Source organism: Malaya genurostris, chromosome 2 (assembly GCF_030247185.1).
Source record: "Malaya genurostris strain Urasoe2022 chromosome 2, Malgen_1.1, whole genome shotgun sequence".
Classification (NCBI taxonomy): domain Eukaryota; kingdom Metazoa; phylum Arthropoda; class Insecta; order Diptera; family Culicidae; genus Malaya; species Malaya genurostris.
In genome coordinates this window covers 95,200,599-95,340,694 of record NC_080571.1, presented here as the reverse complement: position 1 = coordinate 95,340,694, position 140,096 = coordinate 95,200,599, and the positions used below count along the sequence as shown (strand labels likewise).

The 140,096-nt window shown below is 36.6% G+C and overlaps 6 protein-coding genes and 2 long non-coding RNA genes across 17 annotated transcripts; 3 read left to right on the top strand and 5 right to left on the bottom strand.

Moving 5' to 3' along the window:
• Window positions 1-4,902: 4,902 nt before the first annotated feature.
• On the bottom strand, window positions 4,903-61,976 carry LOC131427556 (neprilysin-2). Of its 8 annotated transcripts, none has more exons than XM_058590861.1 (9): window positions 61,858-61,971; window positions 61,093-61,175; window positions 60,877-60,987; window positions 14,349-14,482; window positions 7,703-7,831; window positions 7,394-7,639; window positions 7,104-7,318; window positions 6,067-7,036; window positions 4,903-6,011 (listed from the first exon to the last, which is right to left on the bottom strand). In XM_058590861.1, the coding sequence occupies exons 3-9, from the start codon at window positions 60,906-60,908 to the stop codon at window positions 5,422-5,424; spliced, it is 2,316 nt and encodes a 771-aa protein (XP_058446844.1). In that variant the 5' UTR covers window positions 60,909-60,987; window positions 61,093-61,175; window positions 61,858-61,971; the 3' UTR covers window positions 4,903-5,421. The 8 variants fall into 8 exon arrangements, with proteins under 8 accessions (XP_058446844.1, XP_058446838.1, XP_058446841.1 ...); XM_058590855.1 differs by lacking the exons at window positions 60,877-60,987; window positions 61,093-61,175; window positions 61,858-61,971 and adding exons at window positions 15,304-15,457; window positions 25,302-25,539; window positions 27,590-27,973; XM_058590858.1 differs by lacking the exons at window positions 60,877-60,987; window positions 61,093-61,175; window positions 61,858-61,971 and adding exons at window positions 15,304-15,407; window positions 25,302-25,539; window positions 27,590-27,973.
• A 15,289-nt stretch (window positions 61,977-77,265) lies between these two features.
• On the top strand, window positions 77,266-105,186 carry LOC131432945 (pre-mRNA 3' end processing protein WDR33). Its single transcript, XM_058599549.1, has 8 exons — window positions 77,266-77,851; window positions 77,908-78,177; window positions 78,254-78,405; window positions 96,589-96,686; window positions 96,750-96,876; window positions 96,935-97,168; window positions 97,234-97,787; window positions 103,442-105,186. The coding sequence occupies exons 1-8, from the start codon at window positions 77,591-77,593 to the stop codon at window positions 104,653-104,655; spliced, it is 2,910 nt and encodes a 969-aa protein (XP_058455532.1). The 5' UTR covers window positions 77,266-77,590; the 3' UTR covers window positions 104,656-105,186.
• Window positions 105,187-111,934: 6,748 nt separating this feature from the next.
• LOC131432005 (uncharacterized) lies at window positions 111,935-113,558 on the bottom strand. The gene is made up of 2 exons (XM_058598015.1): window positions 113,419-113,558; window positions 111,935-113,362 (listed from the first exon to the last, which is right to left on the bottom strand). Exons 1-2 carry the CDS (start codon window positions 113,421-113,423, stop codon window positions 112,234-112,236), a joined length of 1,134 nt encoding a protein of 377 aa, XP_058453998.1. The 5' UTR covers window positions 113,424-113,558; the 3' UTR covers window positions 111,935-112,233.
• Window positions 113,559-116,767: 3,209 nt separating this feature from the next.
• Window positions 116,768-118,265, top strand: LOC131431984 (SAP domain-containing ribonucleoprotein). The gene is made up of 3 exons (XM_058597989.1): window positions 116,768-116,971; window positions 117,131-117,224; window positions 117,281-118,265. The coding sequence occupies exons 1-3, from the start codon at window positions 116,942-116,944 to the stop codon at window positions 118,093-118,095; spliced, it is 939 nt and encodes a 312-aa protein (XP_058453972.1). The 5' UTR covers window positions 116,768-116,941; the 3' UTR covers window positions 118,096-118,265.
• A 415-nt stretch (window positions 118,266-118,680) lies between these two features.
• LOC131430750 (chromatin assembly factor 1 p55 subunit-like) lies at window positions 118,681-120,917 on the bottom strand. Its single transcript, XM_058595949.1, has 3 exons — window positions 120,479-120,917; window positions 120,233-120,409; window positions 118,681-120,155 (listed from the first exon to the last, which is right to left on the bottom strand). Exons 2-3 carry the CDS (start codon window positions 120,243-120,245, stop codon window positions 118,888-118,890), a joined length of 1,281 nt encoding a protein of 426 aa, XP_058451932.1. The 5' UTR covers window positions 120,246-120,409; window positions 120,479-120,917; the 3' UTR covers window positions 118,681-118,887.
• An 838-nt stretch (window positions 120,918-121,755) lies between these two features.
• On the top strand, window positions 121,756-124,089 carry LOC131432160 (uncharacterized). The gene is made up of 4 exons (XR_009229799.1): window positions 121,756-122,403; window positions 122,526-122,844; window positions 122,896-123,092; window positions 123,150-124,089. It is a non-coding gene; the product is annotated as an uncharacterized LOC131432160 (long non-coding RNA).
• A 478-nt stretch (window positions 124,090-124,567) lies between these two features.
• LOC131432161 (uncharacterized) lies at window positions 124,568-126,670 on the bottom strand. 3 transcript variants are annotated; one of them, XR_009229802.1, is made up of 6 exons: window positions 126,536-126,670; window positions 126,396-126,460; window positions 126,106-126,286; window positions 125,796-126,053; window positions 125,399-125,733; window positions 124,568-125,345 (listed from the first exon to the last, which is right to left on the bottom strand). It is a non-coding gene; the product is annotated as an uncharacterized LOC131432161 (long non-coding RNA). The 3 variants fall into 3 exon arrangements; XR_009229800.1 differs by having other exon boundaries at window positions 124,568-125,733; window positions 126,536-126,667; XR_009229801.1 differs by lacking the exon at window positions 126,536-126,670 and having other exon boundaries at window positions 124,568-125,733; window positions 126,396-126,519.
• A 7,885-nt stretch (window positions 126,671-134,555) lies between these two features.
• On the bottom strand, window positions 134,556-136,515 carry LOC131430825 (chromatin assembly factor 1 p55 subunit). The gene is made up of 3 exons (XM_058596038.1): window positions 136,439-136,515; window positions 136,131-136,278; window positions 134,556-136,066 (listed from the first exon to the last, which is right to left on the bottom strand). The coding sequence occupies exons 2-3, from the start codon at window positions 136,150-136,152 to the stop codon at window positions 134,799-134,801; spliced, it is 1,290 nt and encodes a 429-aa protein (XP_058452021.1). The 5' UTR covers window positions 136,153-136,278; window positions 136,439-136,515; the 3' UTR covers window positions 134,556-134,798.
• Window positions 136,516-140,096: the final 3,581 nt, after the last annotated feature.

Below are 140,096 nucleotides of genomic sequence, written 5' to 3'. Positions count from 1 at the left end.
GCATGCTGCATGATGAGCTTCAAATCCGCGGCTTCGATGTCGTAGCACTGCAGGAACTTTGTTGGACGGGACAAAAGGTGTGGAAAAGTTGGCATCGAGCCAGACCAGAGCTGGGGTACAACCAGCGTTCTAGGAACGGGATTTGTAGTGTTGGGCAAGATGCGCAAGCGCGTGATTTGGTGGCAGTCAATCAGTGATAGGATGTGCGTATTGAAAATCAAGTGCTACCGACGGAAGAGCAGCTTGGCGCGGTGACTCTTGAAGACGGCTGGTTGAATATAAGGTCCGCCGTGCTGCAACCGTACTAGGTACGAGATTATCGAATCGAGGAAATGACTGGTTTGACGGCGAATGTCATCAGTTGGTCGAAGGGAAGAAGGCAGCAAGGGTAAGGATGCTGCAACACCGCACGTGTGCGAACGAGGAACGATACAGACAGGCGCAGAACAGGCAGAACACGTTTTTTCGGAGGAAAAAGCGTCACCAGGGTACACGGAAGTTCTATGAGAAGGTGAACCGCTAAGTAGAGGCTACACGCCACAGGCTGAAATGTGTAGAGATACCAGTGGTAACTTTCTCTCGAACGAACGTGAGATTATCGACAGGTGGAAGCTATGACTATAACGAGCATCTGAATGGCGAATCACAAAATACAGAGAACGGCACAGGAATCAATCTGGGTGCACGCTCAGCCGACGACAGATTCATAGCACCTGATCTGCCGGAGATAAGAGAGGAGATCGGCAAGCTGGGAAACAACAAAGCCGCGGGCAATGATCAATTACCAGACGAGCTGCTCAAACATGGAGAAGAGGCACTGGCTAGAACGCTGCACTGGGTGATTTCTAAGATTTAGGAGGAGGAGATTCTACCGCAGGAATGGATGGAAGGAGTGGTTTGTCCCGTCTATAAAAAGGGTGATGTACTAGATTGTTGCAATTACCACGCAATCACATTGCTGAACGCCACCTACAAGGTACTCTCCCAAATCCTTTGCCGTCGTCTATCACCAATAGCTAAAGAATTCGTAGGGCCGTACCAAGCGGGTTTTACTGGAGCCCGCGCCACTACGGATACGACACAATCGATCGAGAACAGCTATGGCAGATCATGCACGAATACGGTTATCCGGATAAACTGACGACCAATCGCGCAACGATGGATTGAGTGAAGTGCTACGTCCGAGTATCTGGGACGCTCTCGAGTCCTTTCGAATCTCGGAGAGGGCTACGCCAAGGTGATGGACTCTCTTTTATCTTGTTCATAAGTGCGTCAAAAACAAAATACATGAAAAGAAGAGGCTGAAGAGAAGAAACACTACGCCTCCCATCATGAATATTGATAGACGGTGACGATATCGAGGTGGTTGACGAGTTCGTGTATTTGGGCTCACTGGTTTTGAACGCATTTTGGCAGCAAATCGTGCGTACTCAGGAAAACCCGTCGATCGAGAAAACTACGCCACCGCACGAAATTGATCATCTACAAAACGCTCATTAGACCGGTTGTTCTCTTTGGCTACGAGAGCTGGACTATGTTAGCAGAGGACCAACGCGCCCTTAGTGTTTTCGAAAGAAAGGTACTGAGGACTATCTATGGCGGAGTGCGGATGGAAGACGGAACGGAGAGACGGCGAATGAATCACAAAATGCAACAGCTGCTAGGAGAACGACCCATCGTACGGACAGCTAAAATCGGACGTCTACGATGGGCTGGGCATGTCATAAGGATGTCGGACGACAGCCCAGTGAAAAGGGTTCTTGAATCTGATCTGACTGTTACAAGAAGAATAGAGGCGCAACGAGCAAGGTGACACAAAAATTTTGTTGGATTAGATAACACTACATTTTAAAGTTTCAGGACATTTGGTATGTGATATTTCTATTCAAGTTCATATGAGTCAATTTAAAAACAAGAATTCTCAATACATCTGACATAAAAAGCATTACATGTTTAGAAATTTCACGCTCACTATTTTTGATTTATTTTGTTCCAATCATTGGGATGAGAACCAAAGTCAGGCTAAGGTGTAACACATCGATCTATTTATCATTCTCTACCCATTCCCGCACGGAACAGCCAGCTATCGCAAAACAACTAAAATATTAGTTGTTTTTCTGATTTTGATTGGTTAATATTTGATACAACTAATCGACTATTGTTTTAACTAATCTGTCATTTTTTATTTATCGTGCTGGCAGCTTAGCAACGACACCCAACAAAGAAACGCACCACAAACAAGCAATGAAACGTTTCAGTTGAGCAATGCCAAACACCCTGAGCGAACAATGAAACGTTTCAATGAGGTGTCACTCGTGCAATTGAGCAAAAACACAATCCCAGCAAAATTACTTGTATGTATGAAAGCAAAAAAATGTCTCAGTTGTTTCAAGCAATTTTTCAGTTATTTGAACTTAAGACGCCAATTGCAATAAATATTCTTTACTGTTAGCCTCTTCTGGTGTGTAGCACTGCTTGAACATCAAAATTTTACCTAATTAACTGCTTATATCTTTATCACTAAACTCACAAAGGATATAGAAATGCACCAAAAGATTACAATTCTCAAAAGGGAACTCGCCAGAAAAATGGTCACAGGTCATATTCTCAGATGGAATTAAAACATTTATACTGTGAGAATATCTATTTAACACATGGAAAACTTGTTTTACAAATAACTGATATATTCTTGTGCATACTTTCACTTACATAAAACGACCAATACGTAACTAACATAAATGACGTTCATTTACCTTGAAAATTTTCAATATGAAACGCTTCTGGTGAAATGAAGAGGTTTTTTGTTTTGCGTTTTGCTGTCTTCGTTCTCCGCCAAGTGACAGCATTTGAATACAACAATTTCGGTTACCTGAATGGTTATGACAAGATCAACAGGTATGTTAGTTAAATTAACAACATTTTAGTTGAAACAACCAGGGCGTGAAACAACAAGTGCAATATTGTAGTTTTGTGATCTGTGGGTTCTCCGTGCGGATCTTAATATTAGCCATGCAATGATTATGTACCATAAGAATCGGCTGCCGGGTCTGTTGAAAAAGAAAGGCCAAATTCCACAAAAGGAAAGGCCAGAACTTTGCTTTGCTTTGCATTACCCGTTCCCACAAAGATCGCTTTTGGTTCCGTAGAGTCAAGGTGTTGAAAATTTGATTTAAATAAGTTTGTACTAAATGTAGTGGCCAAATTACTTCGAAATTAAACTCGCATTTATTTCTCAGAGATAGTTCCATCGATTTTCATAAACTTAGATTCAAATGCTTTCAAAGACTCACTTAGTTTTTGAATTTTATCTAGAGCCGGCTTCCTGTTTTGGAATTACACAGAGATTAGTTTTGAAAATTTCGAACCATATGAGTAACGATGCAGTAAGCATTCGAAATCTTCAAAGCTGGTTCCAAAGTAAGTTTTATTAGTAACTTATATTAACTCCCTTTATTATGTCGGTTCTTGATTTCTGAAACACTACACGGAAAGACCGAAATTAGCATTTTGGCGAAAAAATTAGTTGATTTTCTGATTTTAGTTAGTTATTTTTTGAGACAACTAAAAAAATCTTACTTTTGCTAATTTAGATTTTTTAATTCTAATTTTCTTAATAATAATAAAATATTTGTTGAAATGGCTATTTTTTTAGTTGAATTCACCAATTAAACGTGCTGTCATTTCTTAGCTAAGGCACGCTTCATATCCATTCAACTAATTTTTTAGTTGAATTAGAGAAATAAAACGTTGTTTTCAACCAACATAAATGGTTGAATTGGTTTCTGCAATTAGCAGCTATATGGCGCTCGTTAACACGTTAATGACTACTAGCCACTAGATGGCACACTACTACCGAAAAAAATTTCAGTCGCGGTTATCTTTTCTATATTTGCAGGTATAAATACGATGTTGTATTGGAGAAAAAGACATAAGCGAAACATAAACTTCTTTTTGAAAATTTTACTTCTAAATCGCTGTTTTCTTCTTTCGACTTCGCGAAATCGACTCTCTCATTGAAAACTTTGAGCACTCGGAAAACAAAAACCGAATACAAGTAGTACACCGGACGGCGTAGCCCGGAATGAGAAGATACAAAAAAACATCATTTGACGTGTACAATTAGAGTGCAACATTCGAAACTCACTTCACTGTTTCGCGTAAAAACATTATTACCCACAATCGCTTTAACTGCGCACAAATTCTGAATAAATACACTTTCCACTAACAGTTTACGTCATTTTTACATATCGGTTTAGAAAATTATATAGGGATATATCGTAGCACATGCGAAAAACATCTAAACAATTTGCGAGCAGTTTCAACAAGACTGTCCCTTTTAGCTTTTTAATGGATTGTTTTGCTTTGACACTGCTGTCCTTCAGTAATGACGGTGATAGATAAATAGAATCAAAGTTTCTGATTTTAATAACGAAATTAGTTGTCAATGAGAATTTCGTGTTGGATTGAAATATTGCTGGTTTGTGTCCAAAATATTCGCCAACTAAACACTTTCTCTAAAAATAAGAGTTTTTTTCAGCACAGTAAATTCTAAATTTCAACTAATTTTATAGTTATTTTGGAAATTTTGTTGTTAAAATCAACTAATTCAAAAACAGTAATACGAATTAGGCGCAGAGCTAATTTCGGTCGTTCCGTGTAGAAGTAGAGTTAAGTTCTCATCTTGACACTTCCAAAAAAGTTCCTATTAAAAATTGAACTAGATCAAAAACTTCAAACTTTGACTGCCGGGTGATACCATTTAGCCATATTCAATATAGAAAATTTAATTTGGAAAATTAGCGATGACTATTTTTAGGGTCCTCTAGTGTACACTGTGCTACCTATGTGTCAAGGGAATGTGATATACAAGTATTGCTCATTTAATTTTCGTAGAAAACTATTTAATGATATTCATAATTGAACATTGCGCTAATACAAAAATACAAACTATTTATTACTTAAAGTCATAACAAGCACATTAATTCATCAGATTGATATTTTTGTATTCTTCGATTGCATGTTGCCATCTAATTCCAGCTACGTTTGCATTTATATGATAATGACACTTTTTCAACAAAGATTGTTGCATTTATATCTTTTAGAGATACATTTTTAGTTTTTTTAACCAGAATTTCCAGTTACTAAAATCGCTTGGAATAAATTAATAGTGTCCTTCCATTATATCGATACTTAAGTAATATCTTGTTTATGACATTTTGTAGGGAACAACAGTTCCGAAGTTATAAGTACTTTTAACCGAATGAATGATAAATTGACTGAGGGGTTTCTATTATATCACGTTTGTTCGTTAAGAACAGTCGATAAGTGAAACTAAAGCATGTTGAAATAATTTGGGTCTCGAACAGGAAATAATAAAGGAACATAGGGATCGGTACAAAATGACATGCAGTTGCATCAGTTCTACCAAACTTCGCATTTGTGCGCTGGGTTCATCGGGGATCCAACCGGGCAGTTGAAATCTTTCGAAAACTCCATCATATTGCTCATTGGCCCTAGAACTCGAAACTGTCCCGGTGAGTGTACTCCCGTTGTAATACGCATTTTCATAGTTTCCGGTCGATAGACTGAGCACCAAGTTTGGGCAGCTGATAGCCAGAACATTTGCTCAGGTGTCATATCCAATCCCGGTAGACGTGGCTCTGGACCGTTCTTTTCGGCCCACTTTCTATATGCGTAATACGCTTCCTTTATACCTCCGTTATCGGCAATGTTTTCACCCTGTGTGTTGATACCATTTAGGTTCAATTTTACATTTGGCTCGCTATAGTTTCCATATTGTTCAATAATACAACGCGCTTTTTCCAAGTATGCTTTCTTAGTATCGGGCTGCCACCAGTCTACCAAATTACCGTTCTTATCAAACTGCCGTCCTTGGTCATCGAAACCGTGAGTAATTTCGTGACCAATAACGAATCCAATGGCACCGTAGTTCATGTATTTCGGACGTTCGTAGGAGAAAAATTGTCCCTGCAGAATACCAGCGGGGAATTCTGAAAAACAACAACATTTTAGATCTTATATTCATTGAAAATTTGCAATACTTACGAATACTATTCTCAATCGACGAGTAGAAAGCATTCACAACGGCTGGCCTCGAGTGGGTGATCCAATCAGTCTTGTTAACTGATTGTCTCAGTTTCTTAAATGCCTTCGTAGTTCCGAATTGGTTCATATACAAAATCGTGTTCAGGTAATTATCTTCTGGTTTGAACTGTAGATCATCATAATATTCAGTGATTTTCCGGTTATCCATCAATTCATCCGGGTATCCAATGTGAGTTACCATTGAATCTACTTTCTCTAAAGCTGACTGTCGAGTTACTTCGTCCATCCAGTCGACCTTCTTCAGGATGTCAACAAACACTGCCTTAATATCATTAACCATATCTAGTGCAGCGCGTTTTGACTCTTCTTTGAAATACTTTCTGATGTACAATGCTCCTACTGATATCGGTAGACTTCCTGATGTAATATCGACACACTCTTTCCAGCGAGGTTCCTGCTCCTGCTTTCCACTTAGAGCCGTACTATATTGCAACTGTCTTTTGCGAAGTTTCTCAGTGAGGAAGAATGAGGAGAAACCACTAATACGCCACATAACGTAATTTGCCATGGTTCGCTTAGGTGTGTTTTGCAATAATGGTCCTAACTGTTCCATGAAACTTGGAACACTCACAATAATTACTTCGTTTTCATCAATAACTATTCCGGTGTCCTTGAGAATTACATTGAAATATTCTACCCAGTTCGTGTATGGATATTTCGCCTGAAAATCCTTGACGGTCATTGGGTTGTACAGGGCAGTGGCATTACGACGTTTTTCGTTTGGCAATGAAATGTTGGCAAGCGCGATTTCAAAGTTCAGAGAATCCAGAAGTTCCCGCTTAGCACGTTCTTCCTCGGCTCCCAGCAGAACGGCCATATCGACCATATAGCTATAATAAGCTGTAACGATTGGGCTTTCGAAGCCCTTGACTAGATATTCGCGGCTGATTCCTAGAGCAGCCTGGTCCGTCTGAAAAAGTAATTAAGAATTAAAATAACTTTCCGACACGCTAATATTCAACGGAAAAATGAGTTACATCAATAATTCTCCGAGTAGAATTCTTCAAATCAGTTCCCACGGAGAAATCGAAGAAGTAATCAGTACTGAAACCTTGCTGACGGAAATCCTTAACCGATTTTACCCACGACCACGATGAGTCCAAATTCCATTGGTCACCCTTCAGCACTGGCCAACCTCCCAATACATCCAATATATCCAGTAGTGGTTTAATACCTTTTTCTTCAATTCGTGCTGATAAGAAACAGATTTTCATTAGAACAAATTTTATTTTCCTAAAATCATAATCATTAGTAAGTGGTAACTTACTTTTATTCATACACAGCTTGAACAGGTTCTTGGCAAGTTTGAATGGTGTTCCTTCTTTCTCGCCAATTTCTTCACTTACCAACGAACGCAATTGTTCTTGCAGTTGATCTCCGATGACCGAGAAAGTATTTACTGACACCTTTTCGTCCGGGATGTTGGTCTCCTTAACCATTTTACCGCAGGCATAGTTGTAGAAATCGTCACAGGGCTCCACGCTGGAATCCATTTGATCTAGCGCTTTGGAAGCTGGAAGGCGAACATAGGTTTATCAGTATGATGAATGTCGGATATTAAAAGCATTTCACTGACCCGAATGAATGCATCCTGGGGTGAGACATAGGTAATCGCCTCCTTTTGCTTCATTGGAACCTAATTTAATATTTTTTCCCCGTCGAGAACCGGTTAGCGCTTGCGGTGTTTGCGATGTACCGTTTTCCGCTGGAATAAGTTAAAGTGAAAGGTTGTGTTCATTTGTGTCTTTTCGAGTTTCAAAAGCTGTGACTTTCTTTGGCACACAAAAATCAATCATCGATTCAGCGCCAATTTTCAGTCATGCGATGGTACTGCTAGATTTTAATCAATCTCATAAAATTACCAAATTACATTTTTTCACTGCGATTACCTTATACTTAAGCTACGACTGATCTGATCCAGACCAGGATGGATGTAAGTTTTTCAATAAAATTACTTCCATATCGAGTTTATTGTAGCACTATTAACGCAAAAGCTTAACCTGGTAATAAGTATAAAATGTAGGAAGGTTTTCAAAATGCGATTTCTTACTTTTGTAAATAATGTTGAAACGAATCAATAGCAAATAGAACAAATGTGAAGCCATGAGCCATTATGCTATGAAGATCTAAAATAACGAGGAACATTTAGTTTTTCTTAGCGTGAAGAACAAGTTACAAGGTATGATAATTCTTTCCTCTAGTCAATCAAATAGTCTGTTCATAACCATTCACCATTGATGAAGCCGAATTTATCTGCAATAATACATTTGCACTTGAATATTGAGCCTTGTAGCTTTCTAACGAACTCGAGTTTGTCGGAACCGGTTGATTTTGCCCTGAGAAAATTGTACAGTTTATCGGTTACGTCATTTATTCGATCAAATATATATCCAGAATCGGAAATACTCCACGTAATCTATTTGAACGTGGTCTGAGACAACACTGTAGCTTTAAAATGAGCCTAAGTTTCTCGTCTAAATAGCTCAACCATCTCTGAGCGGACGAAAAAAGTACGATTAGACGGTTACGTCACTTTGCGATTTCACCTTCGGAATCTGAACTGTTCCCCAATAACCTTCTACACTTCTTCAATGGTCTGATAATGGTTTTGAAACGATTGTCAAATATCGCGTATAGATAGAGAAGAGGCATCTCCGATAAAAATAAACGAATTGAAAAGAGGTGAGTTTTGTCGGTTACGTCACTTATACCACGACAGGAAGTGTCAGTCTCGATCAAAGATCCAAAAGTAGTTTTTAAATGAGCCAAAGATTGTTGAACGGATAGATAAATCAAGAAAGGTACACATAGAAATATACGCTCTCAGTTTTTTTCCGATCTCGTCGAATTGTGTAGCACTAGGAATCTCTGGGGTTCCGATTTTATTTCTGTAGAGAAAGGTAAATAACGTCCTGTCAGTTGAATCAATAATCGGCTGGTTTCAACATATTCAATATGCCGATTAGTGCATCAAGCATCGTAAGGAGAGCTATGAAAGCTACCTAATGACTAATGAAGCTTCCCATTTACAGTCTGTTATTTAAGATTACCATCGAACTTTTTTCAATGCTAAACAGGGTACCTCAGTCCTTCAAATTTCATTTTCTTGACAGATTTATAAAATGAGGAATCTTTTTTACAAAAAACTCGTAGGAAGCACATTTGATGATGGAAAATTGGATTTCATACTACACACCTAGAATTTAAATCTTTATAGATTCACATAAAAGGAGCGTCACGATTCACTTACATTCACAATTCAAAGCATGTAAAGATAAGTCATATCATTAACTTCACAGTTGATTTAGTTGAAGCTTACATCGATACAGACGCATATTTTATTTTTACACGTTAAAAGATGTAATATTGTGTCATCACCGAAGAAATTACGGACTGCTAGAAGTTAGGTCAAGCGTAAATTTCATATTTTCTAAGAGTGTGCAATTGCGCCCGATTAAAAAATTATGAATACCTATTTTATTGTATTTATTATTAACCTTTTCAACACACTTTTGTAACCGATTGAGTATTTTGAATTTAAAAAATAAAATGTTTCTGCCTAATTAATTTCGCTAAGAAGCTATCAAATGAGCTTTCATTTTAAACAATTCTTTATTTAGAAATTCTTTAAAACACAAACATGAATTTCAAAGCATAAAAATAGTTTAATTTACCAAAATACCGGTATCAGATGTTCTAGAAATTGATTTTATATAATTGATATGGTTATTTATTTTATGGCTTCAAAATACTGTACATAATATACAGCTCCATAAAATTACACACAGAAGAAAAAATTGTAACAGAAAGGGTGTACGAACTCAAATTGCATCACAAGAAAATATTCCGGAAAAAACCATCCACTCAATCAATCATCTCCAAATTTTCTGAGAACCAAATCAAAGGTAATATTCAACTTATTCCAAGCTCGCTTTATTCAATTTCAATGCCATATCCAAATGCACAAACCTTCCTCTTAACACTACTCATAAGATCTTGTACAACGTTTGACTCAGTGTACACGGGCAAAATTCCTATTCAAGAAATGAGCAAAACGAGTCATGATTTGGGGAAAATAGTATATTTTCATGTTATGATAATACACCATGATTAAAAGTTCTCGGATCATGATCCATTTGGACTGATTTCGTTAAAATTTACGGAAAGGCATTTGACGTTGTTGGGTATAACTTCAGGCGTGTTTCTGCTACGATGGTAATCTTTGCAACATAAATTCTGGCGTTATGTTTTAAAATATGAAGATTTTAAGTGTGAATTAAATGGAATGGTGTGAAAGTGTGTGGCGTATTGTTTATACGATTTCAACTAATGTCTCAAATAATGTACATTTGAATAGCAAAACAGTGAAAAGCACAACGATTTTCTTTTAATCTGAAGCATCAACAATTTAAATATGTTTTTGATCAACCACGACACCTAAAATAACGTGTTTACTTGCGTTCATTGCTCCAGATTTGATTTCTTGTTTCAGAATTTGGAAAACATAAACGAACTGCATGAAAATACACGTGTGAATCAAACCTCTTAAAAAGATACTCTATGTTGAATTCTTGCAAATACCGCGGATCGATTTATCCTATTTTTGTTTTCAAAACATCGAAGTTATTTTTCGGAATATTATTTTAACAACAGTCACATCGAATATGTAAGAATACATTCAGATATATTCATACAAAATGTAAAACTTATGATGTCAATTTTCGGTTCATTATCTTTATGTTGTCAATTCTCTGTCAGCCGGTGGGTAAACCAACACAATTATAAAATGAATATGCCTAAGGATCAAGTACAAATTTTCAGTATTTCATACTTTTCAATGTCTGTTTTTTGTCTTACCATTAATCTATTAAACAATCCATCACGTCACTTGAGGCACAAGGTTCAAAATGATGTCCGGATAGAAAATTGGAGTTAAGAGCTTTAAAAGAAATACATTCCTCAAGTAACGCATTTTCGGATCATGATTAATTTTCATGGGAGAAGACTTTTTGCTCATGGTTTCATGAGAAGTTAAAATGATTGGTTTCATGATTTTCTAATCATGACAGCAAAAACAGATTTCTTTCCGTGTAGCAAAAGTCATTATCAGAAAAAGTTCATTTCGTTATCACTCGTGAAAAAATCAGTTCAAGAGATTTACTAAAAAAAACTCAGTGACTGAAGAAATAACTTCCGAGATTTTAATTCATGAAACAAGCATCCACAAAACTCTGAACCCAAGTCATTTTTAGTGTCAGCGAAACTTTATGTCCAATTTTCACCCACAGAAACAGGCCCGTACCCAGGATTTCGTTTCGGGAGGGGCCCAAAGATTAAAAAAATAATGTTACTGGAAATTGCTACCTGATTCTCGGTGTGCCTTCTACGGCTTTTTTACCATAAAATTTGAACTTTTTCAATGGAACTGATATTATACTACATTTAATTACATTTACTGTCTTGTTTCTGTAACACATGTCTGAGACATTCTAAATAGTGACTGCACAGAAATATCGCTAAAGAGATAATCGAAAGGGAGAAGAGTCTCCGATGATATTTCGTTGCTAAATTTCCACTACGCTTCAGCTAGAGACCGAAATGATTCGTGCAAGATTTAATTATTATATTATCAGCAATAATAAGAATCTCTACTGAGTAAATTCGCAACTGAGAAAAAATTACTGAAATATTTTCGATGCACGTAGGGTTTCAAACAGTGATTATAGCGATGGAAGGCTGACTGATTAAACTGCATTATTTAAATTAAACCCAATAAAATGCTCTTTAGCATGGATTTTATTCATAGAAGTAACAGGAGCGCAGCATTGTCAAAATGTCTCAAACACTGCGCCTGCGCCAGGCGCGTTTGAATTGGCAAACCGATAACCTGCGCTCCTCTGACTTTTACGTACGATATTCAAATTAAATTGGGTAATATTTTAATCAGCAGCATAGTATGCTCTGTGATTGTCATTATAACTGTTATTAATCACCGCACTTGCTGATTTTATTGATGATATTACTTCACAACCACGGTAGCACCTAGTGATGGGCAGAGTCGTTCATTTGAAAAAAAAAAACAAAACGTTCAGCCACTGTAGCACTTCTCCTATGTAGTGACAGCTTGCCAAAACTTGACAGGACCATTGTAAGGATTCATGTAGTGATGGGCAAAACCGTTCATTTTGTAAGAACCGTTCAGAACTAGAAAGTTCAATCAAAAGAACTAGTTCTTTCGTTCGTTCTTTGTATGTTTCTGCAAAGACTACACGAGAGCTTAGGTTTAGCGAGCAAAAAACAAACAAAGAAAAAGATCATTCGAATAAGGTTTCGTAATGTCGCACTTTTATTAGAGCAATACCATTCTTCAACAAAGAACTATTGATCACTCATTTGAACCGTTCGCGAACGGATTGCCCATCTCTAGTACAACCGAATAAATTTCAAATATATCACCCCTTATTGATCAGTGATGGTATTTCACTAGAGTAATACACTAGCGTGTAAGGTCCATTTCAACACTGCGGATGCATTCGGTGGGCAGCACACAACAAGTAAAGCGCACTTCTTCTCAGTGTCCATTAGACATACTTTTAGTGTGTACTTGTGTTGAAAGAAGCTGGTGCGAGAAAACCACATTCTCTTCGCATGAATCGGTCTCACGTGCTCTCGCCTAAATACACCCAAGTGATCACTGGCGCATGATAATGAGCGAAAACTTCTGTGAACTTCAATTAATAGAGAGTGGCCTTGCTATGAAAATTTTGCAAGGAAAAACAAATATTCAACGATAAATTGTTTTTTTTTTGCTGATTTTGCGTGCCCCACGCTTTTTCTACTCAAAGCATACAGTAAAGTGCTCACAAGCGTGTACACCTCTGTAGAAATATCTGCTGCTATTGATTCACTTATCAACCACCATTCGCACACTGAACATTTTCAGAAAGGTTCAGTTTCCTAAAAATCTTTTGTTCGAGAATCATATCAGATATATTCAATGTGAGAACTTTTTTCTTAAATATCATCGAGCGGAATGGTCGCTAGTGAACTTTTCACAACTGAAATCAGTACTGAACTTTCTTGCAGAGAGATTTCTGATCGATGATTTTTCGTCTGAAAATCGCTTCTGAAAAACTTCAGGCGCGATTTTCGTAATTTAGACCCATCGGCCCTCGTTTCGCTACGGATCGCACATTCGCGACCCGACAGGTACTCCAGAAGTGTCGTTAATACAAAGCGACATACGACGCATTCAACCAAAGCAACGATGGAATAAAATATGTATTACTTCCGAGTATCTGAGACGCTCTCCAGCCTTCTACAAAAAGGCTCTCATGTCTATAATTTAATATTTCTTTGGAAGGTGTAATAAGAAGAATGAAGATTGTCACGAGTACTGTGATCATTCGAAAGTTCCTACTGCTATCTGGGTTCGCTACCAACGTTGATATTATGACTCGTAACTCGTGAGATGATGATGGAGACATGCATCGGACTAGACGAATTGGACTGGCAATGAATGTGTTGAATACAAAGGGCCTCTAGTGAAGAATATACTCCGCATTTCACCTCAAATATTCATTGACATGGTCGATAGCTACGTAGTTGTGCTCACTGGTGACTGCTGGCATCTGATTTATCATTGTCCCGATAGCCATCATGTTAGTTGAGCCATCGAATTATCTTACGGAATACTCTGCCTGCCGTCAATGGATTGCTATGAAATAAGTGTCAGTAGCTTCGTTTGTGCCCGAATAATCAATATTACAGCCAAACAAGTGTGAAAAATATTCGATACTACTGCTATCGTGTCACGAAAATTCAAAGCGAACTCACTAATTTTCATATTATCCTTGAAACCGTTGCATTGAACGAAGATATCATTCTAACCAATGGTTTTAATATTTGAAATGAAAGGTGAAGCTATAAATATGTTAATTATGTGTAAACTATCCTGGATATTATGCTTTCTGGATTACTGAGTCATCAGATCTTAGCTTCGGGTTTGAATTTATTTGACCCTATAACCAATGAATTGACGATCGAAAAAAAAAGGAATTTAGTTATTGTAAGTTTAAACCTTGACCTTGATTAAAACACGATCTATCACCTCAGAAATTGCGAATTTATGAGTAAGAACACACTTCCGTGACCTGTACTTGTCATAAATTGTGAGTCATATTTTTCTCTCATTTTTAGCATGTTTCATTGGGGTCACTTACATTCTGGTATCCGATCGGTTAGCAGCACCGATAGCAAAGAGATCAGAAGCGCCACAACTGCGATCGTGCACACAACACTGATGAGTGTGAGAACTTTTTCCAGCGCCGTCCGGCGTCTCCACCAACTGGGGTTTCTGTAAAACAAAACAAAAAAAACAAGAATTAACGTATGAAAATATTGATCAGTCAGTGTAGTTTGGCGGCCACGATGGTAATAACAATATGCATACAAGTATAAACACCATGATTAGTTGTGTTGAACAATCTATAGAGCTTCACGCGAGAACCTATCATGTGTGAGGTAAACAACTTTCCTTGCCATCGAGGCATCAGTAGTATATTGTAGCCGGTAGATAATGGGGACCTCGTTTTTGATAGCGGAAAGAATTCGCATGTGTTCTGTTTACGTTGATGATTCTACTAAAGATGGCTATAAAATGGTCTATTATGTGGTTTTTAAGCTGACTGTCGTTATAGCGCTAATTATGATACACCTCGTTGACCCAGTCGATTCGTTCATTCAGTATTTATTACGATCATTCCAAGTGTGTAAGAAAGTATCAGTAGACTAATTGCATGTAATGGGTGTCTATTCACTGAGAATGACATGAATGTAGTATAGAATATTGAAATGATGTGACATATTTAAAATCTAATTTACTTCTGCTCTTGTTTACGTAATTGACTTTGTAAAAAATCTCATTTTCCAGATTATATATACATCTAATTGGGATTGTGTGACTGCCATTTCTAATGATATGTTAGATCATTCATTGTTTCAAGGTAGAAAGCAGTACATTGCGTTAAAAACGGACTATTTATAACGGGATGCGAACTATATCAATGGAACATGTAACTAGTTGATCAGGGATGATGAGAAAAATTTAAAAAACCTAGCATTATAAGTATGTAAAATGCCGCCTTAAACCCTACACTAAGTGTATCATATACTCACTTGGGTAAGCAATCGAACGATAATGATATTCCATCATTGCTGATCAGTAGGCTTTGGCTACTGATAAGCCGTTTCGTGCTGTCCATTGTTTTACAACCGTTCGACTGGGTGAGAAATGCTAATTTCACTTATGCAGTACATTTTAAGAAAGTTTCTATTGAATTGATAATAATAATAATAAAGCTTATCAAGAGGTCGAACAGAAACTCTAACAATCAAACTTTCGTCACAATGTTGTAAAAAAAGTCTTCCAATAATTTCTAGAAGATTTCTATTGATTCTGATTCCTGAATGTGTCAAATGTGTCCCATATTTACCAGCCATGACTCTGAAGGACGAAAGAGAAAACGTCTGAGCTTACCATAGTTGGTAAAATTCTGCAGACGAGAAAGATATCCCGCCGCTGGATCTAGCACATACTTATTTAGGAATAAAAAGACGAACGCAAGCGCACTGATTACCTGATAATGGACTGAAGTCATGCTTCGAAGTGGCACGAGTGCCTGGAAGGAAGGCTCAATGGGTCGAAAAGATAATGATTCCAGTATTCTGGGATTGTCATAGTATACATTTTCAGGACTGTTTCAAAACAGAATTAGCGTGCATCAATGGAGCGATTAAAGACAAAAATTCCTGAGAAATTGCATTACATGAAGCACATGAGAGTAGCGATGGTTAAAATCAACGGTTTAGTGTTCCAATTACTTGCCCATCCACCTTGTTCACCTGATTTGGCTTCCCTGAGCTATTATCTATTCCCAAATCTCAAGTCATGTCTGAGAAATCGATGTGAGTTTCGTTTTGGAATCTTAGAACGCTACTTCCGGAATCTGAAATCGAAACCAGTATAACCAAAGTAAGTAATTGTACCTACAATTTTTGAAGATGCTCTCTGATCTCCACGGATTGGATCGCCCATGCTGGCGGTTCAATGCATACGGCGATGGTCTTACAAGCCAATCCCGACCCGGAAGGCTCTTAGTGTCAGTAGGATCCATAGTACTAGCCATGGAATGATTCTGTACGCTAAGAATCGGATGCGAAGTCTGTTAAAACAGAAAGGCCTAATTCCACAAAAGGAATGTAATGCCATGACCTTACCTTATGGATCGAAGTAAGAGAGCTATCTCGGATCCCTTCTAAAAAAACCTATCGCATCACAACAAGTTTTGTGGATTGTTGTGTTCTATAAATGGATATTTAGAAGGTCTTAGACATCCGTGACAGGAAGGGCACGACAGTAAATGTTAAAAAATGTAATACCTTCTCTCGGGTACAGTCACAAATCTTATTTAAATACTCAATGGTACACCAAGAATTAACAATCTTTCCGAACACACTTTTCTATATGAGGGCCCCTGAAACGAAATCCTGGGTACGGGCCTTCAAAATGTCGGATATATAGAGCATTTCTCGGGGATGGTTTTAAAAAAGTCTGTTCACTTGATAAAGTTCAAAGTAGAACTCTGATACACTTATATTCTAAATTTATCAGAAGATTTGTCTCAAGTGAGTAAACCTTGTTTTACCCTTTTTCATACAGAAAGACTATATGAAAGAACCTAGGCCTGGAGGGTCGAATCTCTTATTTCGTTCGATTTATCTAGATGAACTGAGCAAATTTTTGAGTATGCGTGATAAATATGATCATTCAGTTTTCTCGGAGATGGCAAAACCGATTTTCACAAATTCAGATTGAAATGGAAGGTCTTCCATACAAAGTTCCAGAATTTCCGACTTCCGGTTCCAGAGTAACTGGGTTATATGCACCAACAAAATTATAATAATGCTACTCAATTTTCTCGGGGATGCCCAACCCGATTTCTACAAACTTAAGTCATTATTCATTGATTCCACTCGTTCGGTGCCAGTGTTTTGCACTGAAATTTGATCAATGAAACAGTTTAGTAAAGTTTGTACTGTTAGTTGTTCATTTCTGCTGGTATTGATGTGCACGCCCACTGCTCGAAAAAAAACGGGTGCAAAATAGTTGCCGCGAATTGCCCCGAAAGTGAATTCAAGCAAAACACGAGTGTTTTCAATGAAAAGTGACATTTGATTCAAATAAAAGGTTCTAGGATCTAATAAAAGGTTCATGAACTTCATCTGGATTCCACTTCCGGCTCTGGAGTCACAGGGTAATATGCACAAAACACATGAAAATAATGTCACTAATTTCGCGAAAATTGATTTTATCGAACTTAAACTCAAATGGAAGATATTATAGTCTAATACAAGGTTCCTGCATTTCGTCCGGATTCGATTTCTAGTTCCGAAATTACAGGGCCCAAAGATGCCATGGGAATATCTCGATCTTTATTAAAATTAAATTTCCGGTTCCGGGGATAGGTAAAAATAAAATAGCTATATAAATTTCATTAGTATTTGTTCATAAGTAACCTCGTGACCAAATAAATTCATATTAGATTTTCCAATAAATTAAAATTCCAATAAAAAGACTGATAGTCCCATAAAATTTTATGCTAAATTTTATCTAAGTCCGATTTCCGGTTCCAAAAGTACAAGGTGATAAGTTTTCAAAATTTCAAAACAAGTATAAAATCTTCTAAGTTGGGTTCAAAACTGTTCCAATTTGTAGGTCATGTTAGTTTAAGGCCATACAAATTGTTTTAGGTGATACTGGACCTGTCAGCGCCATTTGAATCTGAGGTGCAAGGGCACGTTACCAAATCCTTTTATACTGGGCTTAATAATTTCAATTTGTAGCTCACATTAGTTGATGGTTGAATGAACCGAATTTCACTATAATAACGGGTGGCAACTAAAATTTTGGAATTCTTTCTCAAGCTGTCAAAAAAAGACAAACATATAAAAAGAAGATCTGATTCATTGAAATTAATGATAGATTGTCCACTGTTGAAAAAAAAATTAGTGAACATTTGAAAACGGTCCGTAATCGGATGTTCGGCGAAGCTTCCGTTTGATGTCGGAACAGGAGCGTTGTACGGCCTACATGTCAACTTTGCGAATGCATCTCTTGATTCTTCCAATCATCGTGGCTCTCCAATTATTTTTGTACACCAAAGAGCTCAAAACCCCGAAGAAATCTTCGATTGGGCGACACTGAGGCAGATTTGTCGGGTTGTGGTTTTTGGGTACAAATGAGATCGAATGGGTATTCAGGTACAAATGCGTACAGCATCACTTTCTGTTCAAACTTATGTTTAAACTTATATTTTTTGTTCGGAGGTGCAATAGAACTATCCGTTGAATAGTATCGATCGTTTCCGGGAATCTGCGTCTTCGAAAGAGGAAAATAACTTTCGTCGTCCAAAACAAAACTTTTTCCGGAACAATTTTTAATCAACCAGCAGCATTGGGACTTCAGCGTTGAAATCTGTGCGTCAGTATATTCCGGGGATCGTGTCTTCTTTCGGCACTTTATTCCGACTCTTTTCAACGTTTTGCAGATGTACTGGCGAGAACAGTTGAACTTTTTTGTGGCATCCCTTTGACTCAGTGAATCCTTGTTGTTGAAGGCACGAGAAAGAGAACGAAGTCCCTTTGCGTCCATAATTTTGGCTGGTCTTCCACTACCTTGCTTACGAGCAGTTGGTGGGGATTTTAGGATACGATAAAGAGTCGAAGCCGCAACAATTTCGCTTTTAAAATGTTGTACGGTATACTTTTTGCTGAGATTTCTGTGCAGTTTGTAGGACTGTACAACGCGCTCGCGAAATACTTCTTGTTTCGACGGCATTTTGAGCAAAACTGAGCAAGCATAAACAAAACAGAAAATACTGGCACAAAGAGGAGAGAGAGAGCTAACACATACACACTCTTATTTTTCTCTGAGCTCGTTTGTTGCTAAGCATACAGGCCTCGAAAAAATTCCAAAATTTTAGTTGCCACCCGTTAGTATCTAGTTTTCAGTTTTGGAAGAACCGGAAATAGTGGTCTAAATCTCCCATGTATGATTAAATCGATTTTCACTCACTCATATTCAAATGAAACATATTAAAGTTGCAGTATTGTGCAAAAAAATTTTTTCAACTGTTTTCTAAACTCTTTATTTTGTAGTATCCCGATGAATCCTACTGTAATATATAAGAGATTCACTTTTAATTGGATTGTATGCCACTGAGCACTAAAACACGGATAGGAAGTCTATTGAAACCGAAATGACTGATTCCACAAAAGGAAAATACTGGCAGATTCTTTGCATAGTACGTAGCAAGAAGTATGAAATCTGTTATCATCAGTGCGGTAAAATTTCATTTTCAATCGAACAATATCAGATGAAAATGAAATTTATGGCCACTGACCGTGAGCATTATCGATACAAATTCATTTGACATTTGCTGCAATTTTCAAGTGAAGCTCTAGTGAAGTAGTCTAGCTGCTTCGTTGTCTTCGCTGTTGGTTGTGAGAAAGTTCGAATGAATTAAATTATAAATGGAGTAAAATATTACCAATTAAAACTGAAGGAGAAAACTATTAATTTATGTGTATTATGTAATTGATATTGGTGTGTCTTTCAACTATTATCTTGAACCAATTAGAAAGTGTGTATGAACCTCATTTGAAGGCCGCTCTCACACTGCTGAAAGAGATATTTTGTTACTTCAAGAGATCAACTGACGGTTGTTAAACTGAGCTTTGAAGTGAATCGAATGAAGAACCGAATGCTGCCCGTTCGGTACGCCAGTAAACATTGTGTTTGTCAGAGTGTGAAGCTTACTGCAGTAGAGAGTATGTTTCACATTCGGTTTCAAGTGAATTAAATGAAGTTTTACTGCACTGGTTATCATACCTTACTTGCCGAAACATTCAACTCTTAGTCACAAATTATTGAATAATACTTTTTTGGTTGCGATTTAATTCCAAAATGGAGTACGCAGGGACTTTTTCGTACATCTAAGCCTCCATTTGCGAATTAAACGTTCGTATATCGAGGTAGTTCGTGAAAAAAGTTTACGGTGTTTGGTATTTGGTTCGTAGAAAAAGTTCACGTTATTTGGTATTTATTTCGTAAATTTTTTTGTCTGTAATGAATGTGAAAACTCCCCCTCAAATGGCTATTTTCGGAACAGATGTGAAGAGCAAGGGCAAAAAAAAGGTTTGGGGTCATTTCAAAATTCAATATGGCGGCTTCCGGTTTATTGATTCTGCTTAAAACCCTTACAATATGTTTATTTCGGAACGGGATTGATAAGTAGATGTCGTAAAACGATGTTTGAGGTGGTTCTGAAATTCAAGATAATGACTTCCAGTTTCTTGATATTCCTTGAAAACCCTTACAATACGGACGCACTGTTGACGGTCGTCATTTAGTTTCTTTTTCTGTGGGAACGTTAGTAATGACATGGCACTTCGGTGCAAAAAGTGTTTTGCAAATAGCATTAACTCTACGTCTGCTCATATAATGAACCGTTTGGTGGCGTTAGCACTTCAATATGAACTGTTGACGCACTGATGAGTCGAAGGCGAACCATAAAAAATGAAATTTGTTATGTGCACTTAGCACAAAACCGGTACCCATGCGGTACCATATACAAATAATTACAACTAGGTTTTCTCCTAAGCTATCTCTACCGTTGTGTAGAAAAATATGCATTAGTTTTCGTACCAAGTCGTGCACAAGTGACCAACTGACTCGTTATGAGGCAAATTAGAATATGAAGCTTCATACAAAAATTAAAAACGAATACAATGCAAAATCTGCAGATACCTTAATTTCAACCTTTCGTTAAACTGACATCTTAACCTCCAGTTAACTTATGTCTGTCTATCACGTGAAAGCGCGTTTACAAAATCAGTTCATGGGTTGAAATAACTGCATTTTTATAAGACATTTAAGCTGTCCGGTTTAACCCGGTCTCCAGTCTCCCCTAAAAATTTCTTGAGTTTCGGGACAGGTTTGAACCCCTAAAACCCTTCCCTATATATGCGACTGAACTGGTTTGATCCAATTCGAAATATGATGAATGACTGAATCGACATGACAAAAGCTTGCCTGTTTGAATTTTACCTTTCAGATACACTTTTCAATCTTTCCTTTTCGGTATTTTTGAAATGAAATAAAAGCGGAAAATCCGAAACTTAAACCGAGCGTCATTAAATAAAAAATCACGTCCGGTTATTGACAGAGTCACACGTGTTTGGTTGACAGATATAATAGTTGACTCAGAAAAATTCATACAGTTGCACTTACTGGTCGGGTGCAAATTTCTGTCGAACCATATAGAATTAATAAATGTTTATGAATTGCATTGTATGTGAAGTTAGATCACCTGTGAAATTCATAATCTGTGGGCACGGGTAGTTGGGCGGGTCTAATGCCACCGTAACATATAAGATGTAATATGATCAGTAGCTAACGGGGAAAGCAGATTACAAAATTGACATATGAACAGAATGATGTAATGAAAACCGCGAAAATGTTACCGCAGAGACGGGACTCGAACCCGTAGCTAACTCCTAACCGGGGAAATTGTTTTACCGATACGAGACTGTAAATGAATATCGTGGTGGCTAAGTACAGCGAAGCATGCTTAGTTTTCGTCTAGTCAATTGGACTTTCTCTTCATGTGTTTTCATATGCTGGATAGTTTAATTGGTAAATCAATTTCCTAGGTTAGGAGTTAGCTACGGATTCGAGTCCCGTCTCTGCGGTAACATTTTAGCGGTTTTCATTACATCATTGTGTTCATATGTCAATTTTCCAATCTGGTTTTCCCCGTTAGATACTGATCATATTAAAACTAGCTCAAGACGGCTCTACGTCTTAACGAAAAACAAAAACAAATCGTTGTTGTAAGACGTAATAATTTTACGATCATTTTTATTTGATATTTGTTTTCCAAGCCATTAATGAGAATTTTTGTGACACTAATGTACTAAAATCAAACAAAATTAGCTAAAAGTATTTGAACGAGCGATCAAGCGAGAAACTTTATGTAGATGAAAATGCATAATGTCAATTTGCAAAATACGCTCAATCTAAGTGATAACATACAAAATATTTTCGTTAGACAATGTCCTCGAAAAAACACATTACATAATATTTTTTATACCCCTGATAATAAATTACTGATACCGTTGCAAACAGCTGAGAAATGGGGAAGCATAGTTTATAATTAATTATGTATACGGTCAACGCACGCATTATATCGCAATCAGCTGATTTGCATGCAAGCATAGGAACTCCTCGATTAGGTTTAATAGCTCTAACGGATCGTGAAGACCCACACGGTAAAACCGAGCTTGATCAGCTTGTCACCAAACCAGACTAACCAAGACTTCCGATTTGTTCGCCAGTGCCTTTACCATCATCTGACGTCTCATATTACTTCGGTACAATAATGCATAATCACGTATCGTAATACATCAAATTGACCAATGCACTACGTATGGATGGTTGGTTACGGAGATTTCAAGCTGAACTGGTTCAATTAATTGATAAACTTTGTGTCTCGTGCGGTGGTCAGTCTATGTACCTTTTTGTATGCTACGCAGTCAATCGGTCATTATCATAGTAATACGTACGCATAATGTAAAATATTGCTATTAACTACAATCTTTCGTACTAACAGAATCAACTTAGGTAAAAATTACAAAATATTCAATAAACATTATGAAATTATTAAATATAGTCGCATAAAGTACAACAAATAAGTTATTTGAATTTTTTCCAAAGAACACCGATTTGCGTTCTATGTTTGACTGCCTGTCGAAGTCTAGCATGCAGATCACGGAGAAAATTTCATTTGTAATTCCCGATTACGCACGCACTCTCCGGATAGTCGTGTGAAAACGAGCGAGACAATGGCTCTTCCGCCGTCAGATGAACGAATCCTCCAACCGTGACTAATAGTATGAACAACCTGTATTAAGCGACGAGTTGATCAATGGTTGGTTTGGTTTGCGCAGTTGGTTCACCTTCTGGCCTTTGAGAACTCGGCTACCGGCAAAACCAATTGACAATGAGAATTAATAATTCGACACTAATGAGTGGGGAATTCCATTCAATATTTTCTTGCTCCAGTTTATGATGCATGATGGTGACGATACGGGTGAGTACCAACAATGGGTAGTTTGTTTTTTTTTTAGGATTTCGTACAATCAACCAAATTATGAACACATATGAGATTGATTTTACATACGACTTTTTTAGTTTTTTATTTGTTTTGAACTTCTGTATTTCAACCTTGTGGACATTCGCAACTCAGGTCATAAAAACATTCTGATCTCATGTGAGAGATTTGGTACCCAGATGGGGAGGGGGCCTCCCAAAATCAAAAACAGATATATAATTATTTAGAAGATCTCAAACATGTGTTACAGAAAAAATAAGACAGTAAACGTGAAGAAATTTAATACAATAACAGTTACAGTGGAAAAGTGTATAGTGCCTGTTAAAAACACCTGTAAAAGGCACACCGAAAATTAGGTACATAAGCAATCTTCAGTAACATTATTTTTTTATCTTTGGGCCCCTCCATCAAGGAATCAAGAACAGAAATGAGTCATCAACTAACAAGATCTGTTAATTAGAAGATTTTATCAACCAGTTTCAGATAACCCAATCGAATTTTTTTCGAAGCGCAAAAGTCGGTTTTCACAGTGATTACAATCAATGTCAAAATTAAAGGAAATGGTACGGGATGACCAGAAAGTGCCATGAGGATTATTACTGAGCAGAATAATTATCCTTTTAGCAAGATTCTGCGAATGAAGAAGATGTCCTGCCGCTGGATGCCGCACTTGCATACTCAGGATTAAAACGATGAAAGCGAGTCCACGTCGGAAGCATGTCCGCCTATGCCGATGATGATTATGTCGGTTAGTTACTGTTGACGAAGTCTGGATACATTATTATACACCATAGAACAGAATAATTAACCGACAATAGACTGAATTCGGCACGAGTGCTCCGAAGCGACCTAGGTAGGCTAATTTGCGCGGAATGTTTATGAAGTCCGTTCTTTGGGTTTGTCTCGGTATACTTTTCGTGGACTACCTTGAACAAAGAAAAACAGTGTGCATTATTTGAACGATTGAAAATCGGTTTTTCGAGACAATGCACAGAGTCTATAAATCCATAAGACCATTAATTCTTACATTTGTGCAAATCGTCGTAGTCATCTCTGAGAAATTTATGTGAGTTCCATTTTGAAGTTCTTGACTACTACTAAGAAGATTTTTCTGTTGTAGCATCGTCACTCCCAATGACGAATTAAAATTTTTATGCTCATCATCCTGTATAACCAGACCAAAGATGCAAAGTAAAAATTTTGAATGTATTCATGCAGGGTTGAAGAAGTCTGTAAAAAGTCTGCGAACTCCAAATTTTCTTCAAAGAATGATGTAAGAATTGGTATAGTGAGCAAAAAAAGACCGCGGCGATTTCAAAAGTCTGTAAATTTTTATAAATGTCTACAAGAAACGTGATTTTCAAAAGTCTACAAAAAAGTCTGGAACTGAAGCATGTCTGCAGCTAATTTTATAAATCTGCTGATTTATAAACAAATCTGCAGGTCTGACATCTCTGATCCAGACACGGAAGATGACTCGATAAAATTAAATAGGATCATGCGGGATTATAAGGCACTTCATTTGAATAAAAATTTATTTAAATCTACTCGACCATCTGTTCGACAAATAATCAACAAATTTTGCAAACTAGAAGAGTATGAATAGTTTCAAAATATTTGTTTCTTTTTACATCGTGAACACATAAGAACATCCTATTTACATAAAACACACCTTTAAATTGAAGGTTTTAATACTCATCACTCAGTTTTTCCGGAGCCAAAAGTCGAAGCCGAACTATGGGACTATATGATAAAAGAAATGTAAAAAATCGGTCTCTTTCCTTTGACACATATAACTTCTTGCTTCAATCCCTCATTGTCCAATCCAAAATATGTGTGCACAAATTTACTTAAATTTATAATTTCTTGCACTCACTCTTAAAAAAAACACAAAAACTCCTTAAGACACAAGAATCATCAATTAAATGCATTATTTCTTACGTGTGGACCCCTCCCGAAACAAAATCCTGGATACGGACCTGCCTGGCAGGCTGCGTGAAAGCCAACGGCTTGTCCATTACACTATATTCATCCTCTTTTGAAAGATCCAACAAAAATATCGCATCATTGAAGCAATTATTTCTCTACAAATGACGTAAGTTTCAGTTTCATATGTTCTCTTTGGGCAAAAAAATCTTTTTGACCGTATGTTCGGTATTGAGAGTCGAACCCAGGCAGGCTGCGAGAATGGCATTCTTTTTTTACATGTTACAAACATTACTCTTTGTTATAATAACTAAATAAAAAACCTGTTTTAATCCACCTAGTGGTGTAACAATGCCTTTCTCATGTTACTCACAACATCATAAATATTACCGTGGAATTCTCAAAACCAACTGTTCATTGAATAGAAGTAGGAAAATTTGTTCGGATGAAATTTCACAGTAGCTTTAAAGATAATATGAGCTGTAATTTAAATCAAGATTTGTGTAAATCGGTTCAAGCATCGCAGAGAAATCGAAGTGATTTCTATTTTTGGAGTTTTTCTTCGCCACTTTCGGAGCTTCCGGAACAGGAAAAGGAGGGATCAGTTGTGCTAATTAAGTTTTTATGCCCACAAACTAACAAGCTCTGCAAACTAGAAGAATTTATGAGACAATTTTATGGGATTTGTATCTGTTTTTGACCATCGTTGGTGAAAAAATACTAATGAAATGTGTACTTTTCCACTTATCACGCTTCAGTTCCAGAAACGGAAGTCGGATCCAGATAAAATGTTTAACAATTTTTTAGGAAATCTTACTATAAGATCTTTCATTTGATTTTTTTTATACGTATCATCCTATATCGCCGGAATCTTAGTTTGTGTAAATCGGTTCACAGTATCACTTGCAGCCAGTGGTCGTCTCGCATTGAATCGTCAGCGAGGAACTGTAACTAAATTTCCATCAAGATCCTTAGTCAGTTAGTGCTGGTAATTACTGTTTAATGAAAAAAAACGATGATTTGTTTCCATCAAAATGATCGATTCGGGGGAATTGTTTTCTTCGAAATGGCTTTCACCGAAAATCCCATCTTGTAATTTCGAGAAGACTATTAAAAATATAATCACGCACTTGAAGTAGCGTTGTGAAACAGCAACATAGAATAAGAAATTACCTTTTTCAATGTTTGACATTTATAATAACAGCAAATTCAGAAATTAACAACCGAAAAGGTGACAAAATCTGGTGTGCCATACTGAAAATGTATGCAAAGTGCAAACCTTTCATACTAATGCCATCACTAACAATCCCTAGTAAGACTAAGAAATGATAAAACTATTAACAAACGATGAATACGTACGCACTTGAAAGTTTTTTTTTTACCTTCTCATATACAGAGTATTTGCATTTACTGCGAAACCCGATTTCTGAACCGAGGCCCGGTGGGCCGAGTATCATATACCATTTGAACCAGTTCGTCGAGATCGCAAAAGGTCTATGTGTGTGTATGTGACCAAGATATGCACCCGATTTTCTCAGAGCTGAACTGATTTTCACAAACTTAGGCTCAAATGAAAGGTCATACTTTTTCATAGCACGCTGTTGAATTTCAGTCGGATCCATTTTCCGGCTCCGAAAGCACAGGATGAAGTGAAAAAGAGGGTTTTCAAACTTAGGCTCAAATGAAAGGTCGTATCTTCTCATATGATGCTATTGAATTTCATATCCGACTTCCGGTTCCAGAACTACTGGAAGAAGTGTGTTGAAAATTGCAAACCATCATTCAGCGCGACGATGCGAAAAAGGATAAAATTTTTCTATATTTAACTCATAACTGTTTACAAATCGAAAAAGTTATGTTAGTTTATTCTCAAATAAACGTTTTAGCTTTTATTCAAGCTTGAAAAAAATTTTATTTTGAAAAATCGATCGTTATGAAAACATAGTAAAATGAGAAAGGCATAATTACACCACTAGATAGATTAAAACAGGTCTTTTTTGCAATCATTCAATATTGTTTCCGAAAAAATGGTCGTATCATTCAAAATAAAAAACACAGAGGAAGAAATGGAACAGTGACCATTGCATCCGCAACATGGCAAAAAGTTGGAAAACGATATAAGAATTCTTCGGAAGAGTTAAGCATAAGTTCCACTGCGATGTAACAATTCAAATTGCTTAGCTCAAACCAATCACTGCACTACTCCCTCTCTTCACTGAGGTACACGAAAGGTTGCTCAATTATGGAACTGTATTAGAAGTCTTAGAATCACTTAAACGGCTTGCATTGATGCAATACTTTACATGTCATTTTCACGTTGACTCATCACCGTTTATTGATTTAATTACTGATCCCGATAAATGTGACAATTGACTGTGAACCGCCGATGCTTGTCACAAACTAATTTGTTGTTGATTAGTTTGATCAGAATTTGATTACATAGAAGTTGCTTCGCCTCGGAGCGACACGTGATTTCACATATTAATCACCAATTTCTTATCTCAGTACAGTGTACATGGTTACCCGTCTATGAACTTTCTTAGAAATCGATAAATGTCTTTTAAAGTTACACTTTGCTTCATATCGGCTATAATTTATCTACAGCGCACTAATTGACGTCACGCCTTGATTTTACGACTAAACCGTAATTCTTCCGAGCGGCTAGATGTCGTTTAAATCTTACGAGCAAATCCCAGAAACTAAAGTGCAACAAGCAGAAGTGTGTTGTTATCGGAAAGTCGTTCACGGGCTGCTCGTTTCCGTAATTGATTTGCACTGACACATGTGTGGCAACCTTCAGGATCCGCGTGTATGCGACTAAGCGTTTTATTATTATTTTATTAACCATATATTTGTTCTAGACGCGATACCACAACTAATGGTGACATTAAAACGGAGAAAACTAAACTGCTTGTTAGTCATTAAACGTTACTGTGTTAAGCTATAATCCGTTCCCAAGTAACATTGTTGTGGTGATTTCTTATGAAATACTCATACAAAATAACGATGACAATTGTTCTGAAATAAAAACAAATGCCAATGGTTTATTTTCGCAGGAATGTATGTATTGTCGACGTTATTAAATATTGCGTATAATAAACTTTAATTAAGTCAAAATTTTATAGAAACGTGAGGTAGGTAGTATAGGTAGGTAGGTAGTGTGTCTTGAGTTTGACATTCAGTTATCATAGTACTGAAACGAACAAATCTTATCTTTCGTCAACTGGAGCACAGTGGGGTAGAATAACACTTTCAACGTACAAATATGTTATAAAAAGCCAGTTTAAATTCATCTAATGATGTGATGATGCGTAACTAAATATCGCTAATATGAGAAATTGATGCGAGTTCCATTTTACAAGTTTTGACCATTATTTTCAGTGTGTCCGAAACAGATATAACCGAAATAAGTAACTTCAACACCCACTAATGAGATTATAGAACTTTTCCTTTGAATTTATGCTAGTGAAAGTCGTTTAACCATAGCTAAGAAATCGAAGTGAGATCCATTTTGGAGTTTTGTTCACTAATTCCTGTACTTCCGATACAGGATATTGGGAAACGGAATATCCAAAGTAGACTCACTTTTCATTGCATTTCGTCTTAGACTCATCAGTACATAACAGTTTATGTTGAACTGTTATACCACCTAGTGTATATCTTCCTTTCTAATCAGCACTATCAACTAGCCGATGTGAATTTAGTCACACACAAACATTTTCTGATCTCGATGAACTGATTCGAATAATATATGAGACAAAACCCTCAAGACCTTGGTTCGAAATTCGGTTTTCAAGCTCTTCTTCATGTCGGTTAGCTTTTCTTCATGAGTATATATCTTCCTTTCAAATCAGTAAAAAAAAGTAAAAATATAGAATAGTTGGAAAAATCAACTTTTGATCTGAGCCTCTGAGACCTACACCGAAAATAATTTACTCGCTAGCAATATGTGCAAAGCATTTGAGCTAACTCTACTTGTAGAACACATGAAATTCATGAGAACATACACTCACCTCATAAAATGAGTTTAAAACCTATTGATATTTAGTGGAAATCATGTAACATTTATCTGCAATACACATAGAAATGATAAGATATATCGTTACCTCTAGATTCTATATGAATTTCATATGAATGTCACAATGTTTTTCATATAGATTTCAATTGAAACACAGTTTATCAAATCAAGTGTTTTGCACATACATTTGTGCTGTACTCATTTCCACTTGAAAATGAGATATATAGAATACGGTTCAGCTTGACGGAATTAGAATAAGTTTGTGTGAGTATGCATGTATTTGTTTCTTCTTACATTTTATTTATTCGCTTAATTTTTTCGGAGATGATTGAACCGATTTTAGGAATAAAATGCTCGGTTTGAAACGATTGTTTTGTGATTGATCAAGTTCGGAAAATGAAGAGATGACTGAAAATAATTATAGAAATGATCAGATCAGGCTTCTCTGAGGGAACTTAGCCGATACAAGAAACTGTGTTTTGTAGGTTACGCTATTAATGCGATTTTATCTCTCCAACAAACAAACCGTCACTATTAATATTCGCTCAACTTTCCCGAAGACGGCTCAATGGATTTCGACAAAGGATCATTGAAAAGTCACTATGAATTCATTGATCAATTTTGGACAGGTCATGCCCTCGGCATCTTATAGCTTAACGCAGTGTGCCTTAATATATGTTATTGAATAAAAAAAAAGTTTGGACATGTGATGGTGAACATTTTCGTTTGGAGAGATAAAATCGCATTAATAGCGTAACCTACAAAACACAGTTTCTTGTATCGGCTAAGTTCCCTCAGAGAAGCCTGATCTGATTTGAAAAAAAAAATCTTAGACGCTACTATTGAATCAATTGATAAGTTTTCAAGGCTCGAAGCAAACTTGTTCGGCTCCGGGATATAATCGTATAAATGGCGTAAACGATAAAACATCTTTGTCTTTTTGCACAATTTGCTCCGAAAATCGCCATTCATCTGAGACATCGCAGTTTGCTCTGGCATCACGGCCGACTCCAAGTAGCAGTATAAACAAATTTGACAGCAGAATAGACGGAAGTAAAATATAAGAGATAGGAAGGTCAGTGACAAGATATAGAAAAGTAAAAATTTGATGGAGAAAAAAGGTCACGTTGATAGCAAAGAAGGTACGCTATAAGCAAAAAAAATAAGGTAGTGAAGAATAAAAGAAAATTAGTGGGTGAAATTGAAATTAAATAAACTAATCTTACCAGGTATTAAAAATGAATTATTATTAAACTTTAAACTTAACCTAAACCAATCGTATTTAGAAAGCTACGTGTGTTGAGGTTAGCTGATCCATTTGGCGCGGAACGGATCGACCGGGAGGAATTCTATTGAAAGAATAAGGTACCGAGGTTCGGTGATAGGGAAGATATCGGCAGGAGGAAAATTAACAGGAACACAAAATCGTATGTATGGATTTAATAATCAAAACCAATTCTAGGAATAAATAAAATTGTAGCTTTAATCTACTAGAAGTTGATACAAAGAGGTGTTTACTGGATATATACCGAACACTAAGCTTGTTTTGAAAATTATTTCGATGAAAAATGTATGTTCTAATGAAACTATTTGAAGAGAAAGGCCACTAGATAAGGTGAATTAAGAAGGTTTCGCTTTTCTCTATAAAAAGGTAATAGAATTGCTGTAGAAATCGACTTGTGATAAGAGCTCCGGAGATCCCTAGTATTATATACCATTCGACTCAGCTCGACGAGATTTCTCTCCATTCATTCGGTTTCTATTGGGTAATGTATCAAGTTCGAAGATCAATTGGCTGTCACTTCTGGTTTCGGAGGCATAAATGCTCAAGTAACGTAACAGACGAAACGCATTTATTTTCTCTTCTCTCAATTTTCTCAGTGATGGCTTAACCGATTATAACAAACTTAGGCTTATAACAAACTTAGGCTCGTTTGGATGCTTCTATTGGGCTGTGAATCAAGTTCGGAGATCAATTGGCTGTCACTTCCAGTTCCGGAAATAGAATGGTATAAGTGAGGTAGCCGACGAAACACGTTTATTCTTTATCGGCCTTTTTTTCAGAGAATAATCAAAGATCAAATGTATTATTTGCTGATATTTTTGGTTTCGAGATTTTTTTTTGTATATACGACATAAGCGCGTTGTTGGATATTCGACGACGTTTTTCTGAACTAACTAAAACAATCGGAACGAATTTGTGTCAAAATCAACCAAGATTCGTTTCGGAAATTATCCTTGCGAAAAAAAAATATCCCGCTTGTGAGAAATTCTGGCAGCTGGCAGAAGCCTGGTAAGATTCCGGCTGCTGTCAGAATTTTGCAGGCCGAACTGCGTCTTTCTCTCGACAGCCATGTGTTGCAAAATTCGCTCTTCCTACTTGTCTCTGTTCGACTTCATTTGATGTTCGACAATCCTGAATGTACATATAAAAATAAATAAAAATGAATTTTTATATCATGTAAATGAGAAGAAAATGTGGATATTTTGAGAGACTTTTGAGAATTAAGAAGAGGATTTACGTTTATTTAGTATAATCATATTTAGTGTTTATAATTCTTCCGAATTTTACATATGCAGTCAATTAACAAAATGTTGTTCAGGCACCAATATGTGAGAATTCAACATTGAACCTTTGGAAATTTTTTTGATTGTAGCCTCACTTAGCACCTAAAACAACAGAACTTGAGTGCGTCATATAACGATCATGATGCGTCGCAAACAGCATGGGTCGAAATTAGTCAAGTAGTCATTCGCGCATAGCTGACAAATATCTTAGGCGTTGGTAATTAGTTAAGGTGAATATGGAGATGATAGATGACGAAAAGTGAACATTCGTTAACGCCTCCCCGTTCGTTTAATTAAACTCTGCAAAAAAGTAACGACTTCTGTTCTAGACATTACCGACAATTTGACATTGAACTAACTTTAAAGTTAATTTCACCTAATCTGAACTATCTTTCGTCTACTATTTTCGTAATTTTAGAGATTATTAATGCTAATCGGAAAATATAGAATAAAATACAACAATAAAAATTGTGAATGCACAAAATTGGAATGTGTCAATTCAAACTGTTAAAAATAAAACTATTTTTAGATTGAAAGAGTAAAAAGCTAATCACAAATGCACAGGTCTTGGTGTTAAAGATTATTAAAAATATACTTAACTTATTGCAAATACTATACTTCAATAGATTTTAAGAATTTTTGGATGAACGCAAGAGTAAATACTCAATTTATATAAAGTTAAAAATGTTATTCTATATATGGTAGTATAAAATTCATCATTTCCTAGTTTGGTTGATAATTTTTTTGTATTTTTGCAACTCTTGTTCATGTTATGCCCAAGTAGTACTACGTTTCATATTCGCTAGGGCAGCTTTAACTGCTCTTGTGTTAGCTTGCAGCTCCCAAAACGCCAATCACTTATTAAATGGATTACACCGGTAAAGAAAAAGCAACCAACTAAACTCGGTGCTGTTTGACATACGGAGTCGGGGCTATCATGCTGGGAAAACCGGCAGCGAAACAGCGTGTGAAAACATAAACACAGTTTTCCGTGTCAGCGCTAGCACGAGCCAGATGATTACCGGTTCACTTCCACCACACAGGTGAATTACACACGCTCGACGTAAGATAGGTAAGGGTTGCTGTCGTAGAGGTAATTTTCGCTAAGCACTGTTACAACCGAAAGGGGAAATCTCCGTCAAGATTGGCGTACCCGGAAGAGCCTGCCTGATAAGCAATAAAATTACAGATACGCTACTGTGGCCGTAAAACAGATTTAGGAGAAGTAAATTCGACGTTCGAACAAATGTTGTACTTGAACCGAGGAACATAATTTTGCTAGGAATATATTTTATAGCTATGTGGCTACATTACTACAGATTGATATTGATTGCATTGTTCTGAATCTTCGATCCTTCTTAAGTTAATTTTTGTCACTTTCCTCACAATTTCAATTACTTGCTTTTTTATGGGTTCGTATGTGTTAGCATCAGAAAGCAAGTAGAATATTAAAAATGTTCGGTTAAAAGTAAAAGCGGAAGCAAGTCAGGTGACATCTTAAACATATATCTTCATCCGTATATCCGTTTAGTGTCGAGGGGTGGTGGAACATGTGCCATCCGTAAGATGTCGATGATTGATTGAGGAAATGATTAATAGGCATAAAACGAAAAGTCAAATATGTAAAAGAACAACATTTTCACTTGGTTCTGAGTTTGGTGGTACTCACGTGTCTTTGTTGACAAAAACGGAATTCTTCACAATTTAATATCATTTGTTGATAAAAGCGCTGAGGCATTGTTTTAGTTCGTGGCGTTGTTTTCAGAATAATATAGCTTGTTCAAAGATTCAAATTGCATATGAATTTCAATTATTTTCGTCAATAGAACTGGCGAAAGTGGTTAAAAAAAGATAGGATAAAATCGACAATCATTTTTGGGTTTTTTTGAAATATTATGTTTCGTATAATTTGGAAAAGCTGTGCAATGAACCATGCAAAAGGTAATCTATGTGTGCTTTCACTGGATTGATTTTCGTTTTTTGAAACAAAAAAGACAATCCGACAATATACATAAAAATCTGGCTTTTATTTACCAAAGTATACATTTCATCATTCATTCCTACCAAATAGAGAGATTTCCAAAAATTACATGATATGATTGAAAATGAAAACTCCGGCTCAGATCAATTCGAATGTTGATGGAGTGAAGAAGAAAATTTGTTGTGTGGAGCGAGCGGCGCACAAAACGAATCAGCAAAATAGTTCAATCGCTGGGTCGTTTGGTTAATTTGGGAATGATTTGATTGGCTAAAATTAAGGGACATAATGCAACAAGTTTATATTGGATCAACTCGGTAGTCCTGTAAAGGGCAGACTAACTGAATGCTGAATATTGGATATTCACTCACTCGGCATGGATGGTGGTATTGTGTAGTACCTCACAGATTTTCCGAAAAAAAGATCTGTTCCCCGGTAACCAATAAGCACACACTAATGCCACATTATGACAGCAAATCATCACTAATCTGCAATTCAATCGCACTTGAGACTGAATTAAGGCCAAAATATACAGCTATTCCTAGATAATGCTTATTTATGGTTGGTGTGCATTCTGAAAGCTGAATTCTGATTGATTTACAACAGATGAACTTTCGGATTGCAAATATTGAGCTATAAGCATTTTTGGTGCTCATAAAAGGCTATTTTAATGCCATTATTAGTGCTTACTGGTTATCTGTGTTATCATAGCACCAGATTTCTCAAGTGCGCTTTTGTAAAATCGTATCCACCAGTGTTGCATCCTAGTCGATAATGATTATGCTTCTCCGCTGATCTAACTCCGGATTTTATTATCTTTTATACTCGTCCGGATGAACAACAAGACTGATAAGGTATGCGCATAGAAAGATATAGTCATGGTTTGTTAGCGATATCGTTTATATTTGTTAATATAAATATATAACTAAAATCGATAATGAAATGTTATTGTACATGTGAACGTTTTGACATACGGTTTGTAGAGACGTGCCGTAGTCCGAGATCGTGATCGAGACAAATACGCGTCATGCAGGTTTCCCTTTATGTTACATAATTTAAAAAAATGAGAAAACATTTCATATTTATATTTACGAATATATGAAACAATAGTTGTATTGTAATCTGCATTACAGCATAATATATCTACGATCAAGTTCTATTTATTCTTATGAAAAACGAATTCAGTAAAATTGCCCTATACTCAATTGAGATATACCTTATGATCAAAAAAGAACCGGAATTTTCATTTTAAAATTCCCGCGCTTGTCCAATCGGTAAACTTTTATTCTCTCAACGTTGGCAACACTTTTATACACATTCTGTCAAATTTTGACGCATATCGTACGATTAGTTTTTGTTTGGCGTCTATACAAAGAAGTTGAAAAATTTTCGTGTGGCGATTTTTATAACGGATGAAAATTTAGAACAACGGCTCGCCTTCGAAGCGCTATTCGGTCGATGGTTGTGCGGTTTCGACGACACATTCATAGATCCACACCTCATCACCAGTTATGATGCATTCGATGAATTTGGGGTCACTATCTGCGTTGGAAATCATCTCTTTGGCCACATCAACACGACGCTGTTTTTGAATGAAATTCAGCTTTTTTGGCACCAGCCGAGAAGCGACGCGTTTCAAACCCAAAACATCAAATAAAATGTGTTCGGCTGATCCATAAGAGATGCCCAACAACACAGCAATCTCTCTAATCGGTACAGAACGATTTTGCAACACGATTTGCTTCGCCGATTCAATGTTTTCTTCAGTAACAGATGTTGTTGGGCCGCTAGGGATCTCATCATGATCCAAACTTGTACGACCCCCTCTAAGCGTTTATACCACTCGTATGCCTGTGTTTTTCCTAGACACGATTCACCAAAGGCCTTTTCTAACATTGAAACGCTTTCAACGTTTCGGAACACTTAAAAGAATTTGCAACACAAAATTAGATGCACGCACGTTGTTCTAAATTTTCATCCATTTTAAAAATCGCCACACGAAAATTTTTGTATTGACGCCAAATCTTTGTATTGACGCCAAACAAAAACTAATCGTACGATATGCGTCAAAATTTGACAGAATGTGTATAAAAGTGTTGCCAACGTTGAGAGAATAAAAGTTTACCGAGTGGACAAGCGCGGGAATTTTAAAATGAAAATTCTGGTTCTTTTTTTATCATAAGGTACACACGTCAAAAATATCCTGCCAGGTGATGAAATAAAAAAATGTACTAAAACTTTTCAAGAATTGAAAAATTGACCGAAAATTACAAGTTTCAAAATTTTGATTATTTTTATTTTAAACATTTAGGGTTTTTTTTGTTTTGCTTCGATTTCTTCGTGTTTCGCCTTCGGCTCATCAGTGCTTAAAGCAGTTCAAATTGAACCGTCATCTCCGCCTAACAATTTGAAACCACTAAGCAGACGTAAAGTTCACACAATTCATGTGACCCTTTAAGAATATAACACTGTATAGGAATCGACACACTTTATTTTCAAGAATTCGAGTTCCTAATGAAAAATAACCAAATAAACACTAGAGAAGGATTTTAGTGTTAGTGCATTTAAGGTCGTTTGTCGGAGTTCAAGAGTAAAACCCCTTTCCTTTCCTTACCTTTCTTGTAACCGTACACGAAATATTTAAACAAATACTCAGATCTTTGTTGAGTTCTGCCCCTATTCATCTAAATTTTGCATCTCGGGAACAGTTAATTGTAGATAAATGGTGTCCAAAAAAAATTCTAAGAAATCGTTTAACCTTTCTGTAGCATTCGTAACCGAATGTTCGAAGTGAGCACACGCGTTTTTTTAACAATCGACATCGGTAAGACGAAGGTGCCTATCACAGCAGAGGCTGTAGTATAGGCATTAAATAAAAGTGATAAAAAGTAGCATCCCCGCAAGTGAGTTCTGTCTGTGCACCGGTTTTGTATCGGTATCAACAGTAGACGCTATTGTGCTATCCTCGGGCAGCAGTTATTTCTATTGTTTGCTACCCGCATCGCAGCAGCCAAATCCTGAGTCAAGGTCACGCTGAAGCACAACGAAGGAGTGAAGGAGCAACTCACCTAACAGCTTACCGTGACATACTGTTAAGTATTTTCTCAAACTTTTTCTTTCAACTTTTACTATTCATATATTTTCTTTTCATTTTATTTTTTTCTTTCTCATTTCAAGTGCGGGAGACTTCTTTACTCCCGCACTTTAAATATGAATATTGATGACAGTGGGGGTGTCTCGGAGGAGGGCGAAGCTGAACGAATGAACGAAGAACATTTAGAGGCTGAGTTTGCTTCCGAGATGCCATCTACCCCTCCTATACCATCTCCCCCTCCGATACCATCTCCCTCTCCGATGCCATCTCCCTCTCCGATGCCTCCATCTCCCTCTAAGATATTGCCTGCCCGCCAAAAAGTTTACCAAGACGATGGCTCGGGGGGTCCGTGGGTGGTATACTTCCGGCCCAAATTAAAGTCTCTCAGAGTTTTAAATATTGCTCGGGACCTGGAAAAACATTACTCGGCAATAAAAACAATAGATAAGGTTTCGCCAAACAAGTTACGCGTTGTTGTGTCCGACCTGAAGCAAGCAAACGCGATTGCTACCAGCGAGTTGTTCACGAAGGAGTACCGCGTGTACGTCCCGTCTCATGTGGTGGAGATCGACGGTGTGGTCCGTGACGAAAGTCTGACAATCGAAGATCTGATGAAGGACGGGGTAGGCCGTTTCAAAAACCCCGACCTTCATCCAGTGAAAATTTTGGAGTGCAAGCAATTGCACTCCAAATCGATAGATGGTAAATTTTACCAATCGGACTCATTTCGCGTGACTTTTGCCGGATCTGCACTTCCAAATTACTTGGTAGTGAGTGGAGTTCGTCTACCTGTTCGGCTGTATGTACCGCGGGTAATGCATTGTACAAGCTGCAAACAGTTAGGTCATACGGCAACCTATTGTTGCAACAAACTGCGATGCGGCAAATGCGGAGAGGCCCATGAGGACGATCTCTGCAGAAGAGCAGTGGAAAAGTGTTGCTACTGCGGGGAGAATCCTCATGATCTTTCGGTGTGCCCTACGTACATACAGCGTGCGGAGAAATTGAAGCGATCCGTGAAAGAACGTTCCAAACGTCCTTATGCGGAAATCTTAAAAAGAACCACTCCATCGACCCCTGAGAACCCGTTTGCAATCTTGCCAGTTGAAGAGGATACCTCTGACGACCCAGGCGAAGGACCTTCCTACACACAGGTTGAAGGAAGCAGGAAAAGACAAAATCTGGCTTCTCCCAAGCTTCCTCGTAAAGGCCTCAGACTGTCCTCTTCGTCACAAAAGAACCAAACGGAAACAAAAAGTGCTGACTCAAAACCGAAGCAAACACCTCCTGGGTTCAAAAAACTTAGGGATGATAAGGAGTACCCAGCACTTCCTGGGGCATCAAAAAACCCGAATGACCCCAAAGCACAACCAGAAAATCCAACAAACGCTGGATTATTGAAATTTTCTGATATCGTGGACTGGATATTAACAGCCTTCAATATTACTGATCCTCTGAAAAGCTTCCTAACTGCTCTACTGCCAACAGTAAGGACATTTTTAAAACAGTTGACTGAACAATGGCCCCTCCATGCAGCGATCGTATCTTTTGATGGATAATTTACCACTGAGAATCGAAGATATGATCATTGTGCTTCAGTGGAATTGCAGAAGTATCATCCCAAAACTTGATTCTTTCAAACACTTAACACATACTCATAATTGCGATGTATTCTCCTTGAGTGAAACTTGGCTTACTTCTAACATCAACCTCGACTTCCATAATTTTAACATAATCCGCCTGGACCGAGAAGACTCTTATGGAGGGGTACTTTTAGGGATTAAAAAGTGCTATTCATTTTATCGTATTAACCTCCCCTCGACACCGGGAATTGAAGTTGTTGCTTGCCAAATTAATATTAAAGGCAAAGATCTATGTATAGCTTCTATCTACATTCCTCCCAGAGTCTCGATAGGGCATCGTCGGCTTGCAGACATCATAGAACTTCTTCCTTCACCGCGGCTGGTTTTAGGGGACTTTAACTCGCATGGTACAGGATGGGGCTGCTTATATGATGATAATCGTTCTTCGTTAATCCAAGATCTGTGTGACAACTTCAATTTGACAATTCTAAACACGGGAGAAATGACACGGAACCCTAGACCGCCAGCACAACCAAGTGCGCTGGATTTATCCCTTTGCTCGACTTCGCTACAGTTAGATTGCAAGTGGAAGGTAATCTGTGATCCTCACGGTAGCGATCACTTGCCGATCATAGTTTCTATCACCAACCGTGGAAGACCATCGGAAACAATCAATGTTTCGTACGATTTCACACGAAACATTGATTGGAAACGTTACGCGAGCTCGATATCTGAGAAACTAGAAACATCACAGGAGCTTCCTCCGGAGGAAGAGTATACATTTTTGGCTGGCTTGATTCTTGACACCGCAATTCAAGCTCAGACGAAACGAGTACCTAGCGCGCAAACTAGTATGCGTTCTCCCAACCCATGGTGGGACAAAGAGTGCTCAGAGCTGAAAACGAAAAAAGCTTCAGCCTTCATCTCGTTTAGAAAGAACGGAACTCCAGATAATTATCGGAAATACGCGGCGTTAGAATTTCAAATGAAAAATCTTATTAAAGCTAAGAAACGCGGTTACTGGCGAAGGTTTGTCGACTGATTAACGAGAGAAACAGCAATGAGCACTCTTTGGAATACGGCCCGTCGCATGCGCAATCGAAATCACGCGAACGAAAGCGAGGAATATTCTAACCGCTGGATATTTGATTTCGCTAAGAAAGTATGTCCTGATTCTGTTCCGGAACAGAAGATATCCCGCGTCGCGACATTGAATACAAACGAAACACCGTTTTCGATGGTAGAGTTCTCACTTGCGCTCTTGTCGTGTAACAATAGAGCCCCGGGGTTAGACAGAATTAAATTCAACTTGTTGAAAAATCTGCCCGACTCTGCCAAAAGGCGCTTGCTGAATTTATTCAACAAGTTCCTCGAGGGTAATATTGTCCCACACGAATGGAGAGAAGTGAGAGTTATTACTATTCAAAAACCTGGAAAACCAGCCTCCGATCACAATTCGTATCGGCCGATTGCTATGCTTTCCTGTATCCGGAAATTGTTGGAGAAAATGATTCTCTTCCGTCTAGACAATTGGGTCGAAACAAATGGATTGCTTTCAGGTACACAATTTGGGTTCCGCAGGGGCAAAGGAACGAACGATTGTCTAGCGTTGCTCTCAACAGAAATTCAAATGGCATTTGCTCGTAAAGAACAAATGGCATCAGTTTTCCTCGACATCAAGGGGGCTTTCGATTCAGTTTCCATTAACGTTCTATCTGAGAAGTTGCATCAGCATGGTCTTTCACCAGTTTTGAACAACTTTTTATATAATCTATTGTCCGAGAAACACATGCATTTTGAGCATGGTGATTTGACGACAAAGCGATTCAGTTACATGGGTCTTCCTCAGGGCTCATGCTTAAGCCCCCTTTTATACAACTTTTACGTAAATAACATTGATGAATGTATCAACACATCTTGCACGCTAAGACAACTTGCCGACGACAGTGTTGTGTCTATTATAGGACCCAAAGCTGCCGATCTCCAAGGACCATTGCAAGATACCCTCGACAACTTGTCGACATGGGCTTTTCAAATGGGTATCGAGTTCTCTACGGAGAAAACTGAGCTGGTTGTATTTTCAAGGAAGCGAGAACCTGCGCAATTACAGCTTCAACTAGGGGGTGAAACCATAGCTCAGGTTTTCACATTTAAATATCTCGGGGTCTGGTTCGATTCCAAAGGTACCTGGGGATGTCACATTAGGTATTTGAAACGAAAATGCCTACAGAGAATCAATTTCCTTCGTACAATAACCGGAACTTGGTGGGGCTCTCACCCAGGAGACCTGATCAGGTTGTACAAAACGACGATATTGTCAGTAATGGAATATGGATGTTTCTGTTTCCGCTCCGCTACGAATATTCATTTCATTAAACTGGAAAGAATTCAGTATCGTTGTTTACGTATTGCCTTGGGTTGCATGCAATCAACCCATACGATGAGTCTTGAAGTGCTGGCGGGCGTCTTACCGTTGAAAAACAGGTTCTGGGATCTCTCATATCGACTGCTAATCCGATGCGACATTTTGAATCCGATGGTGATATAAAACTTTGAAAAGCTCGTCGAGCTTAATTCACAAACCCGTTTTATGTCCTTGTATTTTGACTACATGGCTCAGAATATAAATCCTTCTTCGTTTGTTCCCAATCGTGTTCATTTTGTGGATACTTCTAATTCTACTGTGTTTTTCGACACATCCATGAAAGAGGAAATTCGTGGATTCCCGGATCCTGTACGCCCTCAAGAGATCCCAAAAATTTTTAATAATAAATTTAAAGAAGTCGACTGTAATAAAATGTTTTACACTGACGGATCATATCTAGACGGGTCCACTGGCTTCGGTATATTCAATGTAAATTTCACCGCTTCCTATAAACTCAGTGATCCAGCTTCAGTTTACGTCGCAGAACTAGCTGCAATTCAGTATACCCTTGAGATCATTGACACTCTGCCCACAGATCACTACTTCATTGTATCGGACAGTCTCAGTTCCATTGAGGCTCTCCGTTCAGTGAAGCCTGGAAAGCACTCACCGTATTTCCTGGGGAAAATACGGGAACAATTGAGTGCTTTATCTGCAAAATCATACCAGATTACCTTGGTTTGGGTCCCCTCACATTGTTCCATACGGGGCAATGAGAGGGCGGACTCGTTAGCCAAGGTGGGCGCACTAGAAGGTGATATCTATGAAAGACCAATCTGCTTCAATGAATTTTTCAGTTGCTGTCGTCAGAAAACTCTAGCCAGCTGGCAGAATACATGGAATAGTGGAACTCTGGGACGATGGTTACACTCAATAGTCCCACAGGTATCGACGAAAGCTTGGTTCCGGGGGTTAGACGTGAGCCGAGACTTTATTCGTGTAATGTCAAGGCTCATGTCTAATCATTATATGTTCAGCGCGCATCTCCGTCGTGTGGGGCTCGCTGAGAGTGGTGTCTGCGTTTGCGGTGAGGGTTATCATGACATCGAACATGTTGTTTGGACATGTGTCGAGTATTGTGATGCCAGGTCCCAACTCATAGGTTCCCTTCGGGCCCGAGGTATACCACCCTTCGTACCAGTCCGCGACGTCTTGGCAACTCGAAATCTTCCTTATATGACTCTCATCTATAACTTCTTGAAAACTATCAATGCTCAAATTTAGTGCTCTCCCTATCTCTTTCTCGTCTACAGCTCTACCGCACTCTTCTTTACGTTGCTGGAAGTATGGCCTGTGTAAACGATGCTTCGGAGCATGCACCTGCCTTGAACTGACTGAGTTGCTGGAAGCTACCCAAAAACGTCACATCAACGTCAAAACACACCAACGAAGCATCCCAATCCAGAATAATCTCTTCATTGCTACAAGCTGAAAAACATGAAGATTCATCGAACGCAAAATGTGTCTAAAAGATGTATGCCACAAACCAATGATGTATTCAAATTTCAATTCAATACTGTGTAGGTCCCACCCTCCCTATGTCCCCTTACTAACTGGGGAGTATGCCGCCCCGTAATACGGCATCCCTTTCTCTCCCCCTAACAACAAGACAATCGGCCACGTTAAGCTAAAGCAAATGAGCCTAATAAAAATTTTATTTGAAAAAAAAAAAACCTTTCTGTAGCAAATATACACTGAAAAAAAAACAGAACACTTCTTCAAGAATCAAAAAGTTTACCGGAAAAAAATTGAAAGAAAAACGTCTCGTCAATTTTTTTTCATTAGGTTTAATTTAAACGGCTACTTCTAGGAAGCTTGAAATAATCATATGTTGTTAATTAAACCATTTTTTCAGCTTAAATTTCCTGATGGAAAATAGTCATTTAAATAATATAATATAATGAAAAAAGGTACAAATTTACTCGTAGTGACCACTTATTCTCCTTGAAGTAGCCGTTTTCGAAATATTTAGACATGATATTCAAACTCACATTTTTTTTTCATTACGTCAACTCAAAAGGTTACAGGTAGTCATATGTTTAATTTAGAAGTACAAAAAATATGAATTTTACAGGTATCCTAATCCCACATACGATGCAATTCATATAGACCCACTTTTTTAAATGACTGCAAATTCCATTCCATTATGTAATTTTTATTCGGCTAGCAAGTGTCACTGTATGAATTTATACGCACCATTTACCAGCCTAGCGGTTGTAACATATGCTTCTGTGGCTCGGTCGATCAAAGGAGGACGAAATTTTTGTGATCCAATGATTCTCAGTTCAAATCACCGCAGTCGCTATCGATTTACATTTTCTTTATTTCATTGAGTTTGCAGCCAAGAGATCAATGTTGCTCGAATATCAAAAATACAACGAATGTCTATGATCATCGCTCGCTTTCCTTCGCCTTTGTTCGATAATCGTTCTGGTATTCGGACTTGTCCGTATATTCGGGCGCGAACGAAGCCGACGCTGCTTCGTTACTTGCACGAATATCTATTCCTTGCAGTTGTTATTCGCATTGGACATACCCCCGAATGACTTAACGCGAATATCGAACGAATATTCATACAGCGATCATCGCCAAACCTAATTCGCGATGATCGTTCGTGCTGTCTTGGAAACATGCAAATTAAGATGTCTCCCCCAAAACTCACTTTCAAGGATCACATTGAAGGAATCCAGGCAAAGTGTAATAAATATATTAAATGTTTATATCCTCTTATAAACAGAAATTCTAAGCTCTGTCTAAAAAACAAATTGTTAATTTATAAACAAATTTTCAGACCAGCCATGCTTTATGCGGTACCAATTTGGTCAAGCTGTTGTTCCACCAGGAAGAAAACGCTTCAAAGGATTCAGAATAAAATTCTGAAAATGATTCTGAAGCGTCCTCCCTGGTTTAGTACAAATGAGTTACACAGACTCACAAATATAGAACCATTAGATGTAATGTCACATAATATTATAAGCAAATTCCGACAAAAATCGATGCAATCTTCAATTGAATCGATTCGCTCTCTGTATTAGTTAGTAAGTTAGTATATAAGTTCCTTTTCCCCATTACACAATACAAGTAGGTTTAGAATTTTCCCTACACAAAAATCTCAGAATTGCGGAAGCAAATGATGTCTTCATGGTAATAACCAAATCATATATATATAACAGGGCTGAAAAGTCACCACTTGTGGCTGAACACCCAATTTAAAATCTTAATAATTTAATTTTAACTCATATTCCAATAAATAGTTATAAAAAAAAAAAAAAAAAAAAAAAAAAAAAAGATGTCTTCCCCCGCACTATTACCATAGCCTTATGTGTATGTGATGAACCATATTCCAGCATTCTCCCATTCCTGCTACCCAACGAGATATGATGAATTTATTAGATGAAGAATGCTTCGCGAAGAATGGAAACAAACGATCTTCGCCGTGACGCTATTCGAACCAATTCGAAGAATAAAATAAATGAACGAATGACAAACGAATGTATAAAACGAACATGCACGATGTATACCAGCAGCGAAGAGTGGATTAGTATATTCGGGTTTTCTACGATTATTGCTTATTCGTTTTGCACCCTCCTCTCTTTCGAGCAGTGAATAGTTCAACGTTGTTCGAGACTGGCATATTCGAAGGAAGTATAATCACAGCGAGGAAGCGTGAATGAATTAGTTATACGAAGAATATTTGCAACATTGCAAGAGATTTTCACATCACACAATATTACATGTTCTTGCACGTAAATTTGCGAAAACTGCGACGCTCCATTTATGCGCATCTTATGAGATGTAAAATCACAAGGAATTTTTCGAACTGTGTAAACTTGTTGAAACGACTTGGTTCATGAGAAATCTGAACTTCTTCGGCTACTTCTAGTAAGAAAATCACTACGAGTAAATTTGTTATATTTCATATGTATAGTTAAAATCTATTGTTTAATTGACATTCTTCAATCAGATAATTAAAGCTACAAGATGCCTAGAATTATTTCAGCTGTAACTTCTTTACTTTTTAGTTGACATCAATCAAATTAATAACATGTGTGAACCTTAAGTTTAAGTTTAAAATAAAATAATTACATAATAACGGTTTCCGAACCACTGTGATCTGAAAATAGTATTCCCAAAAAAACATTCGCTCTTTTAAAAGTCACTCTTGACTTGACTCAGATTGGTCTCATCATTCATGAAAAATGGAAAACAACATTTAAGAACGACTTGTAAATGAAACAGCGGAGTCTAGTGAAATTTGTTGAAAATAGGTGCACCAACTCTAGTTTATTAGGATTGTAAGTAGAACCGTACGTGTATTAACTTTCACTTGCTTTTTTCAACATCTGTCTGAACGATCATATTTTGTTGAAAGATTGACGCTTTCTTCCATCGTGTCCCAAATAGTGAAATTAAAAAACCCCAAGCCGCTACTTTTAGTGCTTGTTTCTACAATTTCTAAAGAAATAATACCGCGAAATTTGAACAATACTGGATTGACGCAAATCAGTATAGAGACCATCTCGCACAATACAGCGTCACAACTGTTTTTCACATTAATTAACATCCAATACTGGATTCACAAAACTTGTTCCGTACGTAGTTATTTACAACTTTAAATAATTCCCGTACAAATGCAGTGTTCTGAACTTTAAATGCAATGATAACGTATTCCAAACAAGTCGACACCAATCAATTGTAGGCCATCGTTATGGCCGTTTTACTTCATGAACGAATGAATTAAGAATTTTAAAGCGTTGCACAGTGAATTCCGCACCTTTTTGCCCTGACGCGTTAGATCATTGATGGCAACGGCAGACCTTCGGAAAAGAGTATTTCCAGTTGATTGCCTTCACGATTTGAGTACGGTTAGTCACTCGTCAGGTGGCTCCTAAAGTGGAACGGTACCGCAAAGAACCCCCCAATATATGAAAAAAATGTGAAAACAGGTATGGTAATCGTTGGAGTTCAACAGCATCATTCAAGCTGCGGTCAAATAGAGGTAAAATTAGATATACATTTTTACGCTGATTTGTTTTACTAATCGACTGTGGCGATGGACATACTTTAAAGCTATTGTGTAAAGTTATTTCGTTGAAGTTTATGGGTCAGTAGTGACTTTTCACTCCAGATGGCATAGTCTCCCTTGGTTGACGATCACGTGCTAAGGTGCTGGTCTTTTCAACTAGCCGTCATAAATGCAGGTTCAATCGATGATTGCAGTGACATCCAATTCACTAATCCGTAATACGCGTTAAGCTTGACTAGACTCGGAAGAGTCTAGCGAAGTAGAAATCGTGTACTGGTAACGATGTTGAATTATTTAGTATGGACTGTGATTGTCAGCTCGAAACGTTATCGAGTAATACACAAGGTAACAAGGAAATGATAGCTGCGGTGTTCTTCTTGCGAGAAATAGCTCTTGTAAGAATCACTTTCAGGCCATTTTGTTTTCAGGATTTTTATTGTTTTTTTCAATCTTATCTTTGAAGGGTTAACATGAAGCATTTTAGTAAATGGAGTACTTTTTAGAATATTATTTAGCTTACTATTGTCGTTTTTGTGTAGGTAACCAATACACACGGACTAATGTCATATTATGACAGCAGATCTGCAATAATTGGCATTTCAGGCGTTTGAAAGCTACTTTTGGGTTGTGAATCAAGTTCGAAGATCGAGTGACTGTCACGTTCGGTTCCGGAGATATTTTGTGACCGACAAAACGCATTTTTTCCCGAGATGGCAGAACCCTCTTAATTTTTTCCGAGATGGCAGAACCGATTTCTGCAAATTCAAGCTCATTTGAAAACTTCTATTGGGTTGTGAACCAAATTCAAACATCAATTAGCTGGTTACAGAGATATTATGGTATAAGTGACCTAACCGACAACCGACAATTTCTCGGAAATAGCTATACAGGATTCTACAAACCTCAGCTCGTTTGAAAGCTACTATTGGGTTGTGAGTCAAGTTCAAAGAACAACTAGCTGTCAATATTTTCATTTTCTCGGAAAGAGCTGAACCAGTTTCTGTAGCATGAGCTCATTTGAAATCTTCTATTGGGTTTGTGAATGTAGTTCGAAGATCAACTAGCTGTCACTTCCGCTTCCGGAGATTTAAAGGCATAAGTGTCGTAACCGACAAAATGCATTTACTCTCTCTCCGGTCAATTTGCTCCGAGATGGCTTAACCAATTATGATAAACTTAGGCTCGTTTGAAAGCTACTATTTAGTTGTGAATCAAGTTCGAAGATCAATTGGCTGTCACTTCCTGTTCCGGATATATAATGGTGTAAGTGACGTAACCGACAACAGCCATTATTTTTCTATTCGCACTTTTTTTTTAGGAAGTAACCAATGATCATGTTCAAATGTATTATTGTTGTTACTTTTGGCTTTGAGAATGTTGTCGAATATCCAACGTAAGCTTAAAGACACACTTTTCTGATCTAACCGAAACCGAAACAATCTAAAAGAATTTATGTTCAAAATCGCCCACATGCTGCACAACTGTTAAAGACATATTTAGACACGCTCAAATGGGAAACCCTATCCCACCCGCCGTACATCCCAAACATTGTTCCTTCCGATTACTATTTGTTCCGATCGAATTTTTTAAAAAAGGTGTCCGTGAACTTGAAAAAAGAAGAAAAAAAGTAGTGGCTAGCAATGGACAATATTTTGAATATTGAATTTGTAACCATTTTTGTCAATAAAGTTTCAAATTTCGAAAAACGAACAGCACGAACATGCACACACAGATATTTGCTCGAAGATGGTTGAACCGATTTTTACAAATTTAGATTCAAATGGAAGGTCTTATGGTATTATACAAAGTTCTTGAATATCACTTGGATCCGACTTCCGGCTTCGAAATTACAGGGCGATGTGCAACAAAAATGTGAAAATAATGTCACCCACTTTTCTCAGAAATTGCTGAGCCGACTTTCACAAACTTAGATTCAAATGAAAGTTCTTATGATCTTATATGAAGTTCCTGGGTATAATTTAGATCTGACTTCCGGTTTCAGAATTACAGGGTGATATGCACCAAAAAAGTTACAATAATGTTACTCACTTTTTTCGGAGATGACTGAATCTATTTTCATCTGTATCTGCTGAAAGGTCTTAAGATGCCATAAGAATTCTAATTTTCATTCGGATCAAACCCCTGGTTGCGGAGGTAGGGTGCTTAGTATAAAAATGTTTTTTAGAAATTCAAGAAGTAACAGTTTGAACAATTTACAGCTATTTTCAAAAACCTAAGTTTGTGTTAAGGAATAGTCATTTAAACACAAGAATAAGAGTTTTAATATTATATCCGGATGCGAAATGAAGCCGAACATATGGCCTCTGGTTTGTACACAGAAAATCCCGTGATCGCAAAACAACTAAAATATCAGTTGTTTTTTCTAAACTTGATTGGCTAAAATTCGGTACGACTAATCGATTGTTTTTCTTTAAACTGACAGTGTTATCGTCATGCTGAAAATAACATCGACACCAATCGAGCTATGACACGCACCCTAAATGAAAAATATAACGGTTCAATGAGGTTTCATTGGTACAACTGAGCAATGATTCAAACCCGGCAGTTACGTGCATACACGAAAACAAAAACTGTCTCAGTTTTTTTGTGTCAATTATTCGGTTATTGTTGCAATAAATATTTTCTTAATGTAAGCATCTTCGAAGTATGTCGTGATGTACTGTTAATTAATACAATTTTAATTTTGGGAGACTAGAAATTGAAATTAGGGTTGAAATTTTATTCGCAATATTTTATTGCGTCAGAACTATATACAGTTTGTACATTGGATTGTATCTGAATAGCTGCTTAAAGTTTTGACTCTAAACTCACTTGTGATAAAGAAATGCAACGATAGATTGTAATTTCCGAGATGGAATTAATCCGCTAAATGTGCACAGGTTTTACTCAACGTGCAAAATGGCTCACAGGAAGAGCATTTCTAATTCCGATTTCAAACATGTTGCTGATGAGATGATTAAATACAAACGCAATCACTTCACTTCAGCAGAAATGTTAAATTACATTGCCAGTAACTGTTCGAAAATTGTCTTCAGATGATATTAAAACAATGAAGATTTGTTTAACAATATTTTTTTTATGTAGTGTTGTATACTTTCACTTGCATGAAACGACAAGTTCGTAACTGACATAAATGACGTTCAATTACTATTTAAAATCTTCAACATGAAACGTTTCTGGTAATATGAAGGTTTATGTTTTACGTTTTGCTGTCTTCGTTTTCTGCAAACTGACAGCATTCGAAAACATTACTCATATGAATAATATTACTCATTAGTAGTACAAAAATGAATCATAGAGAAATTAATTATATTATTGATACTGGCGCTACTGCACTGCTTTGACACTTTGTGCAAAACGTACGCATATCTGGCCATGAATAGCAGTATCAACACATAAAACTCAATAACAAACACCGTTTTAAACAGTATATAGCATGTATGGGCATTTTATCAGATTTTACATGGGAATTCAACAAAGAAAATGTTTACCCCAAACACATTCTACACCAACAAACGTCGTGGCAAACAAGTAGCGTGGTACAAAATGGGGACGTGGCATGCAACCTTAATATGCAAAAACGTGAAAATCGACCAAGCTGTAGTATTCATGTCCTGTTTGCATCTAATGGCACTATATTTTACCTCGGCTCAATACCATTGAGTCAGAAGCAAATTGTGTCAAGGAATGTGTCTGGTTTAACTTAGTGGCTCGCGAACGACAGATATATGGTTTTCTCCTTGGCTCGACCATTACTACCTGAAGGAAGGTTCACTGTATTACATCAACTTATCGTAATGTCCTGTTGGACAGGAAGGAAAACGATTTCCGGATTTGTCGACCGTTGTCCTGAGCAATGTCGTTTTTTATTGCATTTGTGTTTCTGTGTTGAATGGGATTCGTAGGAAACCTGTTGAGGATGGCATGAAATTTTTTAAACACTGAATCAATTTGTTATTTTGAAGAATAGTTTGAAGATTTCGTGTGACTGCGTAAAGGCATAATTATTAGGATTTTATTTAAAATAAAATTCAGTAGAACATTCGGAATTGTCTGAAAAAAAGTATTCCTTTCGAGAGTGGGAATCAAGTTACTTGGAATAGACGTTTTATTGCATTTTAAGACAGATGAAATTAGACATTAGAATATTAGTTAAAAAAAGTGACACACTAATGAATGCCTTATTTTCGCCGTAGCTGTATGTTAACTTATTTCCAAGGCGACAAATGTGTTTCCGAACGAATAAAAAAAGAACTGTCAATCATTATTGCACTAAAAAATTTTGTGCAAAACGACATGGAGGACGTTCTAACACATAACAAATGTGATATGTGCAACGCCCACTAGTGCTAAACAATTACACGAAATCGTTTCGTAGAATACCTTAACTGACTATTTATTTTACTATTCTGATATTTAAAGCAATAAAAACACCGCAACTCCTCGTTTATTTATTTCTTAGGATCATAGGGAAAAATATTTCCCATGAAATATTAGGAAACTTATGCACCATGCTATGTTTTTCTGGTGATATTATCTTACTTTACACCTACAATAACTAAAATATTGTGTTGTATTGACATATTTCGTCCTGGACATCTTATGGTCGTGAAAGGGTTAATGAAGACTGCAGAAAATTCTATAGGTAATTATCAATGACGATTGGAATTGGAATATGCTGGAATTGTATTTCCTCAACTCCTGCATTTTTTTCAATAGTCCAGATTTATCTGAATTGCTCAAGACCTTATTTAAGATCTTTTGCCAGATTTTTCAGATCACACCTGAGTTTCTAAATTACGACATTCAAAATGCCAGATTTCTCACCTTTTAATTTTATCAATTTATTTAAAATCCTGTTGGATGATAACTGGGTATTAGATGATATGTCAGTAATGACATTGCTTTAAGGTGCAATTATGAAGACTTGGATTTACTGGCTCTATTCTTAGTTGGGCACACTCGTGCTTGACCGGCCGTAAAATGATAATGACGATTTGAGATGATTCACTGTTAGCTATGGTATCCCTTAGGGTAGTCATCTCGGACCGTTCCTCTTCCTAACTTATCTAAACGATTTACATGTCTCGATAAACTACAGGAAGCTATCTTTTGCGGATGATTTGAAGCTGTTCGACATCATTGAAAACTCTGACCACTGTAAATTCTTGCTACCGAGTTAAGTATTAAGCAATTAAATTTGAACTAGTATGTGTCACCTATTTAATAACTGTTCCAATGTATTTTACTTTCATCATTCTCACGTTGTTCTAAAAAGGTTTTTTATCAGTCGTATGTCTTGTTAGGTCACTAGTATTAACTAGAATAGTATATTTAGTATTAGTTTTCACTTATCACTGTATAATTGCTAAGTTATAGTTTTATGTTGCTATGTGTAATTTGGATCACTGTAATCTGTTGAAGCAAAAAAAAGAGGTGGCGAGTGGGCTTTTTCCTGCTGCACAATAAATAATGAATATTCGCTCAAGCGTTGAACTTAATGCCTGAGCAGTAGTAACTTTATGTGACTATTGCACGAACTCCTAACACACTGTTAAGCCGAAGGCATAAAAGGACTTCTTTTATTAACACATAAGATGCCAGATTTGGTCCGAATTTTTCTGTCACAATGCACAGATTTTCATTTTAACACGTCGTTTAATAAGTCTCCGGTCTGTCAAACAGATCCTTCTAGCATTCAATAGAGACAACGCTCAAATATCATCTGTCAAAACTTCACGACGTTCGGTTCATTAGCATGTTAGTTATTGTGCTTTCACATGGCGGCTTTCGGTTTATTGATATTTTTGTTACTTTAAACCGTTATTTCATTTATATTTTCGATACGGGTTTGACAAGGACGCTTTTGAAACTTTTGATTAATTTCAAACTTAATTTAGTGATCCTTGATGACAAACGAATTGGTGTGTGGTGTTCAAATGCAAATGAATTTGATGACTGCATTTTTAACAGATCGGCTGAAAAGTTCGTATCGTTTCTATGAGAGGGCGCCACTAGAATTAAATCCATACCATTTTCAGTTAGTACCAACCTTCAAAAGATACGTGTATAAATTTGACAGCTGTCTGATTATTAGTTTGTGAGATATTGCGTTTTGAGTGAAGCTACTTTTGTTATTGTGAAAAAAATGTGACTATTACATAGCGTTATTAGAGCGTTTGAAGGACGAAATTAAAAAAACGGCCTCATTTGAAGAAGAAAAAAGTTTTGTTTCATCAAGACAATGCACCGTGTCACAAGTCGATGAAAACCATGCTGAAATTGAACGAATTGGGCTTCGAATTGCTCCCTCATCCACCGTATTCCCCAGATTTGGCCCCCAGTGACTTTTCCTGTTCTCAGACCTCAAGAGAATGCTCGCTGGTATAAAATTTAGAAGCAATGAAGTGGTAATCGCTGAAATTGAGGCCTATTTTGAGGCAAAGGACAAATCGCACTACAAAAATGATATCGAAAAGTTGGAAGATCGCTATAATCGCTGTATCGCCTCTGATGGCAATTATGTTGAATAATAAAAACGAATTTTGGCAAAAAATGTGTGTTTCTATTAAACGATACGAGCTTTTCAGACGAGTGTTAGTGTCATTGTAATCGGTAGTGTGAAGCGAAACTCACACTGCGAACGTTGCACAAAACAAATCCGCCCCGCAGCAGAACTGGTCACAGTGCGACTTGATTCAATACTGAAGCAATTTATATGTTTCTGGAGGGTTTTCTATTTAAGTGATTTTGTTTGCAGCTTTTCGCAAATGGGCAAATCCTAACAGCTAGGAATTAAGGAAACTGTCATAGTGCTACAAAAATTTTATTTGGTTTAAGGATTGGCCGAATTGTAAAATTTTCTCCTATATTAAACATGTTAGTGCCTTTTACTCGAACGTAAATCAGCTGAATATTGGTTCGATGTTTCACAATATTGATGTCGTTGCCATTGAATGTAAAACGTAGGAATAGCAGAATGTTCCTCCTCCATTTGAAACTTAATGTTTGGTTCTGTATCTGGTTTTGAGTTTTTTTTAAATGTATAATTTACTGTAATATGAGTGGGAATTGAATTATTAGGATTGGGCATTCGGCCACAAGTAGTAATTCTGTAATTTTTGTAAAGGAAAATTGTACACCTACATGTAATGAGTAATGGAGAAAAGGAACTTATGTACTAGCTTATTAACTAATACAGAGAGCGAGTCGATTCAATTAAAGATTACACGATTTTTGTCGGAATTTGCTTATAATATTATGTGACATTACATCTAATGGTTCTATATTTGTGAGTCTGTGTAACTCATTTAAACTAAACTAGGGAGGACGCTTAAAAATCATTTTCAGAATTTTATTCTGAATCCTTTAAAGCGTATTCATCCTGGTGGAACAACAACTTGACCAAATTTGTACTATATAAAGCATGACTGGCCTGAAAATTTGTTTATAAATAAATAATTTGTTAGCTTAGAACTTCAGTTTATGAGAGCATATAAACATTTAATATTTTTATTATACTTTGCCTCCAATGTGATCCTTGAAACTGATTTTTATCTAGTACTATATTCAGGAACTGAGTTTATGATACTAGAACCAATCTCAGTATATAAACCAACCGAAAAGAGGGGCTTAAGATGCATTTACTTTACTTCTTGCTCAGTCAACTGCGCATGTAGGTAACGCAGAAATAAAATGTTGCTTACTACCTGAAAATCGTCATCGCGGGTACGAGAAAGGTAAACACGCATGAGTTTTCATCCTTGGTACTCGTTGATATCATACATTTTAGACAACCTAACTTTGAATTATTTGTGGTTATGTCATACAACTGAAAATTTTATCACAAAATGCTGATCATATTTCCGATGACATGTGACAAAAATTATGTTGATACGTTAGATACTACAAGAGATATTCACGTTAAAAAACTTATCAAAAACCCAGAGGGTGAGTTCAAGTAAGACGTATTCACGTCAAAAAAATACTGTGCAAGCAAATAAATGGCTTGATATGGGGGACGGGTATAGCGCGATGGGTAAGTCCGGTTCGAGTCCCAACCCCGCACATAGGATCAGAAGGTTTTTCTGCCCGAAGAGGTGAATGTCCTCAAGGTTAAAGCCTCTATTATCGAGACAAAAAAATGGCTTGATAAATGTTATGCGGGCTGTGCCTCAAGCAAATAAACCATTACTGACTGATGTACTGAATTTGAACATAGTTTGATGATGCACCACATGTCGTGGTCGTCCAAATGAGGCTATTGTTACAGAAATCGTCTGAAAAGCTCATTCTTTCGTTATGGAAGATCGAGATATGAAGTTTTAGAAGATAGCTGACATTATAAAGATATCAAAAGGTAGTGTATTTACAATTTTGCCTGAGAACTTATGAAAATATGAAAATGGAACAAAGCAAAACGAGATTTTTTGCAGTTGATCAAATGCACCGATCACAAGTCGATCGTTACCACCAGAAATAATTTCACTTTTATCTATGTAAGTGTTAATATTATATCAAACTTGATAAATTCGGATAACGATGAACTTTTAAACGATTTTTATTGTTAAATTTGCTCAATACTTATAAAGATTGCATATCAATGATTACACCCGTCATCAGTAATTTGCAGAGATATTCTGAACATTCACCGAAAATGTAAAATGGCACCCAAAACGTGTAGCCAACCCATGGCATCAGGAGGATCGTGCTTATATCGATGAATCCCCGAATCCTCGTTTGCGTCAGCAAATATTTCAAAGTTTATATCAAAACATAACATTCCTGTCCCAAATTTTGTTCACAGTAGCACCAAAGTTCAAGAGCAGGTGGGTTTTTTTTCCTAAAGAAATAAGTTAGTCGTGAGAAAAGTGTCGGAATTGATGATCGGAATAACCGGTTTTTCAATACATGGAATCTTCATGATAAATGCGCTTTTTTAGATTTATTCAGAGAGTCGATTATGAGTACAATTGTTTTGGATAGTTCGATGTATTATTTAAATTATTTGACAGTGAACCTTGCACTGCTACAGACGACCATCGACGCGTCTATATGAAACGAGCTTTACACTATCAATCTGTTTTCTAAAAGATTTTATATGAACCATTTTTTGTCACTCTCTAAAGCAATGTTTCATAACAAATTGGTTCAATGCGTCTGCTATTTTGAGTCTTATTTCCTACATAGAATCAACGGTACAACACCTGTCATGTTAGCACTACGGCCGAGCAAGTGTAAGTCTGTCAGTAATCAGGTTTTAAGTTAAAATGTCTATAAAGATGAAACATTTCAACCAAACACGTCACTGGTCTATGCCTAACCGGTTTCAGAGGGTCTACAATGGCATTCGGTTGTACAAATTGAATATCTATGAAAAAAAAACACCGATGGGGACAGCACAGGTGTGCGTATATGCTGCGAACCATATCTGCATGTGTGATACTTTCGAACCACGTAGAGTCTAAACAAATTATGTTCGGATGAGTTAATGACGAATGCCATCCGGATGCGATAGTGGACAGCGTAATAGTGATCACTCTTACTTGGGAAATTGTGCAACCGACTCAGCGTGACTGACCGATTACGATACAAATATTTCAGAAAGCGCATCTTTCGATCATAAGGAATTTTTTTTCCACAGTGATTCGGAACAGAAAACAAATCTTAATTGCTACAATCAAAGACTTTGTTGTTGAAAGTAAATTATTTGTCACAAATAGCTTCCACAAATCGTAATTTGAATAGGTTGTATTACAGATTGAAATTCGGGACTTAAATACTAATGTTTATTGTATACTAAACATATTTTTAAATGTTTATTATAGCGTTCCTACATGCACTGGCCTCACTCGGCAGCAGCGATGCCAGATAGTAGTATTGTCATTTCCGTAGAATTTCATTACTTCTTCCTATGTACGATCGACGACCCCTGAAAATGTATAACATTTCAGTGGATCCATTTTGAAAAAGCTAGAAGATGGCATGGGACTGCGAAACTGGAATATATTTCCGAGCATGCACTTTCTCTAACTCGCTGATCTTCTTCAATCCCTGAAACAGTTACACATATTTAGCTATCCTTTTTTTTCTCAAATGAACTGCTAACGCATTGATGAGTCGAAGGCGAAACCTAAAATTAAAAACTAAAAAAGTGAACTTAGGATAATGTGACACTAAACCCCCTTACAAATATGCAGGTTACTTAAGCCAATCCCTTCTATGCGGATTTTCGATTACTTGGAAAACACATCTCAGAAAGCGTCGTACAGATCTTCGTTTATTACCACTTGCTCGATATATTTCCACTTCTAATCCTAAAGACATTCAAAAGTTTGATTTTTCATCCAGTCTTATCCCTGTTAGCTGCTGATAACAAGATTCGCATACTTTCTTGATGATAGTGAACCACAGCTGATTCTTCTTAAACGCGTTTTTTTGCAATCTTACAATGTCCAGTTATTATCGGATCCCGAATGTTACATTTCTTTTAACTCTAAATTTACGTAGATCGAAAGTTGTTTTTGAAAAATCACAAATACTGAAAAGCGGATTTTCCATTTTTTCCGGTCTGGTTCAATTTATTGATGTCACACACTCATCGTGTTTTGTACTCAATAAAGTAAGTAACATAGATTTTCGCATATTCGTCCAACATTTTAAGCCTTTTGACAGAAAGCTAGACCCAGCAAATCTGTTTTTAATGAGTGATACGATGACGAGACCTCTTTGACAACGCGCTCTCTTACTCTTGGAAACTCGCAATACCGCACACGGACAACATGAGGCATTTATATCTAGGTGTCCACGCTTCAATTAATTCGCCGAATGTTTTAATTTTAATATGTCCTCAAATGTATTATAGAGGATTTGACCTATTCCGTTTTGGCTTTCGTGATAATTTACTTTATTAAATTATTAGCTATTAGTTTTTAGATTTTAGTTCTGATTCATTAATATATTGTCAGATGAATAATTTCGAATAAATAATAACATTAACGATTTATTATTTTTATTAATTTTAGTTGGTTTAATGTAAAATCGCCATAACTAAGTTCAGTTTTGCAATTACTGAGTGGAAACATAAAATAACGCAGGTTCGAGTTCAGCCTCTGAGCGTATCTTTTTTTATGAAATTAATCATCTTTTCTGTGAGTTTCTCATTCATTTGGCTTCTTCAAAGTATGTTTCCACTCAGTCATTGCAAAAACTGAATAACATTAACATAAACAAACAATTGCCTTTGACGACACCGTTTCCCGTTACATGAAATAATTTAAACATTTTCTCATATATGGCTATTTTCGAAATACTATTTGTTCTTATATACTAAAAACTATCGCACAAAAGTGAGAAATTGCACTGAAAATCCTTAAAAAACCAATCATTACACCACTTGGTGGATTACAATGATACCTTTCTCATATTACTTATATTTTCAAAAACATCACTAGAAGATTCTGTCAAGTTTCTTTTTTTGAAACTTGAATGAAATCAAAAATTTCCTTCGGTATAAACTACCATCACCTTTTCAATTTGTAAGCAGTTATGTCAAGTTAATAAAGATTTAAATGTGGTAATCCTGCACGATATACAAAATTGAACAAAGCACGCTGTGTGCTAGGCGGGTGCGTTTTCTTCTTCTTCTGTACCAGCACGTACCGCTTGTGCATTATTTTGTATGACAGTTTGAAAGTTTTGATACTCTTTGCCCTATAATTTCGGAAACGGAAGTCGGATCTGGATGAAATTGCACAGTATCTTTTAAGACAATGAGAGCTTAAATTGAATCATGATTTGTGAAAATCGGTTTAATCGTTACTGATAAATCGAAGTGCGTTCCGTTTTTGGAACTTTTCTTCACTATTACCGGTGCGTTTGGAAGCGGAAACCGGGCACTAGTAGTCCCAAAGTAGATTTATATATCCACCAACAAATAAGGTCTGTCAACTAGATAAATTTACCAGTAAATTTTATAAAAATGTGCACCTCGTTTCGCCACCGCTTGTAAAAAATCCATCATGAAACTGAAAATTTTTTCTTATCTCACTGTTATACCTCGAAGTCGGAAGTCGAATTTGGATCAACTTTTTGAATTTTTTTTTGAAGAAACTCAAGACCATTCATTTGCATCTTAGTTTGTAAAAATTGGTTGCGAAATTTCTGAGAAAATCGAATGCGCATTTTCTCATAGGTTAGCACATATTGCCTTGTAATTCCGGAACCGGAAGTAGGATCGGTATTAAATTCAATAGCGATCAAGTGGACCATAAGACTTTTCATTCGAATCAGAGTTTGTGAAAATCGGCCATCTCTGAAAAAATCGAGTGAAATTATATGACAAACGCACACACACACACACACACACACACACACACACACACACACACACACACACACACACACACACACACACACACACACACACACACACACACACACACACACACACACACACACACACACACACACACACACACACACACACACACACACACACACACACACACACACACACACACACACACACACACACACACACACACACACACACACACACACACACACACACACACACACACACACACACACACACACACACACACACACACACACACACACACACACACACACACACACACACACACACACACACACACACACACACACACACACACACACACACACACACACACACACACACACACACACACACACACACACACACACACACACACACACACACACACACACACACACACACACACACACACACACACACACACACACACACACACACACACACACACACACACACACACACACACACACACACACACACACACACACACACACACACACACACACACACACACACACACACACACACACACATTTGAGTCGAATGGTATATGACTGTAACATTGTAAGGGTTCTCACAGAATGTTAGGGTCTTTCGTTTTTCGAATTAATAGAAGTTTAACTATTAATTCGAAGAACGAAAGAGTTTAAATTACAAGTTGTTTGAAAATATGTTCATGATTATTCATTTGTCAGTGAGCTAGTAAGCTGAGCATTTGACATTACATTGATTACATTGTCAATATTTTATTCGTGAAAATTATAATGCAAAAATTGCAAAAATCTTCACTAGCCAGCGGTGTCAATCGGTTGAAAAACAGTTGTTAGGAACAGCATCAGCCTGCTGAGACAAAGTAAAGCGCATCTCCCTCGCGTCGTTGACATTGCGGATCCCTCTACATAGACTCCAATTAAAGTTCGAATAATATGGTTTACAGGGTCCGCCATGTAACTTTTTTTTGAACAAACAATAAAACACAAACGGTTCATCCGATTTCAAAATTTATTTTTTCATATAAAAGTACAATCCTTCCGGTTAATTGTGGAATATAATTTCATTCAAATGGCTGCCTCGGCTGGCCTTGCATAACGCCATACGGTCGGTCCAGTTTTTTTTAGTACATTTTCGATTGTATGCAGCTTTATTTCAGCTATGGCTGCAGGAATGTTGTCATTCAAGGCTTGAATTGTCTCTGGCTTGTCCACATAACACTTATCTTTGACAGCCCCCAAAGATAATATTCTAACGACGTCAAATCACAGCTCCGAGGCGGCCAAACGACATCCGAATTTCGACTGATAATTCGTTCTTCGAAGACTGTGCGCATAAGATCTTGTTGGAACCAAATGGTGTCCAAGTCTTCCTCTTCAAGTAACGGGAAGAACCAATCGCTAATCATGGCGCGGTAGTGCTCGCCATTGACTGTGGCGGCGGCTCATTTTCGAAGAAAAATGGCCCAATGATGCCGCCAGACCAAAATCCGCACCAAACCATCACTCTCTGAGGATGCATCGGCTTCTTCATGATAACGTGCAGGTTTTCCGTCCCCAGATGCGACAATTTTGCTTATTAAAATACCCGCCGAGAAGAAAATGTGCCTCATCCGAGATGATAATTTTTGGCGCACACATTCCGCAACATTACCATGATTTTCAAAGTAAAACTGCACTAATTTCACGCGTTCCTCAAGCGTATACACAACCATTTTCGTTCAGCGGAAGGATAAAACTAAGTTTCTGTCAAATCAGAATTGACATTAAAGTTACCAATGTCGAAATAACCGCTAGTTAAAAAAAAAGTTAGATGGCGGACCCTGTACTCAGTTTTCAAGCTCATATCAGTTAATCAAGAATTCAAGAATCAAGATGCATCCGAGGCAAACCTAGTTTTATTTTTTCTTAGCCCATTTTCCATACCATGGTTACCATTTTTCAAAACCGAAAGATTAATTTCTCTATATGTATACTTTGACATATGATAACGTCTTTTGAACCTATTGCAATCACTATTCTGTATTTATTTTGAAAATAACATGATGCTGAGGAACTCTGATCATGACTTCTATACTTTTAAAATTTAGCGTGATGGTATATGCACTTCAAATACCCGAAATTATGCATGCACATCAGACAATCAATTACTTCATGTGGTTAGCGTTGAGAACGTGTAATCGTTTTCAAAGCAACGAACAGAGATACGGACCAACCAACAGTATCCTTGTGAAAAGTTGATAAAATTCTGACTAAGTGCGTACCTATACTATCAAATATTTTGCTGTTCTCTAGATGTATCAAGACTTTATTACCGGCTGAATAAACAATTTCACAGAAAAAAGATGATGTTTACGTTAAGATGTCAGTAAATAATTATATTCACATTAAGGGTTTTAGTCAACTTGATAGCGGCAATGGTGATCATTACTAGTCATCAGAATGAAAAATACATGAAACTTAAATTATACGTCATTATAATGAACAAAATGAACCCAAACGGGGGTCAAACGAAAAAATACGTACTTGATTACGGTTTGCATTGTTGTGCTGGTCATGTTGCCTTCGTTGCAAAAAGAGAAATCCGCCGCATCCAATACACAATCAACAGATGATTACTTAACACACTGAATCACACTGCGAACAAAAGAGTATTTCTTCTTTAAACTTTTTTGAATGGCTAATTTCCAGTAACTTAAACAATGCTAATTTCGATACAATCAATCTAATTTACACTACTACCGGTGCTTCTGCTTTCCATGAAACAGAAATCAATTTCGCAAGCTTCCTTCCACTTCACCCTACATTATCGGAGAGGGTATTTCCTGTAAAATATCAATTAAAATCATTTCTTCATATTTCGCGGCCGTACGAAACAATAACACAATCAATTCAGCGTTCGGCGTCCTCACGGGTTACGTCTATCTTTGGATAACCGAATCCCACCCGCGGGGAGAAAGTTACACATGCACCTTAGGAGCCGGACTGTTTTGTGTCAGTTGGGTTGGTCGGTTGGGTGGCGTTCGTTCGATATCAAGCCGCGTGCTAACCCGCTATCAAAACACAGCAAACACGCAATCATCAAATGTAAAAATTAGCCGATGTCAAATCTAATAATTCAAACAAAGGACGAAGTTCTTTCCAAATGGTCCCTGTGTTGTAGACGAAGCGGCACTGTTTACAACCAGTCACAATGCTTGACCGTGGCCAAATGCTTTTTTCCCGTCAAACTTACATGCGTACGCAAAACTTTCGAATTACTCGCGTGGATCCTGATATTATACAACACATCTACACAACACGATCTCGTTCGCGAGGTCCCCACGGGGTTATCACCGTGCCGTGCGTATATTTGTATAACATTAGCTGTTACACTAGACCTTGCTGATATTATGGAAACATCGATCAACTACTGTCCCAAAACATCTAAACATTTAACTTCAATGTTGAGCAGTCCAATATAAACAGTTTCCCTTCATCAAGCGTTCCGATGGTTCAGCAGCTTACCCTGTCTCGCAAGTAAGTAGAAGATGAGAATCAAAACCGTTCTCCGTATGACAGTATTTAATACAGGAAACCCGCGACAACAGCAAAAAAGCTCGACCGTCTGGCGGGTCGGCTATAAGAGAACTAAACATTCACATTGGCAGTCTCATGGTTTTATACCATGCACTCATTCGTCGCTGTCGATCGTCGGTGAGGCGGCAGTGGTATTTTCGCGCGTCGATTTTTAATAAGTACGTTTGCTGCTCCAGTACCTCATCACCTAGGACATAGTTGGCCACGATCTGATCTGCCCCGGAAAACTTTGGTTGCAAAGCTTCACATAGACGCCCAATTGCTAATTTGGGATAACATCGCTTTTGCTAATAAAACTACGTTGCTTTACATCCTATGATTCTTTATTTGTGATGCTGTGCAATTCATTTGTAAATTGAACCAGAGATGGCCTTTCAAGAACATTTTCAGAATTTTGTTCTGAATTCTTCAAGGCGTTTTCTTCCTGGTGTAATAACTTAACCAAATTAGTACTGTATAAAGCATGGCTGGTCTCAAAACTTGTTTAGGAATTAATTTTTGCTTAAGATAGAGCTTAGACTTTTGTTTATAAGTGGATATAAAAATTATAGGAGCTGGAGTCTACTAGGAGATTGATAGTACCTATTATCTTTCTCCGGACAGTACCAATGCCGTGTGGAATTTGGCGGAAAAAATAACCAAGAATAGATCCACTTGGATTCTACTTCCATGTCGTATAAGGCGACAATTGCAGGAGTTTCTTTTTCCCTTCAGTTATCAGATTTTTTCAACGTATCACATCTAATTACTCTAAATTATCTCTTCATTAAGCTTCATTCGACTTATCGTTTTCCGGCTCGCTTCTGAGAAAAGTTTTATTTGGTATTTTTTCTTTTTCATGTTATTGCTTGTCTTTCATAATTATAAATTGAGTAATAAAAATCAACTATTGCGATTATTACAATTTTAAAAACAGAGGTAACATAGATACTTGTTTGTTTGATAAACTAATATTTTTTTCTCGGTAGCCGGCTGCCCATACTGAGCTAAATTCTTATTTTCACATTATATGATATTCTAATGATTTTTCACTATTAGCATTTCCATTGATAGCTACAAAGTGTATTCAACATCATGTCAAATATATAAGATAATCTTATGAAACATAAAACTCTTCGTAACGTTATTTTTACAAGATTTTCATATAACGGTATAAATTTCCAGTCTGAGTCAAATTTATTGGCGCGCCCTATAACCATTACTAGATATCCACACAACATACATTGAAACAATCTATGAAGCGCATATTATATTCACTTCGAATTAATATAGATAGGTTCATCCCCAATTCTATATAGCAATTATATATAAATCAAATGATTGCTATTTGATTGATATATATAAGATTCAAATTAATTAAAATACTGGGATAATGGTCCTTAAGGGAATTAAAAAGAATAAAAATAATTGTCTTATCAGAAACTTGTTATATTTTTCGTATGTAAAGAGTTTCAAAATGAAAATTTATTTTAATATTTAAACAACACTTACTTCTTTGGAACTGGCTGATTTCATCGGATATTTACTATTACCATTTACTACGAATCGGAAACTACTTATTTTCTCGAGGATTTGAGCTACACTAGTCGTTAGTTTTGTAAGGGAGCACCTCCTGATATTTGCGAAGGAGAAGTAGGATCCCGAAACTATAAATAAAAAATTTTAATCCTCTTATTAGACAGACAGAATGATGAGACGTACCGGGTATTTATTTCATAATCCGTTAGGGCATATCCTTGAACGAAATTGAATGAGCTGTCTTGTCAGCTATTTAAAATAACGAAACTTCCCAAAAACCGTCTGGAACAGTTGATGAATATCTAGGACACAACTCCTTCTTCAGCTTCAAGCAGTACGATTCACAACTATTCTCTCGTAAAAACAAACTCCATTATATATCTAAGGTTAAAAATTATTTCTTGTTATTTTCTTCAGCTTAAGAAAACAGTGTCTCGTTTTCTTCTTTGTTGCAGATTCGATGTACGCTTTCAATGAAAATTATAAGTTTTCACATGACTTTTATTAAACATAATAAGCATGAGATTAATAGAAAAATGTAATGAATATTAAAATTATATTAGCTCTAGTTTTATCGACGTTTCGCATAACTTGTATATGGTGTTTTTATCAATATCATGAAGATTATGAAGATATAAAATTTATTGAACATCATTTAGATTTTATGTAGAGTTCCATTAAAGGTCATAAGTTGTCATACGTCTTTTGTGAAATACCATCTGCGTACGATCCATAAGACATATCCAATAAATATAAATTATGTAACGAGTTAGGTTTCATCGGATTTCCATATACATTATTTGGGATATTTTTATAACTTTCATTATGGTAATGTCTATTTAGATTGGACGTACACTTAAAATAAAGATTATAAGTTTCCATATAACTTCTATAAATTATATTCTGCATACGATTCATATGACAAATCTAATGATTATAAATCAGATTTTTATTTCAGTGCAGATCAACCAATATAAAAAATTATCAATTTTTCGCGGTAAATAATAAACAATCAAGACGCGCGTGAAATCTGTTGACCTTGTTTGGGTAATTTAAAATGATATAATTTATTGAATATGTCACTACAATGAATCAACCATTTTGTCTAAATCCTATTCACTCGTTAAGTTTATAGTAAAATCCATTTAGAAAAAGTTCCAAGAATTAGAGCTGTGAATCAAGGGTTGGACTAACATTTCTTCCCATTCCTTGGACGATCTACATTCGGGCCTGGCCGGCGCCGGTACCGATCAATGCGTTCTCGGTTTACCAGAAAATGTATATTGAAGGTTGGACACGGATGTTGCAATGTAAAAACCGGACCAAAATTTCACCGGTTCTTCCGAAACAAATGTATTCATCCGGTTCTGGTATTCAAAGTTTTTCTATCGTCTGTCGCTGGGTAACACGGCATGGATCTGGCCACCCGTAACAAACAAGCAAACCATGCTTCGTCCGAAGCGGCAGCCGGCAAAAAAAAACTTTGAATGCAATAATCGGAAAAAATATTGTTTCAGAGGTTCCGTTAAGGGCTGAGGACAGTACCGTAAAGTGGTAGATTTTTTGCTATTTTCCCGTTTCAAAATAAATTTTCTTGGAAACGATGCAGAATATAGAAAAACCCACCTGACAATGTCTTCGAAATTTCGTTGAGAATATTCAGTGAAATTTTCAAAATGATTCATTGAGTTTAGCGGTCGAGTTGTATTTTTTTCTGACTGAAGAACTGCTGAAAATTGGAACGCTCGGAAATGCATACCTCTACTTGTTCAACGAATATCTCGGTTTTGAAGGCTTGTATCATAAATCTACCGTGACAAAGTCTATATAATTTAGTTTAGATGCGATTAGTACATAAAAACATATATGTTATCGCGGTAAAAATAAAGTCTTGTATTTTTCTGTGAAACAAAGGCAGTTTCATTGCATCCGCAATTTTTTTCACTTTGGTTTCCTTATAGCATTCTGAAAAAGGAGAGAGAAATTTGGCAAGGCTGCCAAACACACAGACGTTTCATTGTATATAAACACATTTTTTGTTTCGCATTCAATCTTTGTGAAAGTTGAATATTTTTTCATTGTTCATTGGAATCCATGTAATGTCCAACCCATACGATAGATTTATGTGATAAAACTTATCATCAAAATTATAAAATGTATGCTGGCAACCCGGTACAGTTTGCTCATATACGAGAGAGTACTAGAGAAATACAATACGCAAAGGGAATTGAGCGAGCCACGTGGTCAATTTAAAACTCAACACGCGACCCTCTGTCCACAGACCTTAAGTTTGTGTCCGGTTCTTCAAAAAATTTGTATTGAAACGATTTTTTCAATTCTGTGTTGGGAATTTGCACTTAATGTTTCTATTCGGATTGACCTTTCTTTATAAATATTAAAACCTGTTTTAATCCACCTAGTGGTGTAATGATGCCTTTCTCATATCAATCATACTATCATCTATAATACTGCACTGAAATGAAAATCTTATTTATATTCATTAGATTTGTCATATGAATCATATGCAGAATATAATTCATAGAAATAATATGGAAACTTATAATCTTTATTTAATGTGTACGTCAAATTTAAATGGACGTTATCATTATGAAAGCTTTAAAAATATCCCATATAATTTATATGGAAATCCGATGGAAGTCGTGAATCGTACTGCTTGAAGCTGAAGAAATAGTTGTGTCTCTGATATTCATCAACTGCTCCAGACCATTTTTTTTTCAGGAAGTTCCGCATCTCAATGTAATTTTAAATCGCTGACAAGACAGCTCATCCAACTTCGTTCAAGGATATGCGTTAACGGACCATGAAATATATATCCGGTACATTATATATGAACCTATCTAAATAAAATCGAAGTGAATATTATATGCGCTTCATAAATTGTTCCAATGTATGTTGTGCGGATATCTAGTAATGGTTATAAGACGCGCCAATCAATTTGACTCAGACTGGAAATTTCATTCGTTATATGGAAAACCTGTAAATATAACGTTAAGAAGAGTTTTATGTTTCATAAGATTATCTCATATATTTGACATGATGTTGAACACATCTTGTAACTATTATTGGAAATGCTAATAGTGCAAAATCATTAGAATATCATATAATGTGAAAAAGAAAATTTAGCTCAGTGTGTGGTATTCTTCAAAATAATTTTCTTCGATTCTTAAAAGAATAACCGAAATCGGTTTGTTTGACCGTCTTCTGATAAAAACTATCAATTGGAGAAGATTTGAGGTCGATTTAGAAAACTTTTTACGATTTTTTGCCCTTTTCAGTAACGGTATAAAATTTTTAACACACTTTACCCTATATTTCCGGATCCGGATGAGATTCAGGAATTACGTATGGGACCACAGGACCTTTTATTTGAACCTAAGTTTGTGAAAATCGTCCGCGCCATCTATGAGAAAAGTTAGAATGTTTTCATTTTTTTTGCACATTTTACCCCATAACTCCGGAACCGGAAGTCGGATTCAAATAATATTCAGGAATTTTGTATGGGACCACAAGACCTTTCATCTGAATCTATCGGTTGTGAAAATCGGTTCAGCCATCTTCGAAAAAAGTTAGTGCAAAAAAACGTTACATACACACATACGCACATACACACACAGACATTTTGCGTACTCGACGAACTGAGTCGAATGGTATATAACACTCGGCTCTCCGAGCCTCGGTTCAAAAGTCGGTTTTCACAGTGATTGCATTTCCCTATTCTAGTAGTAAGAGCTTTGAACACTGAAAGATAAAGCGATGTTTGGGAGCAAAGTGAAACACGATTTTTAATACTGTTGTTTTGCATTTTTATTACTGTTGTATGCAATTGTTTCTAAGCATCAGGTCTCCGTCACGTGCCCCACTGTCCCTCTGTAAAAGCGGCTCTGGTGTACAGCACGCTTTTTCATGGAATTCTGTCCAGTTTCGATTCTAGCACGGTTCCCTTTTATACAACATAATCGTTCGAATATGACAAATTAGAAAGATGACAGTATTTTTGAATACAAAACAATTTCATAATTATTTTGATTTAAACTGCTTACAGCAAAAATTGTTGGAAAAATATAACATCGAATCAGTTTGTCGAGATCAGCATAAGTCTACGGTTTTTGTTGGTTGAATTTCTACCTTTAAGTTTACTTTTCAGTTTTATAACATGATTATTGTTTGGTTCTAGTAACAGCAATTCGTTTCTGGCCTTGGCCTGGAGATAATTACTTGTCGTTTTGCTGCATTTAATGAAATTCTCCATTTTTTCAGGTAATATAGTTGAAATTCGAATACTCAAATAAGATGAACATAAATGAGACTAAAATTACACATAATTCAACAATACCGGCTCAAGAATTATAGAGTTATATGTACATTAAAACAGTTTATTAAGGTGTTAATTGTTAATTATTGATTTTTTTAAATATCCCCCCCATTAGATTCCGTACGGTATCTTTCGATACACCTTTCTAGTTTGGAAGAGTTTCCGATTAACTAGAGCCCAGTACTTCTCTATTGGGCGAAGTTCTGTACTGGTTTGGTCGATTGACTGTGTTTGGCACGTATTTGAAAAGTTAGTCTTTCTTGTACACATTTTTATTTTTAGTAACGGTGTTCTTTCTGATTGCGGTATAAAAAGTCAGCCCTTATTTCTTCCAGCACGTATGTAAAACTTCTTAGTCCAGATTTAGGTAGCAAAATTTTGCTTGTCATCTCGACTGAGCACCTTATTTACTTTGGACGCTTTCAGATCTGGCCTCTGCTTCGCTTTTATACGTACGCAAGTTATTACACTCTTTGTTGCACTTCCAACCTTCCAATCCACAGTCAAGCGCTAGTCAAATGATTTGCAAACACTTCCACTTCATTCCACATAATTTTATTGAACGTCTCTAGAATGTAAACATGTACTAATAATTCAAAATCCACAGTAAAAGAAAAGTAGACAGTCCCACGACAAAAGGGCCTAACTGCAAATGACAGTTTCTCTTTGTTTACTTTTTCTTTCACGATTTACCGCACTGATGTTATATTTGTCGCGTTGCTCTTCGCAAAACTTTCAAGGTAAAACAATAAGCTTTCGATTTGTATTGGAAACTTTTGAGAAATTGCAGCAATGGCTCCGTAATAATCAAAAGAGAAAGCAAACAAAGAGAGGCTTTCATTTGCAGATAGGCCCTTTTGTCGTGGGACTATCGAAGTGTCCGAAATTTAATGTGGATAGGCTAAACTAGGCTACAATATTCTTGTAGTAGACTAATTCGAAAAAGTCTTGCTAGAGACGGTTTTTTTGAGAGCCTAAAAAACTCTGATTTGGTGGTAGTTTTCAAAAAGACTGATTAGCTCGAAATATAATTCGTTCGATAGGTAGTCTGATGCAATAAATATTAGATTTAAAAAAAATTGCCTCTAAAAGGTTGATTACATATTGGACTTTAAAGAGGCTTGTACGTGTTTCGGGTAGCTTTGAAAAAGACTGTTAAAGTAAATGCTACTCTAGGTAGATAATTGGCTATTGTTTGTAACAATGTAATTGAGAGATGATTTTTTTGAATATTCAGAAGAATATGTGTGTAGTGTGGAAGTGAAATAAACTGCTACGTCGTCGAAAAAAAACAGAACGAAACGTTTCTGTCCATTTTGTATTGCAAGCAGCTGGCTGAAATCCCCATTCGATTCAATTTGTTTATAATATTCTTTATTCCATTATCGATCTTTTTTTTTTCACATTGATCGAACAAAATATCTTCAAATTCAAAATATTTTGTAAGCCTTTTTTTAATTCAATAGTGATATGTATTTGCATAAGACTATGCGAAGAAGAAAATACAACTAAACCGTTGTTTTGACGACATTCCGAATGTTTACATTGTGTTAATATATATTTGTCACGTCCTGCTTGTGTACCAAAATAAACCCATTCATTAAGTTCAAACTGGACGGAAGAATTTTTTTTGCGAGACAGGCTACCTTCACTCTCACATTTCGACAAAACATTTTGTCGACGATTTTAAGTTTTGTTTTTGTTATCCAGCGGAACAATTAATCATCTAAAAACCGTAGCATCTGACTAATGAGTGTTGCGCAGGTTGGCGCGCAACATACTGTGCCTTCCTTTATCTACGACTGGCAAGTGTTTTTTATGGCCTCCAACGCATTGTTTAGCGACAAATTTTGCCGCCACATGAATGGAACTTTCTGTCTTACGTATCGATATTCTCAATATTGGATATGGTTGGTAGTTGGGGTTTTGCAAAGTTTTACCTAAGTGAAGACCTAATATTTTTTGAAGGTGAAGCTTTGACGGGTTCAAAAGATTGATTTCCCGAGTTAAAATTAGTGAACAATATCTGGCAATCGTTACATTTCTGAGAGAACATGAGATGGTTTTTTGATGTATTCCTCATTGTAAAAAAATCGCTTACAGGGAAATATCTCGTTATTCCCTTATTCCAGTTCTTCAGATCGCCTACCAAACTATGAACTATTTCGAAGATTCAGACAGCTACTGTGTTCAGACGAAAAGTTGGGTCCACGCTTGGAGATTGTATATCGGGTTCGGGTAATCCTGGTAGCCGGCTGCCCAGATCAACCAATATAACCAATTAATAATTTCAATGAATAATTAAAATAATAAATCGGAAATTATAAATAATCAAGACGCGTGTGAAATCTGTTAAGCTTTATTTGATGATTTAAAATGATTTTATAACAACTGTTTAGAATATGTCAATGCAATGAATCAACTATTTTGTCTAGATCCTATTCACTCGTTTATTTTGTATCACGTAATTTCATTTATAAAAAATAGGGAAGTTTTCATTCTTTACGCGATAGTATTGCAAATTTTTCTTCAGCTTCCTCAAATAAGAGCTGTGAATCAAGACTTCCTGGGATCACTTCAATATAGGATTTTGTTAAAACGTTTACTCGGGAAGTCAGTGAGTTTAGTGGTGCGTCCAAGCATCTTGAAACCGGAACATACTGAGTCGCCCGCGAATAATAGCAATACTGAAATTTTTACTAACAAATATCCTTCTCCCGTGACACTTGTAGAGTGCGGAGTAGTATATACGGCCTCAAGTAACAACAAGTGTTGGACCTACCCATTCCTTAGACGATCTACGTTCGGGTCTGGGCGGCGCCGGTACTGATCATTGAGTTCTGAGATTACCAGAAAATTTACATTGAAGGATGATTTACCAGTCCCAGGTCGGATCATCTAGAAACTCTCTGTACAATTTCAGCTAATCCCGATCAGTAACGGAGTAGCAACCAGGGGTGGTCGCTCAAGCTCAACAAGAAGCATTAATCTGATCAACTGTAAATATGAGTCATTTTTTATGCTTAAATATGTTGGTCTCCGAAGACGTCAATTTGATTTTTTCCAGGTGTGTATGTCACGGCTAAAACCTGAAAATTTCGAATAAAACACACATACTTTTGTAGTAAACATGAAACATCTGTGACATAACGTTCTGCCTAGTACCCCCCCCCCTCCTAGTTGTAAGTTAGGCTGTGAACCCTTTCGCGGTATAACCATGCTCGAGAGCATGGTTATTTTTGACAGATGGATGGTTATTTTCCGACACTGAAAAAAATCTTGCAATGAAAATTCTAATAATAATTCTTTAGTCCAGTGGAAAATAAACCCAAATAACTTTCCGTCCGTCAAATTTTGAAATGGGCCGAAGTTTTAGTTAAATTTAACTACTCGGCACAAAATAACCACTCAAGTGTCAGATTTCAACCAAAGATTAAAATTAACCGAGAAATGGTTCACAGCCTTAGTGGTTATTTGTATCTCGGATAAATAAAACTTCCTGACCCTGTATTCTAGTCATGTTCTAATATGAGTACATTTAATTGCGAATTTAAAACCAACAAAATGCTGATAGACTGTTGCTGGGATACTGTTATTTCCTTCAGCTATTCAGTTATTATTTCACTTCCTTTTACTTGATTCTAACAGCGTAATGATTTGTATCGTCAAACGAACGTTTTTTTGTTACTGAATATCGGTTTTTCTTCTTGTTTCTTGTGAGATCTATCAAAAATTTGGGGGCAATCAGTTCATTCTTTGCATTATCGTCCATTGATTCGCCGTCGCTATGGTTTCGGAATCATTATTATGGGATATTTTTAGTTTTCATTTTGTCTTTTTTTTTTTCTTTTCGCGATATTCAGCTAATCAGAGACCTTGTGAAAACAGATAAAATGATAAAGATGAGACGTGATAGAGTGTCATTTAAGCAAGCAGAAGTCTTTTAGTAACATAACTTTTACCTTCTACCAGAGGAGTCGAGCTCAGGCATCTGATCAATGCCAATCACCCGACTCTCTGGTATGTCAGATAGTAGTGATAAAGGTCTTTTACCAAATACTATCCGAAGCTTCAGTAACCATCTCATTTGCGAATACTATTAGTTAGAGTGAGATTCGCCTTCTCTGTTCACAAGATTGACTTCAAGAGTTTGATGAAATTAGGTACATTCGCTTACAATTCAATTGCACACATTTGAACTATTTTTTCTGCTGTATTGCTTCTTAGAGCCGAATCAAATATATTATATACGATTCAATCACTATTCGTTGATTGAAAGTCGAGTGACCGACAAAACGACATGGCGACTCTGCTAGTGAGATGACTGTTGATACAATAGCCCTATGTCTTATTTTTTACCATAGTGAAAAGATCACTGATAATATTGACAAGTGGCTCATCGGTTTTCGTATGTAATCATTGATTTACCAGACCACATTTGGTCCCAGCCAAAGATCACACGAGAAGAAGTCGGCCTTATCCAACCCTTACACAACATACGAACACCAATCTGAATAGTGGGGAAAAATTCATGCACTCATTCTTTCCCATAAAAAAATCGCTCTGTGTAGCGACTTGCCTTTTAGATCATAAATAGCAGTAAAAATATGTATCTGTTCAGGTCAATCCGGCTTATTTCAGTACTGATGGGCATAATGGTAGTTTACTTGTATTCTGTCTGTCTATCAACAGCAAATTAAAACATTTTTCAACTAGACAATGTCTCCAAACGCGATGACTGTAATACGCGGTGTTACACAGAATAATAAAAAAATAATATTCTCTACCTTCTCTCACTGATTCTCAAAACTTACTCCATTCATCATTCGATCAGAGTTCGCGTTATGGAATGAATCGTATATTTTTGAGGGTTAATGAACTACAGCTAAACATTCAGGCATCAAAACCGAATGGGCATATTCAATCAAAATCGCCTTGCTACAAATTACCTGATTTGAAACTAGTTAAATCCAGTTTTTCTATCGTAAGAAATTGAATACAAGAAGGATCGTAGATTCTAGTAGTGATTAAAGCACTTATTCACATGCCAGCACCCTTATTCGAGATCAGTTGAATAATTAATTCAATGTATTATTTTTGCTAAGTTGCGATTTATTTACATACTGTCGGGTGATATGGATTTTCATACGTGATTTTTCCGGCGACCATGTTATATTACTTCTAAGGAAATAGTGAGCCCCTTTACCAAAACCTTGTACTCAATATAGCCAATTGGTCAAAGAGGATTGTTCATGAATTAATTTTTACTTTACTGTTTTTCTCCCAAGAATAATTTATGGATCGTAAACTGACGAAAAATAAGAAAAAAACATTGTTTTATGTAAATTTGGAAATTTGGTAGCAAAGTTGTTCGAATTCCGTATATTCCATAGCTTACGTGGTGAAACGCTGGTATAAAATATTCACGCTTAGACCATAGTAGGTAGGTGCGACATTTCACCCTACCGGTAGAGACATATGCGTATAAAAAGATGGGTGGGTAATGTCACTGACATAACCGGAGGAATACGAATACGGAATAAAACTGACATGCACATAGATAAATGTTCGTATTAGTTGATTAACTGTGTAAATGTCGCAACTTCTACTGCTCAGAATTGTAACGGTGAATCTATACTAAATTATAAAAAGTACAACAAACAATGTTATAGTTTTTAGTACATTTGGGAATATTTAAATGGTTCTAAAAAGAACAGACTTGTGAAATTGATCAGATGCCTACAACTCTTGATTACTTTTTGGCTTAATTTATTTAGGAACTTATACTGGATTCCAGAACTAAATTCGGAACTTTGGTTTAAAATACAGTAGTCAAATTCAGGATAGGAATCCAGATCAGCAATTTAGTTCAAAAATTTAGCTCTAGAATTCTGGAACTAAACTTATTTTCAGAACTCAGGTTCCGAGTTTAATTATAGAACTGATTTCTGAAGTTCGATTCTAAGCCTGAATACAGTTCCAAAATCTATTTTCAGAATCCAAGTTGCGAATTCTGATCCCAAATTTGGGAAAAGAATTCTGAAACTGAATACTGAAGGAAATAAGTTCTCATAAACTCCTTTAATTTCTTGTTCAGAAGTCAGGTTCGGAGTTGAGGTTTAAAATATTGTTCCAGAAACCAGATCTAAAATTCATATCTTGAATTTTGTACCCGAATTCTGAAGTTGAATTCCTAAAACAGAATGAATTCCGTTCAGTTGAACGTCGGGACTGATATGTGCCTGACTACATCAAAATCGTCAAATTTTTGAGTTACTTATGGTTATCTCACACTGTTGAAAATTGAATTACAAATTCCTGATCATATTGCCGATATTATATTGTTGGGTTAAGTACAATAAGAGATATTTACAATTAAGTTCTACCCATTCTTGTACGGGGTAAATTTTGAAAAGACACCCCATACTAAAGTAAGACGTATTCACGACAAAAAGTATAAATCAATTTATGTTATATTATTATCCAATCATTTGCGCTTTGGACGACTAGCTTAGCTAAATTTCGAGTTTTGAAAATTTGGCAATAGCTTTAATTAAAAAGTAGAAAAGTTTTCTTATAGTTGCTATCTCTATTTGACGCATGACAGTTCCTCAAACATATTCTTCAAAGCAAGTTTTTGCAGTTGGTTTTAGAACTGGAATAATAAAATTAACGTAATCATTTGGGTATTCTGTCAGTATCTAACAAGAAAACTGTTTGGAGAAGGTCTGAAAATAAATTTATGAAATAGGGTTACCACCTGGGATGTATCGCTTGCCCGGTAGTATTTTTAGAGAGAAAAATTCGGCTATTTAAGAGAGTTGCTTTATTCAACCTTTCGCAAATATCATAAAATTGTTGTGGTGTAAATCCTGATGTTAGAAACGTACTTTAGTATTCATTACACCATATTAACTCATGGATCAATAAGTCCCGAGACTAACAATGGAAACAGTTAGTTAAGTTATAAAAGCCCAATTCGTTCAATTTCGCCATTGTTTTCATCGACTTGTGGCAGGGTGCATTGCAGAAATCGCGGCACCCACTTGGAAAAAACCTTTTTCATGTTCAATTTTTCATGAAGGATAGTAAATACACTTCCATATGATATCTGTGTCATCTCAGCAATCTCACGGAGCTTCACTTTACGATCTTTCATTACAATTTTTGTCACTTCACTCACATTTTCCGGTGTAACGGCTTCCACAGGTCTACCCGAGCGTTTCGCGTCATTTGTGTCGGTACGACCACGTTTAAACTCGGTCCACGTTTGATGGACAAGAGTCCGGATAACATTTTTCAATCCTTTTTTCGCTTGCACTGTATTTTTACCCATTAAAAACAATGTTTTATCAAAACACGAAACTCGGTTTTTTTCCCTTTTTTAAACAAACTACAAAACGACTTTACTCCAACCTCGATAACTCAGCTGTTTCTGGTCGGATCGACTTAAAATTTTGACCCGTTTCAAGCAAAGGTTAGCACTCTAGAAAGACGTGGTTACTGGTTTACTACGAGCGCCATCTCTGCTTTAGTCTCGGGACTTATTGATCCATGTGTTATTCGCCCTTTGTTAGGTGTGTACGTTTTTTACTAGGGACTTCTGGGATTTCTGGGAGATCTACGATGCGTGGGAGATGCGCATGATTTGTCTGAGTGGTCTAATTATGGTCTTGGCAACAATTTTTCATCCGATGGGTAATCTGATTTCCCGAGACATTTCTCAACTAATTAATAGCATTCTGAGTAACCCATTTTTTATGTAACTATCCACAACACAACTGAACGAACTTCTGGGCTGCTTCTAAAATACATTGTTTAGATTCTATGCAGCGAGTCAAATGTTCCGCCTGTACTTTTAAGCAGCAAGAAAGTGAATGTTTTAAGTAATTGTGGAGCTTTTGGTTACTTGGGTTACCTCTCGAATTATGAGTTCTGATTTTTCATCAGATCGGTAGATTTACATAATTTGTTACTCATTGTAACGTTGACCGATAATTCCCATTTATTCGAGAAAAAAGAGTACCCCAAATGTAAACCAAATATGTTGTACTTCAGTTTGATAAAAGAAACTCTAAAACAATCAAATTTATTTCAACAGGTTTTGGAAAACCATAATATTTTAATTAGAATTAAACACACACATTTTTTTGATTTTCTGTTTCCAAGTTTTTTTAATGAATCATCATACAAGATTTACTAGATGGTAAAACATTCTTGCATATGCACTGTAAATCATCGTCTTCTTATTAGAAGCGAATAGCTGAAGTAAATTTTAAAATACTAAGTAACCTAATAGTTTCAATATTGGAATCCCGTTGTGGTTGTCATATTTGTCACTCGGGACATAACTACTGGGGTAATGACAAATTAAATCAGTTTTTATGTTTTGTCATGTATCTTATTTTGACGAACGATAGGAACAAAAACAATAACACCGCACCCACGATAGGAGTGTCGGATTATTGTCGACTTATCGAGTAAACGATTGATAATACATATAATCGATTGATATTGAACCGATTAGTTTAAAACAAATATTCAATCACTAAACTAATCGAATAATTTGAAACATCCAATTGAAATAATCGGATAATTAATCGAGTAATCGATTAATATCCCTGATAATCGATTAGTTTTAAAGGTCTACTGGATTATTGAATAATCGAAAAATCCGACATCCCTAACCCCAATCTTACCGAACAGACTTCTTCCAATCTTTTCTCTTTAGATACTGATAAACAAGCTGATACTGATAAACAAGCTCACGCTCTACGTCTCTCTCTATACTATTTTGAATTTTGCTTTCTCATTCTCACTTTTAACAGAAATCAGTACAGTTCAGAAGACTGTTCACTTGATGGAACTTATTTTAATTTGATGTCCTAAGCTTTTGAAAGTTCAGTGAACGATTCATTGAAAAATCTTCCAAATTAATCTAAAGCAAAATGGCATCACTGATTAATGTTTAAATTTACGAGCTCAACTCAACCCTGCACAAAATTCAATGATGAATGATGATCCAACGTTGCCAGGTATACCGATTTATCAGTATCATATTTGCAAATATAATATTTTATTTGAATTAAATATATATTTAAATGGCATTGTGGTAGTGGAACATATATTTTGCTTCATAAAATGTACACCGGTCACCAGTTTGGGGTTGTGTAGATTCAAGTACAGATCTCGCGTTTTTTAGATAACGGCCAACAAGCAGCCTATCATCATTCAATTTGAAGAGGAATTTCGATGAATTCGGTATCCGCTGAGAGTAAGTTAAGTTAAGAAGTTAACAGTAAACGATAGAGAAAATTTTCTCTTTCGTCTGATTCTAAAATATATTTTCTATTGGTTGTGGAAATCTAGTTTATTGGCCGTTATCACATAAACGAGTGAGATGAGGTACAGATAATTTTTTTTCAAATGGTCTGGCATCTCTGTGATGATCTTCCTTCGTAAAAAAACGTCAGTTTGTGTCAAATCGTACAAAGATGGTCGCCTGTTTAACGCGTTGCTTAAATATTGTGTGGAAAAATAAGAAAAATCGAATCGTTTGCTGAAATCGTATAAAAAATTGCAATAATTTTGCCTAAAGTCAGTGTTACGGGTTGTGACATATGAACTATTATTGATTTGCAACAATAAGTGAAATAGTTCGCGCTGTGTCTACGTTGCAGTTTTATAAGAAAAGTGCACCATTCGTTTGTAAGCGAAGCATAAAAATGAATAATTTGTGTGCAAATATACTTTAAAGTTGAGTGGATAAAGCAAAACCAAAATCTGTTATCAAATACAAAAGCATAAGAGATGGAGTTTTCACATCCTCCGCCAGATCCGATGGCAACAAATTTTGCCACTCCTCCTCCTATAAATCGGATTCTTAGCTATCAAAATCCGCAATCTCAGAAGCCGCAGTTCAATTTTTACCATCATCGGCCGTATCATCATTTCAATGGATTCCGAGGCGGGCTTCCAATGACACAAGATGATTTTGATGGTAAACGGTTGCGGAAATCTGTAATGCGTAAAACTGTCGACTATAATGCCTCCATCATCAAAGCTTTGGCTGTGAGTTGACCTTGAACTATATAAAAATCACAATTTATTATATGATTTTATCATAGAATCGCACATGGCAACGGGACTACCGGGATCGACACGCTTTGCAACCTGAAAACATCTATCTACCGGAATTATTGCCACCGCCGAGCTACATGGATAACCCTATCAATGCGGTAACTACGCGGTTCGTCAAAACAGCCACCAACAAAATGCGGTGTCCTATCTTCACCCTTGCTTGGACTCCGGAGGGGCGTCGGCTAGTCACCGGTGCTAGTTCGGGAGAATTCACGTTATGGAACGGATTGACATTCAATTTTGAGACTATTTTGCAGGTATGCGTCCAAGCACACAAGGGTTGTATTTTTCGAAGCAAAATGTTGATTTCTTATTTTGTTTTTGTCGTTGCAGGCACATGATGTTTCCGTGCGAACGATGGTGTGGTCTCATAACGACAACTGGATGGTTACTGGAGACCATAGCGGATTTGTCAAGTATTGGCAATCCAATATGAACAACGTGAAGATGTTCCAAGCCCACAAGGAACCAATCCGTGGAATCAGGTACTACTGCTGCCGCATCAGCAAGCCGTCGCTGCCAGAAAGTAACCAACGGAATCCTTGTTGGCTTCTGCTGGTTGCCGGTCTTGTGTATCGCCTTACTGAATTCTATCAGCTCACGTTTAAGTATATTCTTTTTGTTCTCTTGATCTCTTTACGAATAATCTATGGGACGGGCCATTGCATGTTTTCAATAGAAAAAAAACTATTTCCCGTCCTTGGGTGCGTCTCTAGATACAGTGACAATAAAATGGCTAGGGATCTCTCCTTACCTTCTCGGTTTAAAGGGTTGTTGAGTTGAGTTCGAGTCTTCATCATCTCTTTTGACTAAAATTCAGTCCTGTTCGGTAAATTCCATAGTGTATAGAAAAAAAGCGTAACTCTAATGTGTGTGAATGGATTTGAGTGAGTGAGTAAATACAAAAACATGGGACCAGCTGATTGCAGATGCATCATTTCGTTGCGTCGTATTTGTCAATATTCACCCGATGAATAATTACCAAGACACAAAAATTTAGTAACTTATATTCAATGCTTTATTTTTATTTTACTTAAAGGAGATAGTTGAAAAATTTTGAACTAGAAATTTTACATTCCGCTAATGTTAGTTGAGAATATAAATTTACTGTATGATGGCAAATTGATCGTCTTCGATTTTTTCTCTCACCGATGATTAAATACATTAAAGTATCCTCAATTCCCGTAACATCTACATATTGTCGGATTCATTTAATAAAATGGCACGTTCGTATTCTAGGATTACATCATCATCATCATTTCCTTCTTTATTTACTGTATTTGCAATGGTACAACATATGAAATGAGTTCAATTATCAGTCACAATTAGATAAATAAAGCCTTCAGCTAACATTTTTTATATATGACGGTTCTAGACGTTCAGAAAACGTCTTTGTAGAACAGTATCTAGAATCAACCGATATTCTAACCGATGAATAAGTTGATTTAGCGAACGGCTTACAAAATTTCCTGTCTTTCTCATACCCAATCTTATTTCCAAGAACAAAACGAAAAAAATGTTTATCATATGGGTACTGATTATAAAATTTCAACTACGGACAATATAACATGAGTCTACTTTGAAAATTAGCAGCAGTCGGTTTCCACAACCTTCAAAACTTAGGTAGTCGATATTATTTCGAGTAATCTATATCGGACTTTTAGACTTATAATTTAGGAACATCTGGAACCGTGAATCAAAGATCAAGGAAACCATGAACATCTTAGTTCTTAACTGTGACACGTATTTTCTCCAAGAACAAAGTTCCTAACTTGCTGAGCACCTTCCCTCCTTATCACAACTGTATTAGCATCAAGTGAGTGTATACTCAAAAAGAAATGTAATAACTGAGAAAACTATTTCTCAGTTATTACATACACAAGAATAACTTTTTCCGGAACAGATCTACCAGTACAAACTAATCGCAAAAGGAAACTTTTCAGAACGGACTAACTTCCAGTAAAGTATTTCCCTAGAACAGTGACTTACGAGAAACTTAAAGGCTCTTTTCCGTTTGACGGAGCCAAAAAAATATGCCCAATGCAACTTTCACAATTCGTTCTGATGCAAGTGCTGCTCGTTTCTAACTAAAGTAAATATCGGAAGCGGTGGTATTTCCTTAAAGTTTCGTTTCTGGAAATTTGTACAATAAGGGGAATTGGTTTTTGGCGATAGTGTACTAGTAGATTTAGTTCTGTGGGATATAGTGCATTCTGGAAAATGGTTCATTCTACAACACAATTTCCAACAAAATGGTTTCTGGGTAATGTTGAAGAATCATTTCAAGAACTATTTTCACTGTGTTGTCAGCAGGCATAACACTATCATCCTCAGTTCGCCATTATCTTTCGATTTTTATTGCAGTTAAAAAACCTGTTTTAATTCACCTAGTAGTGTAATGCTGCCTTTCTCATATTATTTATTTTCTCCTATATATTAAGCAGCAGAAATTCCTCGAAATACTTTAAAAAAGTTTAGAAAAGACAATTTGTGTTTTAGTCTGTTAAGACATAGAGCCGTCTTGAGCTTCTTTTGAATATGATCAGTATCAGTAAAAGTGAATGCCGTAGTAACCAAGCACAGCGAAGCAGATTTGGGTTCCGTCTAGTCAATTGGACTTTCTCTTCATGTGTTTTTATATTCATATGTAAGGAGTTAGCTACGGGTTTGAGTCCCGTCCAATTTTCCAATCTGTTTTCCCCATTAGATACTGATCATATTTAGAAAATCGAGTTTTAAAGATTTCTATTGCATAATACTATAACATTGATATACTACATTTAAATTTAAGTTAGTGGAAATATATTCAATCATATGTCAGAAGTGAGTTCCATTTTATGACATTTGAATACTATTGTCGGTATTTTCGGAACCGAAAGCTGGATATCGGCATATCATTCAACCATACACTAATATGACCTACACATTTTTTACGATTCTCTATGACGATTTGGATTGTGGAAAAAATGTACCGGTAAATACAGACAGACTCTCATGGTCTGCAAACTAGTGAAATTCACTAAAGTTAGCTTATGAAAAAAAAAATCTTAGACTTATTTTTACACTAAGCTCACTACTTACAGAAACAGGTGTATGATCCAAATGAAAATTGGAATATTCTTATGGCATCTTCAGACATTTCATTTGAGTCTAAGTGTGAATATCGGTTAAGTCATCTCCGAGAAAAGTGAGTGACATTATTTTCACATTTTTGGTGTTTATTACCCTGTAATTCCGGAACAGGACGTCGGATCCAAATAAATTTCAGGAACTTTGTATGGGATCATAAGATTTCTCGTTTGAATCTAAGTTTGTCGAAATTGGTTCAGTCATCTCCGAGAAAAGTGAGTGACATTATTTTCACATTTCACAAGTGAGTGACATTATTTTCACATTTTTGAAATTCCGGAACCGATAGTCGAATCAAAATGAAACTTAGGAACATTGCATGAGATCATAAGATCTTTCATTTGAATATGTTTGTGAAAATCACACACACACACACACACACACACACACACACACACACACACACACACACACACACACACACACACACACACACACACACAAACAAACAAACAAACACAGAGACATTTGCTCAGTCCGTCGAACGGTCGAACGTCGAATGGTATTTAAAATTCGGTCTTCTGGGCCTCGGTTCAAAAGTCGATCTTGACACTGATTGTATAGCCTTTCTATATGAGAAAGGCAAAAAATGTATTTTTCGTTTGGAAATAATCGTTTTGATTACTAGAGATTCACTGATAGCGGATGTTTTGACCGATAGGATTGACTGCCCTGCTTTGCTCCGCGAAATTAATATCAACGTCCGACCCCGGGCTCTTCGCAACAGTGCATTTCTTCGACTTCCTTTACGACGAACTAACTACGGTGCTAACAATGCTATTATTGGCTTGCAGAGATCATTCAACCGCGTTTCATCAGGATTTGACTTCAATCTATCACGCAGTAGGATACTTGGAAATTTTTTATATATTACTAGAAATTATCATTAGGACCATATTGTGTCTGTTGATTATACCTAAATAAATAAATAAATAGAGATGGTTGGGTTTCGGGTATTTGTATCCGAAACCCGACCTGAACCCGAACCCGATAGGTAATGACCGGGTTTGGGTACAGAAAAAAATATGTTTGTTCGAGTCGGGTCGAGTACGGGTGCCGATTTTTTCATTTTCTAGGGATACGGGTCGGTTTTAAAAAATTGGTCAGATTTCGGGTTCCGGGCCTTTTTTCGAGTTTCGGGTCTTTTTTCGGGTACGGGTTAAGATTTTTATTATTTTTATCGGGTACGGGTCGGGTTTGGAAGAAATTTTTTTTTGGGTTCGGGTCAGATACGGGTAAAAGTTTTTTTCATTGTCGAGCGGGTACGGTTGGGTTCAGATTTGAAAAAAATGCTTACCCGACCATCCCTACTGATGGCTGATTCAGTGATCTCATCTTTGTCCATTTCTCCGTTATCACTAACACTATAATTTTTTATTTGGCCTTATGAAGCTTTCTAGTGTACCAATTGTCTCCATTATTTACTTCACTTTATTTTAAATGTGAACATTACCGAACCAATTGTAGATTTCCAGGACACCCAATCTTTGGCTGCCATTTCCCAGTCTCCGTGTTTCCGACGCAAGCGCACTCATTGAACACACCTAGCGAGTGCGAGGTCTGTCTCGAATACATCGACTTCTTTGTACTTTGGTCTTTTTTTCTTTCGGAATTCTTGCTACATGTCCAACCTACTGTAAAACAATGTCTGCCATTTTTAAGTGCCTTACAATGACAGTTTATTAGTATACTTTGTACAGCTTGTGGTTCATGCGTCTGCTTCATTCTCCGTTCCCTTCTTTACTGTCGAGTATTTGGCGCAGGATTTTTCACTCGAACTCGAATATCTATATAGAGCGAGATTTGTGCGTATCTGCAACCAACAGGATGTCAGCGGGTTGCCGACACCGTAGAAAGCCTTATTATCAGCCGTGTGCCAAGATATATGATCGCGTAGACAACTCCGTATCGTACCCTATCAATTCTCACCTTAGACCGAACGGAATTAAGACTTGTTCGCAACAAAATCGATAAAATTTGGATTAAAACAAATTTGCTGTTAGTTCGATCCAAGATGCCTTTTTTTAATTAATTTAGTTTGGCATTATTAGTCATCTTAAAACTAATTACGGTTAGTTAATGAGACTACAGGAAGAAATTTCGAACTGTTGAGTTTATTCCATTAGGGTCTGTGCAGACTTCTCTGCAACCGATTTAGCTGCTTTTGTCCAAGATTTTTGATTTTTTTAGCTTGCTGTTTATATTGAGAGAGTTATTTTTTCATGAGAGTCCAATACCATGTTTCGTTTACTATCAATTCTTTTTTTATTCGAATGCTTGTCATAGAATCATCTCACACTAGTTCGTGGGTTTTTACTAACATAACAGACTTTCACTTCACACAAACGAAACTTTTGTATATAACTAATGCGATTATTAAAAATCAAGATCTAACTGATGACTTACTCTAGATTACCGATTACAGTTTGTTAAGAGTTTTGATTAGTTATACTGCTACAAATGTGATGAATTGGTAACAATCATATTTTGAATAAAGTAAGAACAAGTAAAACAAATTTAAAAAGTCAGATGAAATTGATTGTACATAGAAATGAAGAGTGTTACGATTAAAATTGGTCGTCTTCTAGAAGCATTTCCTCATCGTCCACACTCGCAAGAAACTTAATGTTTGTTTTTGACATTTGCTCGTCAAATTTTAAAATGGTACCAAAGAGAAGCAACTTGTAAAAATTTGGCTTGTGCATCGCGAATACCCCAACTACTCGCACGTCAAATGTGTGTAATTGTTGAATGTTGTCAAATCATCTGTCCCCAACTTAAAAGTTTTTGAAGAACATTTTACAACAGTCCGGAAAATTGGATCGGGAAAAATCGAAAACTGAAAGCCTCAAAAACGGCGAAACCGCGAGAAAAAGAAAAGCAAACCAAGTCAGACAGAGTTCGATTGTAGAAACTGTCAAGGAGGATGCTGACGAAGGATGATGAAACCTACGTCAAGCAGCATTCTGGACAAACATTTTATGTGATTACTGGTAGAGGAAAGGTGAAACATTGAGCTGTGGACGTGTGTAATGTAAAGAAATGATTCTTGTCGTTTCAAAAAAGTTCATTTCGTGAACAACGTTCCAAGATGCTCGAAGATATGAACCTTCCCAATACACCAGAGCTCTGTTCAGTGGGTTATCGTTGAACGGAGTCTACTTTTCGTCTACGATTCATCAGTGCATTCTGTTGGGGTTTTTTGAAAATAAGAAGTGCTTGGTGATTGATCAGACAGAATAAAGTCTTGTGGTTCAACGTATTGCTCATAACGCAACTTTGAATGCTAGATGCGCAAAAAGCAGAAATTACAAACATACTGGTATAATAGGCAAAGTTGAAAAAATAGGTGAGTGTTGAAGAAAGCAGAAAATAGCACATAGTATAAAATAGTTGAAGGGCACAACATCAAGACAACAGTACAGACCGAAGCATCGTCTCCACACGAATCGAGATTTTTTTGGGATTAATTTGTTACGAGAATTTATTTTTTATGAGAAATGACTTTGCAGTTTTTAATACAGAAACTTATTCGATTAAGGGATGGTGGGGCGAGTGTGTCCTGCTAAGAATTTATGTGTTTCTACAATAAATTAACGCCTGATTTTGATTATTTATACGTTTATGAAGTACTTTCAGGAGTACCCTCGATAGCCAAAAAAAAAACATTATTGATAAACAAAAAAAAACGGTTATCAATACATGTAATTTTCGGATGCTTGTTGAGCAGCTCAATATTTTCAGTGCGGGGCATAAGTGCCTCCTATGTGCAGCAGAACCGCCACCCTAACAATAATTACATTTTCTCCGTAATTTAATTAGATTTCCTCTACTGTACTGCTTTCCTTAATACAATCAATAAGATTCACGTTTATTTTCGATATTACATGTACTAAAAAAATCATCATTTACTTCTCTAAAGTTTTCCGCGGAATGTCGAATTCTTCAACCGCCTTTCGAATTGTTGAACCACCACCGTGCAAGGACTGGATTGAAGCAAGCATGGTTGTGTTTGACAACTTTTTACGCGAAAAACCCCTCTTGTATGTCCGTACCATCGTTCGCAACTTGCTTTTATTAAATGTTTACACTGATCGACTATGAGGTTAGATTTTTTCATCACCTGTTATGGCACACCTGCCCCATAGCCATATGGCGAACTTGCCCCGTTATGAACCGATTGCAAAATCATGGTACTAGTTTACTAATAATTCAATTATCGATATTAAATTTTTAACAAATATTCAACTAAAAGGTATACCAATGATCTGACATTAAAATCAAACCCTAGCAAATGGAGAACAATTGAAAAACTCTTATTTTGTAAAATCTCGTTCTTATATTATCTGTGTCCTAATTACAAGATTTGGTTTGTTTGGATTTCACGACCAAATAAATAAATGAGACAAATAGAAGCAATATAAAATTATATCGTAGATATTCAATGAACAAACCCAAATGTGTATATTTATGATAAATGCTCATTCTATGTGAAAATGGTGGGGGTGGCACACTTGCCCCCCCTGGCAATCTTGCCCCACCTTCCCATACTCCCATTAACTTTATTACACATCAATCATAATTATTAATTCATACGTATGAATTACTGAATATTTAAAACAGATGAAAAATATAAAGAAAGTCTCTTGTCTTCCCTATGTTGTAATGCGAACCTGTTTTAATCCACCTGGTGGTCTGATGATGCCTTTCTCATATCACTCATATTCTCACAAATAATAATGTGATATAATTTAGCTTACTTTTTGAAATACAAGTTTGCTTGTGCATCAACTAGTACAACCTATAAAATGAAACAGTTCCACTATTTCCAGTGCTTCTGGAATCGAACTCGCTTTGTTTGGCCTTCTCCTGAAATTGACTATCGATAGGAATAACTTTGAGCCCCTTTGAGCGACGGTATAAAATTTCAACTACTCTTTAAATACTTCACCCTGTAATTCCGGAACCTAGGCCTTCCATTTGACGCTAGTGAAAATGGACGAGTCTACGCTTGTGAAAATCGGTCTAGCCATCACCGATAAAAGTGATTGAGATCCAATTTGAAGTATATGACCACAGCTGGAGTCGAAAACCGAGAACCAGGATAACCGGAATCGGTTTATTTAGCCTTCTACTGACAATGACTACTAATTGAATATTTTTTTCATCGCATTGAGCAACGGTATACAATTTTTATCATTTTACTCCCTTTAATTCCGGAACCGAAAGTCGATTCCGAATGAAATTCATGAGTATATTAGACCATAAGACCGTTGATTGTAACTTTAGTTTATAAAAACCGGCTCAGCCATCTCTGATGAAAGAGACCAGGCTTCCCAAATGTACCGCCGCGCGACATTATTATTGAGGATGTCATGCTACTCTTTCCATGACAGCCTTGTGATAGGTTTCATCACGACAGCCCTTAGACAAATAGTTCTGTACAGCCAACGTTGCCGTCATTCACTTCGTTCGACAGTTCATTCCATCGTAAGACATTTTGTCATGGTCCACGACAGCCGAAGAAGCATGAAGTTCTCGCTGTTGCGACAGTAAGCTTCGGGTATCAGTCACTGCGTTGTTTCTGTCGAGAGCAAAATATTACTCTCCCTTGACCAGGTCTGCGACAGTAACCGGTGCGGTTCAAATTTGTTGCTCTTGGTTTGCTATGAAGATTCGAGGCAAGCATGTGGGTTTTAGTTTTGCCTTTGGTGATTGCTTTGCGCAGCGGTTGATCATTGCGCATAGCAATCACCGTTGGTAGGGCATTGATAACAATATAATTGATAATTAATAATATACGAAACTCCTAATACGAAACGGATTGAAGAACGGACTTTGGTTTTAATGAAAGTTAATTTTTATATTTTGGTCGATCTTCTATGAATTGATAGATCGATTAATTAAAGAGCAATGTTTTTTAATAGCTGAGTCAGTTCGGCGTGCTCCTTTCAGGCAGTTTGCGGTCGGTTTGTGGGCTGTAACATTCATAGTGTATGCGCGTACTGATGTGCGTGGAGCATTATTTTCATCCTCTTTATCTCTTCCTTCAGGATAGTAAAGGCGCAATCGTTCCTTATATAAGAGTGTAAAAGCCAATTGAATCAGATTTTAGATTTATATGTTAACGGTAAATAAATGTTCGTAGCGAAAGATATGTTCAAATCAAAGATTCCGTATTCGATACTCGTTAGCGTTAGCTTTGCAGTCGACTTGTAAGTCTACGGGATTTTTGCATGGCCAGTGCTGCAATACTACGGACACTAAGAATTCTTTCAAGTCAGGAATGAAACATACAAAACCTGGCTCGTTAAGTTCGTTATACGTTGAACCACCAATCGAATAAAAACCTTGAGTGAAAAATTTGGAGTCGGAATTTGCAAGGCAAAAATCATCCAGAAACATCTTATTTTCAGGTACCGTACAACAAAGCTTTGAATGCAAAAACTGAATGAAAAATTCCGGTTCTTCAAAAAAATATGTTTCCAAGCGTGGAATGCAGCATGGTTGCCCGTAACAGATTCGAATGTTTATTTTGTTTTATTTAGAAAAAAAGTTTTAATTCCCCAAGTTATGTAATAATGTCTTTCTTGAGTAATGTGGTCTCAAGCTTTCCATACATATCAAGTTCTCTTCTATATATGAATAGTATGGTGTTTCTATTACCCTGGAATATATTCCAAAAAAAAATCGGATATAGTACGGTTACTTATATGATATAGGGTTGTGCTGATAATCTGCTGAATCATTTTCTTCCTGTTATGCATAGAATTATCTTATTTCCAGAAACAGCATATTAACTATTACATTATTTTGGTCATAGCTACCAGAAGTTCGCGACTTTTACACACGTTGAAACTGTCACTTTACATTGTAAAATTTAAAACTCGGTTAAAGCGTATCTTTCATCAAGTAGAAGCTTGTGTCAGTATATTTTGAAATCTTTAACTTAATGTCGTTGTTTACCACAAAACTTGCTATAAAAGTAACTGAGGCCCAAATTTATATCTACAGTTAAAAGGACAATTTCATGTAAACTTCTAGAAGTATCTCAATCATTTCCTTTATGTGCTTTTACGCTCAATCCAATTTTGGAAATGTAGATGTTGCAATCACGAGCCGCACGCAGAAGAAGATGCGGTGCATTGAAATTTCAAACAGCACATCCAGTTTATATGCGCTCGCTACAATTCTCGTACACATTTTTCGTTTTCTGTTTGAGTCGACTCTCACGCCCTCACGGAAAAGGAAAGTTATTCGTGAATAGCAAAGCGAACTATTGAATTTAATTCGGATCCGACTTCCGCAGTTAAAAGTCTAATAATGTCGAAAATTTTCTAAAATCTAATTGCCTTAGTAGCTTGTGTCTGCATTTAAAAAAATCAAACGTTTGGAACTATAAATATTGTAACTAAATAGTCAAACTTTCTGAGAGCCGAGTTCTTTGCACATATTTAACAGTTTTCTTTCTAAAAAGAAATTATGTTCTGAAAAATGTAGGTGTAAATCCCCGGTGAACAATTAAGTTTGAAACCGGGAATAAATAAAAGATATAATGAAAATAATAATAATAATAATAATAATAATAATAATAATAATAATAATAATAATAATAATAATAATAATAATAATAATAATAATGATAATAATAATAATAATATTGTAGCAGTCATTTCCGACCCTAAGAAACTCATTGTTTTAGTTATCCTAGGAGAAACAGAATTTAAGAGCTGTATATGACACGAATTTGTCTTTCATTTATTTAAAATTCAAAAATTAAATTTTTAAATTCCCAGTTTTGGTACTGATCATCCCTTAATTTCGAAACAAGAAGTCGAATATGGATGAAACTAAATGGAAGGCTTTTAATTAAATGATTTGCGATGATTAAATGATTTGCGATGAAAATTTCTTCTTAACTTTTCTTCACATAAACAACCATCTGTTGAACTACTTTTTATCTGCGAGCTCCCCCAATCAACTTCATGGTTGCGGACCCTGTATTTGTGTAGATGGTACTAAAAGATCTACCACCTCAACGAAAAAGAGCTCAATTACAAGGTCCGGGGAGTACTTAGAAACTTGCAATGAGAGCAAAGGGAAAGTCAATTTAAGCCGCAATGAAGCTATATTAATAGGCACTGAATTCCATAAAAAAACTTATAAACTTATTTTTCTAGTTTTGTGATATTTATGAAAACAAAAGAGGTTTATTGAAGATCTGTTCTCAAAGGTAGTAACAAATTAAGAACTCAACGTTTTTTATATTCTCATTCCTTCAACTGCTGGCAAAACCTATGTGAATGTTAAATGAACAACTAAATTTAAGCTATTTTAAATAAATTTAAGCTATTAGTTGATTGATTCCTATGTGGAAAAGAACAATTGAGAATACTAAATTTGTAACAAAGTTTGGGGTAAACCAAAAAATTTGATGCTTTTGGGAAAAATAATGGTTTCATTATATTTTTCTTTTTAAAACACTTTTAGCGAAAATCTGAAAGCACATGTTCACATATAAACATAAAAGTTGCCCATTCAATTTTATGGTCGAAAACTATTCAAAGTGCACCAAACATCTTATTTGGGTTCAGAGTATCATATTCTATAGTTTCAACGAAATCGGTGAGGCACGGGTACCAAAGTGTGCCGACTATTGGTGGAGTAACGTTAAATACACTACATAATTAATTAGTTGTGAAAAGTAGCTACGATTCGATCCAAAAATCAAACGTCATTATTCAGAATAAGGGTGCATAAGACATTTTCGGAGTATTGTTAATGAATGGAAGTGTATCTGTTTCTTTAGGAATAAGAAGGAAGCAGTAAGGATCAATACTTTAGAAATTCATATATACATATGAGCCGTTACACAAAACTCAGTGTTTATCTTTTAATATTCGTTAGTTATTAAAATTCATTGCCTTCGCCGACAGTATATATAAATCTAAAACAATTTCTTTATTTCACAATGGTATTGTAATGAAACGTTACTAAAGTTTCCTGCAAAGGTAATCCCAACAACGCAATCGTATGTACTAGTACCATTTCATTGAGGCAGCCGAAATAGTGCGAGCGCACTATGACCCACGGCTCGTCTCCAGAAACAGCCGGTTCATTGCTTCAAGAGACATTGATGAGACAGCCGGCTTGCGACAGCCCTTCGTAACAGTAATGCCCTTAAAATCAAAGGATGTCTTCGATTTTCAAAGGCTGTCTCCGTAACATTTTATGCGAATGAGCGAACAGAAAGAAACAGGATACAAACAGCCCGTTCGGTTTGACTACTCTCCGGATAGAATACTCTCATCAATCTGGCGAGTACAAACTGTCTCAGTGACAGCATTCATTTAGGCATGCGAGCGCTGTTGCCATTACAGTTCGGCGTATGCTTCACACATATTGTAGACTGGGCTTTCGACTTTGCGCTCCGACAGTTCATGCTATCTCGTGGCGGATGTCATTGAAAAGCAGTACTGCTGGGAAGCCTGAAAGAGACTAAGTAGTTTGAAATTGAAATTTTTTCCAAACACCATGTAATTCCGGAACCGGAAGTCGGATATAAGTAATATTCAGGAACTTAGTATGGGATAACAAGACCTTTCATTTGAAAATTGTGTGCAAAAAAATGTTACATACATACACACACATACAGTCATTTTGCGTACTCCATGAACTGAGTCGAATGGTATATAACACTCGATCTTCCGGGCCTCGGATCAAAAATCACAGGCTTTTGCAGTCATTGCAAATCCTATATGAGAAAGGTAAAACAATTTTTTTTCTTTGCCGATCTTATAAAACCTACAAAATGATCTCTTGAAACATTTAGAAGCGATCAGACATCGTCTTCTACAGTGTGTTATAAAATCGTTTCCGAAATGCTATTTTTTACGTGCTCTAGTAAGTGTAAAATAAGCGTTTGAGTGATATTCTAATAAACGTAATTCCAGCAATCCTCTATTTCTATTTAAAATCTCACAACATTTAACACCAAAATGTTGGTTGAAAATTCGTTGAAATAGTCTGAATAATAGTAAAGCTTATCAATCGCAATCTAACGAGGTTAGGTCTGATGAGAAGGCCGCATGCGATAACACTTCCCAACACTACCTTCTCTGTTATAAAGGATCTTGGCGTTTATTTGAATAGCTAATTAAGAATTTCGGAGCACGTTGCACTAACCGCCGCAGAGGCCTTCTTGATACTGGGTTTTATTCGTCACAATAATACACAGGCCTTCGAAGATGTGTACTGTCTAAACAGTTTGTATTGTTCAGTCGTCCGCAGCATCTTAGAATATGCCGCTCCAATATGGTCACCGTTTCACAGCGTACATATCAGGAGAATTGAAAGAGTGCAAACGTGTTTCATACGCTACGTTTTACGTCTGTTACCTTAGTTCGATCCAGTACATCTTCTTTCCTACGAAGATCGTTGTCGACTTATTTAACTGCCAACACTGGAAAGCAGAAGAAAAGCCTTGCAGCGTCTTCTAATTTTCGACATATTAATTTTCGACAATATTACTATTGACTGCGCAGCAACACTGAGACGAACCCGTCGTACAGAACACTTTCGATTTACAACTCACCACTATTTATTTATTTATTTATTGTAAAATCAACAGACATGATGTGGTCCTAATGATTAATTCTAATACTATGTAAGAATTTGGTCCTTGTTTTATCCCGTGAACGATTGAAGTCGAACTCAGGTGACACTCGATTGAATGACCGTTGTAAGCCGATGATCGCACCGTTTATCCCGTAGTTAGTGCGACGTTAAGGGAGTCGAAGAAAAGCGTTGTTGCGGAGAGCTCGAGGACGAACATTGATGTTGACTTCACGGAGCAAAGGGGGGCAGTCGATCCTATCATTCAAAACATCGGCTATCATTAAAGCACGCGATAGCTCCCGTCTTACTTGCAGTGTGTCTAGACCGATTAGCAATCCGCGACTTTCATAGCTCGGTAGTTGATGAGGATTGGTCCAAGGTAAACGGCGAAGAGCGAATCGAACGAATCTACGTTGAATCGGGTCGATTTAAGGGTTCCAAACAGCTGAACAATATTCCAGAGTAGAGCGAACGAGTGAACAGTGTAGGGATTTCAAGCAGTAAACATCCGTAAAATGCTTAGCCATTCTTATCACGAATCCAAGGCAGCGAGAAGCTTTAGCCACAATGTAGTTGGTGTGTTGCCTGAATGTTACCTGCTCGTCAAGAAAAACGCCGAGGTCCTTGATGCACATCGATCTACCAATCATGAATCGCTCAATAAAGTATTCGAATTTCAAAGGCACTTTATTTCTCGTAAACGTTATGATCGAACATTTTTCTGGATTAACGGTCATGTGATTCAATTTGCACCAATCCGATTGCCAATTGTCGCTGAAGAAACGTCGCATCCTCTAAGGTGCGAATAACACAGTAGATCTTGAGGTCATCTGCAAAAGATATGCGCGGTCCTTCCAGAGAAAAATTAACGTCGTTAAAGTAAAGCAAAAAGATCAAAGGGCCGAGATGGCTCCCCTGCGGAATTCCAGATGTTGCAACAAATTCTTCCGAAGCACAATCATCAATTAACCACAAGATGACGATTCCCTGAGATATGATTGTATCCAACGAAGGACGTTTGTACCAAAACCAAGTCGATCTAGTTTTGCTATTGTAATGTCATGGTTAATTTTATCGAAGGCGAGGGAAATATCGGTATAGATTACGTCCGTCTGAAAATCATTTGACATGGCGTTGGTCACGTAAGATGTAAAGGATAATAGATTGGTAGTTTTGGAACGCTTAGGCATAAACCCATGTTGGGAATCATCGATATACTGCTTGCAATGATTGAAAATTGGAGTCAGTATTACTTTTTCGAACAGCTTGGGGATAGCGCTTATACAAGTTATACCACGGTAGTTGTTTATATCTCTCTTGTCACCTTTCTTGTAGACCGGAAACATGAATGAAGCTTTCCATAAGTTGGGGAATACTCCCGTAGCTAGTGACATATTAAATAAACGGCAAAGGGGGGCAATTAACCCGGTTGAACAGACTTGAGTAGATGAACCAATACGATCTCCGAATTGCATTTGTGATGGCAAACCGACTTCTTTCCTTTGCTCATTAACATGCTTCCAGAAAGCTCTCGGGTTAGATTTCATTGTACGTTGTATATTATTTAAATAACGTGCATGGCAACGCTTCGCGGTTTGTTTGTATATCTGATTTATCTTCACATAACGATTTCGCAGAACATATCCACCATGTTTGGAGTATTGTTTCAGAGCAGCTCTTTTGGAAGTTTTCAAATGTCCTAATTCAACAGTTTGCCACGGCGGATGCCGAGAATTTCGTCTGGACCGTTGTGGTACGAAGTAATCAATCGCATACATCAAAACATTACAAAAGGTCTGAACAGCGGCGTTGACATCATCGTTGTCAAGAATTTCATCCCAGTCGATGTTCGATAGGAAGTCAGTCATGCTAGTATAGTCGGCTCTTTTAAAATTATAGCTGATGATGGCAGGTGCGTCACGATTGCTGGACAAACGTTTAGTCTCAAGAATAATATGCAGCGGAGGATGAGTTCGAACAGATTTGACAAGAGGAAATGTTGCAGCACTGATCCTGGGTGCGACGTCAGATTTGCTGGAAAAGCAGAGGTCGAGCATTCGGCCGTTCTCATTGACGACATTATTTAACTATCGTAACAAATTAAGATTGTACCCGTCGAGCAGAGTGGTAATCCCAATATGGAATGTTGATAATACGGGGTCAGCAAACGAAAATCCATCGGAAGTGGCACACCAATGTAAGCCGGGAAAGTTGAAATCACCGACAATCATGATTTCGTCAATGGGCAGCGCTTGAGCAGACGAAATTTCGTTCAACGACTCAATGTGTGCATTAATAAGCTGTAAGTCACGACAACGGTCCGGAGGAAGATAAATCGCACAAACTAAAATTGAGAAATCAAATAGTTTTATGAGCACCCATACCCGCTCGACACAAAATCCTGGTGTGTTTTCAACCAGCTGATCCTTCAGACGACGATGTACCGCAATAAGTACTCCACCTCCTATGCTCTTGGGACTGTTACGAATGCTACGATCAGTAAGGAAGACTTCGTAATTAGATCCGTACCCTAGAACGGATAACGTATTTCCGTTAAGCCACGTTTCAAAGAGAGCGATGATGTCGTAACAATCGTCCGCAGGCCAAGGCGTGCTATTAAATTTCATCTGAATCCGACTTTCGGTTCGGGAATTACAGGGTTAAATGTATAAAATGAACTAACAAAGTGCACTCGATTTTCTCAGAGATCGCTCATCCAATTTTCACAAGCTTAGATTCATATGAAAGGTTTTATGACCCCATATAACACTACCCAACTCCATCCGAATACGACTTCCAGTTCCGGAATTACAGGCTGATAAGTCTAAAAAATTCCATTTTCAGGCGGATGTTTTTATACAAGACCCGGAAAAGTCTAGCCAAGAACATTCAAATAGCTGTATGTTTTTTTTTCAATTAGACAGATATGGTTAGTTTATGACCAAATACGTTAACTTTGAGTGAACCGGATCATCGTTCCTGGTTCCGGAAGTACCGGAAAAGTGTTCCAAACCGGAAATCATTCCAACTTCTCAGAAATGGCTCAACCGATCTTCTCAAACTCAGATTCAAATGAAAAGTATTATGTTTCCAAGAGTTAATGTAGAATTTTATCCAGATCCGGCTTCTGGTTCCGAAAACACAGGGTAGTGTGTATGAAACCTGTCATATAGAGCGAAAATGCAAATGACATAAAAATCCCTCTAAATTTGATTTAAAACTGTTCCAATTTATAGGTTATACTAGTTGCTGGAAAAACGAACTGATTTCAGCTATGTCGGTTGCCAACTCCTGGTTCCGGAATTACCAGAAATAGTAGTCGAAAACTCAAAAACGGAACTCTTCATTTTCTCAGCTAGGTCGATTTTCACAAACTTACACTCAAATAAAAGGATGAACGTTTATAAAAATATACTGCTTTTGGCCTTTGTTCGGGTCTCACTTCCGGTTGCGGAACAAATGGATGGAGATGTGTTTAAAATTTTAAACCATTTTTCATTTAGAATAAGAAAAAATTTGGGTTAAAATTGCTAAAAGATTGAAAAGGTTATGCTAATGTAGACCCAAACAAACTTTTTTGTTCGTATTCAAAATTAAAAGAAAAGTTTTTCGAAGAATCCCTTAGTAATATTAATGAAAACATGAGTTATATGAGAAAGGCATTATAGCACCACTAGGAGGATAAAACTAGAGTTTTCGATTTATATCCATTTTCAAATTGTAACAGCAGTTAGACCCTTTTGTCGTGGGATGATCGAATTTTTCAAATCAATCAAGCCCTGGTATATTAATTTTTATTGATTCCAATGATTCAGTGCTCTATCAGTCCGGTCAAGATAGAGATTCTGCATTATATATTTTCGGTTAAAAACGCGTTAGTAATATTGTTGTTAAATTATACAAATAAGGCATAGATAAAATGAACCAAACAAAATAATCAGGATATACTACACTTAACTTTTTTAATGCGTTTCTCATACATTTAATTTACTAAGTTTATTTTGTCTCCTGGGTAATCTACGATACCTATGAAATTCATGTCCCGTCGTGTTATTCCACTTTTATCAAATTCCATCATTATATCCGAAAAACCAATGTGTGCATGATGATGAATGATTGACCCTTACCCAATTGTTTAAGTATAGTTTTTCGTATTAAATGAAAGAATGATGTAGAAACCTAATTGACTTATCTGTGATGATCTCAAGACTTACGAAAAATAGAAACTTTTTAAAATCATTGTGTTCGACATACTTGTAAGATATTTTGATTAACTATTTGTAATATTCGAAGAATTTTCAATAAAATGCAAACACAAATCTTGAAAGTCCCGTCTCGAAAGCACATCTCCCCAAATTAAATGGAAGCAATAAAAAGTACTGAAGTTGTGAAAACAAACAACAAACCAATGGCTTTTTATTTACCATTGATGCCTACTCCAAATGACTTAAATAAAGTGTTGTTCAAGACGCCTTGATGCTTCTTCCGACGCCTGTTTCCGCTTCCATGTGCTCTTTGAAAAGTTGAACACCTGCATGTTGTATTCGATTTAATAAAGTCAATAAACATTTTTTGTCGTAAACGATTTCACAATTTTCTAATATGTCTTGAGCAAACCCACTTACTCTTGGATTCGGACCCCCATCTTGAGAAAGGACATAGGCCCTGCTGCAAATGTTCCAACCACAGATTGACCAGCGACGAACATTATTTGTAATATTTTTTGTACTATAGAAGAATAAATAAATGCTTAGTGAAGAGAATAAAAAAAATTGTCCCCTCTGCGAAAACCCCTGAGCCCCGATGAAGAATTTATAAATAAAGATACAAGAAAATGAAAACAAATCACAAATGAATCCCTGCTATGACAGCACATAATCAAAAAATGGTATCTATCTTTCCATCTTCTCACTCCCTTGTAGCTTCAGTCCATCGGATACAAAGTTCGCCAGTTGCAGTGACGATGGCACGGTGCGCGTATGGGACTTTCTGCGATGTCAGGAGGAACGCGTCCTCAGAGGTTCGTGTTTCGATCTGAGTGATTAGTGGCAACTTATTTGGTTCTGGCTTCCTTCCATTTTAGGTCACGGAGCCGACGTCAAATGTGTACACTGGCATCCCCAGAAGGCACTGATCGTTTCCGGTAGTAAAGACAATCAACAACCGATCAAGCTGTGGGATCCAAAGAGCGGTCAAGCATTAGCCACACTGTAAGTATCAAGAGCGGTGAATTTTCCGAAATAGGGTCTTTCATCAGTTGACTTTCAGACATGCGCATAAATCGACAGTCATGGATCTCAAGTGGAATGATAACGGGAATTGGTTGGTTACTGCTTCACGTGACCATTTATTGAAGCTGTTCGATTTAAGAAATCTAAGCGAGGAAGCACAGATTTTCCGAGGTCACAAAAAGGAAGCGAGTGCCGTCTCGTGGCACCCAGTTCACGAGGGATTGTTTGCATCTGGCGGTTCCGACGGATCTATATTGTTTTGGAATGTTGGGTAAAATGAAAATACTGTTAAAGTTTAGATGATCAAAATTCTTTATCGGATAAATATTTTTAAAGAACGGACAAAGAAGTTGGAGGTATCGATAACGCTCATGAAAGCATAGTGTGGACACTGGCCTGGCATCCTTTGGGACACATCCTTTGCTCAGGGTCGAACGATCACACCATCAAGTTTTGGACTCGTAATCGACCCGGTGACCAGATGAGAGACAAATATAATCTCAACACGTTACCAGCTAGCTTGGCCGGTCTAGATGATTGTGAGCTGGAAGATCATGTTGTAATTCCGGGTATGGGTCCCGAAGATAAAATCGACATGGCGGACAGTTTGGGAACCAATAATAATGGTGTGATTCCTGGATTAGATTTTGCAAATGTCACAAATTTCAATGAAAAGATGAGGGAGAAAAAAATCCCCTATAGTAAACCCATTCCGCGGAACTTCCAGGCTCAGTGGAATGAAGCAAGCAAATATGATGATCATCATGTGGCTTCCGAGGAGATCAAGGAAGTGATATCGCAGATAGTCGAACACAACACCGGTACGGTTCCTATCAAGAAAATGGCACCATCAGCTATTATTGTGTATGACCGTGTAATACAAGTGCAGGGTAGGTATTTTATCGAAATTTAGGTTTTAAATTTTGTTAAGAATAAAACTATAAGAAAGTAAAATATTACTACGCAAAACATTGTTCTGCATGCTGACCAAAATATGCTTAAATGCATTTAGTAAGTTCATTTCTATAAGGTTTATACCGATTTTTATGTCACGAAACATTACTTCATTCGAGAAGCAACGTGATTTTCGAAAAAGGTTTAACTGTGTTCCCTAAAAGTCGGAAATTGCTTGGGAATAAATCTCAAGGGTGCTATCCACATTGTATTTCTACAGATACATATTTCGGTTCGACTTATGACGTTTATCAGAGTTCAAGTACGTATGTTTGAAGGAAACTGTAGTACTATTCTATTTATATGAATGTAGAAAGTTTCGGTTCTATAACATTTCCCTGAAAACCATTCTCCAGAACATACAAAACCGAAGCTTTTTCCCCAGAAATTTACATTCGAAGGCATTAGTCGCTAAAATAGTATTATTGGTATAATATCGTTTGGCATGATGGTTATTTGGCATAATAGTTATTTGGCATAACAGATCAACATGCTGCTTAATAGAATTTGTTCTAATTTACTGTGATTTTGAAAGGTCTAATGCGGCTACGCCTCATCGTTTTTAATGACCTGCTGTCCGACCTCGCTGCCGCTCGTTCGGACTTAACTGAGGGATAGCCCCTAGCTTTGGGTAATCCGGGCAAACGCACGCAACTAGACAGAGGTGATTTCCGCGGGGACGCTGCCCCCCGCAGAGGCCGGCGCTTCCGACGGCGGGTCGCCGGTGCACTCGCGGCCTTCGGCCGCCTCGACTTGAATCATCTATGACGAACAGAATATTGTGTAAGCATTAAATAAAATAATTATATAAAATGGTAGTGTTTATCACTAGACCAAATTAACGACGAAACGTTAGCTTGCTACTGTAAACTATATGCAGAAACAAATACCCAATTTAAGAAAGCTATGTTTGAATTAAATAAATATAGCTAAATGATTTCATACCCGTTATATAATTTGATTATTGTTTATCAAACTCGTTATTTTCAGAACCCTCTTTTTCAGACTAACAAAGCTTGAAATAAGCATAGTTGCCTTGGAAATTACAGTTAATGAGTATTCACGAAATTTTCGCGAAAATTAATTTCGTTGGACTGGTTCATTATAGTCAGGCGCGTGCCCAGAAGAAAATTTCGGGGTGTGTTTTCATAATATTGGGGAGACCGGGGCTAAATCGGACACTTTTTAGAAATTGAAAAAAAAAAACATACATAAAAACTGGGTTTTCATCGACATCATATCTACCGCGTCATCTCCAAGCGCGGGTACAAAGTCAATCTATGAATTGAAATATTAGCAGGTTGATAAGATATTTATGCTGTCCAGTTTAACAACGTGTCCGGTCTAACCCCTGTATCCCCTAATAATTTCTTAAGTGTCGGAGGAGGGGTTTAATCTCTCCCCCCATGTATACGCGCCTGATTTTAGTAGATGTTTTTCTGGTAAAATATCTGTTCCTATGTTGTTTCTGTATTATTTTCCATTATGGGGAAACAGTTTCTAGGTATTTGCTTCTTCTGAGAGATGGTATTCTGGGAAATGGTAAATGCTGTTGTATATCTTTCTACTGATTGACACCTTCGTGACTATGGTTTTCTGGAGAAAGGTACATTCTGGGGAAAATACTTCGTTGCTTTCTTTTCTGGGAAATGGTTTTCGAGAGATTGTCGTACAACCGAAAGTTTCTTAGTAGCATTTTGCTTTATTGTCATTTGTTTTTGGGAACATGCATTCATTGTCGTTACATTTTCCTCTATTTCTATTATTTAATGGATATTTTAATTCAGGCTTATATGCGTACAAACTTTACGTGGCCGTTTAAGCCGATTTTTTAATTAACTTTAGTTTTTATATTGGATCTCGTTGTAACCCTTTTTCTAGGGGGAGATGAGCTTCCACTTCCTTACAGCGAGGATTGAGGGGCACTTTGTTCGTGATTCGTTTCGTCATCCATTGCCGCTTTGGTGGTGTTGTTGTCAAAAGTGTCATTGTAAGTTGTTACCATTTTCTTCTCGCTGTTGTTCGCAGTATTGTGCTCATTTCTGGTTGCTGTAGATATGTTTTGTTGGACATTGATTACGGTTGCTTGCTTGTTTGATGCTGAAACTGAAGCAAATGCAATTACATCTCTTTCACGTTTAAACATAATGTACACAGAGTTAGACGCCTTATTAAATTGAATCTTACTTACATCATTAAAATCTAGATGTATTCGTTCTTTAAATAAGATTTCAATTTCATTTCCTGCTGGTCTAACTTTGCAGCGTTTGAAATCAATTCAAAATGAATTGGGTTTGTAAATCGTATTCGACCATTTCGTTCACTCTATTTTTCACTACACTGTGATGTTGTTGTTTCTGTCATCTCGACCGTAAGTAATTTTCAACTGTGTCGGATGGGATGCGAGCACGAACTAGTCCTATTTTTTTGTTGAGATAGATTAACAGTGATCGGATGCTTGATTTGGCGAGCTTTCTACAACTACAAAAGCTTTCATTCTGAAAAGAGAAGGCAAACACGTGGATTACAGGTTTTTTCTGCTAGTGGACATCGTGTCCGATTAGTGATTGGACAGCTCGGATTGCGTTACCCTCCGCCGCCTCGCGATCTTCTTATGCGGGCCAAAGGATAACCCTTAGTATTGGATATACCGGGTAAACGGGTAGATTACAGGTTTATCGACGGGGGTCGCCGCTTCCGGTGGCTTAGTGCCACCGAGTCTCTTTGGCTTCGCTTAAGGGCTGAGGACAGTACCGTAAAGTGGTAGGTTTTTTTGCTATTTTCCTGTTTCAAATTAAATTTTCTTGGAAACGGTGCAGAATATAGAAAAACTCACCTGACAATGTCTTCGAAATTTAGTTGAGAATGTTCTGTGAAATTTTCAAAATGATTCATTGAGTTTAGCGGTCGTGTTGTATTTTTTTTCTGACTGAAGAACTGCTAAAAATTGGAACGCTCGGAAATGCATACCTCTACTTGTTCATCGAATATCTCCGCTTTGAAGGCTTGTATCATATATCTACCGTGACAAAGTCTAGATAATTTAGTTTAGATGCGATTAGTACATAAAAACATATATGTTATCGCGATAAAAATACAGTCTTGTATTTTTCTGTGAAACAAAGTCAGTTTCAATGCATCCACCATTTTTTTTCGCTTTGGTTTCCTGATAGCATTCTGAAAAAGGAGAGAGAAATAAAATTGGCTCAACGAGGCTGCCAAACACACAGACATTCAATCTTTGTGAAAGTTGAATATTTTATCATTGTTCATTGGAATCCATTTAATGTCCAACCCTATCGTTTGGGGATAAATAAAACTAAAAACTTCTCATCAAAATAATAAAATGTATGCTGGCAACCCGGTACAGTTTGCTCATATACGAGAGAGTACAAGAGAAATACGATGCGCAAAGGGAATTGAGCGAGCCACGATTCCCCGTTGGAAGCTCAACGCAGTCCAAATCGTCCAATTGTCTCTAACAAGGAAACCTATTATCCACGTGTTCTCAACCTTTCTTTATTATTCGGTCTTTTGTACTTCGGCCTTTTGCGTAAGTCTGAACGATTTCGTCCTTTTTTGATTCGGCCAGTAGGATTATCGCACACTTGCTTGCTCGGATGAGTAATATCAAAGACAGTGGACTATCATGGATGCGAATAGAACTGACATGCTCCCCTTTTTACGGTAGATTTGTTCATTAAAATAGAAAAAAATCGTAATGAATTCTTTGACATCGATTTGTTGGTCAAAAAAAGTTTATTTTAAATCAAATTAATGACGCAACTCGACTTTAAGTGGTTAATCGATAGTTTTAGTTACATTACACAGTTTTTTATTTTAAAAACCTGTTTCAATCCACCTAGCACCACTAGGTGGATTGAAACAGGTTTTGATGCCTTTCTCATTTCAATCATACTATCATATATAATACTGAGGCATTCTTCAAAATAATTTTCTTCGATTCTTAAAACCGAAATCGGTTTGTTTGATCGTCTACTGATAAAAAATATCAATTGGAGAAGATTTGAGGTCAATCTAGAAAACTTTTTACGGGTTTTCGCCCTTTTGAGTGATGGTATAAAGTTTTTAACACACTACCCTGTATTGCTGGATCCGGAAGTCGAAACCGGATGAAATTCAGGAATTACGTATGGAACCACCGGACCCCATAACTCCGGAACCGGAAGCCGAATTAAAATAATATTTAGGAATTTTGTATGGGACCACAAGACCTTTCATTTGAATCAAAGTTTGTGAAGATCGGTTCAGCCATCTCCGAGAAAAGTTAGTGCAAGAAAAATTGTTACATACACACATCCACACACACACACACACACACACACACACACACACACACACACACACACACACACACACACACACACATTTTGCGTACTCGACAAGCTGAGTCGAATGGTATATGACACTCGGCCTTAGTTCAAAAGTCGGTTTCCACAGTGATTGCATAACCTTTCTATATGAGAAAGGCAAAAACGGTATAATTGTTAATGTTAATAATTGTGTTTATTTAAGGACTGTACTCGCACAAAATGTAACAATTTCTTTTGTGTATAACTTTTCATTGGATGGGTAAAAATTGACGAAATTTCGAGAAAACTGGTTTGGAATTTTCCGTTTACAAATTTCGTTACAATCCAGTGGTTATCGAGAAGGTTTTCAAGCCGTTAATTAAAAAAAATGGTGAGCAGTTCTGAAAAATCCAGGCCAATCCCACAGGTACAACAGCTAGGGAACGACAATTGAACCGTGTCCCGTGTGGTAAACGCGTTCAAAGAGACCCAGTTGACCCCGTGGTGAGCAGCAGAAGAAAAGCGAAGAACGGCAATCCTGTAAACGCAAGGAAGATGAAGCCGAATCCGAAAAAGATTAATTCGTCCGTCTGGATCGTCCTTAAAGCGCTGAAGCGGGTCGGACTTTAGGTCTTCAAGGTACCGAAGGGGTCTAACTGAACCAATGAACTGAATACGATGGCCGAATCTTGCACCAGGAACCACGAGTGATTAGTGCAGCCGAAAAGCATCGTAATTGACAAAGAGACGTACAGTAGTTTTTCACCGGAAAGTCCCGTATGGATCTTCCGGAATGAAAAGTTGGACAAATTGAATGCCTACAGAATGTTTTGGAGGGATCTGACATCCTGCAATTGCGCCAAACCGGAGAAGGAGTGGTATGATGCCAACGTTGTTGTTTTTGTACCGAATAAGTGAAATCCGCTAAATTCACCAGTACTTCGTCCAATAAAAAAATGTTGGACGATTATGAAGGGAAAGCTACTGGTGCTAGTGTTGGACAGTATTTGATGGGTAGTTTTAGATCCAGGGTGCGGGCATTCGCCCTAGGAGAGAAGGTTGAATTGACAAACTTAGCAAAAACATAGTTCATATGTGTGTTTTTAATCCCTGAGTTTCAAAAATATCTTACGAAAAATAAATTGATGCTGAATAATATTACTATTGGTTTAAATGGATGCTGATCATTTTTGTCTGGTGCATTTTTTTCTAGTTCACTCCTTAGATAACCGATCATTGTATCATAACACTAACTGCATATTTGTCTCTCTTTTTAGCGGGTTCTAGCCTAGAAGCAGTTATCCTGGAAGGACCCGAGTCACTCAATCGGTTTATTATACTAGGACGAATTCCGGAGCTGCGTGACGTGTTTCCACTGATAAGCGACGAGGATTTAAACAATATGGATGAAAGTGTTTCCGAAATTCTAACGACTCGAGCCAAATTAGAGATTGATCCAACCTACATATACAATAAAACTACAGTAATGGAACCATCTGAACCACCAGAAGCTACGGAACCATTATTGTCATCCACATCGCTTATGAAACGGCGTACACCTCCACCACCTGCTCCGGATCCGACCGCTGGCATACCGTCGTTACTGCAGTTAGACATCAATCCACCACCCAATGTTTGTTTCAATACAGACGAAATAGAGGACGAAATAGCCCTTCGAAACAGTAAAAAGGGAAGGGAACGAGAGAAGATGAAAGAAAAAGAACGTCGCGAGCAGGAAGAAAAAATGAAATTTTGGGCAGAGCACAATGAAAAGAACTGGGACGACGATGGAAGTGATAACGACAATGATAATAGTAGTTACAAACCACCAGCCTTCCCATCAGAACAAAATACGAACAGCAATGGACAATGGGCCACTGTGAAACGTGAAGTAGATGAGGAAGATGCCGCCGGTCTTGGTGGTGCCACGTGGGATGGTGAAAATGACGAAGGATACAGTGGCGATGTTAATCGGGATAAGGATAGTAAGGATAGTCTAGTATTCAATCACTTCAGTCAAGTACCTCCGCCAAACTTTGGTGCTCCGCCCGGTTTTACTGCTAGTAACTACAATCCAGGTCCGAATAATTTCAACGGTAGGCAGAATAATTTCAATTCTGGACCAAACCATTTCAACACCGTCCCGAACAGTTTCAATCAGGGCCAGGTACCAAACAGCTTTGGTCTTCCGAACAACTTCAATCCAAATGTTCCACCAGGCCCACCACCATCCAATTTCAGTACAGCACCACCACCTCCGAACTTTAGTACGGCTCCCCCCAGTAGTTTCAACGCTGGCCCTCCAAGTAACTTCGGGTCGGGACCACCGACTTTCAATGCGTTCAATAATTTTGGCAATGGAAATAATTTTAATAATGGTGGAACTGACGACGGATGGAACAGGGGTGGTAACCGTAATAACCGAAACAACATGCGACCGGGTCGCGGTAATCAACGTGGATTCCGTGGGGGTGGTAACCGAAGGAATTAAGAGGATGTGCTGATGTTTTTTTTTCTGTACAGTATGTCGTTCGGTTTCCATCCGAATAATCATTAGGCAAGTAGTAAAACGGTGTCTGAGTTGACAACATTGCACGGTGGTGAAACTTACGAAGGACCGCCCAGAAAGTTTGAGGATATGTGATCGCTAGTTCATTTTATCGTGTGTGAGGTACTGAATGCGAAAACCAATTTGAATGCGTGAATATGCGAGAATGTTTAGAACTACTATCTACTACTAGGTTGTAAAAATTATAATTATAAAAATATATTGGTACGAAAATATAAAATACACAGTTGAAATATAATATTTTATTCATCAGAATATAATTTTAAAACAAATATGTCATAAGGCATTCAGGATGCAGGGTCATTTGTTTGGCCAATTTTTATCCCTGCTACCCTTCGTTATACGCGTCTAGAAAGTAGTAGTTAAATTGTAAATATATAAAATAATATTTTGTTTATGCATCCTTTGTACCATTTTTAATTAATAAAAGAATTAGGTGCGTCATTCGCAAATCATTCTTTATATTTTGAAATTATTAACACTGTACTAAAAACACAAATTTCATTTTATTCAATTTATAACTAGTGTTTGAGACTCGTTTATGTATTTATGAAACAACTTTTCTGAAATTTTAGATATAAAAAATACAAAGAATAGCTCTACGGGTTTTTTTTCACAGTGGATGCAGAACATTGACAGCGAATATCAAGCTATCATAAAATTCTCTATCTTAAAACCAGTACTTGCAAAGCAATGCAAAAGAATGTGATATCATGGATTGCACTGATTTTGCAATTCCCAACTGAACTGATTTATTAACTCCAGTGTTTGTCAGTGACAATCGCTCTCGACAAACGATCAAATAAAGGTTAAAACGCTCGTGTACTTAAACGATTAATTTTTCATCTGAAAGTGTTCGATTTCTTTCAATAATCTAGTTTTAGAATTTTGAACAAATCTTTTTTTATGCGGGGCGCATGTTTGGCTTCTATTAAATTAGAAATTGAAAAAAACAGGGTGGCAAGTGATCGAGAAAATCAGAAATCTCGCTGGTTAGCAACGTCCAGTCGTCAAACTACCGATAAAAATTCTTTCTTTCTCGCGATGTACTCGAATTTTTTTCCCCAGTAACACGATACAACGCGCTCACCCGTTGAGAGTTTCACCGCATCTACACAAACACATCACAAATCCATTAGAAAAAAGGTGTACTAGGGATCTAATTATCGTAAGATCTATGAAGCGTGGGAGATGCGCATAATTTTGTCTGAGCGGGCTAATTTTTCATCCAATGTGTAATCTGATAGTGGAGACATTTCCCAACTAATCAAAAGTTGTGATAAAAGAGACTTATTTGGCTTAAACAGCTTACGAAGTTTATTAACCCATTTATTAAGTAATTATCCACACTTGACGCAGTCGAAAATATTATAAAATACATTGTTCAGCTTCTTTGCAGCGAGAAAGTTAACGCGAAACTTGTAGTGTACTTTCAAGTTCTCAAAAGTTCCGCGTGTACTTTCAAACAGCAAGAAAACAGATGTTTTAAGTAATTGTGGAACTTCTGGTTGCTTATGCCGTTTTTAATTGGCGTGGCGTGTTTTATAATGAAACACCGTCAGAGTCTGCTCGAAAGTGCAAAACCATTCCACGTCACCAGTGTTTTTCAATGAAAAACGCTATTAGATTAGCTCTTGAAAACTAAAAAAATTTGCAACTCAAAACTTAGCTTGACTTCCCAGCTCCGATGATTTATAATGTAGAAACAAAAAAAATTTGCGATTTGAAGTGTATTAATAGCAACTTATTTATGGCAGATATAATCAATGTCTCTCTTGGCTATTAAACTATTTGAGTGTTCATTAGGGGGCAGTATCACCACTCATATGAATTTTTATGGTTTTAAGGTACATTATTGACACGTATGTTCTAAGATACAGGATTTTTTCCTTGATTGTTTAAATGTAATTAACATTAGGGAAAATTGTTCATAATTCCGATGTTCTACCGTAACATTCACTGATAAAAATATAAAACAAATATAAATAAAAAATTGAGGAAATATGAAATACTTTTAGAACAAATTTTCGGAACACGAGAACTATTTTTTATGCAACAACCCTGATTTCTACCAAAAAGGTGATGAATCACTAAATTTTGTTTGTAAATCATGCCGACTTTTGCCAAATACGTATAAATTTCAAGGTGTTCAGTCATAATTTCTTTTTCACCCGCATGTTCACGATAAAAATAAGAGCGCATAAACATTTAACATTGAGTCTTAAAATAGTAAATAAATCTAAGATATTATTAATATGTAACCATCAAAAACGGCATGGCACACACATATTCCAGAAATTTTTTTTCAACGTAATAATTTATTCATTACGAAATTTCCATAAAAAAGATTATGTTCATCATAAAGCTGATTTCAAAACCTTCTAGAATATTAAATCATTCCGAAATAGATTTGACATAGGTTTGATGCTTCATTTTGCTTCATAAATCTTATGAAAAATGGTCTACTAGACTGGAATATAATCTCATAATGGTTTTATTTGGATTTTGAGGAGTTTAAAGTTGTTATGCTATATTGATGAAGTAACACTGAAAACTACTACAGGTATTTCTTAAATTGAATATGTAACTTGGGGCGTGTTCTGCTTCAATTTACTCACACTGAAAGACATGATTCGCTGTTCTCTATTCATATCAAAAAGACTCTTTCTAAACAATTTAAAAACAAATTTTCTTTCCATCCAACGGCATTCAACCCTATGACGCAAGAGTTTCCAGAAGTGAATATAGTAGACCAATGTGATAAATGGAATTTCGATAGGTCATAAATAGACAGGATGAACAATTGGTTTATTGATGTATTTGATATTTATCGTTTATTATTACATGTGCAATCAAAATATGAATCATTATGTTTTTAAATCCATTTCAACAATAAATTTACTTATTATTGAATAGAAAACAATTACTCAATAGTGCTGATTTTCTGTAAAAATATGAATAAATTGTTTTCCTTGTTTGTGTTTAAAAACTTCACCAAATTTATGAACATTTCTTGGTTTGACTGCTTTTTCAAAATATGCTAAAATAAGTTTTATGCTGTTTGTTGGCATTTTACCAAGATTTTTTTCAGAATAAAACGAAGGTTGTTTATTATTCGATACTCAGAAAAAGGAAATATTGTTTCATGAGTTCACCATCGCTCGGCAATGGCGCTGGTAGCAGCAAATACAAATTATAATACGGAATACTTTGACAAATTTTCAAGGACACATTTTGCATCGTGCGGTACACTGTCATGATACACTGTCAGAGTGACAATGTACTTTAACGAGTTTTCTATAAAACTAGCCCCCGCACTGAAGGGTAAGAACAAGTTCACCATAGTTACTGTTTATTATAGTGAAAAATAAATAAACAAACAGTTTTTATCTGATAATCAAGATCACAAGCGAATTGTAAGTTAAACAATAATCTAGAATGGTTAAGCCACTATGAATATACTACTAGCTGTATTGATATTTGTAGATTCGTAGGTGTTTGTGTTCATTTTCCATCTTTTGTGCTAGTGCCGGTGATATTTAGACTGATTGTTGCAGTTTAATACAGCAACGATAAACATAAACAAACAAGTTTGTTTTGCACCGTAGCAACTAACATAAAGCGTTGCCAGAAACGATCTCCTTCCACATTTTCAAACTATAGCAATGAAAGGGAGTAATTTGCTAGGCTTACTTGTTCAGGCTGTGAACCTAATATTGGCGGTTCGTTTGTATGGGACTTAGGGGTATTATTATTTGTATTTGGTAGCAGTAAACAGCGATGTGATTTTGAACAGTACAACGATAAATGACCGTAGTACAGAAATCACCGTTGTATCATGATGCTCGCGTGATACCACCGTGATTCAGGGTGACAGACATGTGATTTCATGGTGTACAGTGATACCGATATCACATGTCTATCATAATCATTAGGGTGTATGTCATTGCTCAACTGTAACGTGCTTTTCTTTGCTGGGTGTCATTGATAAACCTCCACCACGATAAATCAAAAATGACAGTTGAGTTAAAACAAAAATCGATTAGTTGTACCAAATTTTACCAATCAAATTCAAAAAACAACTAATCACCCATATTCTGTATTTCGATCGAATCGGATTTTGTCGAAAGAATGTAAAAATTTGCATTCTCTAATTCGATCGAGTGATGCTTTTGTATGGAAAACTCGAACTCGATCGAGCTACAGAATGCCAAATTTCGCATTCGATCGAAACAATCCGATTCGAACGAAATGCAGAATCCGGGTGAATATTTTAGTTATTTTGCGATCACTGGCTTTTCCGTGCAGGTTTATTAAAATAATAGAATTATTCCAATGAATGTCCCTAGGCTTTGGATGATGAGCTACAGGGTGCGTACCCCCGCTTGGTGGATGGGGGTGGGAGTCAATTTACACTTCGCGTATTTACAAAGTCTGACCATACCGAGATCGATCGTTAGCTTATAAATTTAAAAGATGAAAATTATTGTGTTGTCTGAATCGATCACGGAGTGGACAGGACTAATAATGCTTGAAATTGACAATAGGTCATTAGGTGGTTTCGAGCATTCTTATGCCTGGAATTGGTCACCAATTTGAATTATTTTGATCCAGTTGGGATGAATATTAATATATCATATTCGTCCTGAGCTTGGTGAATTTAATTCTAAAAGGAGGACTATTGTTATCAGGAATAGGAGTAAATTGATATCCTATGAACCGTTTAAGAACTTTCAAACCTTTCCGATCCGGCTCGGTATCGGTAATGTTTACAAATTGCAATGATGACGAAACTGATTAATCAAGTGTGAATACACTCTCATATCGGGAAAGGTTTGAATGTACTTAGATTTCTCAAACTTGGACACAGATGTCACCTTCTAACTAAGAGTGTGAGATGTGTGTTTCTGGAAGAGAGCGGTTCACGTGGACCATTTCATCCAATCACACCTAGTATTTCTTCACGAAATACATGTAGTTCTTGTTTCCTGGATGCGTGCTCAACACTAGAAGGCCCAACACTTAGTTTAGACCTAGACTGCTCAAAGGCAGTCAGAATGATGGAAAGAGAGAAAGTCAATAATATAAACTGTGACAGAATAAATAAAAGCTAGTGCAGTATTCCTAAGTGCATATATCGGTAAATAAAGAATTAAAAAAGTTCACAGAATTTCACGCGGTCCTTCCATTGTTTACATATTGTGACTTTCCTGGGCAATCTAGTGTTAAATGCGCATCCTTACATTATATAATTTAACAAGCTTACTAACACCTAATTTTCTTTTATTCTTATCACGAGAAAATATCAAAATGAAAGATTATAGACAAAAACGATATGGATATACTAGGATGCTACAGGAATACCAAAAGGAAATTGAAAACAAATCAAGAGCCCCAGTGAAACGACGAAACATTGGTATGTTATTGTAATAAATCTTTTGATGACATATTAACTTTTGGTAAGTCACAATATTTCTATTTTTATTATTACTTTTATTATTATCATTATTATTATTGTTGTTGTTATTGTAATATTATAAATATTTATTTCTTTATTCTTGATAAATTATCACATTGAGATATTAACAGGTTTCTCCGGCATAATAAAAAAGCGATGCAATGGGGAAAAGGAAATGTAACGTAACTTCGACAAAGATAGAATTAATCAGAGCAGATTAGAATGGATAGTGTTAGTAGATCAAACATATCTACATCTGTTTAGGAACTTTAAAGTAATAATCGTTTGTACCGCTTCAGACATATAAGACTATTTAGGAAAGCAGGGACAAGACCGAAGCGGATACAATGCGAAATTTGCAAAGTTTCATCGACGAGGACATTTAAGACACAGAAGCAGCTGGTAGGATGACAAAATACGAATACGACAGAGACGCACGACTCAATGATTGACTGGTTACAGGGTGAAGCACACACTTCCTGCTCAAGTGACAAATTCTCTGGCGAACTTGCAATAGAAGATACTCGTATCTTTCGTTGCAAATTGATAGCCGCAAAGGAATCTGTCGCTTGGGTTACATGCTGGAGGATTTCCTCCTTCGTTACTAATGTTCATTTGGGCACCATAGCCTAGTTCGTCTGGTATGGAAAGTGTGGATCGTTGTAACCACCCCCCTCGGCCAGAGCAGCCCATAAAGGGAAAAAAAAGAATTATTCCAATGAATGTGAATCTCTCAACGGGGGAGGACGTTTAATCGTGTTAATGCTGTGAAAATTCGAGTATTTCGCGAGAAAAAAGAATTTTCATCCGTACTTTGGTGATTCGACGTAGCCACACAGCGAGATTTTCGCTTGTAGTCCAGTGAAAAGAAAGTCCATTGGGCTATGAACAAAAATTAACTGGTAATACAGCCTAAGTTGCTGTGACATCAATCGGTGTCATCTCTGTGAGGTGACGTCATTCAGAAAGAAGAAGGAGAAGATGAAAAGTTATTTGGGTTTATTTTGCACTGGAAATAGTTTTAGCTAAAGAATTGATATTAGAATTTTCTTCGCAAAATCATTTGCAAATCTGCAAAATACATCTCATCTATCACTATTATAGTTTTCATACGAACAACTTATGATTTCCACAGTACATGAGAGAAGTCATGTTTGACATAGAAATTTCGCACAATGTTCCTAAAAATTTCGTATGAATTTCATAAAGCTTTTTATTGGAATTCCAATTTTCGTGACTTCATACGAAATAATTGTGAAATTCCATATATTTTTTGCCTGAGTGCCTGAGCATGCTTTCGAGCAGGGTTATTTTTGACATCAAAATAACCACTCGAGTGTCAGATTTTAACCAAAAGTTAAAATTAACCGCGAAATGGTTCACAGCCTAAAGCGGCCCTCATACGAAAATTATTATTGTCATTAATCGGTATGAAAATAAAGAAAAGTCAATAAATAAACCCTTTAAAACATGATTATTGAAAAATCAAAATCATCACATACCACCCTTGTATTCAATTTCGCACGCATGAACTTCGAGTCCTTTGAGGGATTGCGGGATACATATTAACCGATTACAACACCGCTCTGGAAATTCTTAGTGATATTTTTAAGAGGACATTGAATCTCTGCCTGGTTCTCACATTTTTGGTGCTTGTTGGTATGCACCGTCTTCACGAAGCAAACAATGATTATGAAACGGCAATGGGGTGTGAGTTTTAATTAAGGATCTACTACCAATAAGTATTAAAAAAAAAATCTTTTATTCATTCAAACGTACACTATCGCTACGCATAATTGTCCGTTGGGATTTCCTACGTATATGGGACAGTTATGTACAGAACGGTAATATCACTTTTGTACTTATCTTGTTAGTTTGACTTTAGGTAGCTTTAGAAAACTTAGAATACCAGCAAAATATAATTTTATACTTTTCTCACGTATAAAATTCAGAAACCTGTTAAGCATATTTCTTTTTCCGATTGGTAAGGAAATAACATATCAATTTGGTTGAAATCGGGTATTGCTAGAGGTTAAAGTACGTCAACGTCTAGCTAACTTCCGATAGACGAAGTAACCGGCAATAGCTGCCATGATAACCCCTACAACTCCAATAGCAACAATACCCCAAAGAAATCCGTCATCAACCAACTCAATAGGCGGCTCTATTCGAGGGTCTTCCGTTTGATCGACAACTATCGAAGTAGCAGTCGTTGACCTATCAGTTGGCTTTGGATAGATAGGCGATGACACAAACTTACAGCACATTCCTTCGACTTCTTGCTGATGAGATTGACAGTTACTATGTCGCTCAGGTGGCGTTTCAATATTCTTTTCATGTAAAAACTGTAGCATCACTTTCAAAGTAGGACATGGAAAATTGTTACCGTTGATGTACACTTTTTTCAGGGCCTTCAAATCGGGTAGTTGTCCATAATCCAATTGAACCATGTTATTGTCGTTCAGTTTAAGTGTTTGTAAAGCGGTAAATTCGTACAGGTGCTCAAGTCTTAAATCCGATGGAATAAGACTATTTTCCGATAAATCTAGTAGTTCTAAAAATGGCAATCCAACTCCTTTGCTATTATCTAAATAGAAGGCACCAACATCGGCAAGGTACAACTCTCGCAACTCCCGAAAGCCGGCATATAACGATAGATCAATAACACTATCTTTCGCTAGATTCTCGTTTTTACTTAAATTTAGTACTTGTAGTTTCTGACATCGAGTAATGTTTTGAATGCCTTCCAATCGATTTGAACTTAGATCTAATTCCCTCAAGACAGAACTTTGTGCATCTTGATGAACAATAACTTTGTTTATGAAGTTATTTTTAGAATGCAGAACCTGCATATTATTTGTAATAGTAACCGACCGCAGTTGGCAATTTTCTGCTTTCAGAAATTTAAGCTCGTTACCGAAAGGCTGCAGGAACTCTACTGGAAGATGCTTCATGGAGGAATTTTCGAAGGCCACATGTGTAGGTTTCAATATTCCCGAAGGATAACTGAACGAAAGTTGGTTGGTGTTTTCAGAAATATGCACATTTCGGAAAACACAATAATCCTCACCATCTGAATCATATCTCTCGATCTTGCATTCATGTATCTCAGCCCACGTTTTCGGAATCCATCGAAAGAGTATCAGTATTGAAATAAGTTGTATGAAATATCTGAAAAGTATAAACTCTCAACAGAAATTTACTCGGTTGGTGGCTAACAAATTTACCTCATTTTGTGGGCGTATTCTATTGTAACATGGCCAGTTTAATCAAATTGTCTATCTATATCCAGCGAACATGACTCATTTGTATTGTTTTTGTTTTCTGCTCTTCTCTTATCATTCATTCATCAACTATGTATTACACGCTTATTCACCGGTACTCAATTTCTCAAGATGATGCCAGGTTATTTGTTTTAAAATCGGTGTGCACTTCGAAAATGATACTAAGCAAATTTTGTTGGAAGATAGAAATGTTAGGGAAAACTCAAAGTGTAAAATTGTAATCCGGACACGCTATTCCTTCAAAATTTATTATTTGAGCTTCAAGAAATCTGTGTTAATATGTCGTCGTCATCGAAAGAAAATCCGGTCCTGGGGGACTGCAATATTGCTGGTTTAGAGATTTGTGGGCGTGGAAATATCATCGAATTATGAAATTTAAAAAAAAACATCAACCTAACAAAGTATTTTTTATGCCAAATGTGCAAAAATTTAAAAAAAATATAATTATTTCATTTTCCGAGGGAATTCCCCCTTTTACTCCCTTTCTCTCGGCGGGCCTGATCGTATGTTACACCTACAGCAATATATGAAAATGGGTATATTTAAAAATCTGCAACACATTGAAAATCTGTGGAACAAGGAATAATCTTTGGATTTGGCATCTCTGAATTTGAGTAATTCTTGCCAAAGATGCTAGATCTGCAGATTTCTCAAATGAACTGCCAAATATTTTTAGTTGCAGATTTTTGAAAATCGATTTTTTCGCAAACATTTGTTAAAAAATAATAGTTTGTTTTTTGTCTGCTTTAGAAGTAAAGTCTCGGTATTACATTTCTTTCGTGGAATTTAATTATCCGTTTCAACCGATTCCACAGCCGATTCTTGCTCGAAATTAACTGCTCATTTACTTTTGTGGCAATGAAAGCTGATATAAAAACGGAAATATTTTTTGCCAAGAGGCTATAAATTAAATGCGTATTTAATAAAGTGATCTGCTCTTGTGGGGGATTGTGTGAGATTAGCGGGCTTAGAACAGCCTTGAAGGGATTTTGCGAGACTCATGGGTTTATGAAAGTTTAGAAAGCATTGTGTTGGATTAGGTAAGAAAATTTCGAATTAGATTAGGTGATATTTCGTTGAGTTGTTCCAGAGTGGAGTGATTTCTTCTGGGGTTTGCCCAAAGAACAGACATCCAAGTAGAGATTTCAATGTGCATAAGAAATTTAACGGTTGTTAGGCAAGTCGATCGCTTATGGGTTTCCGTGTGCAAAGTCGTACGCAACGGTGATTTTCAGTTTGCCCTCATTTGACACATGACTACATTTCAACTCAGTCAGCTACCCGGTCAACATGTTATGATAATACCAAATACAAAATATTTGTATTTGATTATATATTATACTGTATAAGAAATTTATGTTAGAGATAGAGCAAAATATTCTTGGTCAAAGTTGTTTACCAGTCATCATTATATTATGATGATTTTGCCCTCAACCATGCTATATAGTATACAGTAGTAGATGTGAAAAAAAACATTTTTTATCCACCTAGTGGTGTAATGATCCCTTTCTTATATTACTTATATTTTTCAAAAACATCACTAGAAGATTCTGTCAAGTTTCTTTTTTTTTTGCGTACCGATTTTGCATAATTTTGCATGACACTTTGAAAGTTTTGATACTCATTGCCCTATAATTTCGGAACCGAAAGTCGAATCTGGATGAAATTGCACAGTATCTTTTAAGACAATGAGAGCTTTAATTTAAATGATAATCATTTGTGAAAATCGGTTTAACCTTTGCTAAGAAATAGAAGTGAGTTCCGTTTTTGGAGTTTTTCTTCACTATTACCGGTGCGTTCGGAAGCGGAAACCGCGCACTAATAGTTCCAAAGTAGATTTATATATCCACCAACTTCGTTTTGCATCGCTTGTGAAAAAATCCTCATGAAATTGAAAATTTTTACTAATCTCACTGTAATATCGGAAGCGGAAGTCGGATCTAGATCAACTTCTCAAAGAATTTTTGAAGAACCTCAAGACCTTTTATTTGCATCTAAATTTATAAAAATCGGTTGAGAAATTTCCGAGAAAATTGAATGCGCATTTCCTCATAGATTTGCACATTTGCTTTGTAATTCTGGAACCGGAAGTCGGATCGGGAAAAAATCAATAGAGATCTATGGGACTATAAGACCTTTCGTTTGAATCTTAGTTTGTGAAAATCGGTCACACCATCTCTGTGAAAAGTAAGTGACATTTATTTTCAATTTTTTGGTGCATATCACCCTGTAATTCTGAAACCGGAAGTCGGATCGGGATAGAATTTAATAGCGATCTATGGAACTATAAGATCTTTCATTTGAATCTGAGTTTGTGGAAACCGGTTCAGCCATCTCTAAGAAAATCGAGTGACATTATTTGTCACATACACACAGACATTTTCTTAGTTCGTCGAGCGGAGTCGAATGGTATATGACATTCGGCCCTCCAAGCCTCGGTTCAAAAGTCGGTTTTCATAGTAATTGCATAGGTTTTCTATATGCGAAAGGCAAAAATTGATTTTCTATATGCGAAAGGCGAAACGTTCCTGGTGTATCAAACACATATATCCGAACACATATTGAATAAAAATGCAGCAAACAATCATTGTAATGTTTCATTAAAACTTTGTGTAGATAATTTTTTACAACTTCGCATGGAACAACTCGCAAGAAACTTCAACTTGTTCGGCATAATTTTCATTTGGCATAATTGGCGTCGGAAGTGACGGCCCCCGCACACAAACCTGTAATCCACTCGTTTGCCCGGTTTATTTAAAGCTAGGAGCTATCCCTTAGTTTCACATTAGAAAACAGCAAGGCGGCGAAGCCACCTTGAGAATTTATTTTCTAGTTTTAGACCACAAGGAGGGCAAGGCAACCTCGGCTGCGCTAAGCCGCCGAGGTAACGCAGTCTGATTCGTCCAATCACTTATCGGAAAGCCTATAATCCAATGTTATCCGGCCGTTATGTATTTCAACCTTTTGAATTACTCCCAGCATAAAACGAATCAAAACAAAATATGCACAATTGAAATTATGCCAAATGAAAGTTATGCCAAATGAAACAGTATATCTTTTTTGTTTTATGCCAAACGATATTATGCCAAACAGATTTATGTCAAACAAAAGTTATGCCGAACAAATTTATGCCAAACAAATTTATGCCAAACAAATTTATGCCGAACAAATTCATGCCAAACAAAATTCGGTCAAATAACGTACACCCGCAATTACTGTGCACATTTACACGGGGGAATTACTATTGAACACTGGCGGTTCGGAATATATCGGCCACAATGGCAACCCTGTCAATGAAGGTCTAAACGTCAGAATGTAATAACAATTTGCAATTTACATCTCCGGTGAAAAATAACCGACGGGTCATCGATTGAATTATTGTATTTGCTGGAGAAATAGGAATAGTTTTACTTCTATATTATTTTATAAATCTGCAGAAAACGAGTGAGAAGATAAGTTTAGCAAGATGAGCGATAATGATATTTCTAAAATGAAGGTAAGTATTGGTTTTCGTCTCTTGCAGCAGATTCGATTACACAGACTGAAAACAAATAAAAAATGGTCGACGCGAACTTTCAGGTTATGATAGCATTTGACTTTAAAATTTAATTCGGACTTAGAAATAAAGTTTGTTTTGGTTTAATTTTGTTAATAGGTGGCTGATCTCAAGAAGGAATTAAAAACCCGTGGCCTCAACACACTGGGGAATAAAAACGAACTGGTAGAAAGGCTTCAGAATGCATTAATTGGTATTACATATAGCTGATATATTTTATTCTGTTTTAATGGCAGTTTCTTATTCTAGATGGCGGCGATCCCTTGGAAGATACTGCTAATTCTGAAGATCTTCTGGAAGACGACGAATTGAATGATGATATTCTAGAAGAGGAAGAAGAGAAACTTCAAGATGTTACCGTAGAGGAGGATCGAATGCTAAAATCGCCTACTCCTAGTGAAGCATCCAAGTCTGAATCACCGGAGCAGCAGAAGGCTCTCGATCAATGTAGCAAGGATCATGAGCCGGAACAGGGAAAGAAGGAGGAACAGTCGTTGCCGCATAAGAAAGTAGCTCTCAAACGAAACATATCGATTTCAGTTCCTACCCCCGTTACCACACCGGCTGCAGTGACATCCGTTGCTGGTGACTCCAATGAGTCAAAAAATAAGGAAACTGTTACTAAGAGCTCTGAACAACAATCAGGAGAACCGGAGAAGAAAATAATTAAACTGAGTCAAATGACCGCCCAAGAAAGACTTGAAATGCGCGCAAAAAAGTTTGGCGCACAAACTACCGAATCATCTGATTCAAAATTGCAGGCCCGAGCTGCACGCTTTGGATTGGGAAGTGCTGGTAGTTCTACTACCTCTACGAACAGTTTGATTTCTTTGGATGCACTTAAAAGACGCGCTGAGCGATTCGGCGGAAGTGTATCAAACAAGGTAACTAAACTGGAACTGGACGAGAAGTTACAGAAGCGACAGGCAAGATTTGGTGAAGCAGCAACAGCTTCCAAGCTTACCGCAACTGGCAAAGTAGCCATAACTGCAACCAGTAGCACAACCACAGATTACAGTGAGCGAGCTCGACTACGACTGGAACGATTCAAGAATGTCGCCTAAGCGTCAATATTGTATTAACTTAATTCCAGCAATTATCACACGTTAGAAGATTTTATTTCTTGGATCCTCGACATAGTTTAACGTGTTCCAAATAGTTTTTCATCCAACTTCGGAGAATGGGAGTTGTTTCTACTGTAGATTTCTGAAATACATAACTTACATACGTCAAATGAGTTTTTTTTTGGTGAAACCGGAAAGGAATGCGTTTTAAGGGGCAAATTACATTCTTAGGAAAACGGCCATTGTTGCAAAAGACAAAAGTAGTTTTCTCTGCTATCGTTGAGCGGAAGTTCAAAGCAGAAATATCAGTTTGGTACTTTTTTTAAAAATAAGCCGCGGAGAAAACTGCTTCTGTGACTCTCAACAATGGCTGTTTTTTTTTAAGATTGTGAATATAACTTTAATAAACATTCAGCTGGTCATTTCTTGCTGACATTGTCGATCATTACTAGACACTTTTGTTGGTAAAGAATGTTCATTAAACAAAATATTCATGTATCACATGACTTAAAATATTCAAAAGTAGGTGAAGTTCATATAACAATAACTTTGAAACTTGTAATAAGGCAAAAAAAAGAAAATTAGTTACGTTGTTGTAGCGAAACGATTTATTTCTGGAATCTGGGAACCAGCCGAATTACAGTATTTCTAAAAAAACGGTTGACCTTTCAGTATCCATTCTGTAGGTTTTTAAAACTAGGAATTCCCTGCAGCAACAGTCAAGATGATTGAAATTACGAAACGACACTTATCTAAAACAATACACAACATCACTTGAATATATTCTTTGCCTCATGTTGCACCAGTTTCAATCTCATTTGCTGGTACGTCTGGCTCTTCGTCGTTGTAGATGTTCTCAGCCATTTGCCAAACCTGCATTATGTTATCCTCTGAAACCGAACAAATGACCCACGGTTCGTTCGGATTCCACGAAAAATCGGAAATTTTCGCCGTATGACCACCATGTATAAACAGTAGTTCTGGTGGACCGTCTTCCGCATCCTCTGCGCTTTGTTCTTCACCGATTTTGAACATTTCCCACACATGTAACCTGCGATCGGTTCCCGATGATGCCAATATGGTTTCATTGTGAGGAGACCACTGGACTTGGAAGATTTCGTCTTTGTGCGACTCGAACGAATGCAATTTTAATTTTAGATTGCGAAGATCCCACAACGCCACAGTTTTATCCGCTGAGCCCGTAGCCAGAATAAACTCAGAGTAAGGATTAAAACTAAGACAGTTGACCTCGGCTGTGTGAGCATCGACTGTGTGCGATGGTTTGGATGTGTTGTTACACCGGGTATCCCAAATCATTAGTTTCTGGTCGTCTGCCACAGAGCCAAATAAAGATTCATGCAACAAATGCCATGCCACATCCTCAACAACAGCAGTATGTCCGGTGAAAATGTTCTTTGCATCAATTACACGATGTTCTTTTGGAGTAGCGTTGATATCCCACAAGCAAATAGTATGATCATCGCTGGCAGACAACAAATACCCGTTAAGGTTTGGATTCCATGACAAGCCGTAGCCTTCTTTCTGGTGTCCTCTAAGACGCAAATCTGGATGACATTCTCCACTAGGTTCAGGTTTGCTGGGATGTTTAGTGTAGTCAAACACGAGGACATCACTAGACGGCGTTTTAGTAGCAATCACACAAGGATTCTGCGGCATGTATCTGGCCCTATTTACTTCTCCTTCGTGGTTAATCTTGATTTCTATTTCAATTTTCCCCGAGACTGATCCAAATCCGCCAAACTCACCCTTTTCGTTGTCATAATGACTGGCATCGAATTGGGCATCTTCGTTTGGCAGCTGCACACTAGCAATCAGCAGATGATTCTGTTCATCAGAGGTATGCGTACCTAAAATCAGTCTATGGACGGAGTAATCCTTGCCTTCCGGTTTAGTCACATCCGGCAACCATTGAGCAGTTAATGACGGCCATTCCAGCGCATGAGTCATTACAAGGTCGTACAGAAAAGGTGTATTCTTCTTCCATATCTTGTACTCTTCATTAATGACCCGTTCTTCTACTGCGTCGTCGAAAGCCTCAGCTGAAAAATGCATTGATGCGATTGTAATGCATAATGACCAATAAAAGACAATTGATTTATATTCAAACAATTCTTACCACCATCACCCATTCTGTTCGAGATGCAATTTCTTCTGCCGAATCAAGAGTAATCACCCGCCAAATTATACAGGTTATAGAAGATAGAAAAGTCACTGCACCCCTGCTTTTTCGAGTTCCTTAGTATTAGTGCGAGCAGACACGCCGCGTACTAATCGAAGATCTATTGAAAGTAATCTATAATGAACGAAAAAATAAGTGTTTATTATTTCCACGCTATTAAAAAGTTTTTCGATTCATACTAACCTTCCTATTCAGTCGAAAAAGAAAACTGTTACAAGAAACTCGAACGAATCGAGAATTTAATACCGACACCTTTCTGCGTTGATTGTGCTATGCTCGTTATCCTTTCTTTGCTAAATAATAGAGATGGGCAATTCGCTCCTGAGCTGTTCCAGTGAATCGAATCATTGAAGTGAGCTGACAGCTCACAGCTCTTTTCAAAAGAACCGCAGCTCACCAGCTCACTCATTTGCTACCCAGTTCACTAAATTATGACGAAGGGAACATCCTACGAGCTGATCGGATCTTCGGCTCTTTAAGAGATTCAATTTAGTCGACATCAATTAAAGATAAGTTAATTCGCATTGCATTCAAATCAATGATTCAATTTCGATCATGCATATGAAAGATAACCGGTGCATAAGAAAAATGACGCACAAAATGAACCTTAAATTCAAACTGAAAGAGCTGATGAGCTGATACATCGAATCGATTCACTTTGGTGAGCTGATCGGTTCGGAGCTGTTCACCAAAATGAGCTGTTTTGCACGCCTCTACTAAATAATGCGAGCAGCGATGGCAGATACTTTATTACTACATTGAGGTATCATTAGAAAAAGTCATGATCTGAAATCTGATAAATGAATACTTTATCGTTAAGTGATATGTTCAAATGATTATATAGCGATAAATTGAATTCCGATTGCTTTACGTAGAAAACTCCAGATTATCCAAATAAACTAAAAAATTTTGTCGATATCCAAATCAAATCAAAGATATTTTTATTCCAAGTAAGCCCATATGAATTTTTGATTATTTTTTCAGTCATCGGTACCAGACGGCTACCAAACAGAGTAAGCGTATTCAAAGATTTTTCTGTAAAACCATAGATTTTTTTCATATTTTGCTACACAGATTCTGTGTCACAGCTCACAGATCACAGATTTTATCAAAATTCACAGATTTTTACAGATATTTCACCAAAATGATTATTATCAAGAATATACAGCACAGATATTTAAAGCTCTAAACGCTATAATTTTTTGAAAAAAGTGGACTCAAGTTACCAAGCCAATTAGTGGGTCTTAAGCGGACTTTAAACGATCGTTAAAAGTGTTATTACTAAAAATAATATCATTTTAATGAACGTGTATGGTGCAATAATGACGAGATTTCTATGCAAATTTGAAATATTACTTAGTCATCATTAAAAATGACAAAAAAAATTCTCGTGTAAGGGCCCCTTATGGAGCAATAATGACGAGTTTTCTATGCAAATTTGAAATATCATTACTTTCTTCTTCCTTTCTGGTTGGCATCCCCTCACTTGAGATGACGCCGAATTGATGGCACAGTAACTAAGGCTATATTGCCAGTTAATTTTCGTTTATAGTCCAGTGGACTTTCTTTTCACTTGACTACAAGCGAAAATCTCGCTGTGTGTGTGTGTGTGTGTACGGCTGAAAATCCTTTCTTTCTTGCGAAATACTCGAATTTTCCCCGGACTAACACGATGCAACGTGCTCACCCGTTGAGAGTTTCACCGGAAGTGGAATATCATTACTTAGTCATCACGTACATTGAAATTTATGTTACTGCAGATTGAAATAAAAGTGTTGTCTACAATCGTTTCTTTTGTTTTTGATGTGGGAGAAGCTAAGTGTTTTCAGTTGATTATTGTTTTCTATAAACTGTAAATGAAGTAAATATGAAGTGCACAACATTGTTGTCGAACCGAAACAGTTCGAAAAGTTCAGATCAGATAATTACTTTTATATGGATAGTAATTGAAGAATCCAGCAGAAACTCCTGCGTTCATAGTGGTAGAAATTTGAACTACACGATGGTGATGTTTTTAAAAAAACCAGAGCAGTTTTTAAGTTTCCGGAAAATTTTCGTGATTTTTTAGTTGATGTATAAATTTCATTGGAAAATAATGGACGAATCAGGTAAAAAAAAACGATATTACATTAAAATTCCTAGATCCGGCAAGTGAATCAGATGTTTATAATTAAAAAATTTGTTTCATAAAATACGATTGCTTATAGAAGGTTATGTTGTTTCTTTGAAGAGTTGGAACCGGTGACGGAGAACATTCTTGTTCGCCTTGAAGACATACTTGAATATGTGGGCGATTCTGTTAGGCCGATTAGATAAGGATTAGCCGTATTGAGTGCCAACCACATTGTGTATATAGGCTATACCGGACGATCTAGTGCACATGTTCTTGTTAAAGGATACGTATTGCAAAGCTGGCACCCAGGAGGAATACCACACGAAGTTTCTTCAAAAATTTGTGACAATCATCCGTTATGGGATCTGAATTGCTTATGTAAAGCTGGTACGAGGCGATGTAAACACATTGTGGCCTGTTTGCTGCGGATTAATCAGTAAGAAATATCCTGTTTATCTCTTACTTTATCTCATGGACATAATTTTAGATTCAAAAGACTCGAACACATTTCTTGTACGGATGCAGTACAAGCTTGGGGCTGCTCAAAAATTGAAAAAATAAGTCTATGGGGTGCTAAGCCGATTGCAGACTTATGTTGTGTGAGACACAGGAAATTAATCGTTTGCAGTGATGTTAATATGAAAGAAACGCTGCTGTCAGATGTCCTGATGAAAATATTAGCAGGTAAATCATACTGCAACTTGTATCTAGTTTCAAGGTTAATCAAGTATTTTCTTTTAGTTTCACCGCAGTCTGCAATCAGCAAACACATGATTGGACGTCACACAAATGTAATCGATTTTCGTACCGGCATAAGTTCAAATACTTGTACAAACAATGGTGCATACTGCACCGAGCAGGAACTGAATGCTACTTTTTTGGCGAAAACCTAATCAAAAAATCTAGTGAAAAATACTACTTTCATCAATCAAATCAAAACTTCTACGAAAAATTTGTGTGTGTGACGAAACAACAGATTTTGAATATTGCGATGGAAACTTGTGCACAAAACAACGAAACTTGGAAAGCACAGCGATCTTTGCGTATAACAGCAAGTTCATGCTATGGATTGTATACATACTCTAAGAACTCGAAACCCGATTGGGACACAAAAATACAACAATTTTTAAAACCAAGAAACTTTGAAACGAAATGTATGCGCTATGGAAAGCAAACAGAGGGAAAGGCATTCTTGTGCTATGTACAAAAAAGAAATCCTTTTATGAAAAAGACTGGATTTATTATTAAATACCAGGATCCATGGATAGGAGGTAGTCCAGACGGGTTAAACAGCGTATCAGCGGTTATTTTAGAAATAAAATGTCCAGTTTCAGGACAAGAGCACAGTTTAGATTGGATATTAATAAACTGTTTAGCGACACAACGATATGTGAAGATTGATGAAAATAAAAAATATTACTTAAACAAGAAACATGCATATTACGCACAATGTCAGATTAACATGTATGTTTTGAATTGTAGATTAACAGATTTTATAATTTATTCGGAACAAGAGAATGACTTTGTTAATATAGAGGTTAGTTTTGATGAATGTTTCGTTGTAGAACTATTGCGTGTATTGAAGAAGATTTATTTCTGTGAAATTTTGCCAAAACTGTGTAGAAAATAATGCTACCTTTAAATGTTTTTTAAAGACTAAAAAATTGAAAGAAAATATCCCAGGAAACATCTTTGATTTTAGTGATAATTTTTTTATATGTGATGTATTTATTTTTATAATACCCATTCGATCAGTATGTATTTCTGTATGTATTTATTTGTAATGTGACATCAGAATTTATCATCGCGTAAGATTGGTGCCGATAGATTCACAATTCCACAGATAACCTTCAAGATATCATCAATATGTTTCAATGTACTGGCGTCTAAATTTCGTTGTAGTACTCCGAACTTTTTCATACGAAATATAGCGCGCTCGACGTGGATTCTCGCCTTTGCTAACGATTCATTGAGCAATGCTTTATCTATAGAATATCGCTCTCCTTGCATTATTGGGGGTATGTGTAATCGAATTCCATTCTGCAAACATTCAGATTCAATGGCAAATCCTTTGTCAACCATAATTTCGTCTTCATATTTCGTCAACTTATTCCTGAATTCTTCGTTGTTTAAAATAAATTTATCAGAAGCTTTCCCTGAATATGCACGACAACAGAAACTTATCATTCCAGCTGGTGTAATTCCTATGAGAATTTTTGCGGTACGCTTATGTTTATAATTCGAATAACAGGCGATTCTACAGTTAAGACAGTTAGGGCATCCAATACCCACCTCAGTGCAATCCAGTATACACCGAACGTTGCGAAACTTTTCTTTGAAGCAATGTGGCATGTTCCGACGAATCTCTTCCATTGTCGGCCAATAGATAATAGAATTGAAAACTTCTGATAGTATCTGGATTGTGTGTGAAAAGTAATCTGATGCTGTTGATTGAGAAATACGGAAAAGAGTTGCTAAAGCCGCAAAGGATATATTTTGCTTCAACTTAGACAGTGTAAGAATAACCCGATCAGTGGCATGCATTTTGAATTTTCCGTTGTAAACATTTTCTTCAACATTACTGACCGTTGTACATACGACTTCCAATAAACACAACGATGGTATCCCCGTCCAAATATTTATATCTTTGTCTGTTAGTAACAAGTCACTAAGAATGGTTTCTCTCTTACGTTGCAGTTCTTGAATGGCTTTATTGACATCGGCCGATATATTGCCCTCGTTTTTGTTTCCTTCAACACGCAGACTGTTTAATCTATGGATACTAAATGGAAGCGCTGATAAAATTTTCAACGCTTCAGCCTCTTTTGCGCTAACTGATTTCTCTTCAAAAACACAATAATTCCCCTTTGTTTTTTTCTAATGAGGTTAAAGGTAATTTGCAACTGGGTACAGCTGAATTCTTTAGTATCTTACGTCCTATAGGATGACTGAATTAGTTAATTCAATGTTTTTATTTCGAAATGTAATACCTGGAATATAATCACTCGTGTGAAAGTGCTGGTTGCAAACATAAGAATTTTTGGTAGGATGATGCATTGCTTTGATAGCAACTGTCCAGGCTTTTGAAAATTTTTCGTTTTCCGGAAATTTGTGTAGAAAGATTCCTTTTGAGCTTTTCACTGTACATCCTGGTACAGAACAGAAACGATTGCTTCTAGGTTTTAAATCTTCCTTACAATAATTATGATCTATTTGTATTGTTGTAGGCATATATCGAACTTCCCTTCGGTACAAAGATGGTGTCTTAATATCTCTCACAAATTTTTAGTGGAAATAGCGTTTATCTTCAAATAACGATATCGTACTAGAAATCGACAATATATTATTCAATGAAAGACAAATCCAAATGCAGTATTCATCTATTACCAGTTACGTAATCAGTCAATGAAAAATGCTTCCGACAAATATATATAGAATTTTTCAATACTTCTTCCGATGTGATTCCTAGAAGTGTTAACCATTTCCGGAACGACGATGTCTTTTTCTGAGGAAATTTTTCCATACACCCGACACGCTTGGAAGTACAATCTGTTATGCAACATCCTGGCTGTACCGTTATCTTTTTAGAAGCGGAAGGCAGCTTTAATGTAGGCATTGCGGATAGTTTCAATTTTCTCCTCGTATCTGTAATAGAACATTTTTAATTTATTGCTCGGTGTACGTTCATTCTACTTACTTTCGACAAAATCATCGGACTTGAAATGTTTTTCACAAATAAATTCATCACCATAACCTGTTATTGTCAGATTTTTTTGCCATCGTTTAAATACTTTACTACAGGGCTTGGGAACTCGAAACAACTTATTTCCAGTAGAATGACATCTCGGCACGATACAAAACCGCCTCGGTTCAATATCCTAGGATCGAAAGAATTAAAAAAAAATGAGCATGATAGATCTTTACAGTTGATATTTCAACATCGAAATAAATGCATTTTCAATGCACGAAGAATTACGTATCACTTACCATTTTGAAGTGGATCGATTTTTTTCCACGTTTCAATCTTCCTAACTTTTGAAATTTTCATCAGTCTGGAAAAAATTGCGAAAATTTTTTAAATCCTGGAAAAAATGCACTGCATTGACATTTGTTTTCAAAACACTCACCATCACTACAGCAGCGACGCGGGTGGTCATTTTGCGTTGGATTCTTCAAATGCAATTACAAGCAATTTTTTTTGGTTTGGCTTGGCAACATTGGCCGAGAGGCTTTTCAAATTCATAACAGGGATCAACAACAACAGAGATTTGCAACTAAAAACATTATGTTATCAAGATATCCTGCTCTCACATTTCACGAATTATGTACGATTCAGACGATCCGTCTCCTTCCGTCACAGTCAACCTCCGTCACCGTCAACGTCAACATTAAATAGATGCATTCTTATGGAGCCATTCAAACGGAACGTCACCGTCACGGAACGTGTTGACGGACGGAACATGTAAACGTTCCGCTAAAGAAAGTATTAAACTAATTTTAACGGAAGCTGACGGTGACGGTGACGGAAGAGGGCGGATCGTCTGAATCGTACATAAATCGCAAGCAACATACACCGAAGAAAAAAAAACCTTATAATTTCATAAGTTGTGACTTATAAACCAACACAATTTTGATTTCATTGGAGACGTATGCACACAGACTAACAGACAGGACACTCAAATTAGATTCTTCAATCATTTTAACGGTCATTTCGAATATTCCTTTATTTCGGACAGTACTCACATGTGTCATGATGGCGCCACATTACCCTATCAAAAACATCCTGTCTGTCAGCTAGACGATGTTTATTTTATCATTTACCAACAGAGTTGCCATTCATACAGAATTACCTGTAATGTATTGATTTGTATACGTCCATGCAAATTTCATGCAGGATACAGATTAAATATATACTGCCAAAATTATATACATAATTGTGCTTACTTCTCATCCTCCAACGCAATACAAAATCGAACCCGTTTTGTTACAACATTTACTTGCTTCTGGTCTGCCGCCACTTAATTTCGAGTGAAAACTACCAACACAATAAAAAATTGTCTAGATGAACGACGTTGAGTCAAAAAAAAAAGATTACCTTCCAACATCGCGAAAAAGTTAAATATATTATCAACGTAATCCAATAATTTATTGTGACGATTCATTTTCAAATATTTTGATGAAATCAGGCATCCCTGCAAGCAGCTGATCGGTGTTGACAAACGAGGGGAAACCAACTAGTAAAAAAAATTTTGCAAAACACAAGGGGTGTACAGATAGTAAATAGTTCGCGTAGTACAATATAGGTGGAACTAGTGCATCACGAAAAATTATTTTTATAAGAATTTACTCATACTGTCATGTCTGTTAGTCTGTGGTATGCATTCAGTAAGCACACATGAACTTCATGTCTAATGAAATTCATATCAATGACATATGCATGCCTTAAAACACAATTTATGATTTTTATAACAGTCTACCTTGTGAAAATCTCATTCCTAATAAGAACAATCGATATATATATATATATATATATATATATATATATATATATATATATATATATATATATATATATATATATATATATATATATATATATATATATATATATATATATATAACTAAAAAAACACTTAACATTTTCATAATTCAGAAGTTATTCTTTTCATTATTTATCAATGAAAAAGCACCTACCTACTACAAAAAAAATTCATTTTGTCTGAATAGATTATAATTTCCTATTTCGTGGATAGAAAATGATGAATTTCCACATATTGGGATTTTTTAGAAATCTTTCCAAAGGATATATTTAAGTCATGTGAAAACAAGTCCGGACAAGAGCTTTCGATTTCTGGATGTATTTTTTTCTCCACAATCGCAATATTTTCCAATTGTTGTGTCATGCATAAACAAAGTGTTACTATCATGAAGTAAAATAATGAATAGAGACTTACATTTCTTTTCCTCCAATCCGCAATCCAATTAAAAACAATTTCTGAAAGAACGGGATGTTTTTAAGCCATCATCTCCAAATACGATCAACTCTATCAATTGTAATTTCGAGTTATGAAAAGCAATCGTCATGACTTATTACACTCATACCTACATTTATACATTAATCATAAGTCTACCTCACGAACTTCATAAGTATGATTTCCATATGGTAACATAGCGAAATATCATAAGTGTTTCTTATGGATTTCCCGGGTTGGCGGTTCAATGCATAGGGCGCTGGTCTTACAAACCAGTTGTCGTATGTTCGAGCCCCGACCTGGAAGGATTCGTAGTGTCAGTAGAATCGTAGCACTAGCCATGCAATGGTTCTGTACACTCTGAATCGGCTGCGAAGTCTGTTGAAACAGAAGGTCAAATTCCACTACAGGAATCTAATACCAACACTGAAATGAAAATCTTATTTATATTCATTAGAATTGTCATATGAATCATATGCACAATATAATTTATAGAAGTTATATCACAGACTAACAGACAGGACACTCAAATTTGATTCTTCAATCATTTTAACGGTCATTTCGAATATTCCATTATTTGGGACAGTACTCACATGTGTCATGATGGCGCCACGTTACCCTATCAAAAACATCATGTCTGTCATCTAGACTGTCTTTATTTTTTTCATTTACCAACAGAGTTGCCATTCATACAGAATTACCTGTAATGTATTGATTTGTATACGTCCATGCGAATTTCATGCAGGATACAGATTTAATACATATTGCCAAAGATAAACTGAAGATTACAATGTTCCATACGTTTCATTGAAAAATGTTGGGTCAGTAATCGTGAACCAGTTGGTTCAGTAATAATGTAATTTTATTGACCCTCCGTTAACAAGCGTCGACTAGTTCCGACAAAATGCCATGGAAACAATACAAGTTAGAAAGGAAGCACACATATGTTTACATTCAGCATATAATGATTTCTTGCCACAACTGATGCTTCATGGGATGAGGCTATAACAAACTAAATAAATTCTAGACAATGGTTCTAAGTAGTTTTCACTTTCTTATTCTAAGAATCACTGATATAAAGCGAAATTTCTCAATATCGTTCATACTGTAACTTGATATTTTTCCAAACATAAACAATCATTGTCATAGTTACGACGCATCTAGTGATCAGACACTTGTTGTTTTGCTTCAAAATACTCAAATTGACAGTGAACCGAGCTCATCGAGGGGTCCTATTCAAATGATACCTAAGAAATCGCAGACTACTCTATCTTGAGTTTATCTTTGATATTGCCTAAACTATATACATAATTGCGCCTACTTCTCATCCTCCAACTCAATAAAAAATCGAACCCGTTTTGTTACAATATTTACTTGCTTCTGGTCTGCCGCCACTTAATTTCGGGTGAAAACTACCAACACAATAAAAAATAGTCTAGATGAACAAATTTGAGTCGAATAAATGGTTACCCTCCAACATCAAGAAAAAGTTAAATATATTATCAACGTAATCCAATAAATCATTGTGACGATTCATTTTCAAATATTTTGATGAAATCAGGCATCCCTGCAAGCAGCTGATCGGTGTTGACAAACGAGGGGAAACCAACTAGTAAAAAAACTTTTACATAACACAAGGGGTGTACAGATAGTAAATAGTTCGCGCAGTACAATATAGGTGGAACTAGTGCATCACGAAAAATAATTTTTATTAGAATTTACTCATACTGTCATGTCTGTTAGTCTGTGGTTATATGGAAACCTATAATCGTTATTTAAAGTGTACGTTAAATGTAAATAGACTTTACCATAATGAAAATTATAAGAATATCACAAATAACTTATATGAAAATCCGATGAAACCTCACACGTTACATAATTTATATTCATTGGATGTGTCATATAAATCGTATGTAAATGATTTTCCATTAAAGATATATGACAACTTATGAATTAATGGAACTCTATATAAAATCTAACTGATGTTCAATAAATTTTATATCTTAATAATCTTTATGATATATATTAAGAATACCATATACAAATTATGCGAAAAGTCGATAAAACTTAAGCCAATATAATTTTAATATTCATTACATTTTTCTATAGATTGCAGGCTTATTATATTTAATAAAAGTCATATGAAAACTTATAACCTTTATTGAAAGCGTATATAAAATCTGCAAAAAGGAAGAGAAAGGTACGCTGCTTTCTTAAGTTGAAGAAAATAGCAAGTTTTATTGCGATAATATTTCAACTTAGACATATAAGGGAGTTTGTTTTTACGAAAACATATGCGTGAATAGTACTGCATGAAGCTGAAGAAAGAGTTGTGTCCTCGATATTCATCATATCATATAACTTCAACAAACAGTTTTTTAGGAAGTTGTCAATGTTATTTGAAATAGCTCATTCAACTTCGTTCAAGGATATGCTCTAACGGACCATGAAATAAATATCCGGTACGTTTCATTACTCTGTCTATCTAGTAAGAGGATTTAATTTTTTGATTTTCAGTTTCGGGATCCCACTTCTCCTCCACAAATATGAGGAGGTGCTCCCTTACGGAACTGACCGCTAGTATAGCCTAAATCCTCAAAAAGTAGAAGTTTGCGATTATCTGCTATACGTAGTGCATCTGATTCGTCTGGTAACAGTCAATATCAGATGAAATCAGTCAGTTCCAAAGAAGTAAGTGTAGTTTAAATATTAAAATAAAATTATATTATGAAACGCTTTATATACGAAAAATATAACAAGAAGTTTTTGATAATTATTTTTATTGTAGTTTTCGATTCCCATAAACACCATTATCCCAGTACTTTTAACTTGAATCTTGAACTGGTAAAACCTACATCAAAAGTTATATATGAATTTAAAAAAATACTCCTATGATATAGATGGACCTATCTCTATAAATTTGAAGTGAATATAATATGCGTTTCATGAATTCTTCCAATTTATGTTGGGTGGATATCTAGTAATAGTTACAAGGCACGCCAATAAATTTGACTCAGGCTGGAAATTTCATTCATTATATGACAACCTTGTAGAAATAACGTTAAGAAAAGTTTCATGTATCAAAAGTTTATCATATGTATTTGACATGATGTTGAATACACCTTGTAGCTATCATTGAAAATGCTTATAGTGAAAAATCATTAGAATATCATATAATGTGAAGAAGAAAATTTGGCTCAGTGCAGGGAATCGATTGGGCACTCTAAATAAATATACACTGATTTTTTTTTCTCAACAATTACAAAATAATCCGAACAAGTTAAATGAAAAAAGCATGGTTTTAATTTTTTTTCATAATTTTTATTTTAAAGCTGTTATTAAAACCTACAGATTGATGGCTATCCCATCCGTGCCTTTTGAAAAATGAAGAAGTTACAGCTAAAACAGGTTACGGGACTCGTAATTCGGAAACCGTTCATCGTACAAAAATGGCGTCCAGGAAGAAATTGTAGGGAATCAATAGGACACTCAAAAAAAATATACACTGAAAATTATGGATTTATCCGTACATCTACGGATTTCTATCTTTTCTACGGATCTACGGATGAATCATACAAAATCTATGGATTTAGCATTATTTTACCAGTAATCTCCTGATCTAGAATTATATCTCTTGATATAATAGGAAAATAATTAAATATTGTTATATCGTCTGCATATTTTTTTTGCTTGTTCAATTAAAATTGTAATCATGCATCTATTAGCCATCGATCTGTCATTATTGGAAGCCTGCCTTTGTGGATTAGAGCTTGAAGCTATTAAGTTTATGTAAATGCACTAGTATAAGAACACTTGAAACTAAATCTACGGATTTGACTTCAACGAAAAGTGGCATCACTGCACGTAAGAGAAGCAATATACGATTGAGCAAAAGCGGGCACTTTTGCATGTGAACTCTTAAGCGATAGACGTACATCTCTAACAGCGCTGCCAACTATACCGATTTCTCGGTATTTATACCGATTTTTGGACTCGATACAGGAATACAGATATGCTCTCTCAAAATACCGATATTTCAATTTTCATACAGATAAATACCGATTTTCAGTTTTTGTGTTGGATTCCATAGGGTTAAACCAGGTCGAGCCACCTTTTTTTTGGTCGCAAAATCAGTTTCCGCACTAAATCGATGTTTGATTTTTCCAGAAAGATATTGTACAGATAGATTTTTTCGCCAAATACAGATTTTTGGAAAAAACAGTTGACAGCACTGATCTCTAATCCGAAATCATCAAGGACATAACAGTCAAAAGGGGGGTGGGGATTCAAGGGAGGGAGGGGATTCAAATGGTGAGGAAGGTGCAAAAATTTGAAAGAAAAGTCAAGTTATTTGCACTTTTATATAAAAACTACTCTATTGCTCATGGAACTTACTGTTGAAAAATCTTCCATGGGAGGGTTTAAAACCCACCTACTTTCGAAACAGTTCAATCCGCACAAAAAAGGATATAAACACTCGAAAAATAAACAAAAATTTCAGCTTCAAGCCTATTAGGTTTTGCACGATGACGACACAAATGAACTGCCGATGAATCAAGTTCATCTTTGACAGTTGCAGTGTACTTGTTTTGTTTTGCGACTGCATGTTAAAAATTGAAAAATGACGAAAAAGTGCCTGTTAAAAACGGAATCTACAGAGAAAATAAATAAAAAGATTGCCCTGTATGTGTTTCCAGCTTCAAGGAGTGATATATGTATGAATCAGTTGAGTGTGAAGCGACTTGCAATTTTTACATTCCAACGATGAACTTATAAACTGTAAACAAGTACACGTCGACTGTCAAAAAAAGTTCATTTTGTGAGGTTATGGCATGCTCGTGCAAAACCTAATTGTATGCAGATGACAGTCGTGCCACCGGAAGAAATAAGTACGAAATTTTCAAAACAGATTTTATGACTATTTGAACTCGTAGCCGTAAACACTTATTACGAGCATGTCGGTGTGGAGGATGTAAATATAAAATATATAAATATAAATCTTAGGTCAGCTTTATAAAAAAAAGGAATGAATAAATGAATAAATAAATGTTCGAATGCTTCTGTTAATCGTCTTAACACCTAAATGACCTAAGATTTATATTTATATATTTTATATTTACATCCTCCACAGTCGGTTCTTTTTGATTTCGATTAGAGAAGTTTTAACTTTAAGGTCATTCGGCTCGTCGGGCCAGAAAAACTTTCTGACCCTATGTACGGGGTTGGGAATCGAACCCAAATGGGCAGCATGAAAGACATCGAGTAACCCATCATGCTATACCCGTCCCCATGTCGATTCTGGAAACAGACTGTCAAAAATTCCAACATGAAACTTGCATCGTTTTATCATGAAATGTTAATGAGAAAGGATCGCATTTGGTTACCTTACGGTAGTCGTATTAGTTTCAAAGGTTGATTTTCTTTTATTTCTTCTTCCAGTTTCGATTAATCCATTACTTTTGAATCGTTTCATGTCTTGTCCCTACATATGTTTAGTCTAGAGTAGAGTGACTATAATCAGAGTGACGACAGTTGTTCGTTTGGAATGATCTGTCAATTCAATGTAAAGCTAATGGAATGTTTTGAATTGTTGCCAACATTACGGTTGAGAAGTCGCCACTCTGGTTATAGGTACTCTAGTCTAGAGTGCCTATACCAGAGTTACGACTTCTCATCCGTAATGTTGGCAACAATTCATTTAATTCAAAATATTGGCAGTGTCTTTAGCTTTACATTGTAATTGACAGGTCGTTTGTAACTGGAAGCTGTAGAGTGCCTATAACCAGAGTGACGACATCTCATCCGTAATGTTGGCAACAATTCAAAACATTCCATTAGCTTTACATTGAATTGACAGGTCATTTGCTCGTTTGGAACTGGGAGCTGTCATTCCAAACGAACAGCTGTCGCCACTCTGATTATAGTCACTCTAGGAAGCTGTCATTCCAAACGAAAAGCTGTCGTCACTCTGGTCATAGGCACTCTAGTTTAGTCGTTACCCTTTGAATAGAAAAGTTGTTAGTAAGAAACTATTCTACTTTGTCTGCACCAAATCCAACAGAATTAGAATTTATAACAAATTTCAACACTGGTTTTTAGGGTCATCTTGTAGCGGTAACCATTGATTGATTTTGATATATTGATTTCGGATATTTTTACACAAACATAACAGTAATCTAATAATCACGTCATTATAAGGAAATAAACTTTATTTCTGGAATTTGTGCATCAGCATAGCTTTACAGGTGGCGATTTTAAAAGAAGATCTGGGATTTAGCAGATTAAGTATACTTTCTTGATTATTTAGCGTGCACTTCATGTTTGGAATAATGTTGTGATTGTAGTAGTCTAAATGTGAATGTTGAAAAATAAACAAAAACTGTGTACGATGTTACCTTAATATCTATATTTGAAATTTTTAAGGTGCGCCAGCTTCAATTTCACTGGCTGGTACATCTGGTTCTTCGTCATTATAGATGTTTTCAGCCATTTGCCACACTTGCATAATGTTATCCTCTGAAACTGAGCAGATGACCCACGGCTCATTCGGGTTCCACGAGAAATCCGAAATTTTAGCTGTATGTCCACCATGAATGAACAACAATTCAGGTGGACCATCTTCTGTATCCTCAGCGCTCTGTTCCTCACCAATTTTGGATAAATCCCATACGTGTAAACGGCGGTCTGTACCCGATGATGCTAAAATGGTATCATTATGTGGCGACCACTGAACCTGGAAAATTTCGTCCTTGTGCGACTCGAATGAATGCAATTTAAGTTTCAGGTTGCGAAGGTCCCACAACGCGACTGTTTTATCTGCTGAACCCGTAGCCAGGATAAACTCAGAGTAAGGATTGAAGCTAAGACAATTGACCTCGGCTGTGTGAGCATCGACCGTGTGCGATGGTTTCGAAGTGTTATTACAACGAGTATCCCAAATCATAAGCTTCTGGTCATCCGCCACAGAACCAAATAAGGATTCGTGCAATAAATGCCATGCGACATCTTCAACAACAGCAGTATGTCCAGTGAAAATGTTTTTCGCATCGATTATTCGATGTTCTTTTGGAGTAGCGTTGATATCCCACAAGCAAATAGTATGATCATCGCTGGCAGACAACAAATACCCATTAAGGTTTGGATTCCATGACAAGCCGTAGCCTTCTTTCTGGTGTCCTCTAAGACGCAAATCTGGATGACATTCTCCACTAGGTTCAGGTTTGCTGGGATGTTTAGTGTAGTCAAACACGAGGACATCACTAGACGGCGTTTTAGTAGCAATCACACAAGGATTCTGCGGCATGTATCTGGCCCTATTTACTTCTCCTTCGTGGTTAATCTTGATTTCTATTTCAATTTTCCCGGAGACTGATCCAAATCCGCCAAACTCACCCTTTTCGTTGTCATAATGACTGGCATCGAATTGGGCATCTTCGTTTGGCAGCTGCACACTAGCAATCAGCAGATGATTCTGTTCATCAGAGGTATGCGTACCTAAAATCAGTCTATGGACGGAGTAATCCTTGCCTTCCGGTTTAGTCACATCCGGCAACCATTGAGCAGTCAATGACGGCCATTCCAGCGCATGAGTCATTACAAGGTCGTACAGAAAAGGTGTATTCTTCTTCCATATCTTGTACTCTTCATTAATGACCCGTTCTTCAACCGCATCATCAAAGGCTTCAGCTGAAATAATTGTCGGAAATTTAGTTATATATTAATTTAATTGTCTCATTATCAATACACTTACCTCCGTCTCCGCGATCTGCCATTTCAACGTGTAGCTTTTCTATTTGATCAATCACCCGCCAAATTTCACAGCTTGTTGAAAACAGAACAACTTCTGCTACCTTCCTTCTTTATCTCGTTTGTAGGTGTTAGTGGAGTCAGACACGCCGCTTGTGAATAGAAAAAATTAAGATGAAATTAACGCTAAAAAATCAAATTGCCGCACAACTTTCAAGCTATCTATGTGCCTGTTTGCTATCACTGTTATATCACAATCGAAAATGCACAATTGGAGAACATTTTACATTAGAAAATAGAACAATTTCAAACCTTCTAACAAGACCCTTCTTTGCGTTATTTGATCCGGCGCTTTTATCTTCTCTGCTGTTTGGCTGCGTAATGTGCTGTCAACTTTATACTTACATGATTAGGAAAAGTTACTCAAAAATCAGTAAGATCCTACTTGATTAGGCTTGGTTGCCAGACGGCTGGTTCACGACTACCTGCGGACAAAACATGGCTGGCTGCCGCACCCCTGCCAGACATAAGTCTAAAATGATACAACCGTATCCGCCAGGATTTCGCTTCATCAGCGGCCCTTACACGAGCATTAAAAATGTCATTTTAAATGATGACTAAGTAATAGCGGCCCTTACACGAGCATTAAAAATGTCATTTTAAATGATGACTAAGTAATAGCGGCCCTTACACGAGCATTAAAAATGTCATTTTAAATGATGACTAAGTAATAGCGGCCCTTACACGAGCATTAAAAATGTCATTTTAAATGATGACTAAGTAATGATGTATTTCAAATTTGTTAGAAATCTCGTCATTAGTGCACCATTACACGTTCATTAAAATGATATTATTTTTTTGTAATGACATTTTTAATGACTCGTGTAAGGGCCGCTAATGATGTATTTCAAATTTGTTAGAAATTTCGTCATTAGTGCACCATTACACGTTCATTAAAATGATATTATTTTTTAGTAATGACATTTTTAATGACTCGTGTAAGGGCCGCTAATGATGTATTTCAAATTTGTTAGAAATTTCGTCATTAGTGCACCATTACACGTTCATTAAAATGATATTATTTTTAGTAATGACATTTTTAATGACTCGTGTAAGGGCCGCTATCGGTTCTGAGGGAGACATGGCTGTCATCCATTTGTCATACTGCTTGCAGCCAAAATGATCAAAACCCGAGGGGGATGATAGTGTTGAGTTAAATCCGATTTGGAATGAGAAGGTAGTCTTGTGACGAAAACTCTCATCAAAAGACGCCCGAATAAAAAATATTGTAGAAAAACAATACGATTTGTTGTTACAAAACCTTCCACAATTTAGTTTTGACCATTGAAAAATATTTTAATGTATTGTTTTACACTATTCGTTTGAAATGAAAAAAATCATGTCAAGATACAATAAATGTGTATTGTAACCCATAGATCTAATTGTGAATCAATTGTTTATGCTGTAAAATCAATGATTTATTTTTTTACGGGCGTTCAAAACGTCAAAATTCTCCGAAATGCAAATTATTCTATATTATTGCAAATTAGAGATCATATATCTACTTTCATCTCTATACTAAAGGCACATATCTTAATTGAAAGAAATAATTGACAGGTCCTCAACAATGTTCTGTCTGCCAAATTGAACGTTTTTATGTGCAAACTTTTCTCTAGTTCAATGTGAAACAATATTGTTAACTAAGAAGGATTAAGGGAAAAGAGTGTATTCAGATTATTTACTATTAAAATTTTGGCTCCTAGAATCGGAGGTTCAGAGTTCCCGAGCGATGTCGTTAGCTCGCGTTTTGATTTGAAAAATTTCTTGGTGTTCGTAGGATCGTATCTTTGGCCATTTAGTCAAGTTCCGCACCGGATTGTATTACCCGCCAGCTTCAATTTACTTTGCTTTGCTTCAAATTCTGACTAGTAAGATTGTCTATCAGTATTTGGTCCAATTCGGTTTTATTAATAATTTTAATGTCAGTAATTTACACCCGGATTTAACATTTTTGGTCGTTCGTCGGTAATTTTATTGACCCTCAGTTAATAAGCGTCGACTAGTTCCGACAAAATGCCATGGAAACAATACAAGTTATGAAGAAAGCAAGCATATCTGCACTTGACGATTTCTTGTACCAACTTACTTTAATGCTTCATGGGATGATGCAATAAAAACTAAATAAATTCTAGGCTATGGTTCTAAGTAGTTTTTACTTTCTTATTTGAAGAAGCACTGGATATGACGCAATTAGTTCAATATCGTTCATACTGTAACTTGACATTGTCTCAAACATAAAATATCATTGCCATAGTTACGATGCATCTAGCGATCGGACGCTTGTTGTTTTGCGTCAAAGGACTGAAACTGACAGTGAACCGAGCTCATCGAGGGGTCCTATTCAAATGATACATAAGAAATCGCGTACCACTCCAACTTGAGTTTATCTTTGGAAAAATCATGTTGGTCTTAAAACCAAGATCAAGAGATTACAGCTTACGCAAAATGTACTGTCCTGAAATGGAAGGAATGTTTGACATAGTTCTTTTTACCTAAGAAAACAAGATCGATAAAATCTTGTGCCATTTTGTCCTTGACAATGTTCAAAGTTTTATTACATATACGGCAAGAGAGCTAGGCCGACGACACGACCAGACACTCCGAAGAAAAATCAGCAATAAAACTGTTCGCTAACGATTCACCGTCAGTTACCACAAATCTAGCGACCCCTTGTAAATGATAAAAATAATCTTCTCGAGCAACACTGTTTAAGTTGCTATGGACTAGTTACCAAGGAACCCCAAAACAAATAAACATGTTTTGAAAGCGGTGGAATAGTTCTATTAGTGTTAAACTTTGTCCAAATTAAGCAGAAATGCATTTAAATGAACTCGATTTTCGGAATTTAATCGAAATATGGATGAAACCAACGAACGAGGACAATGATCTGCTTCCAGCGATTCATCCGTACACTTCAACTGCTAGCTTTTCTGGGCAATAGGATTCGGTGTAATATGCCGGTGTCAAAATTGTTGGTTGATTGCGCAGCAGTGGAAACAGTATTTCACCTTGTTGGCCACTATTCGAGGATTACTAGAGGAATTCCACAAAGAAATCATTTTACCGTACGTTATGCAGGTACCGCAGAGCACTAGCCTCGCTCAGCTCGTTGTCGGTCATTTCCATGTCTTCCTTCTCACACAACGGTTTCAAGTCAAGACCTGAATTTTGAACTTGGCTTTATAAAAGACATAACTCATACTCCTCAATTTTTACATTCCGCTCGAGTCAGGTAAATCCATTAAAATGTTCCGTAATATAACAACCGATCTGAAATTTATTTTGTTTACATTCATCTTGCCTTCGATATGCAGTAACCAAGGTTATGGTGACTGTTATTCAAAATCAATAAATATATCAACTTGTGCTGCCAGTTTAAAAAAATTCACTAGCGTTTTCGATTTGACATTTCCAGTTACTGAGGGGTAGTTAAATTTACGATACAGTTTTGATAGACGAGTGGCAGGTCGTGTCGTCGGCTAGGCCATTACTTATAACTTTAAATTTGGCATGCATGTCACACCAAATTATAAATGATATGTGTTTTGGAATGTCTTATGGCATAGATGGATATTTTAAATATTTCGAAAATATATTTATAATATAATATAATATTTTAGCTACTTCTTTTGCCAGTATTGAATCGGTAGTTTCAAATCCTCTCGTGAGTTTTGTAAGAAAACGTTATCCGGACACACCAATGGATAGATTTTGTTTCCCGCTTTGTGGAATCGAACTAGTTATTTCCGAAATTTGGATCCAAAATCATTCCTAGTAAAGCGAATCAATCAGTGAATTTAATGTGGTCTTTCATGCCCACAATTTAATACAAATTACATAAATCGAATAAAAGGGTTAATTGGTTCACAGGATTTATGTAGTAATTAACTTTAGTGAGAGATAGAGTAGA

Bases quoted from the DNA above. Each gene is read 5' to 3' on its own strand.
- LOC131430825 (XM_058596038.1), bottom strand. From the start codon at position 136,152: ATGGCAGATCGCGGAGACGGAG. The intron at 136,067-136,130 runs GTAAGTGTATTG...CAATTATTTCAG, and splicing joins GGCAGATCGCGGAGACGGAG to CTGAAGCCTTTGATGATGCG.
- LOC131427556 (XM_058590855.1), bottom strand. From the start codon at position 15,389: ATGGACAGCACGAAACGGCTTATCAGTAGCCAAAGCCTACTGATCAGC. The intron at 14,483-15,303 runs GTGAGTATATGA...TTTGTTTTACAG, and splicing joins TCGTTCGATTGCTTACCCAA to AAACCCCAGTTGGTGGAGAC. The intron at 7,319-7,393 runs GTAAGTTACCAC...GTTTCTTATCAG, and splicing joins CAAGCTGTGTATGAATAAAA to CACGAATTGAAGAAAAAGGT.
- LOC131431984 (XM_058597989.1), top strand. From the start codon at position 116,942: ATGAGCGATAATGATATTTCTAAAATGAAG. The intron at 116,972-117,130 runs GTAAGTATTGGT...TTTTGTTAATAG, and splicing joins ATGATATTTCTAAAATGAAG to GTGGCTGATCTCAAGAAGGA. The intron at 117,225-117,280 runs GTATTACATATA...TTCTTATTCTAG, and splicing joins GCTTCAGAATGCATTAATTG to ATGGCGGCGATCCCTTGGAA.
- LOC131432945 (XM_058599549.1), top strand. From the start codon at position 77,591: ATGGAGTTTTCACATCCTCCGCCAGATCCGATGGCAACAAATTTTGCC. The intron at 78,406-96,588 runs GTACTACTGCTG...ACTCCCTTGTAG, and splicing joins GAACCAATCCGTGGAATCAG to CTTCAGTCCATCGGATACAA. The intron at 97,788-103,441 runs GTAGGTATTTTA...CTCTCTTTTTAG, and splicing joins CCGTGTAATACAAGTGCAGG to CGGGTTCTAGCCTAGAAGCA.